This window comes from Haliotis rubra, unplaced genomic scaffold (assembly GCF_003918875.1).
Source record: "Haliotis rubra isolate DU_JTF1 unplaced genomic scaffold, ASM391887v1 Scf99, whole genome shotgun sequence".
Lineage (NCBI taxonomy): Eukaryota > Metazoa > Mollusca > Gastropoda > Lepetellida > Haliotidae > Haliotis > Haliotis rubra.
Genome location: NW_025767734.1, coordinates 1,147,192 through 1,291,370, shown reverse-complemented (window position 1 = coordinate 1,291,370; position 144,179 = coordinate 1,147,192). Strand labels below are relative to the sequence as shown.

Here is a 144,179-nt window from a genome sequence, read left to right as displayed (position 1 = left end):
AGATTATACCCTATTTGTATTAGACAAACTGCATCAAATAGCGAGGCGTTAATGTCTCTTACATTAATGATATTAATAATAATTTAGGAACGATTACAGTCAGTTTACTGTCAGTGGTGTTGTGTACTGACCAGTGAAGATGCTTGAAGTGGCTTGTTTGCCACTCATTTACATACATCTTTCACGCTCACATTACATCCAAATACAAAATTATATAGATAATATAGTTATATAGATATATATAGGTGTATAGATAGTTCATCTATAGATAGGCTTATATATTTAGTGTGATAATTTAGTATCACTTTCATCCTCAGTGTTCAATCTGATCCATGTAGAACTAGTTTAGCCCAGCTTCAATAAGTAGCCAACTGCCTCGAGGTACTGGCTTGCAGTCTTCTGTCTCCTCTGCAGCTGATCTTTCAGTCTCTAGAGTCTGTTCTCTCGGTAGACACGCTTCTGTGTAGGGGATGCAGCTCCTAGGCCGATCTGGGCAATCTTGGTCCACCATACACTATAGAAAGTGAGCGAGCGCAATGGCTTTGATAGATGTGTCCATCTTACGTCACTATAGCCTGTCATGTAGGTATCAGTGTTCAATCTGACACATAAACATGTACATGTCTCTTATATTTGCATGTAGATATACTGTAATGAAAGCGTTATGAATATTTCGGTTCCACACGGGATCCTGCTACTGAATATAAGGGGCCTGGGGCTGGGGCAAGACAATAGAGACTGAGAGAAACAACAGAATAAGCAAGCGCAATTCTCCAATCTTCCCTCTCCAGCAAAATTACGCCTTCGTCATTCTGTGTTTGACGAGTGAGAATGTTGATAAATGCTTTTGTCATGTGTTCAGATGTTCCAGCGCTGGTTAGATGTTCCTGGTCGCTACCATTGCCATCCAGTATACCGAGGTAGTTGGCAAAGTGCTTATTGTCCTGAACGCACCCAGCTTGGGGCTGTCGATTACGTGTTGACCTTCGTGGAACAGCAACAGCAGCACCAGCATCTGTAACGGAATCACCTGCGGCACCGATCTCTTCAACTGCTTTAGCTGAAGGAACTAAAATCAATGCTATCATGTTTTGTCTCTTCTCCGTTTTCAGGAGACCCGTGAAGATCCGGGTTAGAATTGGTCTTTCGCAACCCATGCTTGTCGTCAGAGGCGACTAACGGGATCGGGTGGTCAGGCTGTATGATTTCGCTGACAAATGTCATCGCATCCCAGTTTCGTAGATCTATGCTCATGCTATTAATCACTGTCTGGTCCAGACTCGATTATTTACAGACCGCCGCCATATAGCTGGAATATTGCTGAGTGCTGCGTTAAACAACAAATCAGCAAACCAACAAACTTCGTTTTCAGATATGACATAATCTGTGAAGATCTGAAGTAGTAGTAACATCCTCCTCCTCATCCACTTCATCATCAAAAGCAGGGGTAGAAATAACTTTAAAATTGCTAGTGTACTCCGGTACAGTGGCACATGTAAAATCACTTGACCTGATAATTTTCCCACTATACCGGCCGTTTTCTTGTTGATTTTTTAAATAAACAACATAATTAACATTGGAAAATCAACTGGACCCCGGTACAGTGTGATATACAAATTTGCTTCATCGGGCAATGGGTTATTTCCACCCTGAAAAGGATTCACCCATGTTTCTCACTCTCCTGACCGTCATCGCCAGAGATGTGTTCCACTTCTATCTCAGCCTGTTGGTCGTCATCACTAAGTCTTGCCTGAATGGCAGTATCCGGATCTCCAGAAACATCATGACTGGTATGTGTGGGGATACCAGAAGCTGCAACATTAAGAGCATTGATCGCTACGATGATGTCTTCCTAACTGATATTGTCAACTAGTAATGCCTTAGCTGCCTTTGGTTGCAGTCTAGATCATCTTGGCCTTGTTACAGACTCATGCCTTTACGGTGGAGTCTCTGCTTCAGCTGATGACTCTAGTTCACGAAGAGCATCAATGGGCGAGCGGAGATTCCTGTGTAAAGTTGTCTGTCGACCTTCACTATTTGCTCTTCAAGACAGGAACATCTTGATCACGCATGTGCAGAATGATGTAAGAAACCTCTTTCACTTGTCTGAAACCTTCGTTTACCATCAAGTCTAACATTTGATCACTTACTGAACGTCATTGTTACGAATGCTTCATTAAATGTCATCCTAACAAGCATGTTCTATTAAGAACATTATCGTCTTATCGATTTGTGAGAACAGTGAGTGTGATTGGACTCGGCTTTTTAGCAATACCACAGCAATGTCGCGGCAGGGGATACCAGAAATGGGCTTCACATATTGTACCCATGTGGGGAATCAAACCTGGGTATTCAGCGTGACAAGAGGGCGCTTTAACCACCAGGCTACCCCATCGCCCCTTATAAGAACAACAGTACGTGATGATCGCAGATGGTCTCGAATAGGTAAACGTGTATACATCATTTGTGTGGCTCGATGTGAGTGAGTGAGTGTGTCGTTATTAAACCCTATTGAGTAATACCCCAATTAATTATTTCATGGAGGAAACCCCGAACTGACAGACAGTTACCGCTTTGATGAAACCCAAGGCTGTACTGACAAACCTAAAATACGGGACAATCGACTCTCGACAGAGAATTGGAGACGAGTGGGCCACCCACGACTTGCTGTGTAAATCACACACTGCTTTTTAAGTTTGTAACACCTTGAACACAAAATTACTTTGAAGCCAATTCGTGTAATTAAATACGTCAACAATGATATCTTGACGGATTGCTAATATAATTAACGTAAAAATGACACAAGTTAAAGAAATCAATGACGCCAATCAGGAAACCTTATTCTGTTATGGGCGTGGCTTCAACCTTCAAGATATTTACAACTGAGCCACGGAACTGTAGAGGGGTATGCTTTTCAAATAATCGTAAACAGTTGATGTAGCCTGGCGGTTTATATACACTGTGTGAAGAGAGAACTCTGAGGTACGTTTACAGCTAAATCATTTGTACAGAGCTGAAGATTATTGATATGTACAATGAGGGGGGTAAGACCAGACAATTCAGAGATCAATATCATGAGCATCGATCTACGCATTTGTCATTTTGACATGATTGTGTCAACAAAGTCAGCGAGCCTGAACACCCGATCCCGTTAGTCACCTCTTACGACAAGCTTAAGAGAGTATCAAAATCCCATAAACGCTTAAATGTAACAGCGTCACAATATCATAGACACTTTCATGTAACACCTTTGAAGAAAATGTCAAATATGTTTTTCAATGTGTCGCAATCTCATAAACACTTTTGATGTTACACTTTGAAGACCCTGCCAGTATTTATATTTTTCAATGTGAAAACTAAGAGACGCGAAGGTATATATTGATCTATAGTGTTTCTGACACAAGTGGATGCCATATAGGTATGTATGTATGTATGTATGTATGTATGTATGTATGTATGTATGTATGTATGTATGTATGTATGTATGTATGTATGTATGTATGTATGTATGTATGTATGTATGTATGTATGTATGTATGTATGTATGTATGTATGTGTGTGTATGTATGTATGTATGTGTGTATGAATGTATGTATGTGTGTGTGCGCGTGCGTGCGTGTGTACGTACGTATGTGTGTGTACGTATGTGTGTATGTATGTGTGCGTGCGTACGTACTTACATATGTACGTATGTATGTGTATGTATGCATGTATGAATGTGTGTGTGTGTGTGTGTGTGTGCGTGCGTGCGTGCGTGCGTGTACACATGCAACATATGTATATAATTGTCTCTTACTCACGTTCGTATTTGAATCGTGTTTATTAATATGACTAGTCACTTCTGTGAAGATCCGAGAGATAATCGGTGTTTAGCAACCCGAGCTTGTAATAAGGGACTCATGGGATTGCTCGCTGACGTTTCTGTTATGGCACATCATCGTTTCAAAATAGCGCAGATCTATGTTCTAGATACCAACCAAATGGTTTTACTTGTTTCTAATATATCATAGTAGATTTGTGAATGTTTTGTTTACAACAAATCTGTTATAGAGCTGCATCGCTGGTGAAAGTCTTGTGTATTACGTTCATCAGAATTAATTTATTTCTTTGATGGCTATATTAGTTCAGACACGTACAGAATCACACGTCTTTCCTTTCTCTGACTGTAACTCTGAAATAAACAATTGTAATGAGTGAGTGAGTTTAGTTTTACGCCGAACTCAGCAATATTCCAGCGCTCACATGTTATTATCATTCATAAAGTCCGCGTGTACTTAATTATCCCGTTTCCGAATGAACACTGCAAAACACTGGAGGAATTTGACGAAATACTTTAAAATGGTTTTGTTTTGATATTCAGGTGTTTTATAGTTTGTGTTAGAATTTAACATTTTAGTATCGTGATGCGTATGTATCGTCACCCTTATATCGGGATTCGTATCGTATCGCAGCTTCAGTGCACGATACTTTGGCAATATATCGTCGTGACTTAAATTTTAGCATCGATATGTATCGTATCGCAGGTTGTATGCTAATACCAGCAATATAATCTGCTAGGTGGTATGATAAAGAATGTGAAACAATGAAGAAAAATATACACCCGATCCCGATGTTGGATAAATGTAGAAATACATTGACCCTGTTTACCTCCGTCAGTTTCCTTTCAGTCAAGTATTGAAAACTTTGTGAACAAAAGAAGGTAATAACATATGGTATATTTGGGATTACACTTTCTTAGTAAAGTACAGATTCTAGAACTTTTTGAGTTGAGTCAAATACGGTATTCGAACCCACAGACTCAGAGTCAGGCACCTAATCGTCAGCACACAAAGTCAGCCGCCTAACCCGCTCAGCCACCGCGGCTACTTTTCACTATTCGAAGTCCACCTTCATCGTGCACATCAATCACTAGCTCTTAGTCGACTGAGTACTTTAAAAAGGTCTTAAATATTCCTGGAACATCCGATGAATCAGTTTGTTTTGCCACAAGCTATGCTTCACGTGGTTGTGTGACTGATAAGGATATTATTCTAAACTGCATCTTACAAAAGAAGAAACGGATTTAAAATGTGGCAAAGTTTTAGGACCTGATGAAATATCCTAGAGATGTGGAGACACGGAGGTTTTTACTATATTTACATGTACATTTTAACGGTATTTATAATTTACTGTACATTGGTCCAGAAATAGGCAACCTGAATGATGTTAACAAATACGGAGGTATTTTCCTTGATGAACAGACTTGAGGATTTTGTAAATACCAGGCGGGTGTTCGTGAAGGAACAGTTGGTAATGTTTTCACACTTCAGTAACTGATTCAAACATATTTGTCAAAATCTAAGGGTAGATTCCGTTGTCTATTTGTATTTCTATTTGATTCCCCAAACAGAGGCCTTATTTGGTGCCATATCAAAGCAAAGTCTTGATGGTGAAATGTTAAACATTATTTGTGATATTTACTCCAAAACTACACCAGTTATGAAATTATCTATCTCTAGCATTTCAAATTATTTTGATTGCTTAAGTGGCGTCAGACAAGGTTGTATATTAAGTTCTCCTTTATTGTCCATGTTCATGAATCAGGTATAAAATAAGTTACGTTTCTTGGTGATTGGGGTATTTTATAGCCGAAATCCTTCTAGAATTATATTTATTGTTATATGCCGATGATGTTTGCTTGTTTTCTGATTCTATATACAGTTTGGAAAAAATGCAGATGTACTTCTATTTGTAGCAAGTGTGGCTTGAGAGTTGATCTTACAAAACTGAAAATCTTGTAAACCGTAATGTAAAGAAAACACTGAAATGTGGCAGTATAATGACATTACTCTGATTATTGAAGTGCCCAATTTATGTATAATACTTTCATATAAAATATCATTTTCGAGATCACTACAAAATTTGATTCATGAATCAGGCAAAGCACTTACTTCTATTGAATAGCGGCATAAAAGCAACAGTTGGTTCAAAAATGTTCTCAAATAAAACCTAAATATAATTTTTATTGCTCAGAGATTTTGGAGTTGGCGTAAGTGGGAAGCAATTGACACCAAAAATGTTGTAAATTTCTATTGGTAGTTCGAAAGTCATTCACACACGCAGCTGTTTTAGGCGAGTGTGGGTGCGTTATTATTCATTGTGTCAGATATCCTCAAAGCGGCATAAAATTCACTCACCCACTCATACCAAAAGAACGTTATCTTCAGTTTGTACCTCACGTGATTTACACGGATCAACTCCTGGACAGAAGAAAGGGTGAATACAGGTGTTACAATGGGTACATTGTTCCACAAAGTGTTCCTGTCCATGTATCTGCTGGCTGGACTCTCTGGGTGGGTGTCATCGCAGACACTGCAGGAGATAAGAGACAGCCATTTCCTTCAGCTTCAAATAGACAGAAGGTTCGCAGGTAAGAGATGACCCTGTGTAACATATGTGAGTATTTCTGTTTCACTGTAATGATCAGACATGTTTTCTACCCGAGGTTTGAGTTAAGAAATACAACAGACTCTGTATATTCTGACCTTTTCGTGGAGTAAAAGCTAAGAAGGGATCTAAGCACGTCTTTCCAAAACAAACACAAGAAGAATCTAATACGTATTAGTCAAACGTAGACTTGCATGTTTACATTATAAACGAGCAATATGTTGCCACTAGTGGTACGAATGGTTCAGTTTAATTGCAAACACAAAGCACAGGGCCTAGATTTTCGAAGCTCTCATAGCGCTAAGATAGTCGTAAGTGCCATACATTAACATTAACTTACGACTATCTTAGCGCTAAGAGAGTTTCGAAAATCTAGGCCCTGGTTTTGAACAAAATCTTTTGTGGTTATGATGATGCGCAAATACTGTTCATCGTGGAGATCAAGATATACTTAATCTTTCAAATGCGGATAGTTGAAGTTAGCTGTTTGTTAATCGAAGCTCGTCGGTTCTTTGTGTGGACGTATCGTTATATTCGGGATTCGGTCTAATTTGCGACATACTTATGTTGAAATTTTAGACAAGACTCTGCATGATTCATATATTACTTCCGGTCTTCATATGGAAGTATCATAGAAGTTATATGCGGTTTTCAGCCTATATTTGCAACATTCTAGTATTGATATATTTTTCTACGCTGAGCACGATTCTTATGTTTCTTTCGGTCCTTTATGTGGACGTATAATAGAAGCTATATACGACTTTCTGCAATTTGCAATATAAATATACTCTCCAAAAAAGAAACGCATCATGAAAATAGCAATTTCATGTAGCAATGAATTAAAACGTGATTCATTTTACAAAGGTTTTGCTCTGTTTATGAGTCCTATGGTGTTTATGTTTTGAAACATCACAACAAAACGCACTATCCGTAAAATACCCGTATTTAACAGCATGATTTTCAATTTCGGCGTGTAGTGTCACAGAATACACAATTCACTGTCACAGAATGGGGACAATAGTCTCAATGCAATGCACGTGGAAGTTGGGGATCAGATAGTCTCAATGATGGGTATAAAAGGTTGACCGCCGTCATATCGCCATTGGTTTGAATGCCAGTCTCCAAAGCAGTTGTCCGACGCATGAATGTTCACCAAAGCACCATTTCACGGCTCTGGGAGAGATATCGCCGGCAGAATGCGGTAGCAGATGCCCCTCGTAGTGGGCGACCTCGAGCGACCACTGCGGCGCAGGATCGCTACATCCGGGTACATCACCTGCGTCATCGAACAGCTACGGCGACCAGTACCGCTCGACAAATACCCGGATTGAGGAGGCTTTCTGCACAGACCGTCAGGAACAGGTTGAGAGAGGCTGGTTTACGTGCCTTATTTTGTCCCTGTGCTTCGACAACAATATCGAGTTCAATGGTGCACCAACGTTCAAGCCTGGAACCTACCGAATTGGCGCAGAATCTGGTTCAGTGATGAATCACGATTTCTATTGGAACGACGCGATGGAAGAATGCGGGTGTACAGACGTCGACGTGAACGTTTCGACGACGTTTGCGTTCCCCAGGTGGACAGATTCGGCCGGGGCAGTGTTATGATGTGGGGGGTGATCACCTGCCTTAGGAGAAGTGATTTGGTGATAATCCAGGGCAACCTGACAGCTCAACGGTACTGTGACGAAATCCTACGCCCACACCTTCTTCCAATCATTGATCGCCAGAGGGAGTTGTTTCAACAGGACAATGCCATGCCCCACACAGCACGTCACACTAGAGACTTCCTCCAGAACCACAACATCAATGTGCTCCCCTGGCCCTCAAGATCACCGGACTTAAACCCGATCGAACATCTGTTGGATGCCCTGGACAGACGGGTGCGACGCCGTAACACTCATCCCCAGACACTTCAGCAACTCGCACAGGCACTAACTGTTTTCTAGCTGTCAGTACCCCAACTCACTATGGTATTTTCTCTCATATAAAGCTGACACCATGATATAACTAAAATACTGTTGAAATCAACGTTAAACCCAACTCACTCACTCACTCTTCTGTTACCCGCGCCAGATGTGGACCACGGCAGGGGAATATCGACTAGAGCCCAACACACGGCATTTGTGGGCAGTAGCCCAAAGGCTCGAGCAATTGGTGACGCCTTCCAGGAGAGATGGACCAATGCCTTACGGCGTTCTGGAAGGTAGGTTTACCACTTATATGCTTCACGGCATGGGTTAACTGTATTAATGCAATGGTCACTGACAACTGGATGGCCAAGATCAAGCACTGCTGATCGTCTGTGTTGACATTATACAAATTCTTAAGACAGTGAGTTAGGGAGTTCAGTTATAAGCCGCTTTTAGCAATATTCTAACAATATCGCGGCAGGGGAGACCAGAAATGGGCTTCACACATTGTACCCATATAGGGACTCGAACCCGGATTTTCGGTATGACGAGCGAACGCTTTAGCCACTAGGCTACTCCACCGCCCCTCTTACGATAGATCAGTACTGATGGTTCTTCTTCAATTCGCGTTGAAACTTGAAAGAGCTCCACCGCAAACGTTCACATTTGTATGGGAATAGCCAGATCATCATTCGTGGCGTGGCCGAAAAGTCCTGAGCATAAGTACAAAAGGTGTGTACACAACAGGTATGGCGGGGTAGCCTAATGGTTAAAGCGTCCGCTCGTCACGATGAACCCTTCAGGGCATGTTTGGAATGGTTTTGAACGACACGACCAGAACCGCCAGTACTTTTGGCCCAGCCTTTTCTTGACACTTGAAACATACCCAAGCTGTTTTCAGGCATGCTGTATCTTCAACCTCGACTGTAAGCGCAAATGGTGGTCATTCCCGACATTGACGTTGACCATTGAGTTCTAACATCACTCTCCTGGTACCAAATTACAAAACGACCATTATTATGTTTGTTTGTTTTTAAAGCCGCTCACAAAAAACGTTCCAGCAACACGGCGGCGGTCTGTAAATAATCGAAGTCAGGACCAGACAATCCAGTGATCAACACCATGAGCACCGATCAATTGGGATACGATGTATCCGATGTCAAACAAGTCAGTGAGTCTGACCACCCGACCCGTTAGTCCCTTCTTACGACAATCATGAGTTCTAACCAGGATCTTTACGGGTCCCCCTTATTATGAATGTATGACAATGTTTCAGCTCCCGTGGTTTCGCTGACTCTACGGTCCGTGTCGCCACGATGAGTTCCCTGATGGCTGGAAACAATGGGATGTGTGATAACAGAACCTTCGTCTGTGACCAACGATGGCCATTTCGGACTAGTGACGGCAGCTGTAACAACATCCGCAACCCCACTTGGGGGAAGTCGTACATTCCCTTCAGAAGGTTTCTGAAACCACAGTGTGATGACGGTAAGAAATTGGATGTTTGATATACCCAAAACATCATTGACAATAATAGACATTTCATTTCCATGTCAGTAGTCCTATAGGGAAGGGCGGTGGGGTAGCCTAGTGGTTAAAGCGTTTGCTTGTCACACCAAAGACCCAGGTACGATTCCCCACATATATACATTGTGTGAAGCCCATTTCTGGTTTCCCCCGCCGTGATATTACTGGAATATTGCTAAAAGCGGCGTAAAATTGACCTCACTCACTCAATCACTCACTCCTGAGGGAAAAAGTTGGCTCGATGCTTAAAAATACTGGTCCTTTTCTTTTACAAGGTACCGATGTGCAGACTATTGTTGTGGTATTGATAATGGTGTTGTTGCCATTATGCTAAATAGGCTTCATCACTGACTGCCAGACAACAATGGTAAATTGACCTCGACGGCAATCAGATGTTACAGTATGTTCTGGTTTCTGATAGTGCATTCCAGCATTATATTCTGTCGACTGTATCTCAAGTAACATTTTACAGCAAGTTGGATCACTAGTACAGTTGCCCAAAAGAAGGAATACATTTGAAATCTGGACGTTATCAAAGTTCATCAATTTATCAAAACGTAAGAATGCTGAGTATTTGTGAGAGGCTTGTAATTATGATACATACAATATTGCTCAGGACACCCGTGCCAAATACACAGCTGTACGAAAGAAACTTGACACCTACAAAAATCATAATATTTAATAGCAATAAAAGTTTTATCAATAAAGAATGATCCCGAGCAACCATTACACATTCGTATCACTCAAATTGAGCAAAACTCGGATTACTTTTTCAAAACTATTTTTTCGCGTCGTTTACGTTATTTGCACGTGCGACATGTGCATGATTACTATAGATGCCATACTGAAACAGACCCGGGTTAGAATTGGTCTTCAGCAACCCATACCTGTCGTAAAAGGCTCGTTGACTTGGCTGATGCATGTCATCGTATCCCAATTGTGTAAATCGATGCTTATGCTGTTGATCACTGGATTGTCTGGTCGAGGCTCGATCATTTACAGACCGCCGCCATATAGCTGGAATATTGCTGAGTGTTGCGTTAAAAACAAACAAACAAAACATACTGAAACAATGCTAAATTAACCGCAGTTCAACGAGAGACTGCCCGTGGTAAGACATAGATTTGCACGTCAGCTTGCATCACCACTGAATAACCCTTGTTTGTTTGTTTCATATTTGCCACCATCAAGTGTGTGAGTGAGCTAGTGACTATGGTTTTATGCCGCGTTTAGCAATATTTCAGCAACATCATGGCGGGGACCACCTTCATGCACGCGCGTACAGTTTCTTTTGCCCGACTCCTATGGTGCCATGCCATATAATCAGTTTCTTTACCATTTGCAATAACAGACCAACCGTTTCCATCTTAGGGTCAGTGTTATAGTCTAGTAGTCATGTAGTTTGGACAAGTAGAGATGAACGCGTTACTTACGAAGATACAAACCAATAATAGCGTTCTTTGATGTGATGTAACTTGAACTGAGCCAACTGGGAGTAAAACCACACTCACTTACTCAATAGGCGCTAGGCCTATCCTAAGCCCATGTTTTATTATGGAAATCACCTCAGCTCTAAGATAGTTTTGTTGAACGGGCTTAGCATTTTTTAGCTATTTTTCTCTCCGGTGAATGGCATGAAACCAAAGAAGTGAGTGAGTGAGTGAGTTGGGTTTTACCGCTTTGAGCAATAGTCCAGCAACATCACGGCGGGGGACACCAGAAATGGGATTCACACATTGTACCCATGTGGGGAATCGACCCAGGGTCATCGGCGTGACGAGCCAACGCTTTAACCACTAGGCTACCCCACCGCCCCGAAACCAAAGGAAATATATAACAGATGCTTGTTTTCAATACAGGTGTGCGCAACCCACGTACACTAGGTGTTGGTGGAATCCCTCTACCCAGCGCTCGCCTGGTCAGCACAACAATCCACACACCTGATGACAGGGTTCCTGTTGAACGCGCCATCTCCAACATGGTGATGCAGTGGGGACAGTTCCTGGATCATGACTTGACCCTGGCGCCCATCAGAACAGGTGCGTTGATACCTAATCACTCAACCATGTAATATTGACCTGTCTCTTGGAATACTGGAGTTGCACTCCATCGTCTCTGTTGTATCAACTCTTCATCATTTGATATACCCACGATAGCAATATATCTATACCTTCGGTGCCTCTCTCTACATTTCTTTTAGGTCTTCAGTGCCTCTGTAGTCCATCCTCTCCACAACACTCAGCTCACCCACAACTCTTCCATCCCACCTTCCCACATTTCTCTGGCCTGCCCCCACAACTCCTTACTACGCCTGATCTGCCCGGTCAAAAACATTGCTCCGCCATCTCTACAACGCTCTGTCCCAACCTCTCCTCAACCCTATCAACAACGCTTTGCCCCAGCCTCTCCTCAACCCTATCCACAACGCTTTGCCCCAACCTTTCCTCAACCCTATCCACAACGCTTTGTCCCAACCTTTCCTCAACCCTATCCACAATGCTTTGCCCCAACCTCTCCTCAACCCTATCCATAACGCTTTGCCCCAACCTTTCCTCAACCCTATCCACAACGCTTTGCCCCAACCTTTCCTCAACCCTATCCACAACGCTTTGCCCCAACCTCTCCTCAACCCTATCCACAACGCTTTGTCCCAACCTTTCCTCAACCCTATCCACAACGCTTTGCCCCAACCTCTCCTCAACCCTATCCATAACGCTTTGCCCCAACCTTTCCTCAACCCTATCCACAACGCTTTGCCCCAACCTCTCCTCATCCCTATCCACAACGCTCTGTTCAAGCCTCTCAACATCCTGCTCCGCCCTTTTTGTCCTGATGCATTTCCCTTTTTTGTACCCTATGTTTCCCTGTTTGTTCAGGAGAATGCTTGACTTGTTTTGACGCCCTCTCCGCAACACTCTGTTCTGCCCCATCAACAACATTCAGTTCCATCCTCTCCACAACCCTCTGTTCTAATCTCTCCAAAAATCTCCATAAACTCTGCTCTGCCATCTCCACAACACTCTGTTCCCCACCACTGTTCCACAACACTCTATTCCACCCTCTCAACAACATTCCTTTGCCAATTTGGACTTGTACCATATGTGTCATTGTTTGATAAGGAGAATATTTTACAGACATTAATGGGTATTTATAACATGGACTCTTCTGCGCCAGGATCGTACTAACTAATAGTGATTCATTACATATGCTTGTGATGTAGTCGGAAAAGTAAAACGGGCTCCTTATCACTATAGTTTGTCGCTTTTATGCCACAGGAAAAAACGGAAACCCTCTGACGTGTTGTCCCGAAGATGTCCCGCCACAAATGAGGACCATGCTAGACGTCAGTGTACGGTGGGTACATCGATGTTTTTTCACTCATTCAGTAGGTGGGATGTGTTGAATGTCCAACATTTAACTCAGAGATAACAACGTAAGATTACAACTGTTAGAAGACCTGTTAGGAGTCTTAGACCTGCAATATTGCGGCGGAAAACAACATTTACTCGCCTTTGTCGCATCTTAACAACTACATTTCAGTATAAACGGGACAAGGACACTCCTGCTAATTGTGAATGCAGTTTTCTGCAGTTTATTTCTGAGTGTGACTGAAGGATTATGCTGAATTTTTAAGACCTAGCTGTGCAGTGACATCGGCCATCACTGACGTCATACAGTCTTACCTAACAACATTTCTGATGACGCACTTGATAATCCTTTCCATTATTTTCGTCAGAGACGGTTGTTTTCCAATCCCGATTCCACCCGGAGACCGTCATTTTCAGCAAAGGTGTATGCACTTCGCCAGATCCATCCAGGCTGATAACGCCAAATGTTCTGGGTGTAAGTATCTGACATATTCTGCTGATCATTGGATACTATTACTTATTCTTTGGGATATATATTGTGCATCGTTAGTTTGTACACTGAAGGAAATCCAAGTTCTATGGATAGTCAACTTCTTTATTGCAGTGAGTGCGACGTTTCGGTGTAGGTACTAAGCTTGCTTGATAACGGTGTTAGTACCTACACCGGAACGTCGCACTCATTGCAATAAAGAAGTTGACTATCAATAGAGCTTGGTTTTCCTTCATCTATGCAACTTCTAAAATGCCTCTCAAAGAAATTTGTACACTGTCACAAAAATCCTCTATGACAGCTTTTTCCAAGATTGTTTTTCGTAGGTTGGCTGGGGCGTTGGTATAGTGGTTCATTTGATGTTCAATTAATGTATTTCCTAGAGGCATAATTACAGGCATAACGCCACTCAGATGACGCAGGTTCCCATTTGGAATTTCTTGCGGGGTAATTACTCAACCATATAAATTAAAGTCTGATATGGCAGATGTTTGTCATGTTTAAGCAATATGTATGTGGACTCGCAGCAAGAGATGAACTTTTACCTGAATTAAAAACAAAACAAAAACAATGTGAAAGGATTAACCGACCATACATTGACTGATTAATCACTGTTATCTTGCAAACCCGTGAAGGTCCAGGTTAGAATATTGGCCTTCAGTAACCCATGCTTGTCGTAAGAGGCGACTAACGGGATCGGGTGGTCAGGCTCGCTGTCTTGATTGACACATGTCATCGGTTCCCAATTGCACAGATCGATGCTCATGTTGTTGATCACTGGATTGTCTGGTCCAGACTCGATTATTTAGAGACCGCCGCCATATAGCTTGAATATAGCAACTCAATCACTGTTATATTGCACAGACTGATTGCACCAATTCAGTGTCTATTACTCAAAGGATTAACTAATAATACGTTGACTGATCACTGTTGTCTAACTAACTAAATTTTGTTGAAAGAACCATGGTCATCATGTGAATAGTTGTCACGTGTGCAAGATCGGCCGACCGATGAGTCACTACACCATTGTAAAAAACCTGAAGTAACTTGACCAGTTGATGAAATATAATATCCCGAACCATTATTATAGTTTATTTTATTATATTGTTATGAGTCACGTGAAATGCTTGTGAGCTACCGATGTATAGGATATTGTTTGTTTATGTGGATATTGATGTATACAGCTCTTTGATGCGAGACAGACAATACTCATTCATTGTTCCATTGGCCTTTCCGTTGTAGGCGTGTATGTGTAAAATATCATTCACTAACTCAATTTATGAAATGCTAAAATATTACAGTCATTTCACTAATTTATGTGAAAACAGATCGACTAAAATTTCTTATGAAGTTCCACAGTGCATAAAAACAAAATATTAGATGTATGTGTTTAAAAGTGCCAAATATAAACACGAACATTGATTTCCGTTTTTAGTCAGTGGGAGATGAAAATTATCTACAAAATATTTGAAATTGTTATCATAATAAAGAACATGAACATATTTTGCAGAAACTTTATAAAATAACTCAAATATTGTGGGTCACAAAGAAAATAATATTTCATAATTAATTCCAAGACAAAATTGTATTTCATCTTTGTCGGTGTGAGGCGATGCCCTTATGCTATCAATTGTACTTTAAGGGTAGTCATCCGAATACCCACACGCCCAAACACACAAACAAAAGCAAGAAAGTGCTTCTTTAACAGGATCCGGAGGTCAGACTCAGTGGTCTCTCGTGAAGAGCAAACTCCTAGTGGTGAGTCCTGGGTAACGCTAATAGCTCTTCCCCCATGTGGACCCGGGGCAGAATGTGTCCACAGCACCCCATTGCTGGTTCTAAGAGGCGACCAAATTGGGCAACCTGTTTGCCGTGGGTTTGCACCCTGTGTCGGTGGAGGAAGGGATTCTTGTGGTTGAGGACAAAGGACCGTGTTCCTTTTGTTCAACACACGACTTCGACCCTAACTTCACCTAGACGAGTGGTAGAATGGGCCCGGTTCTTTCAATCGGCTGGTTATGCCATGCCCTCTTCATGGAAACATTCATCTTGAAATACTGAAATTAATATGCATAAATTTATATCACAGTTTTTATCAGACAGGCAATTTCAAGTCCGTGTGTGGTCAACCCTGTCTGATCATTACAATCAGGGAGTTCCACAAGGCAGTATTTTGTCTGTCACTTTATTTAGTAGTAAGATAAATAGTCTTTTAAAGGGTTTAAATGATGCAATAGATGGATCCCTTTTTGTGGATTATATTAATGTTTCTTCTCGTGGTTAAAAATATGCATGCAATAGAAAGACAATTTCACAAATGGTCAATTGAAGTTTAAAATTTTCTAAATCAAAATCTAATTGTATACATAATGATTTCTGCCGTAAATGTAACCCGTATAAAGACCAAGAACTCTTTTTAAATGGCATTCCCATCAAAGTTGTCAAGGAGGCCAAGTTCTTGGGCCTAATTTTCGACTCCTATTTAAATTTTCTTTCGCATATCAAATGCCTCAAAAATATATGCTGAAGGCACTTGATTTGTTGAAAGTTGTTTCTATTCAAAGTGGGGATGTGATCAAGCTACCCTCCTGCACCTATATCGATCATTGGTCCGCTCGAAACTAGACTATGGTTCTATCGTATATGGCAGAGCCTGCAAAAGCATCCTAAGACTATTAGATTCTGTCCACCACCAAGTTCTAAGACTTTGTCTTGCATCCTTTAGAACTTCTCCAGATATTGCCGGCATATTATCAAACGCAGCGTAACCCACTCACTCTCAGAATAAACCAACTTCCAATCATTTCATCCGCAGTGCCAGCGGAACAGATGAACCTACTAACGGCGTTTATAGATGCCTCCCAGGTGTACGGCTCTACACCCGAGCAGGTGTCATCTCTCAGGTCGATGGTCGGTGGTAAATATCTTCTTTTCAAAGTAGAACACTAATGTACGCTACTACAGACAAATACATTTTACGAAACGGATATTTCGAAGTGTCCGGTTGTATCGATCTCTCAGTTTGACACCCTCAAACTATGTTCATACTTAACGTACCCGTGAAGATCCGGGTTAGAATTGGTCTTCAAGGAACCAATGAATGTCGTAAAAGGCGACTACCGGGATCGGGTGGTCAGGCTCGCTGACTTGGTTGAAACAGGTCATCGTATCCCAATGTTGTTGATCACTGGATTGTCTGGTCCAGACTCAGTTATTTACAGAACACCCCCAAATAGCTGTAATATTTCTAAGTGTGGCGATACACAGCGCAGCCCAAGAGTTAAAAAATACACTGATAATTCAAACCAAAAATATGTTTGATTTTGGATGGCTACATCTATTCAAGCCTAATATTCCATACTCAGTGCTTTCTATACATCGTACAACTGTACAACTGCTGAAACATATATATACTCTGGATATAATAACAATTGTACAATCGACTCTGCTTTTAGAGATGTCTTATGAATGTGGAAACGGTTTTGTCGCTTCTATATTCATTATTAGCATGTTTTGTTGAGCCATAACCTCTGATTGAATAAAACTAATATTCTGGTGTGATTTGTTCAGGTTTATTAAAGATTTCACAGTTTACACTTCTCCCAAGGGACAGAACCACGTTAGAGGTCTGTTCGGACGCTTGCTTCAAAGCAGGTAAGTGCATACCAAAGAGTTACACACCTGTACAGGAAACTTAACCAGGTCAAATATGTTGTTAAAATACCCGTGAAGTTACTTACTCTATGTCATGGCCATATGGATCTTACCCAAGAGCAACAGTATGTGGCAGGTTTAACGATTTTGACGATTTTGGAACCTGTGCCCTCGAAAATGAAGGACGTTTTGTTAACAGTATGAGTTTTTTCTGCTGAAACTAAATCTTGCTTGACAGGTGACGAGCGCGTTAATGAGCAGATAGCCTTGACTAGCATACACACCGTCTTTATGAGAGAGCACAACAGAATAGCCTTGACACTCAAGAAAATCAACCCATACTGGAATGACGAAAGGCTGTTTCAGGAAAGTAGGAAAATTATCGGTGCGATCTGCCAGAAGATCACTTACAACGACTTCCTTCCTCTGGTGTTGACAAGGGCTACCATGTCACAATTCCGGCTTAATTCTCCATCTAAGGGGTATTACAATGTATATAATGAGTTCACTGACCCAAGCATAAGAAACGCTTTCGCTGCAGCAGCCTACAGGTTTGGACACTCCTTGATCAGATCAACCTTCAGCAGCAGGAGACCGAATTTCTCGGTGAATAGAATGAATAGAGTGCGAGACATGTTTGGCAACACTGCTCTTATAACCGCTTCCAGAGGTGAGTTAGTTCATGAATTGCTGAGGGGGACTCTGGTTGACCGGCCAAACAAACCGGACCGATTCATGACCAGGGAAGTGACGGATTTCCTTTTCAGGGATGCCAACTCCAGTCTCGATCTGGCTGCTTTGAATATACAAAGAGGACGTGATCATGGTCTTCCGGGATACAGTGCTTTCAGGATATGGTGTGGATTGTCAAGAGTTAAAAGCTTCTTGTCGGCCCCAGGTGGACTTGTTGACCATGATATAGAAACAGCAAGACGACTTGCAGCCATTTACAGGTAGGTGTACGCCAACATTTACAAGTAGGTTATGGATGACGTACGCCACTGTCTTTGAGCCCCGCTCCGGATCTAATTGATAGAGCTTCTGTCCGGATTATAATTTAAATGTTCAAACCGTAAGGAACGAACTATTGATCTTATCCCGAAGTAATATATATAGAGGATATTATATGAGTGCCCAAGTCATACTATGTTTACGACACGAGTGCCTAAATGTTGTTATTTCCCGAGCGAGAGCGAGGGATATACCCATATTGAAGCACGAGTGTCGTAAAAATAGTATGATATGGGCACGAATATAATATTCTGTTTATTACCGAAGTCGTCAAATTGAGAAAAATAAATCCAAATCTACTTCCAAACATAGGCTGGCTACCCGCCGTCGCCGCATGTAGAACGCAACGTCATAGAAGATATTTTGCTCTAGGGCATCGTATGAAAAATATGAACCCCGATATTTTCGCCCTCGTAGGTAATGATTTGAGTGAATGAACAACACTCTCACGACCAGGAAGTGGGACATCTTGATGATATGGCGGTTGATTAGGAATTTGAATTGAGCTGGGCAAAGTGTCCATGAAGTGGAACAGCTTGATGACTTGGTGGTAGTTGAGGGAAGTTTCCAGGAAATGGAACATCTTTGTGACTTGGTGGTAGATTAGGAATTGAAGTATTCAGGAAGTGGAACATCTTGATGACTTGGTGGTGGATTAGGGAAGTGTCCAGGAAGTGGAACACCTTGATGACTTGGTGGTTAATTAGGGATTGAAGTATTCAGGAAGTGGAACATCTTGATGACTTGGTGGTAGATTAGGGAAGTGTCCAGGAAGTGGAACATCGTGGTGACTTGGTGGTTGATTGGGGAAGTGTCCAGGAAATGGAACATCTTGATGACTTGGTGGTAGATTAGGAAAGTGTCCAGGGAGTAGAACATCGTGGTGACTTGGTGGTTGATTGGGGAAGTGTCCAGGAAATGGAATATCTTGATGACTTTGTGGTTGATTAGGGAAGTGTCCAGGAAATGGAACATCTTGGTGACTTGGTGGTGGATTAGGGAAGTTTCCAGGAAATGGAACATCTTGATGACTTGGTGGTAGATTAGGGAAGTGTCCAGGAAATGGACCATCTTGATGACTTGGTGGTAGATTAGGGAAGTGTCCAGGAAATGGAACATCTTGATGACTTGCCGGCAGATTAGGGAAGTGTCCAGGAAATGGAACATCTTGATGACTTGGTGGTGGATTAGGGAAGTGTCCAGGAAATGGAACATCTTGGTGACTTGGTGGTAGATTAGGGAAGTGTCCAGGAAATGGAACATCTTGGTGACTTGGTGGTAGATTAGGGAAATGTCCAGGAAATGGAACATCTTGGTGACTTGGTGGCAGATTAGGGAAATGTCCAGGAAATGGAACATCTTGATGACTGGGTGGTAGATAAGGGAAGTGTCCAGGAAATGGAACATCTTGATGACTTGGTGGTTGATTAGGGAAGTGTCCAGGAAATGGAACATCTTGATGACTTGGTGGTGGATTAGTGAAGTGTCCAGGAAATGGACCATCCTGATGACATGGTGGTAGATTAGGGAAGTGTCCAGGAAATTGAACATCTTGATGACTTGGTGGTAGATTAGAGATGTGTCCAGGAAATGGAACATCTTGATGACTTGGTGGTCGATTAGGGAAGTTTCCAGGAAATGGAACATCTTGGTGACTTGGTGGTAGATTAGGGAAGTGTCCAGGAAATGGACCATCTTGATGACTTGGTGGTAGATTAGGGAAGTGTCCAGGACATTGAACATCTTGATGACTTGGTGGCAGATTAGGGAAGTGTCCAGGAAATGGAACATTTTGGTGACTTGGTTGCAGATTAGGGAAGTGTCCAGGAAATGGAACATCTTGGTGACTTGGTGGCAGATTAGGGAAATGTCCAGGAAATGGAACATCTTGGTGACTTGGTGGCAGATTAGGGAAGTGTCCAGGAAATGGAACATCTTGATGACTTGGTGGTAGATTAGGGAAGTGTCCAGGAAATGGAACATCTTGGTGACTTGGTTGCAGATTAGGGAAGTGTCCAGGAAATGGAACATCTTGGTGACTTGGTGGCAGATTAGGGAAATGTCCAGGAAATGGAACATCTTGATGACTTGGTGGTAGATTAGGGAAGTGTCCAGGAAATGGAACATCTTGGTGACTTGGTGGTAGATTAGGGAAGTGTCCAGGATATTGAACATCTTGGTGACTTGGTGGTAGATTAGGGAAGTGTCCAGGAAATGGAATATCTTGATGACTTGGTGGTAGATTAGGGAAGTGTCCAGGAAATGGAACATCTTGGTGACTTGGTGGTTGATTAGGGAAGTGTCCAGGAAATGGAACATCTTGATGACTTGGTGGTAGATTAGGGAAGTGTCCAGGAAATGGAATATCTTGATGACTTGGTGGTTGATTAGGGAAGTGTCCAGGAAGTGGAACATCTTGGTGACTTGGTGGTAGATTAGGGAAGTGTCCAGGACATTGATAATCTTGATGACTTGGTGGTAGATTAGGGAAGTGTCCAGGAAATGGAACATCTTGATGACTTGGTGGTGGATTAGGGAAGTTTCCAGGAAATGGAACATCTTGGTGACTTGGTGGTAGATTAGGGAAGTGTCCAGGAAATGGAACATCTTGATGACTTGGTGGTTGATTAGGGAAGTGTCCAGGAAATGGACGATCTTGATGACTTGGTTGCAGATTAGGGAAGTGTCCAGGAAATGGAACATCTTGGTGACTTGGTGGCAGATTAGGGAAGTATCCAGGAAATGGAACATCTTGATGACTTGGTGGCAGATTAGGGAAGTGTCCAGGAAATGGAACATCTTAATGACTTGGTGGTGGATTAGGGAAGTGTCCAGGGGGTGGAACATGTCGATGAAGTGAAGATGGACGACATTGAATCAAATTTCATTTGGGATTGTCAACAATATTCATTATCTTTGTGTTGTACACTTATTGACTTCGTTGTGGTTTTCGTTTATCTACTGAATGTCAAAATAATGTCACGGAACATGTCAGGTTGAACGGAAGATTGATCGTTGCTGACAAACACAGTGTGAACTCGACACATTCTCATTGATTGATGTTACGAATAAGAAAAACATTTAGTTCAACGTGGTGATATCTGAGATCACTGACAGGTAATCTGAACAGCACAATAGGATAAAAAGGTATAACTGTGTAATTATCGCTCATTAATCACTCTTCGTTATGTCAGTGTCCAAGGAAGAGGAACGATCGAAGTAAAAGTACAATATTACAGAAGTACAGAATAGTAGGGGATTTTTCAATAAATTCAGCTTCTTTTCTGTAATATTTTAAAGCTATACTCTTTTGTTTTACAACTGAATAATAGAACAGTACAGAACAGAGTTTAATTCAGAGACTTGGGTTCCTTGAAGCCCTCATCTACAGTTTTTAACTCCTCTCATGCAGGATTCTAGTATGATATCATAACAAATTTGTTCAAGACTTGATTATTTGAACGTTGTAACTTGAACCAGTACTTTGTACCTCTGACACATCTGTTGATGTATAATGGATATCTTCCCAGTTCCCCGGAGACAGCAGCATTTGTTGATTTTGAGTGGACTTTCAGAATTCGTTTTAAAACTTAAGATGGATACGTGAGGGGTTCAATTTCATTAGCGAATGTTGTTCCCTATACTTCACAGCCATAGTTCATGGTGTTTGAGTGAAAAGCGTCCAACAACTGACAGCAACTACTCATTAACGATATACAAAATGTACATAAAGAGAGTCCCAACACCCCATGCGTCCTTTTTGGATATGTTTCAATGTCTAATAAATTAATTTATAGCTAAGATCACAATGCTCATTCGTCGACTGCATTTTACTACTCTGATATTAGAAATTCAACTAATTGATATCCGGTCGAAAATAGGAACGAGTTCAATACCTTGTCTGACACCTACTTGTATCTCAAAGGTTTCTGATAATACATTTATATTTCTGACACAAGGTTTAACATTCTCATATATATACTCTTAAAAAATGTAGGGGAAGCTGAACTTTCAATTTCGATAGGAAATATAAGCGTTAACACACAAACATTTCTCTTTATCACCACCCTTAGACAAAACGCATGGGATGCACGTTCATAACGCAGTAGCCCCATACACGTGGGTAGGGTATCATTCTTGATTTTGACGGTTTTCAAGAAATAAATCCCTGTAGACCATTAATTTTGACAATCATCTTGCATCACACAGTTGTTAGTGTTTGTTTCCAGCTGTTTCTTTGTTTGAACATGAAAATCGTACACATGCACATTTCTCGTCATACACCAATAATCTTTCAAGAGCGATTACTGTACAAACAACCTTGATCATAAGGAAGTGGAGATGCACTCTCAAAACATTCATTATTATCATATCAACAATGATTGACTCCGACATATCTCCCAGGTTTTTTTTAATCGTAAATTAAAAAGAGATATCAAGAGAGAGATATCATTATTCATTTTAGGGTCATTTTAAGACCACTTGTGTTTAGAAAATTCCATAATTTCTTTCTTTCCACAGAGCCAAACGCTTTAGCAAAGTCAACAAATAAAGCATAACAGTTCCCCCCTTTAATATTAAGGTATCTCTGGGCGATACTTTGTGGAACAAGCATATTATCAATGGTTTTGTAACCTAGTATAAAACCTACCTGGCATTCAGTTAACTTATCCATTGTTTCTCCCGGAATACTAACTTCTTATTGATAATTGAAGTAATATTTTAACTGAAAATGCAGAGAAGTGTTATCCTTAGTTAATATTGATGTTGCTTAAATCACAAGTTCTGTGAAAAGGAAAGTTACCTTTTTCAAGTATCAGGTTTAAGTGTACATGATGCCATGGGTTGGTAGTAGTTGGGCACAGTCGTGTGAGGCGCCGCCATTCGCTTTACAGAAGTACGTGAGGCGTCCCTTGGGCAACGCCAGAAACCTATGATTGTGGGTTCCTCGCCACTACTACTACTGCCGCTACTACTACTATTACTACTACTGCCGCTACTACTACTACTACTACTAATGCTGCCGCTACTACTACTACTAATACTACTACTGCTGCTACTGCTGCTACTACTACTACTACTACTACTACTACTACTGCTACTACTACTACTACTACTACTACTACAAATTTATATTGCGCTATATTTTGACATGACGCAGGGCGTTCTCCATATTATACGTTGTTATTACTCTAGTCAACAGATCAGCTCCCCTGGGAGTATACAAATCACGGTTTCTGAGAAATGCCACAACATTCAAAGTCACATTTCCATCTCATACTACCGGGCACCCAGCCACTGATGGGTGTACACGGGCATTTCCCGAACAGTCACTCGAGCAAGGAGACAAGTGTGCCTCGGTGTGGGATTGGATCATACATCAAGAAACTCCCAGGGGTCTCTAGGTTTCTTTTTGAGAGAAATGAGTAAGTTATGCGTATTTTAAATGATTACATGTTATTGTTGCTGCTATACACTGACTTCATAGGAATTTGGCTAAATTACAGACATCCTGCTGACATCGATCTGTTCACCGGTGGCATGTCAGAGCGACCCCTCCCAGGAGGTTTGGTGGGACCCACGTTTAGCTGTCTTCTCGCCCATCAGTTCTCCGCCATCAAGAAAGGGGACAGGTTCTGGTTTGAACTCGATCGTCCTCATACTCGCTTTTCTCCTGGTGAGAGAAAACATGGCTTCAATATTTTGTCTGAGAGTCCCTCGTGCTATCCTACCTCATATACCCCTTACGACGTAAACTGTAATAAAAACGCAAATTGTAATACTTGCAGCAAATTGTAATAAACCTGACGTAAATTGTAATAAAAACGTAAATTGTAATAAAAATTGACGTAAATTGTAATACGCAAATTGTAATAAAAATTGACGTAAATTGTGATAATTTTCGTTGCGGTAAAATGTAATAAATATTTACGTAAATTGTAATAACAGATTTAATCACTCGTAAATACGCAGGTGTTTGTTTTTCGTTGCATTTCATACATCAAATAAGCTTGTTAGGGCGATAACTCAAGAAAGAAAAGATGGATATGGTTCAAATTTGGTACCAAGGTATATTGGCGAGATTCACCGACACAAGTGAAATGGAGTGACCTTGAGATAATTTTCAAGGTCACAGCCAAAATCTGAGGGTTTTGACAATATAAAGATTGTTAGCGCGATAACCCAAGAATGAATTGACAAATATTAGCTAAATGACGAAAATGATATTCGTCCTGATATATAATCGATATAAACTGTCCTCTGTATCATGTTTTTTCGCAAATATGTTTTGAGGTTTTGATATGTATAAATATAAAGTGGGGGTGGGATAGGGTGGGTTTTAACGGGTATATCTAACACACTTGCATACATGTAGAGTCGGAGAGGTGGGTGGGTGTTCTAACGGGTATAACTACGAGGGACGTTCAAATAGTAGTCAGCCTCACCTAGAATATGATACAAATGCAGCTGTTTTTATGTTTTATTTTTCTACATATTATCTGTCAGCCTTAAGCAAATTGGTTTTGCTATGTTGCAGCCTCACGATCCCCATTTTGTGAGACTTTGTATATTGGCTTGGTACTCCCCAAAAAACGTAAGATCTGCAATAAAATGCATCACAAACTTCAGGAAACAAAATATGCTATGTTTGAGATTGGTAGAAGTCGGCTTGAATCAAACTTAGATATTAAACTGCACAAAAAAGCAGTTTCAAAACTACAATCGCTTGTTCAAATGACTTCCCATTCTGTTTACTGAAAGAACTCGAGAAAGAAATGAAGGATTTTGTTCAAATTTGGTACCAAGGTTTATTGACTGTAGATTGGAGATTTACCGACACCACTTGAATTTAGTGACCTTGAGGTCATTTTAGAGGTAACAGCGAAGGTGTAACAGTTTTGCACATGCCAAACTTGGTAGCCGCGAACTCAGGAAAGTATTAATAGATTTTGATCCAATTTTGTATCAAGGTGTATTGGCGGGAATCCCCCTACACCAATTGATTGGGAAACTTGTGCTCATTTTAAGTTCATAGTGAAAAGAGTTTTGTACATGTCTAACTTTTTAGTGCGAAAATACAAGACAGAATTAATATGTTTTGCTTAAAGGTAGTACCAAGATGCGTTGGGAGTATCATCTAACGCCAGTCGAATTCAGTGACCTTCGGATTATTTTCAAGGTCACAGCGAGTATTCTTGCGATATCTCCAAACCTAATGGATGGAATTTGTTCGCATTTTGTATCAAGGCATCAGATGATAGTTTCGGTAACGTTTACATAATTTTCAGGGTCAGACAGAGGATAATTGCGACATTCAGATATCGACATGTGGCGGGGGTAATAGCTATGTTTGTGACAAACGCTTTGTCATTACTAATTTTCAAATTTTTGTTAGCATATGGTTTCTATAATTTCATGTTAATTCTACCAGCTGTGAAATTATTCGTGACACGTTTTAAAAAAGCCAGAGATTATTTGTGTATGTTTCGAAAATTAAAGTTAATTGTTTTTCATTATGAAGTTATTTTCGATGTTGACGCAAGGACATATTTTACGAGCAATAACTTTCAATAATTTAATGTTATTTCTATTACATTTTGAAGTTCTTCATAGCATATCCCAAAATAACAGGATATTGTTTGTTTACGCTTTGAAATGTACGTTTCTTCTTCTTCATTTTCGAACTATTTTCAGTGTTGACGCAAGGATATATTTGAAGTCAATTTAATGTTTTGATCATATGTGATTTATTATGATTTATGTTTAGATCATACATGCATATATTGCGTTGTCATAGTTTAACCTGGTTCATAATATTTTTTCATCATATTACTACATATTATTGTATTTTTATGAGAGGGAATTTTAAGTTACATTTGCTAAGGATATCATAACTCGCTGGCGCCTGGTTATTCCTTGCCAAATAGCAGTCAATCTGTCTACTCATTTGTTGTATTTGATTGATGCATTTAAAATAAAATGTAGAAATGATATTGAATTGCATCATTTGCTTCAAGGAATCGATCAGATGTGCTCGTTATCAAAGTAAAGTCAAAACTTCTTTCTGTAAGGTATACAGTGGAAGTTGACACCTCAATTGTTATGGGTAGACCAAAGAAATCATTTATTTAGTTTCACCGCTCAAAATACAACAAAGAATTCAACGGGTGGCATTAACCTCAAAGAATGATAATAACAATGCTTATAACATACGAGGGCAAACATATCGGGGATAATTTGTTTTCATGCGATATGCACCGGGTAAAATATCACTTTATCATGGTGACATGGCATCATGAACAATGTTATGACGTCACGTTGCTTCTAAGAAGCTGCCTTCTAAATACAACGATGACGGGGAGCCTGCCTTTGTTGGAAAGTAGATTATCGCGTAATTTCCGCAATTAAAGACTTCGGTAATAAATAGAAAATTATATTCGTGAGCATAATATGCTAGGTTAACGCCCTAAATATCGGCATATCCCTTCTCTGGTTCCGAAAATACCAAGATTTAAGCAGTTGTGTTGTAAACTGATATTTATCTTCTATAAAGTCGGCTATATTCAAACCATGAGAAATGTCGTCAAATAATGTCTGATGACAGTTACCAACGTCCCAATAGTGTCCATATATTTTAGAAATCTATAACAATATTTAAACCACAACCTCACTACTTTTTTTGATAAATGACAAAGGATTAATCAACCATATTAAAAGGTTTTCAGGCTTGAAGGACGAAGCTCATTAAAATCTATTGCCAGCTCCCTTTTAGAGACTGATAAAAGGTTCGAAAATGTGGGTCATAAATGCATGAAAGGTTTTATTGTTGTTCATACCCGTTAGGCCTCCCGCCTCTACATGTATTTGAGATATAACCGTTAGAACCACCACCACCCCCTCTATGTCTTAAAGTATGCTAGATATAACCGTTAGAACACACCACACCACTTTTCTGCCCATTTATTCAATTGGCTAAATCATAGTTGAGAGTTGCTTCTATGGATTGTACATATTTTCCCGCAACACCGATTGATGTGTCATCGGCTAACATTATTGTGATATTTTGTAAATTTCCAGGTAAATCATTGATATATACAGGGAACACAAATTAACCAAGGGCAAATCCTTGAGGAACCCCTGCAGTAACATTTAGTTTTTCATAATGTTCCATTAACAGAGACACACTGTCGTCTATCAGGGCCCGGTTGTTCAAAACTCGGTTATCTTTTAACCAGCCGTTAAGTACATTTAACCGACTGTTACCTAATAACAGAGGGTTATCTTGTTGTTCAAAACTCTGTTAACTTTTAACAGGCTGTTAACGTGACGTTAAGTTAACACACCTAAGGACCGCCGCTAACTGGTTAACTCGCAAATGGCGTTCATGGCTAACACTGCTTTCATGATGCCAGTTCAGCAAAGAAAGAATAGGGTGTATCGTGGACTGGACTTCGATATTGGAAATTATCTGACGAAGAGTTACATACGAAACTGTATCTATGCACATCATAGGAACTAAAATACATGTTGTACAAGTACATGATGCCTACGTTTCATCTTTTAACACTTGTGTAAAGGTTTATATATGCTTTACTACACTAAATATGTGAATTTCTTCTGTAAATATTATTCAAACAAACACTTTCAAAGAATATAACACGTACACCCTATACCCACGTATGGTATGATATTGAACAAGGCTACATGTAGATAATTAAATTAGTTTCATGAAAAAATATCCGAACGATTACATTATGATACTGAAAGTGTAATTGGCGATTACTACCGTTGTCGTTCTGCGTGATTTTGCGTCAGTCATGGCGTCAGGCACGACAGAAACTTGACAGTTTCGTGTAAACACATCACATTCCTGTATTGTATCTATTTTAAATTTCCTATTTCTTGCTACTATGCTCTTTCCATGCAAATGGGTGTCTGAAAATTTGAGAAAATGCTACACAGTGTAAAGTCTGAAATTTTCTTTGTTTACATTTCAGACTGGTGTTGTCTTTCGAACACAGCAGTTGTTTACACCCCGAATATCTTTCGTTTCACTTTATCTAGACACTTGGTATTGGTGCCAAAAAGACCAGTTGTAATTAGATTCTAAAATGTATGAGGAATTCAGTAGGGCTGGGACAAGTAGGAAACAATGGAATCGAGTACCCGCATGTACGTACCCGAATCGGAATCGAGTACCCGGAAATGTAAGAAATACATTCTGGTCAACTTTCTGAATATTCAATCACGATTTGACAGAGATTATTGTAGAAAACTTGAACAGTTGGTAATAAGACATTAAAACTGACCTCAAGCTATTTAATTTACGTCTGTTTAACCAATATAGAGAGTAACACCATTACTTACATTCCTCGTTATAACAACGAACGTTTTGTTCCTGCTGCTACTGTAACTTAACTACTCAATGCTCATGCACAGATAAATTACAGTCATTAAAACTATGCTCCATTAATCGGACAATACCAAAGATGTAAAAACCCGTGAATTTCCGGGTTAGAATATGGATCTTCAGTAACCCATGCTTGTCGTAAGAAGCGACTAACGGGATCGGGTGGTCAGACTCCCTGACTTGGTTGACATATGTCATCGGTTCCCAATTGCGCACATCGAGTGCGGCGTAAAACTAAACTCACTCACTCACTCACTTAATGATGTAAATGTGTGTTACGTCAAAAATGAAAAAGACAAGCTATTGTCTGCCCTTGTTATTACAGAGCTCTCTCCCTTTCCGGATACTCGATTCCTACAAATAGGACTCGATTCCAGCTGTACCCGACCAGGATTCGAGTACCCGAGTACCGGTCCCAGCCTTAGAATGCAGTGATTCATTTGTCGCTGCTGAATATGAAATACAAGTGATGTAATTGGCGTTTCAATACCGGCCTTCGCGAAACGTGATTTTGTATACACTATCCAATAGGGCGCAAAGTGCACTTGGGCGTTCGTGTGAGTGTATTTATGAAAACATCTGAACACGATTCCAGGCTTATCGGCAACGTTTCTGACACAGCAAAAATTATTAGTGATCTTATTAAAAACTGATATCATTGTTAATTAATATGCTATTTTTGAAAATCTATACTCCAAGTAATTACCCGATTTCGTTTTGATATGTCCGTCTGGCATCCTTTCCCATAGATGGATTTTAATTATAGTTTTACTAATCATTTCAGCAATAGGCCTAATTTCTTTTTCATTCTTCGAATGTTTTAATTGAAGCAAATCATCTTTTAAAAATGCTGTATTAATTGATGAAAGCTTAGTTAGCATAATCATTGCTCTCGCAACTGATGTGTAGGAAAATAAACATAACATTATTATGTATCTATTTCTGTTGTGAGTCACGCAGGCCTACTTCGTAGTCACTTTGATTAAATATTATATTTGAATATCGAAACCTTTTTGTCACAGTGAACACAACACTATCTCTTGTCATATTACACGATAATATTTGGAATTTTTAACTTATTTTACAACAATATCTGAATGCTAATGTTATACACTGATAGGTTCATATAAGGAATACTATGGCACAATAGTATTTCTCTGCCGAATCGTTGCAGCGTTCTATAATACACTTATGAAATATAATACATGTTTTCCGTCCTTGAATGTTTTCCGTCCTTTGACATTGAAAAGAACTATCTATGCATTAAATGGAGGTTCACCTGATTAATGAGTATCGAGGAAATTATGTTTATCTACTACAGCGTTCTATAATACACTTATGAAATATAATATATGTTTTCCGACCATGAAGTCATTAACAAGAATAATGCATTTTCTTCAGTCACTTGTGAATTGAACTAAATGAAGGTTCATCTGATTAATGAGTATCGAGGAAATTATGTTCATCTATAAATTAGACGCAGCTTCATGTTTTTCAAGACATCTTTCCGGAATATGCGTCTGTGAAGGCGTTCAGATAATGACGATATTGCACAGAATTATTCATGAGATTCTTGTCAAAAGTAAGGTCGAATAATAGATCGATTTTATTCAGCAGTGTTGGCCCCGGGGCCCATAGTACGATTAAAGTTTGATCTGCTTGCACTTAGTACTAGTAACATATTAAGTTTCTATTGGTATTGAATGCATATTTCAGATAAAAGCTATGGTATTAATTACACAACATCTATATTGTTTGATGTTAAAAGATTTGGCAATGTGTGTTCATACATTACACTTTTTGACAGACTTGGCAAATAATTAATAAATGATATTGATAGCATCTTCACGACTTGGCCATACAGTCATGACAATTTAAGGAGTGAAAAGTGAGCGATAGGTCTTGTGGGAATTCAAAGATTCATTAAGACTGTAGCCGTCTAAGCGTAACTCTTTGTGTAATATTTATACATTTTCTATCCACGGACAACATGCTTCTAATATTAATATTATTTTCATGGATTCATCATATTTTATCTATAGCTGTGCTGTAGTTTTTCATTAAAATGTGGGGCGGTTGGGTACCCTAATGGTTAAAGCGTTGGCTCGTCACGCCGAAGACCCGGGTTCGAATCCCCACATGGGCACAATGTGTGAAGCCCATTTCTGGTGTCCCCCGCCGTGATGTTGCTGGAATATTGCTAAAAGCGGCGTAAAACCAAACTCAGTCAGTCAGTCATTAAAATGTCTTTTCTGTTGCTGGAATTGAAGTAAGTCCCACACAGAGAGCTGGGATCATATGTCTTTGAAATATAAATTATGCAAACGGCTGGAACCTTGTGTTCCAATACAAAACGTTCGTAACGCTACGACATGCGCATGCCTATGATAAACTATAGAGTTGGCCTCAACCATTGACTGGATTACATTCTCTTAGTCAGCAGAGAAATTTCGACTTCTCTTTTTCCTTGGGGTGTAGGCGACATTTTGCGTTTCCATTTTTGGTAAACCGGAAGTAAACAGAAAACGGAACTATGGGATATATGGAAGCTAACCAGTGACGTTAACCACACTGTTAAACTTTGACGGCAACGTTAGCTAACGGAATGACTAACCATGTTTTGAACAACGCATATTTAACGTTCGGTTACCTAACGGCCGGTTAAGGATTTAACCGGCCGTTAGGAGTTAACCGGCGGTTAAGATAACCGAGTATTGAACAACCGGGCCCAGATAGATAGTTAGTTAACCAACTAAGTACGTTTCCACGAACGCCATCATTTTCTAATTTGTGCAATAAACCTTTATGCCATGCCCTGTAAAAAGCTTTTGAAATATCACAAAACAGCATACAGTAAAGGTGGTGATTATCTAGGACTGAGCATATATTATGATAAATGTCTATGTTGAGATGTAGTAGAATGACTAGCAGTAGAACCTGACTGGAATTTACTTAAAATGTTATGTTCATGGAAATGGTCGTGCACATGCTTTACCATTATTCTTTCAAGGATTTTCCAAAGGATAGGTATTAAACTTATAGGTCTGTAATTAGTTGGGAGGGATGCCTTTCCTTCTTTCAAAATAGGAGTAACATTACCCGTTTTCCACAATGTAGGAAATACAGTCACTCAGTGATATATTATACAGCAAACAAAGAGGTTCGGCTATAGATGTACAAATTCGTTTTAACACTCTCATGTTAATGCCATCAGGTCCACTAGATTTGTTTGCTGGTAAGGTCTTATCAGATACCTCCTTTTCGGTTACAATGATATTTGTTATACTGTTAACACAGCGATGGCTAACAGGTGGCAAAGTCTTGCCGCCATCAGTAACATTTGAAACAGATACAAAATATTCATTTAATGTTTGAGCTTTATCCAAATCTGTAAAAACTGAAGGTATCCCAGAATCATCAGTGACAAGAAGGGGAATGGGTCCCGATGAAGTAGTAACCACCTGATTGAGTAGACTGAGTGATAAATAGTTATCAAAAATAGATTAAAAGTTTCCTTTGGCTATTCTTTTTAGATTATTTACTTTATTCCTTTGCTTTTTGTATTTAAATAGCTCAGAAGTATTAAGTGATCGAAATGCTTTTTTCCTTAGACGTTCTCATTTCTTTTAAGTATGTTACAAGGGGCGTTGAAAAAGTAGTCAAACTAACTAGATGTCACTAGGTCACTAAATTCAAGTGGTGTCGGTAAATCTCGTCAATAAACCTTGGTACCAAATTTGAACAAAATCCATCATTTCTTACTCGAGTTCTTTCAGTAAACCGAAGGGTGAGTCATTTGAACAAGCGATTGTAGTTTCAAATTGCCTTTTGTGCAGTTTAATATCTAAGTTTAATTCTAGCCGACCTCTACCAATCTCAAACATACAAAAATGTTTCTTGCTTATTTTGTTTCCTGAAGTTTAATTTGAGATGCATTTCATTGCTAGTCAGCTAGGCTATTCCATTTGTCCGAACCACAACATACGGAGACAGATCATTTAGCAGACCGGGTGCTGTACTCTGGAATTGATTACCTGAAAATGTCAGAAAATCGGAAAATATCAACAGTTTCCGATCTTCTCGCAAAACCATCCTCTTCAAACGAGCATTCGACTAAGCGCACATGAGCAGGACTCTGGATATGTAGCGCTATACAAATGTCTAATTTGATTTGATTTGATTTGATATACCCGTTAGAAACCCACCCCACCCACCCCACTTTATATTTATACATATCAAAACCTCAAAAGATATTTGCGAAAAGACATGATACAGAGGACAGTAAGAGATCTTATATCGATTATATATCAGGACGAATATCATTTTCGTCATTTATCTCAGATTTGTCAATTCTTTCTTAGGTTATCGCGCTAACAATCTTTATATTGTCAAAACCCTCAGATTTTGGCTGTGACCTTGAAAATTATCTCAAGGTCACTCCATTTCACTTGTGTCGGTGAATCTCGCCAATATACCTTGGTACCAAATTTGAACAAAATCCATCATTTCTTTCTTGAGTTATCGCCCTAACAAGCTTATTTGATGTATGAAATGCAACGAAAAACAAACACCTGCGTATTTACGAGTGATTAAAACTGTTATTACAATTTACGTAAATATTTATTACATTTTACCGCAACGAAAATTATAACAATTTACGTCAATTTTTATTACAATTTGCGTATTACAATTGACGTCAATTTTTATTACAATTTACGTTTTTATTACAATTTACGTCAAGTTTATTACAATTTGCTGCAAGTATTACAATTTGCGTTTTTATTACAATTTACGTCGTAACACCCTTCGCCCCCTCACCCCAACACCCCTCAGGTTTTACGTTTTCAAGTGAAAACAAGTAAAACCCAGAAGAGATTCCTCTGACAGATATACCGTGGAAACAAAATGTATTAACATTTGTTTAATATATGTGTACAAGTGCGTTGGGGAATTCTAAAGAAACTCTAGTAAAATATACCTGGCCAGGTAATATCCGCAAAACATGGCCCCTTCTGATGAACCACCTATTTTCAACCTAATATCTGTTTTGTGGTCAAGATTTCTCAACTACTGATAAAGAGGGTCTGGGTTCGATTCCCATCATGGATGATGGAAGACTTTCAATTACACGTTTGAAACACTACGTTTGATTATTGTTAAAGTCAGCACTCAGCAATATTCCTGCTATATGGTTGCGGTTTGTCTGACTGAGTTTAGTTGTACGCCGCTTTTAGCAATATTCCAGCAATATCACGGCGGGGGACACCAGATTTCGGCTTAACACATTGTGCCCATGTGGGGAATCGAACCCGGGTCTTCGGCGTGACGTGCCAACGCTTTAACCACTAGGCTACCCCAACGCCCCGCGGCGGTTTGTAAATAACCGAGTCTGGATCAGACAATCCAGTGATCAACATCATGAACATTGGTCTACGCATTTGGTAATAAATAATGAGTCGACACTTCAATTTAAAAGGAATCTTGATAGCAAGATCAAGAGGGAAGTGAAACATCTAATACCAGATCTTGCTCGGAAAAATATATCTTCATCCTAATTCTTCCTTTATGCAGATAAAATAGTTTGGTTCAGTTGAAAGTTTCAGCATTATGGTTTATTTTTATGGCAGACTGAAGGTTTAATGTGTTATGATGTTGCCATGTCTTGGTCATCTTCTTCGTGGTTGGGCATCCTAAGCTGGTTTGGAAGTATGGCCACTTACAATTGATAAGCGTGTGCTATGTTGCTGACAGTTTATAGTTTCAATCAAAGTTTCGTGACCAAAGAGCATGTAAAGTCATTACAGATATTTGCTAAATTCTTTTCACCATGATGTGCCATGCTACACAACCTTTACATGGAGTTTTCAAATCTCCCTACTCACTGGCATGTACATGTACATTTGTCTACTCGTCAAAATTGAGATAATAGTTATATGAATGGATTACTGAAAATCTGTGATGACTCGGGTGTTCTATACAAAGGAAAGCCGCAATTCCTTAACGACAGGAATATTGATCTTCAGTAACCCATGCTTGTCGTAAGAGGCGACTAACGGGATCGGGTGGTCAGGCTCGCTGACTTTGTTGACACATGTCATCGATTCCCAACTGCGCAGATCGATGCTCATGCAGGTGATCACTGGCTTGTCTGGTCCAGACTCGATTATTTACAGACTGCCGCCATATAGCTTGAATATTGCGACGTAAAACTGAACTCACTCACTCCCTAACGACAGTGATGCTCCCATCAAACCACGGTGGCCACTGACCAGTACTATTTTGAGATCCATCCAACCATCCAAGATTTGTGTACCTTAGTACATTGTCACCCGTCTGAATCATTAATGAATCATGCGCCTTTATGGATGACACCTTCTAGTTTATTGCATAGAGCGAGGTTCCAGTGTTGATTCTTACATCGTTATCAAGCTAAGTGAATCATGTTCTGTTCGCAGCCCAACTCCAGGAGATCCGGAGAAGCAGTCTGTCTCGTATCATCTGCGACAACACTAACACCTTTCACGTGCAGAGAGACGCCTTTAAACCCGTATCTCGAAGGTAAGAGATGGGGTGAAATTGGGTTTAACGTCGTGCTTGAGAATATTTCGCTCAGATGACGACGTGCATGCGTGTGTATGTGTGGCTGCTTGTACTAGCCCAGACTGAAGCTGGTTTTATAGTGCTAGCCCACTGAGATAATACTGGTATCTCGGTGGGCTAGCACTATAAAACCAGCTTATGTCTGGGCTAGTACAAGCAGCCACACATACACATACACACGCATGTACTTAGTCATATGAGCGAAATATTCTCAAGCACGACGTTAAACCCAACTTCACCTCACCTCACCTCACCTCACCGTCATAACTGTACTGATTATAATATCAAGAATCATTTGGAATGATTACTGTACGAGTTTTGGTATTGCGTAAAATGCAGATAACAAACCCGAACAACAACAACAACAACAACAACAATAAAAATATATAAATTAAAAAATATTCAACATTTCTCTGGGCGCCTGCTATCAGTTCAACTTGGTTGAATTTGTTTCTCAGATTGAATAGATAACCCAATATTTAATGGAATCATCACCACTGACTCCCTTCCCCCTAAACAGACACACACCCTTGAAGATCCAGGTTAGAATTGGTCTTCACTAACCCATGCTTGTTAAGAGGCGACTAACGGGATAGGGTGGTCAGCCTCGCTGACTGTTGACACATGTCTGGTTCAGACTCGGTCATTTACAGACCACTGACATATAGCTGGAATATTGCTGAGTGCGGCGCTAAACAACAAACCAAACAAACATGCGCAACGGTATCAAGCTCGCAGACTTGATTGATACTTGTTATTCTAACCCAGTTGTGTAGATCGATGCTCATGTTGTCAATCACTGGATTGTCCGGCCCAGATTCGATTATTTATACGCAGCCTTCAAATAGTTGGAATATTGCCGAGTGCGGCGTAAAACGTCAAACAAACAAAAAACCATCAAACAAAAAAAGTGACATGCCATGATGTAACTGAAACACTGTTCCAAACGGCGTTAAAACCAGTTCCCGCCCCTCTGGTAGCAATGTGTTGTAAAGGTATCATATCAAGACTCATGTTCTATTACCACCTGGATACAATCTGTGATGTGTGCGCCAATGCAACAGTTCCTTTGAATTCCTGAGTAGCCCCGGTGGAATCCTGTCAAGTAATTGTCAAATCTATCAGCGTCAATCCTTCAATCTAATTTTGTACAAATTGTTTGAGTGACGGGTGTCGCAGTATGAGCAGGACATCCTTCACGAACACCAAAGTCTTCACTGGTTTCCAATGATCCATCCACATAAGGGATAGCGTTCGCTCATCACGCCGAAGACCCGGGATCGATTACCCAATATGTGTGAAACCCGTATCTGGTGCGATATTGCTGGAATATTGCTAAAAGCAGCGTAAACCCATACTAACTCACTCCATCCATATAATATTCACACCTAACTATTCCTGTCATTTCGGAACTGCAGGGGCTTCAGCCGATAATCCACACTTGTCATCTCTACCGTTGACATTTATGTTTCCAGAAATCCCCGTGTGCCTTGCTTCCATATCCCCAAGCTTGACCTCACAAAATGGCAGGACCCAAATGGCGGCTTGCCAGGACATGGCATGTTGCCCAGATGCCTTGTTGGGGGCCATCCCTTCCCACTACAGAAGATGTGTGTACCCTGGGGTCGCGGCTGCTGGGGGTCGGGCAAGCTCTGGAAACCGTGTCCCCGTCCATCCATTTTAGGATGAATGTTCTTGAGTGCGTATGCGATTAACAACATGCCGCATTAAGCATAATGAATAAACAAAACAAGGTTGGTGCAATGGATTCGTCTTTTTATTTACGGGATGATTCACATGCGGTTAAATATAACCTACACGATAATGCGGAAATCATGTATCTTGTCTTGGCCGTAAACTCCCTTATCGTGCAAAGAAATGACGTAAAATGTAAATTTCTTTCCAGAATACTTATATATATCAACTGTCATGTGTATCGCCAAATTAAACTCTTCTTGGCAGCAAGCGTTACACATCTACTTTTGCAATTTATTTAGTTTAAATGTATTCAAATAATGAGTCTGATTTTATTTAACCATAGCTGTCATACTGGTAATGTCCAATACACATAAACTGGTAGATGTTATCAGTCCGAGTGTTGGCTACACCAGGCACTGATGGGGTCGCTAGTTATGGTGTTTTCGAACTGATGAACCCGTGAAGATCAGGGTTAGAGTTGGTCTTCAGCGACCCATGCTCGTAACAGGCAACCTACTCTTTCATGACAACAGTATGATTTTGTTTGTTTGCTGTTTAACGCCGCACTCAGCGATAGTCCAGCTATATGGCGGCTGTCTGTAAATAATCGGGTCTGGATCAGACAATTCAGTGATCAACAGCGTATATTTGATACGATGACATGTCATCGAGCCTGACCACCCGATCCATTAATCGCCTCTTACTACACGCATGGGTTGCTGAAGACCAATTGGTCAGAATCGTCACGTGATTATCAGACGAAACAGAAGAAGGGAAACGATGTTTCAACAGCTGTGAAGGTGGAAAGTACTTTTCTTTTCTGGGATTCAAAATGTAACTAACAATATATCCATCTACCCGTTCATTACGTCTGTCTTTCATTCAACCATGACGGCACTGGTCCAGCGTTCGAAAACCACTCGGACCCACAGCTTTTGTTTTCCTTAAGGCCGACAGTTTTTTCACCCCCAATAACTAAGAGTATTAGTTCCATATTAAAATATAGGGCCTACATATTCTGATCAGGAAGGGGCGGTTGGGTAGCCTGATGGTTAAAGCGTTGGCTCGTCACGCTGAAGACCCGGGTTCGATTCCTCACATGGGTACACTGTGTGAAGCCGCTTTCTGGTGTACCCCGCCATGATATTGCTGGAATATTGCTAAAAGCGGCGTAAAACCATACTCACTCACCATGATCAGGACTGACAACTTTTTATGGCTCTGGGTCCCTGGGGCTGCAGCTTTTCAGGGTTAAGGGCAAACACTGTACTGGTCACTCTCTGGACCTACACTCAAGGATTTCCAGTCCGACGCCACATAGCTAGAGTATTCCTGACTGTGGCGTAAAAAAGCATTCGCTCAGAACTCAGTATAAGGGATATGACACGTTGTCCTCGATGAGTAACATTACTGACTTGTGAAATTCATCCGCCCAGAAGACATCTATATGAAATCTGCACTTAAACGTCAGTAGAAGGCTTATTACGGATTTTATGACTGCAGCCTGCATAATGGAATTTGTAATCAAGTTGTCACAGCCTGTCACCTTGCGTGAAGATTTATTGAGGATTTAAGGCAGACCTGTGTTCGGTTTAAGTCAGTCTGTAGATAGCTGTGCAAGGTAAGACATGTTCCAGCTTTAAGAGCTTTAAGACTACCAGGGTAACAAATTAATCAAACTCTGCAGAAAGCCTTAAATATTCAAAGTGTTCATATTTTTCTCAAATTGTATACCATCAAATTATGCATAAATGTATTTGTCTGGCATATGCAGATATATCTTATTTCTTGGACATTTTGACAATTAAAAATATAAGACAGCTTTCATAAAAATCCTCTTAAAAACAAATCGTACACCTTTCAATGTTTTTGTATTGATCTTTTCATGTTTTAGGGTTTATGAACGTTCCTGTTTAAAACAATCAATTAATTCTCAAGATATCAGATATGTTTCAAACAGCAGCAGTTATCGTGTGACGTTATAATTTTATTGTTTTCGCCCTCTTTAACAGAAATTCATATTCAATATTTTAACATTTAATATTTGATCTGCTAGCATTCATTGAAGATGATGCCTTCCACATGGAGACCGGTCCTCTGGGTCCTAACTTCTAGTTTTTTACTCGTGACGTCACAGCCATCTGGCGGTAAGTTAATGATGACACATATCACATGTACATCCTGGTTAAAAAACTACTTAAGACACAATTACGGGCCAAAGGCGACAGGCATATCCTCAGTTTGCTTTAGTTAAAAAATATCCATTCGTGTTATAAGTGAAACATGACATGTATAATCCTCCGCTTTTAGATATAGGGCGTTAGCTAATTAAATAACAAACAAAGAGATTCGTAGCTGAATTAAAAATGGGTTCATATGAGACCATATGAGAAAACATATCTCCACAACCTTAATAGCCACAAGCGATGTCCTCAACATCATCATAGTTTTAGTGAGAGAGCGAGTGAGTTTAGCTTTAGCTATATTCCAGGAATGTTATGGCGGGGGGACATCAGAAATGGGTTCCACACAGTGTACCCATTTGGGGAATCGAACCCAGGTCTTCGGCGTGACGAAGGCTACCCACCGTCGTCATAGTTTCAGAATATAGTACAAATAGTACAAATGAAGTATAGTAAGTTTTTACTTGTATGTCTTTGTATAAAGATTTGCGTACGAAATATATAGCTGAATATTATCTATGTAAGCCACCTTCATTAGCATTTAAACTACTTCTTTCATCAACTGACCAGCATGTAACAATAAAGCTGTCGTACTATTAATTATGCTCTTATTAAACGTAACAATCTGATAAAAAGTTTGTAGGTCCATCGTATTTCACTACGTGTACATAATTTACTGCCTGTATTATGATTGGCTGTTTGGATCACTAATTACTACTTATTGCACCATATGTATAATGTATTTGTATACCTCCAATGTATATTGGCCGGAGGCCTTTTGTACAATACACATCTTTGACGTTGACTTGAGTCCAGTGTACCTTCTTTGAGTTTGTTATGGAGTATCCAAGAAGAATATAAAGATAGCGATTGTGCCTCGTTAGCCAGTTCCAGTATGTCAGTAACATTGTTAGGAGTGAACTTATTTCATTTTGTTTGCCCCAGGGGGAGCCGATCTCACAAATCGTCAGCACGCTGCCTTTGTCGGGGGTCGAAACTCAGTGATACAGGCCGGACAGGCCTTCCAGGCTGCCAGGGCCGGCAGGTGAATCTACACTCTGATATTCCGTGCTTTGGGTCTTTGTACATCAGATGAAGAATAAGAATAGTCATGCTGACTACCACAGTTACACCTCGACGTGTTACAGATACTGACTACCACAGTTAACACCTCGACGTGTTACAGATAATGACTACTACTACATCTCGACGTGTTACAGATTCTGACTATTACATCTCGACGTGTTACAGATACTGACTATTACATCTCGACGTGTTACAGAACTGACTACTACATCTCGACGTGTTACAGATACTGACTACTACATCTCGACGTGTTACAGATATACTGACTATTACATCTCGACGTGTTACAGATACTGACTACTACATCTCGACGTGTTACAGATACTGACTATTACATCTCGACGTGTTACAGATACTGACTATTACATCTCGACGTGTTATAGATACTGACTATTACATCTGTTATATCGACGTGATACTGACTATTACATCTCGACGTGTTACAGATACTGACTATTACATCTCGACGTGTTACAGATACTGACTATTACATCTCGACGTGTTACAGATACTGACTATTACATCTCGACGTGTTACAGATACTGACTATTACATCTCGACGTGTTACAGATACTGACTATTACATCTCGACGTGTTACAGATACTGACTATTACATCTCGACGTGACTATTACATCTCGACGTGTTACAGATATTGACTATTACATCTCGATACATCTCGACGTGTTACAGACTGACTATTACATCTCGACGTGTTACAGATACTGACTATTACATCTCGACGTGTTATAGATACTGACTATTACATCTCGACGTGTTACAGATACTGACTATTACATCTCGATCTCGACGTGTTACAGATATTGACTATTACATCTCGACGTGTTACAGATACTGACTATTACATCTCGACGTGTTACAGATACTGACTATTACATCTCGACGTGTTACAGATACTGACTATTACATCTCGACGTGTTACAGATACTGACTATTACATCTCGACGTGTTATAGATACGATACTGACTACTACATCTCGACGTGTTACAGATATTGACTATTACATCTCGACGTGTTACAGATACTGACTATTACATCTCGACGTGTTACAGATAGATACGTGTTACAGACTATTACATCTCGACGTGTTACAGATGATACTGACTACATACATCTCGACGTGTTACAGATACTGACTATTACATCTCGACGTGTTACAGATACTGACTATTACATCTCGACGTGTTACAGATACTGACTATTACATCTCGACGTGTTACAGATACGATACTGACTACTACATCTCGACGTGTTACAGATACTGACTATTACATCTCGACGTGTTACAGATACTGACTATTACATCTCGACGTGTTACAGATACTGACTATTACATCTCGACGTGTTATAGATACTGACTACTGACTATTACATCTCGACGTGTTATAGATACTGACTACTTACATCTCGACGTGTTATAGATACTGACTATTATCTCGATGACTTTACATCTCGACGTGTTACTGACTACTACATCTCGACGTGTTACAGATACTGACTACTACATCCCGACGTGTTACAGATACTGACTGTTACATCTCGACGTGTTACCGATATTGACTACTACAGTTACATCTCGACATGTAACAGATACTGACTACTACATCTCGACATATTACAGATACTGACTATTACATCTCGACGTGTTACCGATATTGACTACTACATCTACTACACGTCCACAATATCAACCCTGCCAGCTGTGATCAGTGGAGCAACTGTTCAAAGTGACTTAGAGCCCACACAACAGTCTTTTGACTGACCAATTGCTATGAATCAAGAAATATAATAAAGAACAGAAATGGATAAGCATGATATTGACATTATAAGTTGTTCACTGGTCACGAGGGGGACATGGGTTGTTATCTTACCTCACACATAAATGTCGCTTTCTGATTGGCTGAGCGCTCTTCTATTATTTTCAATGTACCCTGCTTACAAGCGAGTAACATTTCAATGTACCCCGCTGTCAATGGCAACTCATTTGTTACTTCGTGATAGTAATTCATTATCTCGAATAACATTGAATCACGTATGATGTACGGAAATTACCGATGTTTTGCGAATGCAAATCGATGGAAGGGAGATAACTCTAAATCTGTTTTTCTTGTCTGCAAAATCTAGCGATGACTACAAAACGATTTGTACCCGTGCTTCAAACAATTCAAATTTAACATTAAGGTGTTCGGTAAGATAAATACGTTGTTCACTGGTCCCTCGGGGCCCATGGGTTGATGTACCCTCGATGTTTGTTGATGTACCCTCGATGTTTGTACATCAACCCATGCCCCCCTCGTGACCAGTGAACAACTTATAATGTACCCTGTATGTATGTCTATGTTCCCCGAGCCCGAACATAAACAACCATAGAGGGTAGGCTACATCGACCCATGGGCAGCTGGGTACCAGGGAACAACGTATTTATCTTACCAAACACCTCAGTGTTAATTTTGAAATACGGGTATCGAATCATAATAAGGAGTAACAAAGTTAGGTAATTAATTCTGCGTCTATATTCCACGGAAACCAGAACTCGCATATAAACATGATTATATTGCACACAAATATTATTGATTTTATGGGAGCTTTCGCTGTAAAGAAAGTGACTTACTTTATAACCGCCAAGTTTCATGTACAATCTGAGTATTTTGTTCTTACAGGGTTCTAGCCAGAAGTGAAATGATAAATTTTACTGAGTACTTTTGTAACTCGGTGCAAGAACAGTGCAACGTCTGGTACCCTTACAGAACTCCCAACAGCGTCTGTAACAACTTGGCCAACCCAAGATGGGGATCGGCACCTACTCAGATGAGACGTTTCTTAGCACCTGCTTACGGAGATGGTAGGTTAGAAAATTACCGTTCCGTTCCATGTTGAGGATGTCCTAAAATTGCAGAGAGTAGTTTTTTTAAGGCAACGGTTCAGAGTTGAAACCTTCATGGAAAATAATTGTTTTAATTAAACATATATATATTCAGTTCTAACCGTTAGTCTACTACAGGGGACATTAATTATGATTGGAATCAGCTATGAGATTCGGGCGTTGGCTTGACGGGCCATTTATCCACTTGTCTATCACATAGCGGCTTAAGATGCTACTAATTCTCCAATTTGATATACCAAATATCTTCAAAGTGTGATAAATATTTATATAATGTAAGAGATATCGCCCTTTTGAAAGGTACTTCCAATCCGTGTTTGACAAAGCAAATGTATTGTTCTCTATCTGTTCCTAGAGCTCTGGTGATATTACGACCAACTGGCATGTTCCAAGAGGTTCAGTGAATGAGTGCGTGAGATGTGTTTAACGTCGGTTTGAAAAGTATTGTAGTTATTGTAGTATTGCGTTAAGTATTTAAAAATATATTCCAGCAATATTCCAGCAATATGGCGGCGGTCTGTAAATAATCGAGTCTGGACCAGACAATCCAGTGATCAACAGTATGACAATCGATCCACACAATTGGGAAACGATGACATGTGTAAACCAAGTCAGCGAGCCTGACCACCTGATCCCGATTGTTGAGCACGGTGTTAACAAACAAAATCGTACTGATGGCATGAAAGCGTAAGTCGCCTCTAACGACAAGCATGGGTTGCTGAAGATCAATTCTAACCCGGATGATAAAGATGAGCGCGAGTATGGAGCTGGCAAACCAAGAAAGATTATCACGGTTAACCAGGATTCAAACTTACAGTCCTGGCGTGGACAAGGGAGGTAATATCCTGAGATGTGTAGTTAAGTGATCAAAGTCGTTTCGTCATACAGGCATAAGTCTTCCGCGTACAAAGAGCGTGACTGGTGCTGATCTTCCCAGCGCGCGGTTCATCAGTTTCATTGTCCACGTCACCGAGGACCCTGACGACATCCCCAAGTACCGAGACTTCACCCACATGGTCATGCAGTGGGGACACTTCACCGACCACGACATCACACACTCACAACTACAAACACGTGAGTATACATATGATACACCTATGCCTAAACTAACCCGCTTATATTCGCTGATTGGAATGCACATTAATGTGCCAGCATTAGTAATTTTAAAATTAACAAACCACTCCTACCAAACCTTTATGAGAGAGTGTAATACAAATAATTTCCTAGAATTTCACTTAGGTATAAGTAAGGACCCGAGTTTTCAGTATGTCAGAGGAGTGTGTGAGATTGTTTAACGCCGCTCGAAGAGTATATCAGTTGTATGACGGCATGCGAGCTTAATATTGGAGGACAGCCTGACGTGATGCCATTCAAATACATTTACCATGTTAGTTAGCCAATGGAAACCCATAAGTGCCATCAAACCAGAAATCGGGGAATATTTATGAGTTTGCCAACGTGGATAACAAGCTTCAACTTCGACACAACAGTGTTTGGCAGTATTTAAAAATAGAAATACCTGATAATACTGATAATAGGTTGAAGTCTTGATATTTTGGGTGATACCGTTTTTGAAGTTGTGTTCTCAGTCTTCAGGGCAAAACTATCCCTTCAAGATATCCTGATATTTTGTGTCAGTAACTGTGCTTGTCTTTATCGATTAGGGTGGGTATTGCAGGGAATTTTCATATTGCGATATATTGCGATGCGAAAGCTTGTATTGCGATATGAATTGCAATATATTGCAAGAAATTGTTTTTGACAAATAATTACTTACACTCGAGTTAATGCTTGATTTATAAAGCAAAAACACAACAAAATCACAATGCTTGATTAGGCTTTAATAAGAACTTTTAATCATGGCAAAATAAAAATGTAAATAATGTTTGGCACAAATGAAACAAGGAAAGGAACAATCTAAAAAACGAAAATATCCGAAGATGTCCGAGTGTTACGAAGTTTTCCGAATGCATGTCAAAATACCGGTTTTCGATCAGCTTATCGCAATACGTATCGTTTTCATGTTTGAACCGGTAAATACCTGTAAACCGGTTATATTGCGCAGCCCTATAATCGATAAGACAAATCAGTGTATACTGCATACAATAAACAACTTTCCTAACAAACACGCTTTTAACGAACTCATGGTTTTATCGAACTTTCTGTTTGTCCCAGCCAATTGCTGTACATCCTATCGAAACGCATATAACGAACTGCGGTTATAACGTACTAAAATTAGTTGAACCTTTGAGTTCGCTACAACCGTAGTTTATTGTATACACGTTATCTTCATTCAGGCCCTGACAGAAGGCCATTGCTTGATGACTGTTGTCTCGAAGGAGCCGCCGCATTCGCTGCGCGCGCACTACCTGGAGGGTAAGTATCGGCATGAGTAGACATTAAAAAAAAAAAGATCAGATATAACATATCCTATAGTTGGATTACAATTTCTCAATAAAATACAATTCCTAGTCCTATTTGGTACTAGTACATCCGGGATTCGTGAAAGCCGCGATGGCTGAGTGGGTTAGATCGTTGACTCTGAGTGCTGACGACTAGGTGCAACAATCTGAGAGTTTCCCACCTTTCAATTGTCTGTCACATGTACATTAAAGACTTAGTTATGTCTCAGATAATTGTTATTGGGTATTGTGTTTAAGAAAAAATGCAGTTAACAATCTATTTTCAGAAAAAATATTTCTAAAACAGTTTCAAAATAATCCTAACTCCTTTATTATGTTCTGTTTCAGAAATCCCTGTTTTCCAATCTCAGTTCCACCGAATGACCCGTTCTTTGTTGGTCGCACCTGTTTGAGCTTCACGAGATCGATACAAGCGCCAAATCTACAGTGCCAACTTAACGGTAAATGCATAAAATGGCAAACAGACACTCATTAAAAACAACTTTTACATATAATGCTTTGACGGAAAAATTCAGCAACGTGATATCATTGTTCAGAATGAGAATTTGCAGCTTTAACACATAATTATTTTCTTAATGCTACAAAATTAATGTGGATAGAGAATCAAGATGAAGGTACTTCTACAGGCGTTTGAGAGATATTCTCAAACAATATGTATCAGTTGAGGCAGAATTATGTCAAACTTAATACTTATTAATTTGACAAAACGAAAGTACAGTAACGTGATCTATCACTGCTGACGTCATTAATGAACAAAAGACATCATCGCCATGCTGGTTCGTAAGTTGTTGTTTTTTAAATTTACATTTAAATTTTATTTCCTGACTCTTGTTGGACTATTAATGGTACACTGTCTCCTTGGTTTGCTGTTAAACGGGGTTGTAGACAATGCGATCCTCTTCTGCCTTATACCTTCATCTTCTGTGTAGAGATCCTGGCTGGTCTTATAAGAAAGAACAGTGTTTAATTAAGGGAATAACAGTTGATAATTATTAGTATTTTTTAACGCAATATGCAGAAGATGCAGGGTTTAGTTTAGATGGTTCACAGAAATCTTTTGAAGCTACAGTTGACACTTTGAATGTTTTTGCTGTTATATATGGACTTAAAATCAACTAGGATAAGTCTCAGGTGATACAGATAGGTGCAAGAAGGAATAGTTCAGCCAGATACTTACCTTGTTTAACCATAAAATGGTTCGTAAGTTACACCAATGGTACATTACATCTTCATCTTCATATGATAGGTGTGATTATGGCTGTGCCTTCGTCGGAGGTTGAAGAGCCACCGTCTTAATAGTAGGATATTTGTTCTTTTAATGTTCGGCTAAATTTCTCCATAATCGCCAACACCTGTTTAAATCCAGCTGGGGTCCATGCAGGCAGCAAAAGTATTGTAAGTCCCCATGGTTCCTAGTAAGGTGATCTGTCTTCAGTTGCTGGAGATCTGTAGCCCTTTTTATATTGTATTGTTTTCTGTAGTGATACATTTTATTATAACATGCTGGTCTTAAACCAAATCTGTGATACTCACAGAAACTTGCCGATGTGGCTTTAAATATTAACTCACTCACTGTTAGATCTGAAACAAAAACAACAAATGTCATGATACTCAGATACTCTATGCATTTACGTGCATGTGGTTTTGGGGTTATGTCTTCTATTACTACTGCTGCTATATATAAAACTAAGTGAGTGAGTATGGTTTTACGCCGCTTTTAGCAATATTCCAGCAATATCACGGCGGGAGACACCAGAAATGGGCTTCACACATTGTAACCATGTGGGGAATCGAACCCGGGTCTTTGGCTGACTAGCGAACGCTTCAACCACGAGGCTACCCAACCGCCCCTATAAAACTAAGCATTAAGCAATGACGTAATTGTCAATTTTGGCGAACTTTTGGGGTAACTACTTATTGTCAATGACCCAGTCAAAATAACACGTAAGTAACGTAACAACGTATTTTAAAAATAACGTTGATGTTTTCAGGGCCAGTAGAACAAGTGAACGCCATAACGTCCTTCTTAGATTCGTCGAACGTGTACGGATCGAGCAAGGAGGAGATCGACATCCATAGACTGTGGGTGGACGGTAATGTACATATGCCAACAATGCTTGATATTGTGAAATATATTGCTATGACTCGGAAACACGAACCACGTATCTGACTTAGCACGGCAGGTCTGCGGTGCTGCAAAATGTTCAGTTGATTCTGAAACAAAATCGAAAGTTCTTTTCAGTAGTATATATACTACTACTATATATATATTATACACACACACACACCATGTATCCAGTTGAGTTAGGGACAGACACGCCACTGACTGAAGGAAAGAGCAACTGCCCTTGCAATAACAGTTACATGTAATCAAGAGGCGACTCTGGTTGACACATGTCATGTTATCCTAATTGCGCAGATTGATGCTCATGATGTTGATCACTGGATTCTCTGGTCCAGCCTCGATTACTTACTGGCCACCGTCATGTGGCTCGAATATTGCTGAGTACGGCGTTAGACAAACAAAACAAAAAACAACGTAATCAGTCAAGGTGACATTCTACAACTCATCTATTTTACAGTTTTTTAAATTTTTATTGACGATGGCACGAAACAGATCTGTCATGTCAAATGTTATCAGAATGTATAAGTGAGAATAAAGGACAATCATAACTGTTGCGTTTCATAATTAGCCTCCAAGACGCCTTCAATAAGTGCCTAATGTGAAGATATCTGATGGGACGATATTAAACCTACACCCACCACTATCCATAACCGCCCACCCACCCTTGCCAAAAAAGCGAACGTTTCCAAAACGTGTCCATTCCTGTAACCATTTTAGGGAGGGCCTCATGAAATATGAATGATAATACTAGGCATTGGTACAAAGATAAGAGTTGACGAGAAAACTCAATGCAAGACACTTTCGAAAAGGTCGATATTCTCTGTGGGCCATCATTTCGGTCAGTTTTCATTGATTCTGATCGTCATAGTTTTGAGATTTGATTTCATTTATAGTTTGTGAATGAAGTACCGAGGAGCGTCTGTGGACTTACAGTGAGTAAGTGAGTTTAGTTTTACGCCGCACTCAGCAACATTCCAGCTATATCGAGGCGGTCTGTAAGTAATCGAGTCTGGACCAGACAATCCAGTGATCAACAGCATGATAATCGATCTACGTAATTGGGAACCGATTCTACGGACTACAGAAGTCAGTGGCAGTGACCAGTTCGTTGAATGTTTATAAAATGTACACGATTAGCAGTCTATAGAATAGATACTAATTTGCCCAAAATCTGGACGATCGAAGACGTTCAGGGCATCCCAGATAAACGGTGAGCGTCAACGAAAAGGTCGTCGACGAGGTTGACTGAAGCGATGGCGCTTCAAGGTGGCACAGCCTCTTCCTCACTGCCACAAATGGAGTATGCCTCGTCAGGTTATAAATGTTTGACAAATCATGGCGATATTAATACAACTAAACCGCCATTTATAATGTGTCTATTTTAACCCCTAATGTCCTTCAAGATCGTTTTCGCTGACAACATCTACTGTCAAACTTCACAACCTGTTGTAATGTGTACCCAGTTGGTTTGTTGTGATCATACAACTACAACCGAATTATATCACTGACAACAGTGCAATTTGAAGTTATTTCCTATAGTCCGTTTGGCTCAAAAGGGGTCCGATGAATTGTAATCTAACTCGAAACTGTGCCGTCTCCATCCTTTCTCGCACACCTGGCTGTTCTTGTCTTTGCACTCCTCCCTCGTAACAAATAGTGAACTGTGTCAATATTTTAATGATAGTTTGTTAAACAACTTTTCTAGTATAAGGGGATAAATTCTGCAAAAAAACTCACGGAGTTGGTCTGATGTTTTGATTATGATCAGCGTTTCATTGATTATTATATGTTTATTAGCTTTCGAGTTAGCTTGCAATTCATCGGTCCGCTTTTGAGCCAAACGGACCATAGTATCCGCTATGTATATGAGAAACATAATCTCTATGCAAACTGAGTGATTGACGTGTGATACCGATATAGTAAGACATGCAAACCCATTTCACAAACACCGGGTGTCATAACTGATGTTCAGTGACCTATTCAAAAACTAACATTCATCGCAACTTTGCCTTTTAAGTCAAGAGGTATCAGTTATCGAGGATAATGGAAACTATTTTTTGGTATTGATTATTTTATCTAATACCTTCAGGTCTCCTCAACTTCACCGACTATAACCTTCTTCCAACTGACGAGAAAGAAACAGCTATGGGAGTTTGCAATGCGCCTTGCTTCGATGCAGGTTAGTGTTCAAATACTCAACACGTATATATGTTGTTAAGCGTTCTGTACGGTTTGGTAATCTGTTAGCCGAGATCCGTGATGGGGTCAAGACTGCTTAAGCTAGTACGGACTAATGCCGGTTGATATATTCAATGCTAGCCATAGCAGATGCCATGTCGAATTAGCGCCAGGCAGAGTAACAAGAACCATCTTTTAGCATGTTTTGGTATGTCGCAATCGGGATCGAACCAATAACCTTTAGCTCTCGGGCAAAAACTCGATCCATTGGACCAAGAGAGCGGTTCACTGTCGTTTTACGTAGTTATTATACACCAATATTAACGACCTCCTCAGGTTCAAACTGACTTATTTCAAAGCATCTGGTTTTCGGCGACAATACCCTGTGATCGATTCTCTTCTACATTTCCAGGTGATACCCGCAGGAACGAACAGATGGGTCTTACCAGTATGCATACCTTAATGATGAGGGAACACAACCGAATTGCGAGGACTCTTAAAAAATACAACCCACACTGGAACGATGAGAAACTCTTTCAAGAAAGTAGAAAGATCGTTGGTGCAATGGCTCAGAAAATAACCTACAGCGATTGGCTACAACTCATACTGGATCCTCTGACACGAAGGAAAAACAACATTGACTCAACCGGGCCTGGCTTTGCCAATGTCTATGATCCAACTATCGACCCCAGTATTCGAAATGTATTTGGAGCTGCAGCGTTTCGGTTTGGTCATACTCTTGTCCGAACATTCTTCAGCCGACGCCGTCCAAACTACTCCGTCAACGTCATCCACAGAACCAGTGACTTGTTCGGCAAGACCAAGATCATAAGAGACTCCAGAGGAAACGCTGTACATGAATTCCTACGTGGTCAGCTTGTTGACTCAGCTGGTAAGTTTGACCGTCACATAACTCCTACCTTGACCAATGAGTTGTTCAAGAGCGGAACAAACAGTTTGGACCTGGCAGCGTTCAACATCCAGCGTGGTAGGGATCATGGCACCCAGTCGTACAACGCCTGGAGAGAGTTCTGTGGTCTCCCTAGGGCCTATTACTTCACAACAGGATATGGAGGCTTCACGGATCACACCGAGGATGCCGTGCATCAGCTGGCTAAAGCATATGCAGGCTTGTGGGTATATCCTTTCTATCTCAACTATCTATATCAAATGTCTTTCAAATGACGGTTGCCTTTTCTCTTGGTTCAACTGGCGTGATTTTGTTGTTGTGACAGTGATATAAATTCTTTAAGGTGGTTGTTTTTTAGGAAATATGACTGTTATAAAATGTTCATTGTCCTTTTGGTTAAAATGTTGGCTTGACACACCGAAGACCAAGTTTCCATTTCTCACATTGGAACAATATGTGAAGCCCATTTCTGGTTCCCCCGCTGTGATATTGGTGGAATATTGCGGAAGGCGGAACGGAGCGGAACTCCGTACCAGTGCAATATCCATGAAAGATTATTAATGACATATTGAGATCATTTGTGGTTCATTATCATATCTTATGGGTCCCCGTTACCTAGCCAAAGCCACAAGGTTAAAGTCAGGGCCGACTACAAGAGCACGCGTTTACACTCTACAGACAGAAACCTTATCTTGGATTGGTTTCCAAAGATTAGACGGAGGGGCTGGGCTGGGATTGGGGCTGGGGTGGGGGTTCGGTGGGATTGAGATAAAATATATTTTATTTTTCACGTCGAAAGTCACGGCGGGCGAGAGATGTGAAACCCTGAACAAAATATAGACAGCTTAAAACGTGTAACTTCTGTTGTAGAAGCCCGGATGACGTTGATGTGTTCCCCGGTGCCATATCGGAAAGACCTGTGCCAGGTGGCATTGTCGGACCAACCTTTGCCTGTTTAATCGGGAGACAGTTTGGATTCATCAAGAAAGGGGATCGCTTCTGGTATGAACTAAACAGACCGGTGACAGGTTTCTCAAGAGGTAAGTACTAAATAACGACATGGATTCGTTGTGGAAGCGGATCCGGTAATACTGGACTCCCGTCATAACCAAACTTGTTATAATTTAACAATTAAACGTCAAAGTCACACAAAGTAGACAACGTTGAGTTCGAGAGCAACAACTGTTATTTATAGCAACACTATCATAGCAACGTTTCCATACAGAACATTATACCGTTGTCAAGCAAGTCCACCAGGGCATACAATTATATGTTAGGCGAAGGATTAACATACTTGTGAGTGTTAAGTTAATTGCGCCTACGGGCTGTATGATCCCCAGGGAGTTGAAAAAAATCGGAAATTACGATAGTGTCCTATGACCGGGGATAGTAATGTACGTAGCGCCGTGAGCAGGCAATGTGCCTGGATATGAGCGATATATCAGCGGACTATTACTATTACTTGAAAGGGATTACTACAAGTGGGATAACAATACCACCAGATGAATAATCAGATGACGAAGGCTTGCTTTGACAAGGGAATATAGATCTATACCAAAAAATATTTAAAAGGAACTGTTATCCGCAAAATGTGTCTACTTTGTCTTCCATTATCATGAAGGAACGCCTATGAAACTGTTCTGTCTGTTCTAGATGTTGTGCGTTGATCCTAAATTTCAGACTGCAGATATTTTAGGCCGGCATTTGTTGCTTTATTTCACCTCGAAATTATTAAGTCGAGCATCTTGATAAATGCGAAACACTAGTACTCATCTTAGTTGTTTGGTGTCGGTGGGGTAGTGCTCTATTGATGACATACTGAGTCGCGTCTTATGTACCACCCACAGCCCAGTTGGCCGAGATCAGGAAGGCCAGTCTGTCCAAGATCATCTGTGACAATACAGACACCTTCTTCGTACAAGCGAATGCCTTCAGGAAAGCACGTAGATACAGGTACGTTGGGTCACACATTTTATAAATATTGTATTCCCTTTTACACACTTTACCGTGACATACATGACACAAGGTTTGTTTGTTGTTTAACGCCGCACCCAGCAATGTTCCATCTCTATGGCGACGGTCTGTATATAATCGTGCCTGGACCAGATAACCCAGCGATGTACATCATGAGCATCGATCTACTGATTGTTCACTGAGGCAAGATCCCCAGTAACTTACTGGAACCATGATCGAGTCGTCCATTAAGGGCGTCTGTTCTCATTCAGCAATATTCCAGCAGTATGACCATGGTAGGGAACTGATGGACAAGACAAACGTGTGTCTGATATCCTGAGCATCAATTCACGCCTTGGATTCGATAACATGGGATGCACAAAGTGAGCCATCTTGACCACAGAACCATTTGGTCGCCTCTTATGACCAGCATAGGTTCATGAGGACCTACATACTTACCCGGATTTGCAGCAAGAACAGACTCACGATGGGGGGTTACACTTGTAAATTAAACTACTGTGTGTCAGGTTACCTCGAACTGTAGTTTTATGTTGTTCTTGATGTCAACCACTGGTTGTCCTGGACCATGTGAGTTTGTGTGAGTGAATAGGTCTGAATGTGTGAATGTGTTTGTGAGCAAGTCAGCGGGTGACAGCGAAAACAGTACCACAGCTTTGCCGAGACGAGAAAAACAAAATTCCCAGAACTTATCATATCATAGTGTTAATATTTGCTATTTGACTACTGTGTTTTCAGGAACCCCTACCAGTCCTGTTATGCTCTTCCACAAGTGGACCTGAGTAAGTGGTGCGAAGCGACCTACAAGAAATGGTAGACACGCCATCGACATGGCATGGTTCTTCAAGAATATGCAGACACAACATAACCAAGTGCAAACACAGATAATTTTCAAGAGCAAAACATCATGTCATTAATATGTATGTAAATTGCAAAAACTGCAAAAAGGACTTTGAATAAAATTCAGATACACATTTTTGTGTCACTCATATTTTGAGAGAACGGTAACTAAAACAAATAGGAATAATCACACTTGCAGAAAAAGTATAAATCTTAACACGGCTTTTCATGTCGAATCCTCTTTAAATATATATTTTCCCTAAAAACCAAATATACACCGGCATTTGGAGTTTGACCTTCTAAACCGTGACAATAGAACTTATTAAAAACCTTAAATGCAACAAAACAATACATTCATTCTAACTGTACTGCATATTATGATTAATTACATTTTAAAGTGCACATTTTTTTATGGCCATTATAAAACACAAACATGCTTTTTCGTCAAACCTTCGTCAGTCATAGAGGATTACTGAAACAAAACTGACAATCGGAAGGTTGCGAATTAAAACTATGCATCTATAACAACAATTACAATACCACTTACTTCAAGTGATATGACTCTTTGCAAAATTCCATCAATATCAACAGACTTGAGAACATGCCGATATGAGCGAACGCTTCAACAAGAAGGTACCTCATCACTCAAACTTAAGAAAAACATCATAATCATCATACATCATGATCATGACCATATGCTAGTCGCCACTTTAGCCGACATGCTGAAGACCAATGGTAACCCGAATCTTCACGGGTCTCTCTTCGACACTCAGTGCCGCCAGGTTTGGAATGGAGCTTTATTAACGCGAGTGGAGGTCACACCCGACATTAATACTGATCACTGAGTTGGTACACGCTTTTAGGGCTCATCTTTCAGTCCCCCGTCACCAGGTATGATGAGAAACATTGATCAGACGAATTAAAAAAATATTTCAATATTTTCAATATTACAGTTACACCTCTAATTGTTTGATCGGCATTTTAGAAGTTGGTGAGTCAAAAATGAAACATGTAACTATTATGGATGACAACTTCTTATTTATCGATTGATAACAGTGTAAGAGTCTACATCGAACGTCGCTCTATGCAATAAATAAGAAGTTGTCATCCATAAAAGTTGTATGTTTCATGTATGTTTCAATTTACACCTCTTTACAGGATAATGTTGAGTTTGGTTTAATGTAAGTGATTAATGATATACTGAGCCTTAGCCTATGACAAATTGGAGCATTGTGATCGAAATGTGTCAATGGGCAGTTAACCTGTAAGAAAGCCGTATCCATTAAAAAATGATATACTTTCCATTATTTCCAGTCGAGATTCATCGTCGGTGGTTAACAAAAAACAAATCTGCTTTGTCGGTTCATACATAGTTTAATGTACCTGCCTGTTTAGTTACAATGTTGAACGCTCGATAAATCTGTTGACACTGTCAGACAATCCACTTAACACAGATGTGAAGTTTGTTTAAAGTTGATTAAAAACAACACCTTTTACATAAATAAGTCAACAATAATATAATGTTTTAAAGTGAACCATCTAATATAGCTCAGCAAAAAATCACTTCCCCTTGTCTTTTGTGAATGCAACTTGGATGACCACAGGAGCACTGAAATTGAGTTTTGGGTTAGGAACTGACGTACCTTTGCAGGCGCCATGAATATAACTGTGTTGAAAGCAATGGAAGTGCCAACTCCTCATCTTAAGATGTACAGCATTCCACTTCAAGTCTCTAGGCACCCATTTTATCAACTATTCAGTTGGTACCAATAATAAGACTGAGATTGCCATGTATCTCACTGCACACAGGGGTCAGCATTCGGCGTACCCAAAGGAGTTGGCATCCTCAGCTTCAGACCCCCAAAACACCAGTTGCTATTCGTACGTTTCAGAGACTGATTCCGATCATCAGGACTACTGCACACAGAGTGTACCGCCATTACACTTCGGTGATTGAAATTGAAAAGTTGTCGTTCTGTGAACGACATCAACAACATAACTGCTGATGACAACGTTCATGACTGAGTGGGTGTCATATCATAGTATCTTTACAATATCAATTTTTGAATTCTTTGCCATGGTACGGTCAAAATTATTTGGATACTCGATTTCAATTACATAACATACTGCAGAAACTATTGCTTTTGATTATATCGTGATTTATCAACTAACAGTCACTCCGTATCTGCATGAACCAAATAAAAAACAACTAGCCAACGACAATAATAAATAAAGGGTTCGTTATGTTCTACCTAACCTTATATTGATCCTTTGAGCCTCGGACACAGAACAAGTCCCGAGAGTACCTGCTGCTGTAGGTGGGAGTTGGCTAATGAGGACTGGATAGCCGCAATGTGCGACCTGACGCATGTGTTGTCATGATCACCTCGTGGGGGTGGAATCTTCAACTGGTTTGTCCGGCTAAGATAACATTATTCGCGATGTAACTTTAGCACTGGTGTCTGTGTTGAACACAATCAATCGCTCACTTCCCCAGTCGTGTAGCGTTTCCAATACTGATCCTAAGTACAGTAAATTTGCCAACTGTCGATTTGCATTGGCTTTAAACCGCCATAGAAAACGTTCAGTAGCATATAGCATCTAAATTGGAAACTAAATATACTGAGTATATTGCGGTCCAGAAATGTCATACTGACAGACTTAGTCAAAGCGCTGATGAGTGGAGCATACATATGTACAATGTTTGTTTCACAAAACATAATTTTATATTACTTCGTTTTACATTCCAGAAAAAGAGCATTGTGCCAACCTATTGTTCAGATTCAAAACTGAGGCATTTGTAGACAAAACACAATATTTTAAAGTCAATTCTTGATTTAACAGGCAGCCAGTGGAGGTTTTTCATGACAGGTGTTATGTGTGAGCGCTTTGAAGTTCTGCTTATGATTCGGGAGGCTGTATTTTGACATTTTGCAATTTTGATAGCAGCTTCTGAGAAATACCAAAAGGAGGCTATTGCAGTAATCAATTCTTGATATAACAAGTCCCTTGGACCAGACCGTGTGCTGCATCACGACTGATGAGATGGCGTATTCTGCCAATGGCTCGTAGATGAAAGAAGCATATTCTGCAGAGTTGATTTACATGAGTGTCCATCGCCAGGTGTGAGTCAAGTGTAACTCCAAGGTCTTTAACAGAGTCGACAGCTTGTATCTCTGCATCTGCTACCAGAACAGTTTTGGTGGTAATTTGTTTTTGCATTTGCCTGGATCCAATAACCACCACCCCCTAAGTTTTGTCATCATTTAACTTTAGCAAGTTGTTTGTCATCCATGACATAACATCTTTAGTACAGTCTGTTATTTTATGAAGACCAGTGTGAAAGTCCTTGGGAGTTGAGTTTTTCTGAAGTTGAGTGTCATCTGCAAACGAATGATGGGAAATGCCATGTTTGTCAATTACGTCTGCAACATCGGTCGTGTATGCTATGAAAAGAAGCGGACCGAGTACCGATCCCTGGGGTACACCACAGTGGACCAAGGAGGTTTGTGATTTGATGTTGTCTAACAGGACAGTCTGACTTCTGCTTTCGAGATAAGATTGTAACCAGATGAGGGGTACCCCATGGATTCCAAATTGGCCCTTGAGTCTTTCCAGAAGGAGTTGGTGGTCGATTGTATCGAAGGCAGCAGAGAGGTCAACAAGATAAGAGTAGCTAGTTTGCCTTCATCAACAGCAGTAAGTAAGTCGTTGGAGACTCTGAGGAGGGCTGACTCGGTGCTATGATTTGATCTGTAAGCGGACTGGAATTTATCCAAAGTGAAAAGGCAGAGAAATGATCCATGAGTCGAATATTGACTGCTCTCTCTCAAGTATCTTTGATATAAACTTCAGGTTAGAGACTGGTCGAAAGTTTTAAGCAAGTTTGGATCTAGGTTATCCTTCTTTAACAGGGGATGACAGTGGCATGTTTGAAAGAATCTGGGAAAACACCACTTATCAAACTACTGTTCACCATCTTTGTGATAACTGGGAGCAGCAAATCCAGGAATTCTTTACCAGCGATGTGGGAATCGGGTCCAAGTGACAAGTGGTCGGCTTGGATCCAGAAATGATCTTCTTGATGTCGTTTTCAGAAAATGGATGAAACTCCAATAGTGGTATACCAGAAAACTGTGTATCAGTAGGAGTATCAAACTGGAGCCTAATACCTTTCAGTGTTGAATGAATTTTGTCAATCTTGGCTCGAAAAAAAGTCATTAAAGGAGTCAGGAAGTTCATCAAAAGGTGGAGTTGAGGGTAGGATTGGATCATGCTTTTTCCCAAGAAGGCCATTTATAAATTTATGCATTTTCCTAGGATTATTTTTAATCTCCTCGATAGTGGACAGACAATAGTTCTTCTTAGCATGGGCTATGTGTTTAATCATGCTATTCCTCGCTTGACAATACATCTGACGATGAACTTCTAGTCGTGTCTTACGCCAAAGTCTTTCAGATTTACGTTTCTGAATTTTCGCCCAATGGACTTCATCATCATACCAGGGGAGAATTTGACCGCACAACAACAGTCTTGCTAACAGCAGGAGCGTGCTTGTCTAGGATTGCAGAGAGCGTATCCTGATAGAGATCTGCTAGAGCCTCAATGTCGTCTGGGGGTTCACACACCAGGCTTGACTTGGCAAGATCGGCCCTGAACAGGTCCTTATTGATTCGTTTATAATTTCGACAAGTTATTGTTTTGATGACATTTCCTGGTTTGGAAAGTTTTAACTGGACGTGAACCAAGAAGTGATCGGACATCTGACAATCACGTACCATCACATCATTGACAATGTCACTGTTTTCGTGAGATACGATCCAATCAAGTATGTTGCCAGATTTGTGAGTAGGCTCGTTAACATGTTGCATCAGACTATGGAGATGTAATAGTGACCTGAACTTCTTAACATCAGCTTTATCAGCATTGTTGAATTGTATGTTAAAGTCACCGACAAAAAGTCTACTCACTTTTTGAAGAAGAGGGAAGTAAACAATTCTCCGAGTTCCTTGTGAAAATCCGAAACAGAAAATCCATTCTTCATTGAAGGGGGTGGACGATAGATGCAGACAAGAGTCATTGATGTCTGTCCTGACACGACAGAGAGTGAAAGTTTTTCAAAAGATGAAGGAGCAGCACCATCGTTTCTAAGAATGCTCACTTTGAGTGATTGCTTGTAAAGAACCAATATGCCGCCCCATTTGAATACATACGAGGTAGATGCAACAACTTGAAACCTTGTGGGGTGAGTTCAGACATAATGACTTCATCGTGGTTATCCTTTAACCACGACTCTGTGACCACAAGTATGTCAAGATCCTCGTCCCCTAGCATTTCAGCTATTTCCAGGGTTTTATTGCAACAAGACTGAGCGTTCCAGAGACCAAGGTTTAGAAATGGTGAGGGAGATTTAGGATGAACATGGACGAGATTGTTCATATTGATTCCTCTTATTGATGATTGTGGAAAGTCATTTGAGTTAAATTACATTTGTTAAGACAGGTATATTCCGTGGTATATTTCTGCCACCTCTATTGCCTCTCTTTGTTTTCTTGCTGGTTAAAATTCTATGATGAGGTAAGAGTTTGAGAAGATCAGGGTCAGTGTAGCCAACATCAGCTTTGGCCTATTGTCAGATTGAGCTTGGGTCCTTCGAGGACAAAGGTCCAAGAGAGCTGCACGGGTGTAAGTGTAGCCAAATCCTTGATTGACCATTGTTGGTCGGGTGTTGAAAGCTTGGGGCTTGAGTGGTCCAGTGTTTGAAACAAAAATACTGTGACAAAATCCAAACAAAAAATGTCAGCATTAACATCATTTTGGAGCCTCAAAACAATTCAAAATTTTCAGACTTTCATCTATCGTATGATTTAAGAAACCCAACCACTATTGTGATTCCATCTACCTGCTTACATACTCGAAATTTTCTTACAATCAATATACACTGACATGGAATACTATCGGTGTAGCAGGTATCTAGAGTACATTTACAAATAAAGTCATACACACAAAGTGAGTTGCATTATTTTAGCCGGATCTAGGACAACTGCCATCTGGACAATAGCCATCGGACAATTACCACCCCGGACAATTGCCACCCCGGACTTTACGTGAGTCCACCAAGTCAACCTGTTCACCCAGCCCGACTAATCAGCCCATTCACATTTCAGACATATCAGACACTCAATAAGTTGTCCAGATTTGATGAGGTTATGATGCGGTTACAAAAACTAAACGTTATTGAACATTCCATGGTCAGCTGAAACATAATGTGAAAACAATTGGGGATAGAATGGATGAGGTGGAGGCTAGTCAGCAATTTCTCAGCAATATGTGGGAAGAGGACAGAACTAAGACAGAACAACATTTCTCAAAGGTTGATAAAGACGTGGGGGAAATGATGAAAGCAATAGAAGATTCAAAAACTGTATCTAACAAATTGACAGAAAATATTCTTGATGTCTAGAGTAGATCAATGAGGGTAAACTTACTGTTCTTCAATATTCGGGAGGGTCGGGACACTGAAAACTGTGTCACTGTTGTCCAGAACTTTTGTACTACGAATTTGGACTTGGCAGATCCCCTAGAAATAGACAGGGCTCACGGACTAGGAAAACCTAACCCAGGAAAGAAAAGATCAATTGTTGCATGCAAAATTTTGAAACTTTTCTCAACGTAAACTTGTGAGAAAAAATAGTAAAAACTCAAATCCACAAACTTCTCCATATCCGAACAATATCCTAAAGAGATTCAAGAAAGAAGAAAGTTCATACTCCCAGTATTAAAAAAAGCTAGAAGTGAGAACAGAAAGGTGTCATTTGTGAGGGATAAAGTATAAACTGAAGGGAAACTTTACACTGGACCAGAGTCAACCAACCCTACAAGGTCGGGCAGTAATGAGGATGTACTACTTAGAGGTATAAATATTATATACTCATGCCAATAATGGTTGTCACTTGTGTGAGTGTTGGATTGAAAACTCATATGAACTGGAAGTTCCAGGATTCCAAACACATATTATACCCAGAAGAAAATCTTAATCTACCGAAGATGGAGGTGCTATAGTGCTGATAAGAGTCAACCTTACCTCTCTTGTATCAATAAATGATGTATATTTTGACTCCTGGATGAAATTTGACAATCATGATTCCATCTATGATCAGGCCCAGTGTGTACTGTGCTTTGGTCTACATGCCACCAAACAATTCCTCATTTTATAACCTATATGACTGTGACCTGTTCCAAGAGCTTGAAAATCAAGTTGGAATGTATATGTCTCTTGGAAAAGTGTGTTTACTTGGATATTTTAATAGTAGAACAAGACACATGAATGATTATAATGAAAATGATAAGTTGCCCAGACTCTTAGTTTAACACCTAGACACGGTGATAACATATGAAGAAGACTCACTACTTCCTGTCCGCATGAACTGTGTAAATCTACAGGACTTGGAATATTGAGGTGAGGTGAGGTGAAATTGGGTTTATCGTCGTGCTTGAGAATATTTCGCTCATATGACGACGTAGAATATTGAATGGTAGAGACTGATTATACTTTCAACGGATCAAAGGGCATTAGTGTAATAGACGACTTAATCTGTATGTATGATATGTTTGAACAATTCCCAACATTTATTGTAAGTGACTTTCGTGAGGTTTCTGATCACGCTCCACTTCTTGTTGAAATGTCGGTCAGAAGTCGCCCCATATCTGAAATCGACAACTGCACGTGTCAATGTGAAGGTCGATCCGCCGACCATGGTGGTCTGACCGTACACATGTCACCTGAAATTGACAATAGCTGCAAGTGCACGTGCGACGTGCAAGGTGAAGTCTGTTCTGTGATTCTGTTCTGTGGAACGCTGACTGTGTGTTTGAAAGTAAACAGGCTTTGATTGTTAATGCTGATACATTAAATGCTTCTTTTGATAAACAGACTATTACTTCACAAGAATCCATGGACAACTGTATTGACAATTTTACAGCTAACCTGAATGATATAATGATAACATTTTTAAAGTTAGGTGTAAGGCAGGTGACAGTCGCACTCCCCTTCATAGGCCAGAGCAGACGACAAACCATGGTTCAGTGATGAGTAAGTTACTGTATATAGACTATATTAATGCCTTAAGGACCTTTAATAGAAATAAGACTCTAGATAATCATGAACATTTCCACACTAAAAAAAGTATTTACAAAAGGATGGAGAAAAGACTTAAGAGACTTTATTCAAAGTCGGAAGGGAATAGACTGTCTCGGCTGAATAATAATGATCCGAAACAGTTTCACTTGAAGTTTAACAAACGGTCAAAGGTCAAGCATGATGTCCCAATTAATGACTTCTATGAACATTTTAGAAATGTCGCAGGTTCAGCTGACATCAGCTCTGCAGATAAGCTCCGATTTTCGAATGCGGATGCTGTATATGAAGTACTTGACTTTGTGATTAGTGATATTGAGATCAAAGAGGCTATTCATTCTCTAAAGCGGCAGAAATCTCATGGACCCGATAATATGTTAAATGAATACTTTCTTGAATATGAAGAATATTTATTGCCTTTACTGACCATAATATTTAATTGTGTTTTATCAACTGGATATTTTTCTTGATCAAGGTCTTCAGCTGTCATTGTTCCGGTTTTCACAAAAGGGATACCTCTGACCCGAATAATTATCGTGGATATCAGACTCGTTAGTTGTTTTGGGAAGTTATTTACATCCATAATCAACCAGAGGCTTCAATCATGGTCTTCAGATCGCACATCCTCGATAAGCTCCTAGGTATACGTTACGATCACTCTCCACTATACCCTGGATGCATCCACGGCTTGGCCCGATAATTATATTACCTCCCTTTGCTGGCTCCACATTCTCACAGTAGCCAATCAGCTAAGCCGCCGTTATTTCCGAGCTTGCCAGTACCAACAAAGATAGCGGTCGCAGTCGCGAAGGTTTGTTCGCTGTGCCACTCAAATTTTTGGGGAAATCATACAGACAAATTGACAGATCTGAAACTTTAAAAAAATATAATCAAAGAACTCCTTCTACATCTTTCAGAGTACCTCTGCATCAATAGTGTTGCCAAGTTTAAACGGTTAGATAATTTAAGAAGCGAAAGTGAGATTTGTACGTTCAATCTTCCCAGCGTAGACACCTCATTTTTCATAAAAAGCCAGCAAAGGGGGGTAATAAAATCATCGGGCCAAGCCGTGGATGCATCCAGGGTATAGTGGAGAGTGATCTTAACGTATACCCTGGAGATTATCGAGGATGCAGATCGCAATGTTCCAACCGAATTTGGGAACAGTGGACGCCATATTTGCACTACACTAACTTATCAGTAAATCTTTAGGTGCTAAGAAACGTCTATATTGCGCTGTCATTTACTTTAGGAGGCCTTTCGACTCTGTAGATAGATATAAGTTGTGGTATAAATTGTCTACACTTGGAATCAGAGGTAAGCTGCTATCAGTTATCCACTCAATGTACCTTACTGTAAGGTCGTGTGTCAATGTCAATGGTTTCTGTAGTCGATATTTTGAAAATAATTTAGGCTTAATGCCAGGGGAAGTGTTGTCACCCATTTTATTCTCTCTGTTCATTTATGACTTTGAAGAGGCTTTTCTGCAAAATAATTGCGTTCCCTATTAGTGCAAAACTCTTAGCCTTTTCTTGTTGATGTACGCTGACGATCTTGTTTTATTTTCTGAGTCAGTCGATGGTCTCCAACAGATGCTTAATACCCTATCAACTTACTCCGAGAAAGGTGGAATGCAGGTTAACACTCTGAAAACCAAGATTGTTGTTTTCCGGTGGCAAAGTTCGGCCTGGTGAGGAATGATAATCATGACGTCATTGACGTCAAAGATAGTTTACATATTTAGACATCGTATTTAATTATAACAATAAGTTTACAAATGCTCAAAAACAGTTATCTTGTCAAGGTAGAAAGGCCATATTTGCTCTTAATGATAACACACGGTCCTTGTATCTGAATCCTCAAACGATGTTGTCTGTTTTCGATTGCTCTGTTGGAAGTGTTTTGTTCTATGCGTCTGAAGTATGAGGCTCTTATAAGGCTGAAAGGGCGGTGGGGTAGCCTAGTGGTCAAAGCGTTAGCTCGTCACGCCGAAGACTCGGGTTCGAGTCCCTACATGGGTACAATGAGTATTTCTGGTGTCCCCCGCCGTGATGATGCTGGAATATTGCTAAAAGCGGCGTAAAACCAAACTCAGTCAGTCAGTCAGTCATAGTCATATCGAAAGATTACATTATGATTATTGAAAACGGTTATTGGGTGCCAGAAATCAACTTGCAACTGTATGGTTTTTGCCGAACATGGTCGTTATCCTTTGCGCTACAAATGGATGTTCAATATTGTCAAGTACTGCAGTAAGCTGCTAGGAACTGATAACTATATATATTCTACGTGGGTGTTATGAATATCTATATGATGAGGTAGAAACAAGTAGTGTTCAGAACTGGGCCTTTCAGGTTAAGAATATTTTGACAACCCTTGGTTTTAGTGATATATGGTATAAACATGAATTGAATGTCTCCTATCTGCCTGTCATTAAACAGAGACTCATTGATCATGCTTTCCAGACTATTGGGAGTCAGTTGTCCAGTTTTACTAAGTGTAGATTGAATAAACATATATATTGATACTTTCACTTTGCAATATTATCTTCAAAAATCAATCCTGCAATTTATACAAAATATTTGACTAAATTTCGACTCTCTTCGCATAACTTATATATTGAAACAGAAAGGTATAATAATATTCACATGAACAATAGATATAGAGGATGAATTCCATTTTGTATTAAAATGTCCTGTTTATCAAGATTTAAGGAAATTGTACATTAAGCCTTACTATTGGAAAAATCCATCAGATTTAAGCTGCTATCAGTTATCCACTCAATGAACCTTACTGTAAGGTCTGTAGTCGATATTTTGAAAATAATTTAGGCTTAATGCCAGGGGAAGTGTTGTCACCCATTTTATTCTCTCTGTTCATTTATGACTTTGAAGAGGCTTTTCTGCAAAATAATTGCGTTCCCTATGAGTGCAAAACTCTTAGCCTTTTCTTGTTGATGTACGCTGACGATCTTGTTTTATTTTCTGAGTCAGTCGATGGTCTCCAACAGATGCTTAATACCCTATCAACTTACTCCGAGAAAGGGGGAATGCAGGTTAACACTCTGAAGACCAAGATTGTTGTTTTCCAAAACGGTGGCAAAGTTCGGCCTGGTGAGATATTGAAGGATAATCATGACGTCATTGACGTCCAAGATAGTTTTACATATTTAGGCATCGTATTTAATTATAACAATAAGTTTACAAATGCACAAAAACAGTTATCTTGTCAAGGTAGAAAGGCCATATTTGCTCTTAATGATAACACACGGTCCTTGTATCTGAATCCTAAAACGATGTTGTCTGTTTTCGATTGCTCTGTTGGAAGTGTTTTGTTCTATGCGTCTGAAGTATGAGGCTCTTATAAGGCTGAAAGGGCGGTGGGGTAGCCTAGTGGTCAAAGCGTTGGCTCGTCACGCCGAAGACTCGGGTTCGAATCCCAACATGGGTACAATGAGTATTTCTGGTGTCCCCCGCCGTGATGATGCTGGAATATTGCTAAAAGCGGCGTAAAACCAAACTCAGTCAGTCAGTCAGTCATAAGGCTGAAATATCGAAAGATTACATTTGGATTATTGAAAACGGTTATTGGGTGCCAGAAATCAACTTGTAATTGTATGGTTTATGCCGAACATGGTCGTCATCCTTTGCGCTACAAATGGATGTTCAATATTGTCAAGTACTGCAGTAAGCTGCTAGGAACTGATAACTATATATATTCTACGTGGGTGTTATGAATATCTATATGATGAGGTAGAAACAGGTAGTGTTCAGAACTGGGCCTTTCAGGTTAAGAATATTTTGACAACCCTTGGTTTTAGTGATATATGGTATAAACATGAATTGAATGTCTCCTATCTGCCTGTCATTAAACAAAGACTTATTGGTCATGCTTTCCAGTTGATTGGAAGTCAGTTGTCCAGTTTTACTAGTTGTAGATTGTATCAACATATTATTGATACTTTCACTTTGCAATATTATCTTCCAAAATCAATTCCTGCAATTTATGCAAAATATTTGACTAAATTTCGACTCTCTTCGCATAACTTATATATTGAAACAGGAAGGTATAATAATATTCACATGAACAATAGAACATGTCTGTCCTGTCCCAATGATATAGAGGATGAATTCCATTTTGTATTAAAGTGTCCTGTTTATCAAGATTTAAGAAAATTGTACATTAAGCCTTACTATTGGAAAAATCCATCAGTTTTCAAATTTGTCCAGCTCTTGAGTATCCAAAATCTTAAGCAACTCTTTAATCTGGTAAAATCCTATTCAAGGCTTCACAGTTAAGACTAATATTTTACTGCAAAATGTGTTTGTATGTTCTCCTTTTGTTTATATATTGTACCAAACCAACCACCCTGTCTGTACTAAGAATGTATACTTTCATGTTCACAACGGATTAGCTGCACAGCTAAAGGCAAATAAAGAATTGAATTAAAATCAATTATAGTTCAGCATTCAGTACATAAAAAAGCTCACTACAGACATAATTGCCCTTTGTCAGGACTGCCTTTATAGGCAGATGGCCATATACATATGTATTGCAAATACAGACTCCTATCATTCAAGTGTTTTTCGTCAATTACTGTAGAACACGATGAAACATGGACATAAAAGCCACCTTGTTTAATGATGTAGATCAACGTAAGTGCATGCAATTAAGAGAGCTGCGGGACGTATGAATAGACTAAATCTCAGGGGTTCTATAAAGATCTGATTGTCCCTGTGGATACGGCGCTGTTGCGAAAGGCTGAACAATGCAACTACGTTTTTAAAGAATTATCATTCATCCTGGTTTTGCCCTGAATACAAATTGTGTAGTCTGTGGTCTTTCCTGCAGTTACGGCCTCAAGTACCATTACCATAACATTAAACTACGGTTATTATAGTACAATATGTAAAGCCATTTTCTTTAGTACCCGCTTTTAGTTTTCAGAAATATTGCTAAATGCAGTATATAATCATGCTCACCCACTCACTCAGGTATATCGATCATCTGATATTTTTCAGTCAGCAAGACTGTATGACAGAAGAGATGACTTCACCGTTCCATATATTCACATCAATATTCCAGAAGCTTCCCATTTGAAGGTTTGGGGTGCAATCGAGCATGCACAAACAGTTCAAAGAAAATTATACAAGGCCTAGTCAAGTCATGTTAGGCTAGACTCACGCGTAATGCACCAGGACCACACTTTCCTATTGTCCCTCTGCCATGTGCTCTCGAGTGCTTTTCAGTAAAACATTTGAATTGCCTTTGCACATTTGTGATGGTGCTACCCACGTGGCAGGACGCATGCACCTTCTCTTGATGCACAAGAACAAAGAGTCAACACAGAAGTTCCAAACGATAATGGAACATTGTTGTTAATTCGTATACTGTTTATACTGTTTTGCGTTTACCCATCGCATGCATAATTTATAAGTAATCGCTTGGGTGATGCACGGTTGATAGATCATCACACACAAATGCATTGTCTGAGACACACCCAACGGCCATAGAGAATAGGATGGTCTCTTGAAGGACGTATACATGGTATATACAATCTGACTGTCGTGTCACGTGATCAGCGTGTTGATGTTGCATGACGGGAACATTTGTTGGATGCCTGTAAACAAATCTTGACTTTTGTAACACCGAAGACGTTTAAGGACATTACAGACTGTGCGGACTGCAGAAGGAGGTGCTGACAGTCAGGATGATCAGGGAGTGGCCGCTTCTCATCCTCATCCTCGCTGTGTACGGGGACGTTGCTGAAGGTGGCGGCGTCGAGGAAGGTCTGGACATTAATGTATAAATATATATATGTATATAACTTGTTATAAAATTTCACAATAACTCAGCTCAACTTTCTGCTTAAGTGAAATATGAAAAACATACGCTTGGAGAGATGATATGTATGAATGAAAATATTTCTGTATGTTTTTGTACTTGCACTTTCATATTTTTTTATTGCAAGGCGTAGAAAAATTGTAGTATTTGTGATGTATCTCGGGTATGTGAATATCATTGATTAAGCACAGAGGGTTGATCAAATATAGTTTGATTTAACGGCGTTTTTAACATTATTCAAGTTAAATTTACTATTAAAACCCCGCAAAGGTAAATCAGTTGTTCACCTTGAAAAACACGTTAACAATTGGCACAAATGGAAATATGGAATTGCACAGGAATTCAGACTTGTCATTGATGAGTCAAAATTTGAAATGCTCTTCACAGCCATAAAACGTTGTGAAAGTTTTACCGAGGCCTGCAAAGTTGTAATCTTGTTCAAACAAGTTCTGACAAAACCAAACATTGGCATAAGTCCAGCCTTAAACACACGCCTGGAACGGCAAGTCAAGTGTTCAACGCAACAAAAATATCAGTAGAAGCGACAAAACCCTTTCCACATTTATAAGAAATATCTGCCCAAAACAGAGTCTATTGTACAATCATGAGCAGATATTTGTTTCAGCAGCATTAATAAACCAGACAATCCAGTGATTGTCACCATGCGATACGATGACAGAGCATTGTGTTTTTGAATCACTATGAAATAGTGATGATACCAGGTGTTCGCGAAAAGGTGAGCGTATCCTGCCCCACCGGTGGCACCCGTTATAAACATATACTGAGTCTAGTCTTTTGTTCACCTGAAATAATGCGGGAGTGAGTGAGTGAGTTTAGTTTTACGCCGCTTTTAGCAATATTCCAGCTATATCACGGTGGGGGACACCAGAAACGGGCTTCACATATTATACCCATGTTACGACGTAAATTATAATAAAAACGCAAATTGTAATACTTGTAGCAAATTGTAATAAACTTGACGTAAATTGTAATAAAAACGTAAATTGTAATAAACTTGACGTAAATTGTAATAAAAACGCAAATTGTAATAAAAATTGACGTTAATTGTAATAATTTTCGTTGCGGTAAAATGTAATAAATATTTACGTAAATTGTAATAACAGTTTTAATCACTCGTAAATACGCGGGTGTTTGTTTTTCGTTGCATTTCATACATCAAATAAGCTTGTTAGGGCGATAACTCAAGAAAGAAATGATGGATTTTGTTCAAATTTGGTACCAAGGTATATTGGCGAGATTCACCGACACAAGTGAAACGGAGTGACCTTGAGATAATTTTCAAGGTCACAGCAAAAATCTGAGGGTTTTGCCAATATAAAGATTGTTAGCGCGATACCCAAGAAAGAATTGACAAATCTTAGCTAAATGACGAAAATGATATTCGTCCTGATATATAATCGATATAAAATCTCTTACTGTCCTCTGTATCATGTCTTTTCGCAAATATCTTTTGAGGTTTTGATATGTATAAATATAAAGTTGGGTGGGGGTGGGTTTCTAACGGGTATATCAAATCAAATCAAATCAAATCAAATTAGACATTTGTATAGCGCTACATATCCAGAGTCCTGCTCATGTGCACTTAGTCGAATGCTCCTTTGAAGAGGGTGGTTTTGAGACAAGATCGGAAACTGTTGATATTTTCCGATTTTCTGACATTTTCAAGTAATCAATTCCAGAGTACAGCACCCGGTCTGCTAAATGATCTGTCTCCGTATGTTGTGGTTCGGACAAATGGAATAGCCTAGCTGACTAGCAATGACATGCATCACAAATTAAACTTCAGGAAACAAAATATGCAAGAAACATTTTTGTATGAAATACAGTCCCCGTCTAAATGTAAATCAAGCAATCCAAATCTTTGAATGTTGATGATCACGGGAATTCATCCAATACTATGCTGAACATATTTTATATGATACTATCTGAGGGTATACCATTATCCAAGAGATAGCGCAATAGTGCAGTTGTAAGGCGTCTGCCTATCACGCTGAAAGCCCTGTTTCGAGGAGGCGCCGAGGTTCGGTTCCCGAGATGGGCACATTTGCGTAGTATTCTTGGACAAGATACTTAGATCTACACTGTCTCAGTTCACCCAGCTGTAAAATGGGTACCCGTGAGTATGTGCTGGCAATGTGAGTGTTAAGTTCATTGCGCCTAACAGGCAGCATGGCTGTACAGTCCCCAGGGAGTTTAAAAAGTATCGGAAACTACGATAGTGTCCTATGATCGGGGATAGTAATGTACGTAGCGCCGTGAGCAGGCAATGTGCCTGGATGTGAGCGCCATATAAGCGGACTATTACTATTACTAGATACCAAATGGGAGATCGTTTTCCATTTTCTGCAAATTTGCAAGAAACATAATACCCCAATGTTGTGAAGACTAATATCTCGCTAACCACATTACCCACATGCAATCATGGATATGACTTTGCTAATGATTCCTTCAAAATAAAATGGATGCTTTTTTTCAAACATTGGACATCGAGAATATAGTTAGTTTGACTACTTTTTCAACGCCCCTCGTAACATACTAAAAAGAAATGAGAACGTCTAAGGAAGAAAGCATTTCGATCTCTGAATACTTCTGAGCTATTTAAATACAAAAAGCAAAGGAATAAAGTAAATAATCTGAAAAGAATAGCCAAGGGAAACTTTTAATCTATTTTTGATAACTATTTATCACCTCAGTCTACTCAATCAGGTTGTTACTACTTCATCGGGACCCATTCCCCTTCTTGTCACTGATGATTCTGGGATACCTTCAGTTTTTACAGATTTGGATAAAGCTCAAACATTAAATGAATATTTTGTATCTGTTTCAAATGTTACTGATGGCGGCAAGACTTTGCCACCTGTTAGCCATCGCTGTGTTAACAGTATAACAAATGTCATTGTAACCGAAAAGGAGGTATCTGATAAGACCTTCCCAGCAAACAAATCTAGTGGACCTGATGGCATTAACATGAGAGTGTTAAAACGAATTTGTACATCTATAGCTGAACCTCTTTGTTTGTTGTATAACATATCACTGAGTGACTGTATTTCCTACAATGTCTAAAACGGGTAATGTTACTCCTATTTTGAAAGAAGGAAATGCATCCCTCCCAACTAATTACAGACCTATTAGTTTAATACCTATCCTTTGGAAAATCCTTGAAAGAATAATGGTAAAGCATTTCCATGAACATAACATTTTAAGTAAATTCCAGTCAGGTTTTACTGCTAGTCATTCTACTACATCTCAACATAGACATATATCATAATATATGCTCAGTCCTAGATAATCACCACCTTTACTGTATGCTGTTTTGTGATATTTCAAAAGCTTTTTACAGGGCATGGCATAAAGGTTTATTGCACAAATAAGAAAATGATGGTGTTCGTGGAAACGTACTTAGTTGGTTAACTAACTATCAATCTGGGCCCGGTTGTTCAATACTCGGTTATCTTAACCGCCGGTTAACTCCTAACGGCCGGTTAAATCCTAACGTTAAATATGCGTTGTTCAAAACATGGTTAGTCATGCCGTTAGCTAACGTCGCCGTCAAAGTTTAACAGTGTGGTTAACGTCACTGGTTAGTTTCCATATATCCCATAGTTCCGTTTTCTGTTTACTTCCGGTTTACGAAAAATGAAAACGCAAAATGTCGCCTGCACCTCAAGGAGAAAGAGAAGTCGAAATTTCTCTGCTGACGAAGAGAATGTAATCCAGTCAATGGTTGAGGACAACTCTATAGTTTATCATAGGCATGCGAAAGTCGTAGCGCTACGAACGTTTTGGATTTGAACACAAGGTTCCAGCCGTTTGCATAATTTATATTTCAAAGACAAATGATCCCAGCTCTGAGTGGGACCTACTTCAATTCCAACAACAGAAAAGACATTTTAATGAAAAACTATAGCACAGCTATAGATAAAAAATGATGAATCCATGGAAATAATATTAATATTAGAAGCATGTTGTCCGTGGATAGAAAATGTATAAATATTACACACAGAGTTAAGCTTAGACGGCTACAGTCTTAATGAATCTTTGAATTTCCACAAGACCTATCGCTCACTTTTCACTCCTTAAATTGTCATGACTGTATGGCCAAGTCGTGAAGATGCTATCAATATCATTTATTAATTATTTGCCAAGTCTGTCAAAAAGTGTAATGCATGAACACACATTGCCAAATCTTTTAACATCAAACAATATAGATGTTGTGTAGCTTATACCATAGCTTTTATCTGAAATGTGCATTCAATACCAATAGAAACTTAATATGTTACCAGCACCACGTGCAAGCAGATCAAACTGTAATTGTACCATAGGCCTCAGGGCCAACACTGCTGAATAAAAATTGATCTATTATCCGACCTTACTGTTGACAGGAATCTCGTGAATAATACTGTGCAATATCGTCATTCGAAAAGATGTCTTGAAAAACATGAAACGCGTCTAATTTCACATAAGATCAGATGGACGTTCATTTATCGATTCTGCAGAAAATGATTCTTTTAAATGATCACGATCATAGTATTATATACTCTCCCAAAAAAAAACGCATATGAAACTGTATTTTTTATGTTTATTTTGAAACATCTTGTAGGCTTTATGAGTCAATGAAATATAGCGAAATTGCAGAATCACAGACTTATCCGTCTTTGGCACCAACTCGAGGGAAGTCAGTTTGAGTGTCACATGGAGACGTGTGTTGGCGCTGAAGTCAATACCTCGATGTGACCACCGTGGGCATCCAGAACTGCACGGCATCGCCTCGGCATCGAACAAATCAGAATCTCGTGTTGCCCAATCGCAGCCCACTCTGCCTGTAGTGCCTGTGCGAGTTGCTGCTGAAGTGTCTGGGGCTGGCGAGGGGTTAGGGCGTCGCACCCGTCTGCAGGGCATCCCACAGATGTTCGATCATCCGCGGTGATCTTGAGGGGCCAGGGGAGCACATTGATGTTGTGTGGTTCTGGAGGACGTCTCTAGTGTGACGTGCTGTGTGGGGCCTGGCATTGTCCTGTTGAAACAACTCCCTCTGGCGATCAATGATTGGAAGGAGGTGTGGGCGTAGGAAATTACCGTTGAGCTGTCAGATTGCCCTGGATCATCACCAAATCACTCTCCTACGGCAGGTGATCACCCCCCACATCATAACACTTCCCCGGCCGAATCTGTCCACCTGGGGAACGCATGCCTCGGCGAAACGTCCACGTCGACGTCTGTACATCCGCATTCTTCCATCGCATCGTTCCAATAGAAATCGTCATTCATCACTGAACCAGATTCTACGCCAATTCGGTAGGTTCCAGGCCTGAACGTTGGTGCACCATTGAACTCGATGTCGACGATGTTGTTGTCGAAGCACTGGGCCCAAATACGGTCTTCTGGCACGTAAACCTGTTCCTGGCGGTCTGTGCAGAAAGCCTCCTCAATCCGGGTATTTGTCGAGCGGTACTGGTCGCCGTAGCTGTTCGATGACGCAGGTGATGTACCCAGATGTGGCGATCCTGCGCCGCAGTGGTCGCTCGAGGTCGCCCACTACGAGGGGCATCTGCTACCGCATTCTGCCGGCGATATCTCTCCCAGAGCCGTGAAATACTTACTTTGGTGAACATTCATGCGTCGGGCAACTGCACGTTGAGACTGGCCAGCTTCAAACAAACCAATGGCGATATGACGGTTGGCTTCACTTAGACGTGGCATTTGCGTTCGTCAACAATATTCCAAATACAGTGAATAATCGACAGACAGCGATCAACCTTTTATACCCATCATTGAGACTATCCTGATCCCCAACTTTCGATGCATTGCATGTGGTGTGTATTCTGTGACACTACACGCCGAAATTGAGAAAATCATGCTGTTAAATGAAAGATTATTTACGGATAGTGCCTTTGTTGTGATGTTTCAAACCATAAACACCATGGGACTCATAAACAGAGCAAAACCTTTTGTAAAATGAATCACGTTTTAATTCATTGCTACATGAAATTGCTATTTTCTTGATGCGTTTCTTTTTTGGGAGAGTATATTTCATAAGTGTCTTATAGAACGCTGTAGTAGATGAACATAATTTCCTCGATACCCATTAATCAGGTGAACCTCCATTTAATGCATAGATAGTTCTTTTCAATGGCTTCAAGGACGGAAAACATGTATTATATTTCATAAGTGTATTATAGAAAGCTGCAACGATTCGGCAGAGAAATACTATTGTGCCAGTGTATTCCTTATATGAACCTATCAGTGTATAACATTAGCATTCAGATATTGTTATAAAATAAGTTAAAAATTCGAAATATTATCGTGTAATATGACAAGAGATAGTGTTGTGTTCGCTGTGACAAAAAGGTTTCGATATTCAAATATAATATTTAATCAAAGTGACTACGAAGTAGGCCTGCATATCACTCACAACAGAAATAGATACATAATCATGTTTTGTTTCTTTTCCTACACATCAGTTGCGAGAGCAATGTGTATGCTAACTAAGTTTTCGTCAATTTATATAGCATTTTTGAAAGATGATTTGCTTCAATTAAAACATTCGAAGAATGAAAAAAGAAATTAGGCCTATTGCTGAAATGATTAGGAAAAATATAATTAAAATCCATCTATAGGAAGGGATGCCAGACGGACATATCAAAACAAAATCGGATAATTACTTGGAGTATAGACTTTCAAAAATAGCATATTAATTAACAATGATATTAGTTTTTCATAAAATCACTAATAATTCTGAAACGTTGCCGATAAACCTGGAATCGTGTTCAGATGTTTTCATAAATACACTCACACGAACGCCCAAGTGCACTTTGCGCCCTATTGGATAGAGTTTACAAAATCACGTTTCGCGAAGGCCGGTATTGAAACGCCAATTACATCACTTATATTTCTTATTCAGCAGCGACAAATGAATCACTGCATTCTAAGGCTGGGGCGGGTACTCGGGTACTCGAATCCGGGTCGGGTACAGCTGGAATCGAGTCCTATTTCTAGGAATCGAGTATCCGAAAAGGGAGAGAGCTCTGTAATGACAAGGGCAGACAAGAGCTTGTCTTTTTCATTTTTGACTTAACACACATTTACATCATTGAGTGAGTGAGTGAGTTTTGTTTTACTCCGCACTCAGCAATATTCCAGCTATATGGCGGCGGTCTGTAAGTAAACGAGTCTGGACCAGACAATCCAGTGATCAACAACATGAGCATCGATGTGCGCAATTGGAAACCGATGACATATGTGAACCAAGTCAGCGAGTCTGACCACCGATCCCGTTAGTCTCCTCTTACGACAAGCATGGGTTACTGAAGATCCATATTCTAACCCGGAAATTCACGGGTTTTTACATCATTGGTATTGTCCGATTAATGAAGCATAGTTTTAATGACTGTAATTTATCTGTGCATGTGCAGTGAGTAGTTAAGTTACAGTAGCAGCAGGAACAAAACGTTCGTTGTTATAACGAGGAATGTAAGTAATGGTGTTACTCTCTATATTGGTTAAACAGACGTAAATTAAATAGCTTGAGGGTCAGTTTTAATGTCTTATTACCAACTGTTCAAGTTTTCCACAATAATCTCTGTCAAATCGTGATTGAATATTCAGAAAGTTGACCCGAATGTATTTCTTACATTTCCGGGTACTCGACTCCGAGTACGGGTACGTACATGCGGGTACTCGATTCCATTGTTTCCTACTCGTCCCAGCCCTACTGAATTCCTCATACATTTTAGAATCTAATTACAACTGGTCTTTTTTGCACCAATACCAAGTGTCTAGATAAAGTGAAACGAAAGATATTGGGGGTACTCGAAAGACAACACCTGTTTGAAATGTAAACAAAGAAAATTTCAGACTTTACACTGTGTAGCATTTTCTCAAATTGTCAGACACCTATTTGCATGGAAAGAGCATAGTAGCAAGAAATGGGAAATTAAAAATAGATACAATACAGGAATGTGATGTGTTTACACGAAACTGTCAAGTTTCTGTGCTGCGTGACACCATGACTGAAGCAAGTGTTAAAAGATGAAACGTAGGCATCATGCATGTACTTGTACAACATGTATTTAAGTTCCTATGATGTGCATAGATACAGTTTCGTATGTAACTCTTCGTCAGAATAATTTCCAATATCGAAGTCCAGTCCACGATACACCCTATCCTTTCTTTGCTGAACTGGCATCATGAAAGCAGTGTTAGCCATGAACGCCATTTGCGAGTTAACCACACTGTTAAAAAGTTAGCGGCGGTCCTTAGGTGTTTTAACTTAACGTCACGTTAACAGCCTGTTAAAAGTTAACAGAGTTTTGAACAAGAAGATAACCCTCTGTTATTAGGTAACAGTCGGTTAAATGTACTTAACGGCTGGTTAAAAGATAACCGAGTTTTGAACAACCGGGCCCTGATAGACGACAGTGTGTCTCTGTTAATGGAACATTATGAAAAACTAAATGTTACTGCAGGGGTTCCTCAAGGATCTGCCCTTGGTTAATTTGTGTTCCTTGTATATATCAATGATTTACCTGGAAATTTACAAAATATCACAATAATGTTGGCCGATGACACATCAATCGGTGTTGCGGGAAAATATGTAAAATCCATAGAAGCAACTCTCAACTATGATTTAGCCCAATTGAATAAATGGGCAGAAAAGTGGTGTGGTGTGTTCTAACGGTTATATCTAGCATTCTTTAAGACATAGAGGGGGTGGTGGTGGTTCTAACGGTTATATCTCTAATACATGTAGAGGCGGGAGGCCTAACGGGTATGAACAACAATAAAAACTTTCATGCATTTATAACCCACATTTTCGAACCCTTTTATCGGTCTCTAAAGGGAACTGGCAATAGATTTTTAATGAGCTTCGTCCTTCAAGCCTGAAACCTTTTAATATGGTTGATTAATCTTTGTCATTTATCAAAAAAGTAGTGAGGTTGTGCTCTATTATTATAGATTTCTAAAATATATGGACACTATTGGGACGTTGGTAACTGTCATCAGACATTATTTGACGACATTTCTCATGGTTTGAATATAGCCGACTTTATAGAAGATAAATATCAGTTTACAACACAACTGCCTAAATCTTGGTATTTTCGGAACCAGAGAAGGGATATGCCGATATTTAGGTCGTTAACCTAGCATATTATGGTCACGAATATAATTTTCTATTTATTACCGAAGTCTTTAATTAGGGAATTACGCGATAATCTACTTTCCATCAAAGGCAGGCTCCCCGCCATCGTTGTATTTAGAAGGCGGCTTCTTAGAAGCAACGTGACGTCATAACATTGTTCATGATGTCATGTCACCATGATAAAGTGATATTTAACCCGGTGGATATCGCATGAAAACAAATTATCCCCGATATGATTGCCCTCGTAGGTTATAAGCATTGTTATGATCATTCGTTGAGGTTAATGCCACCCGTTGAATTCTTTGTTGTATTTTGAGCGGTGAAACTAAATAAATGATTTCTTTGGTCTACCCATAACAATTAAGGTGTCAACTTCCACTGTATACCTTACAGAAAGAAGTTTTGACTTTACTTTGATAACGAGCACATCTGATCGATTCCTTGAAGCAAATGATGCAATTCAATATCATTTCTACATTTTATTTTAAATGCATCAATCAAATACAACAAATGAGTAGACAGATTGACTGCTATGTGGCAAGGAATAACCAGGCGCCAGCAATTTATGATATTCTAGGCAAATGTAACTTAAAATTCCCACTCATATAAATACAATAATATATAGTAATATGATGAAGAAAATAATACGAACCAGGTTAAACTATGACAACGCAATATAAGAATGTATGATCGAAACATAAATCATAATAAATCACATATGATTAAAACATTAAATTAACTTCAAATATGCATGTCATTGCGTCAACATTGAAAATAATTCGAAAATGAATAAAAAGAAACGTACATTTCAAAGCGTAAAGAAACAATATCCTGTTATTTTGGGATATGCTATGAAGAACTTCAAAATGTAATAGAAATAACATTAAATTATTGAAAGCTATTGCTCGTAAAATATGTCCTTGCGACAACATCGAAAATAACTCCATAATGAAAAACAATTAACTTTAATTTTCGAAACATACACAAATATTCTCTGTCTTTTTTAAGACGTGTCACGAATAATTTCACAGCTGGTAGAATTAGCATGAAATTATAGAAACCATTTGCTAACAAAAACTTGAAAATTAGTAATCACAAAGCGTCACAAACATAGCTATTGCCCCCGCCACATGTCGATATCTGAATGTCGCAATCATCCTCTGTCTGACCCTGAAAATTATGTAAACGTTACCGAAACTGTCATCTGATGCCTTGATTCAAAATGCGAACAAATTCCATCCATTAGGTTTGGAGATATCGCAAGAATACTCGCTGTGACCTTGAAAATAATGCGAAGGTCACTGAATTCGACTGGCGTCAGACGATACTCCCAACGCATCTTGGTACTACCTTTAAGCAAAACATATTAATTCTGTCTTGTATTTTCGCACTAAAAGTTAGACATGTGCAAAACACTTTTCACTGTGAACTTAAAATGAGCACAAGTTTCCCAATCAATTGGTGTTGGGGGAATCCCGCCAATACACCTTGATATAAAATTGGATCAAAATCTATTAATACTTTCCTGAGTTCGCGGCTACCAAGCTTGGCATGTGCAAAACTGTTACACCTTCGCTGTGACCTTTAGAATGACCTCAATGTCATCTAAATTCAAGTGGTGTCGGTAAATCTCCGATCTCCAGTCAATAAACCTTGGTACCAAATTTGAACAAAATCCATCATTTCTTTCTCGAGTTCTTTCAGTAAACAGAATGGGGAGTCATTTGAACAAGCGATTGTAGTTTTGAAATTGCCTTTTTGTGCAGTTTAATATCTATGTTTGATTCTAGCCGACTTCTACCAATCTCAAACATAACATATTTTGTTTCCTGAAGTTTGTGATGCATATTATTGCAGATTTTACGTTTTTTGGGAGTACCAAGCCAAGATACAGAGTCTCACAAAATGGGGATCGTGAGGCTGCAACATAGCAAAACCAATTTGCTTGAGGCTGACAGATAATATGTAGAAAAATAAAACATAAAAACAGCTGCATTTGTATCATATTCTAGGTGAGGCTGACTACTATTTGAACGTCCCTCGTAGTTATACCCGTTAGAACACCCACCCACCTCTCCGACTCTACATGCATGCAAGTGTGTTAGATATACCCGTTAGAAACCCACCCCTACCCCACCCCCACTTTATATGTATACATATCAAAACCTCAAAAGAAATTTGCGAAAAGACATGATACAGAGGACAGATTATATCGATTATATATCAGGACGAATATCATTTTCGTCATTTTAGTTAAGATTTGTCAATTCTTTCTTGGGTTATCGCGCTTACAATCTTTATGTTGGCAAAACCCTCAGATTTTTGCTGTGACCTTGAAAATTATCTCAAGGTCACTCCGTTTTACTTGTGTCGGTGAATCTCGCCAATATACCTTGGTACCAAATTTGAACAAAATCCATCATTTCTTTCTTGAGTTATCGCCCTAACAAGCTTATTTGATGTATGAAATGCAACGAAAAACAAACACCCGCGTATTTACGAGTGATTAAAACTGTTATTACAATTTACGTAAATATTTATTACATTTTACCGCAACGAAAATTATTACAATTAACGTCAATTTTTATTACAATTTGCGTATTACAATTTACGTCAATTTTTATTACAATTTACGTTTTTATTACAATTTACGTCAAGTTTATTACAATTTGCTGCAAGTATTACAATTTGTGTTTTTATTACAATTTACGTCGTAACAACCCATGTGGGGAATCGAACCCGGGTCTTCGGCGTGACGAACGAACGCTTTAACCACTACGCTACCCCACCGCCCCGAAATAATGCGGGAACGTATGGTATAAGTCAAATAGGGAATTACATCGGACATAATTTTTGTCACTGATGCATCAAATTTTGAAATTTCCTCCACATGCCTACCGTAATACTTCTTGCAAGCTCTACTGAGACCTTGTAACCTTGATCAAACAACTGAGCAAGAGTGGCATGACTCTCTTTGAAATCCTAATTAAAACAGCACGCTCGACTGCACGTCAAAAGTTGTGAAATATAAACACCAAAGGCATGAGCTGTTGGAATATTAATATTGCTCGAAATGAAAGGGAAGTTGACTATTGGAAAGGGAAGTTGACTATTGGAAAGGGAAGTTGACTATTGGAAACCCATAAGCATCAAGTCAATAAAGGGAACTGTATCCACAACAATTTTGTCCAATTAAGACATTTCGTCCACACGTCTAACCCAATTAATTTTGCAAATATGTATATAGATTTCGAAATCAAAGAATTCTTATGTTCGTACCGCGATGAAAAATCTTTGAGCACGAGTTTTTGAGCAGATCAATGATCAACCTAAGGCTAAAGTTGATTATCTTGGCTGTTTTAAGTTTGCTAGTGAACGGAATAATATTGAGATTCATTAATGAACTGATTAGCCGGTGTGTGCGCGCACGTGCGTGCGTGCGTGCGTGTGTGTGTGTGTGTGTTTTTGTGCAATTTGTCATTCTACTTCTACCCGAAAAGACAGCTTTCATTTGTGAGGAAGCACGCCTACCTCATTTGAAGTGGTGACTTGCCCCATGACCTTCCTTGAATAATGCTGTGAGAGGATATTTTCCCTCTTCTTGCGAATACTTGATGTCAACATCAATTAGATGTATGTATGTGTGTGTGTGCGTGCTTGCGTGTGTGCGTGTGTGTGCGTGCGTGCGTGCGTCTGTCTCTCTCTCTCTCTCTCTGTGTGTGTGTGTGCGTGCGCGCGCCTGCTATATGGCGGCGGTCTGTAAATAATCGAGCCCGGACCAGACAAAACCGTAAAAAATGGACCGCCTCCGTGGTGTAGTGGTTAGAGCGTCCGCCCGGAGAGCGGAAGGTCGCGGGTTCGATCCCCGACCGCGTCATACCAAAAGACGTTAAAATATGGTACTTGTTGGTCCCTGCCTGGCGCTCGGCATTACAGGGTACAACAAGGACTTGTCGGCTCGGAGTCAGTATAATGTGTCTGAGTAGGGTATTCATGCTTCACTGCGGCATGGTATCTCAGTGGGCTAGCACTATAAAACCAGCTTCAGTCTGGGCTAGTACAAGCAGCCGCACATACACATACACACGCATGCACGTCGTCATATGAGCGAAATATTCTCAAGTACGACGTTAAACTCAATTTCACCTCACCTCACCTCACCTCACCTCACAATACCGTAATCAACATCATGAGCATCGATCTACGCAAATGGGATACATGAGTCAACCAAGCCAGCGAGCCTGACCACACGATCCCGTTAGTCGCTTCTTACGACAAGCATGGGTTACTGAAGACTAATTCTTACCTGGATCTTCACGGGTGTATGTTTATGTGTATGTTTGTACACTGACATTTCAATGATATTTCTTACCTTGACTCCACAGCCGCTCCTGCTTGCTCTGCCGATGACCTTGACATCGCCTTCATCATTGATGCTTCAGGAAGTATTGGAGACGAGAATTTCGAACTGGTCAAGAATTTTGTCAGTGAATTCATAGGCATTGCCAGCATGGATGACGGAACGGTCAGAATAGGAGTACTGACGTTTTCCTATTCAGTCAGGCTTTATGCTTATCTAAATTCTTACTCAACAGCCAGATCCCTCCAGGAGGTTGTGAAGAACATCAGCTACGACAGTAGCTCCACCTACACAGCTGCGGGTCTGTGGGCAGCGAACAACCATATATTTGTCTCACGGCGTGGTGACCGAAGTGATGTTCCAAACGTTGCCATACTCATTGCCGATGGGATATCCAATATCGATCGAGCGAATACCATACCACAAGCAAACCTTCTGAAAGATACTGGAGCCAAGATTATTGCAGTTGGAATAACCACTAGCAACAGAACGAAGGACGAGCTCGACAAACTTGCTTCTTTGCCTTTAAGTGACCATCGAATTGACGTTGACGACTTTACGAAACTCAAGGGCTTGTCGAATTCTATTCTGTCAGTTACCTGTGCGGGTAAGAACACGTATATTTTTTGCCGGTTCTTACTTTATTTGTGCTGTTAACTGCTGTACAATGTGGTGCTGACCACTTTACCAATACTTCGACATATCGTAGCATTGTGTGAACTCCTTATGTATGTAAGACCACAAGAAAGATTCAGTGTTCGGAAATGAGGAACTTGAATCAATAATTCTCATTCAAGCGTGACCGTGATGTACATATGGTCATTCCAATACAACAACGATGGAAAAAAGGTTTCATGTAAAAATTGTTTGTTCGTTGTCTAACTCCGCTCTGAGCAATATTCCAGTTGTTCCAGACTAGAAATTACGCTGATTATCTCCCTTTGGCAATGTGTGGTATAGGCTTCTGGTTTTGTGAAAATAAAGAATGTAATGAAAATTCAAAATGTGCTGAAAATAAATCGAGTTCAATTATTTATCAAATTCTCTATATCGAAAGCATTATATATGTGTCGCTATAGCTACAGGGACGCCTGATCTATCTCTGCTTCTGCATTCACAGAAACGTTAACACCACCGCCGATCACTACACCAGCACCAACTACTACGACCACGACATTTACTACTACACCAACAACCATAACCACCACAGCAACCACTACCACTAGTCCCACAACAACATCTACTACTACATCGACATCTACTACAACAGCAGCTACGACCCAAATGACAAACCCAACAACAAAAGAAGAGGTCACAGAGGAACCGGAATATACTGGCACAGGATTCGGTATTATAGTCGTTACCCCTGGTGGAATGACCACTGAAGGTAAGGTTAAATATAATTTATACTCAAGGAAACTATCAGTTAATAGTGCTTAAAATGGAAGTCTTTGACGACTTTTACAAGTGATACACATAAAGGCAACTCTATATTTTGAGGAACACGACGTTTCGGAGAATATTCATACGCCTTCATCAGGCGAATGATTCATATTCCACAGCATTCACCTGACAAAAGAGTAAGAGCATACTCCAAAAGGTCGTGTCCCCCAAAATATAGAAGTTGACATCCATGAAATTCTTTTCTTTGAGTGCTTAAATGGCAAAATGGTTATCGAACCCTTAGGAATGGTTCAATGAACAATATAGTATGGGGCCTGTATGTCTCTCGAGGCGTTACTTCCGGTAATAAGCTGGATCCCAACTCCCTTTGCGTGATCCAACTTCCAAAAAGCGAGTCGGGCCCAGCTTACTTCCGGTACCCGATTTCCGGTGACAACCATCTATTCAAGAACCAGTTCTGGTTCCAGATTGCGCGACTGACAAATATGACTTTACTAGACCGGATCAAGAGTACAACCATGCGTTGCTGTCACAGCTGTTGGCAGTGGTAAAAGTTTGCTAATTTGGGGATGGTTAGATCGGAAATTTGTTATTCCTGCAAGGATGATCGGTTCCTTACTGTCAACTGACAACCATGAAACCATTCGAAAAGGTATGAAACGTTGTTTGTCACCGGACGAACTTAAGGTCTCGCGAAGTGCCGTGACCTACTTACGGGCCCTATGGGTAATCATGTCCCGTGCTAAGTGCTCCATACACAGTTGTTAAACAAAGCTGAGTGTATGAAGTCTGACGCGGCATCCAACGGTACTTCTGCAATACGACATAGAAACACATGAATATACACATTTAACGGGTACATAAACTGATGTCTTTTAAAAGTGAAACAGATAGTGTAGAAGTGTACACAGTTGCCTGTATTACTGACCTAGGTTGTGAGAAGTAGCATATCATAGCATAACCTTTTGAAGGTAATGGCTAGATTTACCTACACAAAAAAAGCATCATTGATGTTCCATTTAGCATGGGTAGTTGACAGTTCTTGTCAATACCCTAAAGAAATGGATTAACAAGACATCGTCTATTTACAACACAGATACAACAGCTACAACAGCTGCCACCACGACGACAACTTCTACAACTACATCATCAACAACTACCACCACGACCACCACACCAGACACTACGTCAACAACGAGCAGTACAACAACGTCGGCAACTTCTACGACTCCATCCACAACTACATCAACTACTACGGCAGCTACCACGATGAACACACCTAACACTACGCCAACAACAACCAGTTCAACAACCTCGACAACGTCGACAACCCTTACCACTTCCGAGCCTCTCACTACAACACCTGCAGTTGGTCCATTGACCAAACCAGATTCCACAGGTAGTCAGAAAATAGTTGGTAAAGATATGTCTGAAATATTGCTGACGTGGCGTTAGATTTTAACTCACACACCCACAAAATAATTGTTCCTATATGAGAAAAGCTCCAGAAACGTCTCATGCCCTTTAAACATTAACATTAAAACTAGATATCTAGGAAACCAGAAGAAAGGAGACGCCCAGAAGTCATGAGTTCCAAAAATATATAAACATCTACAGTAATACACGATTAAATGAACACATGAAAGTGCAAGTGGTAGTTTATTTATTTCCAGATCTGGACCCACAGTGCAATACAAAGCACGTGAAGAAAAGTAGAAAAAATAGTAATGATTGTACTTTAATCTTTTCCCATATTCTGCCCATGTTCGTATCTTAGTCATACTTCAAAATAATTGAAAAAAGAATGAATCAACTCGTATCATACTATCAGTTTGTCCGGACCAGGTGTCAACAACATGAGTATGCCATGCTGTACTGCCATACTGTTATGAGTAAAGGGTAACGTCACGTTGACGTCATGTCAACGTCATAGAGATGGTTTTAGAAATTGTGCGATTATACGAATATACTAGGCGTTGGCAAAATGGGCATCTGAGACTGAGGAACACCATTATCATCTATAATAGAAGCTGTCTACATTTTGCTAGTTTTGACCTTTTATGCTTCTATTTATTCCACAGTCTGCCTCGACAACCCTTTGGACATTGCTTTCATCGTAGACGCCTCTAGCAGTGTTGGAAATGATCACTTCCGCCTCGTTGTCGACTATATCAAATCTGTCCTCTCCACCACCGACATTGACGGCGGGAAGGTCCGCGCAGCCGTCCTCACCTACAGCACTGACACCACTGTCCACATCAACCTGAACGACTTCAAAACAAAGAAGGAGATATACGGTGCCCTTGACGGTATCCCCTATGTTCCAGGGTGGACGAACGCAGCTGAGGCGTTCCAAACACTCAGAACCAAGGTGCTCACGGCCAGGACCGGCGACCGGGACAACGTGAAGAATGTTGCTTTGCTGATCACTGATGGGAGGTCCAACATCAACAAGGACAGAGTTGTCCTGGAAGCTAATGAAGTGAAGAAGGCAGGGACGCATGTCCTTGCCGTTGGCGTTGGTCTGGCCTCGCTGGAGGAAGTGGACAATGTCGTAACATCACCGGCCAATGAGAACCGATTTACTGTAGCAAGTTACGAAGACTTAAGGGGATTAGGAGAAGTTTTGTTTCCTTTTCTGTGTCAGGGTGAGTGTAAGTTTTAGTTACGATATATACGCACTTATACACATGTTAAACGTCCGGGATAGATGCCAGTCATGAAATGTTTTCTAATAACGAGTCGCCCGAGAAGATCCGAGTTAGAATCAGTAACCAATGCAAGAGGCGACTAACAGGATCAGGTGGTCAGGCTCGCTGACTTGGTTGACACGTGGCATCGATTCCCAGTTGTGTAGATCAATGCTCATGCTGTTGATCTCTGGATTGTCTGGTCCTGGCTCGATTATTCACAGACCACCGCCATACAGCTGGAATATTGCTGAGTGCAAAACCAACAACCAAACTAACTCTTTGTCAGGGGCAAACGTCTGAGATCTGAATCGCTTCGGGCTTTCCTTACAACTAACGGGCCTGTTGATTAGCCTGTTATATATTTGCATTGGTACATTAAATTCCAGGTAGGGGTTGCCTCGTCTGTTTACATGTTTAATGGAACCTACATACTTTGCTGAATTACCTGAACAATTTTCTGAAAATCCAATTCACGTTCAATTTCGAAAATGTTCAAACTAATTCAAGTACCGAAGTAGGCTCAAATTAAGTACTTATCATTTTAAGAATGGGGCGTTAATGTCATGCGATTTTGAAGGATTTCAGTTAGTCACTGGAAGGGAATGTTTAAGGTAGCTTTGTTTCTTTGCACACCGAGACCATGCGTTGACATGACATGTTGGAATTTGAGGGCTGGCTATTCTGTTTCTTTCAATCACTACTATATTTTGTTGCAGATCGACGCGTGACAGGAAATTGGGGAGGTAAGATTTCACTGTGAACTTATTGTAGCCATTCTTCCTGAGTAATCTAATGTTTTCTTCTTGTATATCAACACATATCTATCTCGACCTGTACATAAGTCCTATCAAAATAGTTTCAAATCTCGAAGATGACAAGGGCAATTCTATCCTTCGTCCTTTACATTTGTAATGACGTGCAAAGAAACAAAAACTTTTTATCATCTATTCTATTATCTAATCTTTCTACGTTGGATACATATCTAAACGTCAACATACAATATAAGGGCGCGTGGTGTTGTGCACAGTTCACAAATCAGGTTAAACAAAGCCGGTGGCGTAGAGTAGGTAAATGTGTGACCGCGTTTGGAAGCTTAACTAGTGAGTTTCCTGCCTCATACTGAGGCAGCACCTGTGTTGTCGCCTTGTTCGAGTGAGTGAGTTGGGTTCTACGCCGCTATTCCAGCAATATCGCGGCGGTAGACACCAGGCATGGGCTTAACACTTTGTACCCATATGTGGAATTGAACCCGAGTATTCAGCGTGACGAGCGAACGCTTTAACCATGAAGCTACCCCACAGCCCCTGAAATGGAGTGAACACTGATTGATAAATATCGACCGAATAAAATCGACCGTGTTGCAATTTTGAACATGCCTCTGTGTGGTGTGGAAATATAGCGCCAAATAAATGGCATTGCTTTAAATCTCGACTACAAATAGGATAAACAAAAATAAGGATGATATAGGGTACACAAAATGCCTCCGTAATGAAATTAATAATTGTTATGACACGAAATCCTTAGGGCTAGAATACAAATTAATGTATCACAATTGATAATGTAATTTGATTTTTTTCCGATGAGATTTTCATAGAATGTGTTTTATGAGTGATTACAAATGTGATGAAACTGTTTTACTTTTACTGAAGATGGTGCAACTGGCGTCCCAGGAAGCCGAGGCACAACACCAGAAGGTATTTAAAATATACTAAATTTATATACATAGCTAACGAACCTAAGTATGCCTCTAAGTGAGTGAGTAAGGGTTGAAGAGGCTATAGCAATATTCCAGCAAAACCACGGCGTGGGACACCAGAAATGGACATTCACATTGCACCCATGTTGGTACCCACCGCCCGGTAGGCCTGCAACATGAGACCAGGGTTCGTCATTACCAGGTAGGATCCACTTTAGAGTTCGCCATCCTTAATCCTTGCATGTCGCAACTTACGGGATCTGGTGCTCAGTCTCATTGACTTGCCGATGCATGTGATCGTATCCCAGTTACGTAGATCGAGCCTCTGGAAATGGTTAGACGTTTCCATTTACAGACACCTTGATATAGCTTGAATATTGCTGAGGGTCGTGTTAAACATATAATGGAACCAGCGGATAGAGTATGGATTTGTTTTCGAGAATCAGCTACATATATACTCAGGAGAATCAGCTACATATATACTCAAAAGGCAAAGTTATTGTGACATACAAATAAAGTCAGTACGAAAATGTTACTGTGGCGAAAAGAAAGTTTTAATCAAAAACAGTTTAAAGGTATCATGGCAACAGTCTATAGGTGAGGTGAGGTGAAATTGGGTTTAAAGTCGTGCTTGAGAATATTTCGCTCATATGACGACGTGCATGCGTGTGTATGTGTATGTGCGGCTGCTTGTACTAGCCCAGACTGAAGCTGGTTTTATAGTGCTAGCCCACTGAGATACCACGCTGCAGTGAAGCATGAATACCCCACTCAGACACATTATACTGACTCCGAGCCGACCAGTCCTTGTTGTACCCATTAATGCCGAGCGCCAGGCAGGGACCAACAAGTACCATAATTTAACGTCTTTTGGTATGACGCGGTCGGGGATCGAAACGCGACCTTCCGCTCTCCGGGCGGACGCTCTAACCACTACACCACGGAGGCGGTTGCAACAGTCTATAAGAACAGCACACCTGGTACATGCAAATGAGCCACAAAACAAAAAGGGGTTCACAAGCATGTTCACAAGCAAGTAGCGAGTGTGTCCACCTAGTGCAGTGCCCAGGGTAGCGTCAATGAGGTCACTAAACGTCGGTGAGGAGATCTTCCTGGAGATATTTGGTGGAGTTCCTGGAGCGTTGATGAAGATTCGCATGACGTCGTAAACGCCATTAAACGTTTACCTGTGAACACGTGTCCTGCCGTCAGCTCGGCGAAGAAGGAACCGTGACTCGCCGGAGAAGAGAACTCTTCCATTAACGAGCACCCATCGTTGTTGTATGCTCAACGTTCTGTCGTCATAAATGGCAAGAGGTCTTCACACGGAGACGTCGTCGAACCCTTCTCGCAGATATGGTACGGACTGTATGGAGTTTCTCTCTGGAACCTGTTTCGGAGCTGCGTAGTTCTTCTGTCCGGAAGAAGAGTAGGGTCGCTCATGGTGAGCGGTCACTACGGGGGCGGTCTACAACGTGATTGTTTTGCGCCAAACGTCGCCTTAAGTGCTAAATTGTGTTTCTATGGACATTAACTCGACGAGTAACGTCACGCTGTCTGACGCAAATCTATAGCCTTCGTCATTTCCCCGAGGCATATCAACCTTTTCCAGAACAACGAATACAGATGTTTTTGTGCATTGTTTTCTCGACAATGTCATGCTTCTTGTACATTCAGAGCAATTCGAACAACAACTGCTTGGTTGCGTTTTTTCGACGATGTTAACACTCCTTGTCTGAAAAACGAAGATAATTTTTATGGATATACAACTTCTTTATTCTGTACAGACGACGTTCCGACACGGATGTCGTTGCACTCTACAGATACAATGTCGTTGTCAAGCTAATGTATAGGTGACGTTTCGACATGGATTCTAATGTCGTTGTTAAGCCACTTGCCAGACAACGGTATTAGAATGTAAACTACAAACAAAAAGTATGGGAACACCCTAAAGTTTGATAGACATATATAAACTTAACGTGGTTAGGTCATTTATACTCTGAGGTAAGTGCAACATTTTGTGTGCTTAATGGGCACTTTCAACGACATGTTTCAACATGCAGTGAAGCAACGGATTCAATATTCGTTGAGTTTGAGTGAAATGAAACATTGTCAAAAATAGCGAGAAACAAGAGTGCTGAAACACACCAGTACCATGTTTGATTCAAACGTCCCAACGCAACAGCCTAGTGCATGTGGAAGACAGACTTCCCATGCAGCTTGTGGTAACGTTTCCTTTAAGAAAAGCTACAGACAGTATCGAAGCCTCACAGCTTCTTCACTATGCCACAGTGCAGACCGTTTTGCGCCCACGACAGAAGCAGGGCCATTGCATGGTTACAGGGTGGTGTTCCATAGGAAGTGTTGCTCGCTGTCTTCAGGTGTCTCCCTCCGTCACAGACTGAGGGACAGGTTCCAGGCCACTGGTAGAGCACAGGACAGACCTCGCTCTGGAAGAGGAGATGACCGATATGTTGTGCTCCAAGCCCGTCGGAACTGATTCACAACTGCCAGTGCCCAGTTGCCACAAGCTGCATGGGAAGACTGTCTTCCACATGCACTATGTTACAATTGAATCAGTTGCATGTTCCAACATGTCGTTTAAAGTGTCCATTAAGCACACTAAATTTGCATTTACCTTAGAGTAGAAATGACCTCACCACGTTTAAGTTTATAAATGACCATAAGATTTTAGGGTATTCCCATACTTTCTGTTTGCAGTACATGTCGAAACGTCGCCGATACAGAATAAAGAAGTTGTATATCCATAAAAATTATCTTCATTCTTCATCTCCTCAACTTCTAGAATGCCAATCAAAGAATTCATACGTCGTCTACATGGAGACGTGGCAGTCATAACCATTAACAATCTAAGTAGCTTAGAGAAGAAGTTCCTTCACTCCAGCACCCACTTAACATTCCTCATGAGATGCCGGGACCAACACATCATGTCTAAAGTCCTGAGATTGAGAAGCCCGGTTTCATCATTTCAAAACACTCTACAGAAAGCCACTTGCTTGGCATCGACATTAGAATCTATGTCGAAACGTCTCCTGTACAGAATAAAGAACTTGTTTATCCATAAAATGTATTATAAATCTCCTCAACTCCTAGAATACCAATCAAAGAACTCTTTGTCTGGCTCAAATCCAAACATTATTAAGATTACCAATGAAATTTCTTTTTGTCACAATCACGTTTGCCTCTGAGTAAAGATTGAAATGCCCCATTGAGTAATGCCCAAACGTATATAGCTCTTGAACAACTTTATATAGACTTGAGGGCACTTGCAATAAGCATGTGACTTGTCCTCATTTCAGTAAGAAGAATAAGTCCATGACTAAGTTGTAGGAAGCCACGTTTTCCAGATTTATGTCAGCAATGTGAATTTTAGAGTGGTGGGATTTCGTTTTGACTTATTATTTTCAGCTCCGAAATCATCTGGATCTACAACACAAGAAATGTCCACCACAGGCGGTACTCAGGGTAAGACATGTTTAATGTCGATATGGTTAAAGTAGTTTTGAATGTGTTCCTGCATCATCATGTCTCTAGGTCTAAATGTTTCATGCCCCTTCTAAACGATTTTACAATGATATGGGAAAATGCGGATTTTATTTATTGGAATACGGACGGGTATTGCTTTGCGCAATGTTTAAAAGTATTTAAAAAAAATCATGGTGGAAATACACAAAAATGGTCTTCTCACAAAGTAAAGAAAAGGCGATTCGAATCTTCTTTGACGTGATGTAAAAACTGTTTACCACTATGCTATCTCAAGTAATTACAGACTGGTAAAGTGCGCAGTGTGTTGAGATCACTCACTGGAAATGCGTGGTATTTAGGTTCTGTGGGTCATGTCACGATTACAATTCAGACCTTCCCGAGAGATTTGACTCTCATCCACAAGGGACATGCACCAGAAAATATACATGCAATGGTCTTTGTCACTTCAGTAAATATATGGTGAGAATAGAAAACAACAGACTGCATTATACAAAAGGAGAATATCGATGCGTATCAACTATTCAGATATGACCGTCTTTCTATAGGTGGGCGATACAGCGGTACAACAGATCAAAACATGACCTTGTCTACGACAATTCCATTGGTGGTGAACACACGTCAGTTGCAGTGCCACGCCTGGTGCCAAGACAATCAAGAAGAAACGCCGGCTGTGAATATTAGCGATTTGGTACGGGAGCTCACCTTGCCTAAAGCGATGTTGTCAAAACAACAGAGAGCCAAGGGGAGTGCGTTTGACGACAGCCCAGTCGCGAAATCCGTTGGGACAATTGTTTTTCTGTTGTGTTCAACTCCTTTCTTTATCTTTGTTGGGTGGGATATACTGGATTTGGCGCGCTATCTATCCAGTACTAGAAAAGAGTTTCTTTCCGATGCTTAGATAAATAATTTAGCTGAAACATCACATCAATATGTGCGATATGGATACTTGGTAGTCAAGACAATGTCAAGATTCGTTGTTTGAATTTTTTCGATTTCATTTTCACCTCGAAATGGATCCTTTTCTTGTCCGCGCCATATCGTACGTCTCAATAAATCCGTAAAAAATATTCCGGTTAAATAAGTAACTGATATTGTCAGATAACGCCCGCAGAGATGTGGTTGTAAATGTAATAAAAGACCATTGCTTCAGAAGGTAATAATAATCAAATATATTTAATACTAAATATAGTACCAAATTGTAAACTGAAAAATGAAAGTATACACTTGTAAATTTAAATACAAACGTTATCAAACTGTTACAAGACTGGAAACTGTTGTCGAATTGCTGCGAACTCAGATTCAAATATGCTGGTAGCCATTTTAATAAATGACGAAAAATAATTTCTAAATCGGTGAAGGGACATGCTCAAACTAATAAGAGAACTAAATACTATTCCCATATTAGAAATACAGGGGCCCGTTTCACAAAGCTATCGTAGCGCTACGACTGTCGTACCTCCTATACTGTAACATAGACTTACGACAGTCGTAGCGCTACGATAGCTTCGCGAAACGGGGCCCAGAATATTTTATATGAAGCGTTTTTCCCGACACTAATAATGACGTGAGGTGAGGTGAAATTGGGTTTAACGTCGTGCTTGAGAATATTTCCCTCATATGACGACGTGCATGCGTGTGTATGTGTATGTGCGGCTGCTTGTACTAGCCCAGACTGAAGCTGGTTTTATAGTGCTAGCCCACTGAGATACCATGCCGCAGTGAAGCATGAATACCCCACTCAGACACATTATACTGACTCCGAGCCGACCAGTCCTTGTTGTACCCATTAATGCCGAGCGCCAGGCAGGGACCAACAAGTACCATATTTTAACGTCTTTTGGTATGACGCGGTCGGGGATCGAACCCGCGACCTTTGGCTCTCCGGGAGGACGCTCTAACCACTACACCACGGAGGCGTCACACTAATAATGAATCCTCTATTTAACAATATACATAAACACGACAAAAAGATGCAAACATGCTTTAGAAAACACAGCAAACTGGGAACGCCACATTCACAGGAAAAAGTAGATACAATTTATAATGTCGGCAAAATACTACACACATTGTCACGCCCCAAGAGATATGGTTATACTGTACTTGCTGGAAGTGAGGCATGGTTATCTGCATATACATGCATGGCGTTCAATCCCCAGTAGATTTCGACTCTGCTGTCTTGTATATCCCAGTTGCAGTCATATTTAGATTCTAGCTGGGCCGTGTGAGTATATTCCCAGCAGGATACATTCATAGCATAACAGATCTGTTCATGACGTTTCCATTAGCACCCAAGCGTACTTATCCCACGTAAACAAAAGAGTCACGACTTTGAAAAAAAATATCACCTTGCAGTTGCAGTCTTCACCAATAATGCACTCTTCTGTCTTCAGAATATATTTATTTGTAGCACGACTCGTTGCACATAATACGCATAACAACAGATATGTCATCACCATAAACTAAATAGTTTAAATCGTAATGGATGGTTTGTACTATTCCGTACAAATGTCGCTGGTTTTATTGAGCCTTCTCACTGACCTACCATACCATAGTTGTACGCGGAGACTCATCTCCTAGCCAACAATACCTTGTTTTATCCACGTACATTTCTTGGTGCCAGGCAGGATAACAGCGAGTAGTATCTTTTAACGTCTTTTAGTTGGTGTTTCGACCACGGTTGGTGTTTTAACCATTGACTTTGCGCTCTCCGGACACTTTGGTCAGGGGCGTAGCTACCATTATAAAAAAAACCCGGGCTTATACATGATTTTAGCTATGAAAGTTTTGCAAGCCCTAAAACATATCTAAATGTAAAGCCTCGCAACCTGTCGGACTTACACGAAAAAATTACTTGCTACGCACCTGCTGGTGGTGATGGGAGCGTTTTGTAAAGAGTCACAGCCGGCTCTGCAAAGAACCTCAAAGTTATGTTGTTGAATTATTTTCATATTAAATGTGCTGCATCTCCCCTGCATGTGGGAATCGTCTGAAATTTACACCATTTCTTGTTGACACGCACCCTTTCCAGGAACACAGTCTGACTAGATGGGTGTACAGTTTGTTGAATAAATAAGTACGTTAATTTGTTCATTTTCGTGTTTGCATTTCATATAATCCAGTGCATTGGACCGTTGGCATAAAGCTCAGGCACCGTAACATCATGTCTTGTATATATTCCTATTTGAACGAAACGTAGTAAATATTCCTCGTCTTTAACACACGACACGGATGCTGCCAATACTAAATTAACGCTATACGCCCAAGCGTAGAGTTACTTCCCTTTACATGCACCAAATCAAATCATGGTCTCTGGTTTAACAAACAGATTTTGTAGGAGCTGTGATTTTATGTAAATTGTTTGTGTTTTTTAAATCACAACTTATCATATTATTCGATATTTACTGCTGCCTTTTTCTGAAGAAATTACTTTGTTCAATAATCCCTCTACGTCGACGCATACAGTCAAACCTGTATAAAGTAACATACTGTTGGATTATGCTAATGACTTGGACAAAATTGTATTATTTCTGTGGAAGAATAAGATACCATGGGCACATACGAAGGACAATATTGCTAATCTTCCCAACAGTCTTCACAAGTATGCGACTTACCTTGACACCAAAACACTTGGGACAGATTCCAGTCGTAACAGTTTGGAACATATCAGGACTGTTTCAAAGTGCAATTACTACAAAGATCTGGTTTGAAAGTCTGTGGTGAAGTCTCATTTTCAGCTGAAGTGCAGTGAAGCTCATAAGGCTTGTAATATTTTCAACCACTTAATCCTACATCATAGAAAAAGGTCCTTTTCATGCGCATCTAAATTGGATTTTGAATAGTTTATCATGTTTATTGAAAAGGATCTCAAACTTATTGGAAATAAGATCTTCCTGAAACATCAGATATTTGTATTTAATTTTACAAATTTTGCTTTTCACACAGATGTTATAGATCACAGATGTGACTGTATAATAAAAGCTTGTCTTAATGACTCTTGCCTTGAATATTTTGATGGGAGGGAGGACTGTCAGTAATGTCAGAGAGAGAGAGAGAGAGAGTTGCCACTTAATTTTTGAGTCGTTCGGGTAATCGGTATATTAAAATCTGACTATCCTGTCAAGGTGTTTGCGGCATTCGGACGTGCTTAAAAGTTTGTGCCTGCTATTTGACAATCTTGAAGGCTTCTTATTGACAGAGTGAGTGAGTTTAGTTTTACGCCGCATTCAGCAATATTCCAGCTACTAGTATATGGCGGCGGTCTGTAAATAATCGAGTCGGGACCAGACAATCCAGTGATTAACATGGTGAGCATCGATCTGCGCAATTGGGAATCAATGACATATGTCAACCAAGTGAGCGCGCCTGACCATCCGATCCCGTTAGTCGCCTTTTACGACAAGCATGGGTTATTGAAGGCACATTCTAACCCGTACCTTCACGGGTACTTGTTGACAGAGGAAATACATCATGCTTCTTTTTCCGTAATGGTAATAACGTACTTTCTGTCATGACATAAGATCGATTAATATGACAGAAATGAAAAAGGACTTTGCCCTCATGAATATAACGATTAAAGAAAAGAAACTATTCTGTATTGTGGAAACGAAAATTACTACAACGATAGTGTCCGAAGTACCACCTATGTTCACACACATCAGATGATAGCCTTATTATCTTTTGTCATTCTACCGTCTCTAGCCAAAATATCCTAAACATAGCATGTTTTCCAGGAATGAACATATATTAGGTCAGGAGGTTTGTCTTTCAGACAGTGAAAACAGTCAATACGTCAGTTCCATCAGGAATCTGTTTATTGACATAGTGACGTAATTACATTTAACAAATAAATAACGAAAGATTGCACATATGAATCGACCCCACTAGACTAACTGCCCTGAATCAAATCGACCGTACTCTAACCCGATTCTATTAGACCCTTTGTTCGTATCAGCAAGAGTCAGATGTACACACAGCGACAAAATGAAACAAGAAAATAACTCGGATATATTAGACCCCAATTCAACAGTTATAAATAGGGAAATAAACCCCCAAATGCAAAGGCCTTCAAACGCAGAATTGGCAACTGATTCAGCGTGGTTAGTGTGCTCACTATTAGGGCTGCGCAAAATAACCGGTTTACCGGTATTTACCGGTTCAGACATGAAATCGATACGTATTGCGATACGCTGATCGAAAACCGGTATTTCGACATGCATTCGGAAAACATCGTAACACTCAGACATCTGAAAGTTAAGTTCGGTTTGAAGTTATGTTCTTAATTTTTGTTAAAATGTTTCGCAATGTTTGGGATCTGAATGTTTTAAATCTCAGGGCTTTTTTGAGAGTGGAGAAATAAGTTCAAACTGGTAACCACTGTGTTGATGTTAAATCGTTCTTTTCCTTGTTTCCTCATGATTACAAGTTTTTATTAAAGCTTAATCAAGCATAGTGATTTTGTTGTGTTTTAACTCGATCATAAGTTAGTTTTTTGTTTAAAAGAAATTCTTGCAATATATTGCAATACATATCGCAATATATGCTTTCGCATCGCAATATATCGCAATATGAATATTCTCTGCAATACCCACCCCTACTCACTATATAGTTTCGGGATTAATATTGCTGAAGTTGCCTTAATACACCAGTTACACACGGACTTTAGTATCTCAGAAAAGTTTTGATACTGATAACAATTATCCCAATAGTTTACCGAGGTTGATGGTGATTAATTATGAGTAGAACTCACCTGACATTTGTATCTTTGTATATAAATGACCCCAATTACAGTTTTGATAATTTGGGCTTATGTTGCCGATACATCTGTCCCTTATGTGATACATTGTGTCATTGTTACAAAGCTGCAAGTGTTTATTTGTTATCATTGGTATTTCTAAGAATTGACTGCTAGTACACGTTTATTGTTCCCAGTGCCACCCATCAAATTGCTATCGAAAGGAACTACATTAACCACCCAATTATCAAAGCCATAGGAAGCAGAAATCTTAGGTATAGCATACCTAATTTCATGACATGTAGACACACCACACTTCCCTAAAATATATAAATAAATGCATTTCGTTCAATAATATGAACTATCAGCCCTTATCGAAGCTACCATATAATGTATTCCAAAAAATACGTGTTTAGATTACAATCTTAAATTAAAAAGTTCGAATGAATTAATGCAACGTTGCATTAAATTGACTCTCGCGCCCTCTACCGCCCGAACGTTATTTCAAGCGAACGCCATAGAGTTATGTCCCTTGGAGCGCTCTTTACGAATATCCTATCCACAACTTGTGATTGAAACCAATTCGGCACACACCGACAACACCGCGACCGTTTTCGATGTACGGAGCAATTGTTTACATCACATTATATGGCATGCGTTCTCTGTTTGGAAGATGTTCGCCTCGCAGTTTCAGTTGTCAATTTCAGGCAAGTCGTAAGAAGGCTTAAATGAGTGCATATGACCCAGTATATAATATAGGCCAAAACATTGTCCAAAATGTGTGACATTGTCTACATGTAGACAAATGGACAGTTCGAATGCCCTTTTATCACAAGCGATTGATCATCGAAGTTATATTGCTAATTCATACCTAATATTCAATACAAGTAAACGTCGGTGTAAATATACAGTTCGAAGACAAGCAATTGATCATGGACATTATTCCCTTCAGTACTTAGCACTTGAGAAACCATGTGTTCTTTTCTTCAACTTGCCCCACTTGTTGTGAATACCCTGGGCCATAGACGTGTACAATGCTCAGCTACATATGTGCCACACTATAGACAGGGAAATCATGTCATATTGGTATGGCCAAATACTGATAGTCATCAATACATTTCCTGTTATTTGCATCATCAGACATAGTTTGTAATTGATTACAGATATGGTAATTGTCTGGAACCGTCTTTCTTCAGATTAGTTCGGGGATATTTACTATGTATACACTGATGTAGGAACACTATGAGGAATTACATGAACGGTATAACCTCCTCCCATTGATTCATCACGTACTGGTTCATCTATTGGTTTATATATTCTGAAGCTTGTTTATCTATATTGAAGGAATTGATCATCAACATTATTCGTTTCCTCTTTGGTACTTGATACACTATGCGTTTTTTTGTTGTCTTTGAGTGTATAGCCCCGAGTAAGAATCAGCACACAAAATAATGACGAATTTATAGTGAAGTTGTAATGACGATGTATGTACAAGTTGAAGAGGAACACTATTTATGGATAGAGAACTTCTTTATTTCAATAGATGCGACGTGTTTGTGTTCCTCTTCAATTTTTACATACATCGTCATTACAACTTGACTATAAGTTCTAAATGCCACTCACAGTAGTCATGTAAAAAGCGTAAAGATCAAAATCTGGTGTGTCCACCATATTAGAAGACACATGCCTAACACTTTAATGATGTCCCCATGGTCCCTAGTGAGGTGATGTACCTTCAGTTGTTGGCAACATTAAGCCTGTTTTTATATTGTATTGTCATTATAGTTAAACTATTTTAGATTTAATTACTAGTTTTAAATTTATTTCTGTGATAATCTAGTTGTTTTATTGTACTTTGCAGACAGGTAAGTAGAATATCTAACTTCATATTTATTCAATTATAAATTTACATGTATTTAAGGATTCACTTGCGTATGGTTACCATCGATGCTCATGATGTTGATCACCGGGTTGTCTTGTCCAGACGCGATTATTTACAGACCGCCGCCATATCTATGTGTGGCGTTAAACACCAAACAACCACAACTACTGATGGGTCTGTTGCTTGCTGCAGTACACGACGACTTAGGTCTCCACACCACCAAGGAATTCATTGTCTTGTTTTTCACCAACCCGGAAGTACAGCCCGTGTTTGCGCTCTCTTCCTACTACTGTGACACACACACACCCACACACACACACACACACACTCTCGGTTAAAGATGTCCGTTACACTTGTACGCATAAGAACATGACAGTTTCCCATTGACAAGTTTTAAAAATAACAAGCAACGGATAATGTGGTGTATTAAATAGACCGATCCCGATTTTGAGTTATTTTGCAAATTTTTTTTGCGACAAGCATCTGGGCTTCTGTGTGCACGTGCACCACGCGATGTTCATGCGTAATGCAAATCTTCAGCGTGAGTAATGCCAAGGTGTTGTAACTACACTCATCAATAGTAACTACATTCTAATCATTTACAGAAAAGACTTTTTGTGGGCAGTATATATCGAATGGTATTATCTACAACCGACTCGAAACTTCTTTCAACGTCTTTGCAAGGTGGCCACAGGGATCTGAATGCTTGGCTATTGATTACGTGGATAAATACATACGAGTCTTGATATAGTTACCTATGCGGATGACAACACATTTATCAAGAGTTGATACAGCAGGAATGGGGTGCCAAGCTGTATTCATGGCCGTATGTCTCGTTATGTCGACCATGTCGGAAGGTAGGTAACAGAGGGAAGTTAGTGTTTCTCCTAGGCATTGTTAGCCCGTTTTATTTGTCTCTTTATATTAGCCAATAATGGTTGTTTTATTTGGCGCCCTGTCCTTCTTATAATAGAACAATTGATATTACCATTCGATGGTTTTTAGTTTCTATTTCATGTTGAAGTTAAGTGTTCTTTGAGCCTTTAAGAATCATATGCATGAATAACTTAATAACATTAATACTTGGACATCTGTCCTTTGTGGATCCTGGAGGAAACACTAAAAGTATATGCCATAATATTGGTGATATGTTTTGTTCTTTTAATGACCATCTGGAATTCGTTGAATGGACGAATTGATGTGTTGGGTTTAATGTCACTAAGAAATGGTATTTCATGCAACTTTTAGTCTTCAGTTTCTTTTCAGATTACCATAAGAAAATTAACATAATATACATTTGAATTATCTTGTCAAAAGCCATGTTATTCTTATCTCTGCCACATTCACGAAGGTTACAATTTTGCAAGGTGATAGGTGAGTGAGTATGGTTTTACGCCACTTTAAGCAATATTCCAGCAATATCACGGCGTGGGACACTGGAAATAGGCTTCATACATTGTACCCATGTGGGGAATCGAACCCGAGCCTTCAGCGTGACAAGCGGACGCTTAAACCATTAGGCTACCCCACCGCCCCGCAAGCTGAAAATATCACACAAACATGTTACTGGACACTAAGGCAGAGCAGCGGGGAATATCGCAAAGAACAATGAAGACCAAGGTTTGGGTGATTACACGAGAACACATTGTGAACATGGCGTCAGTTTTCGATTTTCCAACCTGATGACGTCATGAGTGAGTAAGTATAATTTTATGCCGATTTTAACAATATTCCAGCAATATCAGGGCATGAGAGACCAGAAATTGTCTTCACACATTGTAACTCGAAACCGGCTCTTTGGCTCGCTGACTTGGTTGACACATGTCATCGTATCCCAATTGCGTAGATCGGTGCTCATGCTGTTGATCACTGGATTGTCTGGTCCAGACTAGATCATTTACAGACCGCCGCCATATAGTTGCTATATTGGTGAGTGCGGCGTTAAACAACCAACCAACCAACACATTCCATGTACAAAGTTGTGTCCATTTGGCGTATTCGTAGCAAACAATCGGACGGCAGGTGTAATTTGTTTCTAGGCTTGTCAGCCCCATGCCCACGTACGGGGGTCCCATCACAGTTGGGGGCGGCCGTTTAAAGCATCTGGTATCGCTTGAACAGAGGAACGTTGGTCGGAAATGCTCTAAAATCAATTCAACAAATTTCCAAATGAACTCAATTAGCTACAGTTTGTTATTGGCAGTTATGATTTAATCGTTTTCCCCTTCAGTGAACAATGTTATTGTAAGAAGCGTACACCATTAAATTTCAGTGTCATCAGGGTCTATCAACATTGCTCGTGGGAAAGATGCATCCCAGAGTACTACAAGCACTGGCGGCACTGCGGACCGAGCCACGGACGGTATCACCAGCGGTCGTTTTTCAGATGGTTCCTGTACATCAACAAAGTTTACAAACAATCCGTGGTTTGTTCTTGACCTCGGCGAGACATACCAAATACAGAACGTTGTTATCTACAGTCGGACAGACGAATGCTGTGGTGAGTGGTCCAAGATGGGTCCCCGTTAGTTTTCTGTCAATATTGAAAACATAAAAATATTTTAGGCAGCCTGAAGTTAGCGGTGGGTTCGTTGTTCGTTTTTCGATAAAGCAGCCAACAGCGGGTTCGTTATTCACTCTATGTCCATCAATTCTGTCAAATATGAAATATAAGATATAAGCTAACAAGGACCGAGTTGTTTTATTCAGTAATGAAATAACAAGTATTAGATGCCTAAATCCCAGCGGATTCGTGTTTCACTATTTGTATGTCGAATAACGAATAACTTGCTAGCAGCGAATTCTTTATTCAAAGGCTGTACATGAAACATCTACAGTGGTGTGGTCATATACACTAAAACCCATGCAATGAAAGAGAGCAGGTTCCTTTTACGGGTGTGCCACTGAAAGGTCTGCGTTGTCGTGATAGTAAACTGTATTCTTTCAAACACCACATTAAATTTTAATCGCAAAGCCCAGGATAACCTTTTCAAATCACTACATTTAGACATTTACGAAATGATTTCATCATAGCTACCAGTTTCAAGGTTTTATTAAAACACACACACCTTGTGACAAAAATAATGCGACGGAAAATTGCATTGCCTTCGCATGTGTTTGTAACGAATGCTGCTTGTGAGACAGGGTATACACACACAAACCGAAACATGAGTCTCATTAACCTATTCAGATAATGACCTACTTTCAGCCGATCCGAATTTTCTCGTGTGAAAGTGAAAAGAGACACCACAAACAACTATGGTTACACTGAATTTCAATTCATTGTTTCATAAAAAATGGTATTTACAAGTTAATTTTAATTTTAAACTTTAATAACATCGTATTTCTATATTTTATGGCGAGGTGTAGGCAGCATGACCTTAACTAAGACGTCACAGACTGCCCCAGTTTGATGAGGTCGTAAAATGATTCACAATGCATCTGGCTCACTGGTTACACCTGTTATATGTTTTTGTACACGCTTATTCAGTGTAGTTTTGTAACGCACAATGTGATTGATATATTATCAAGTCCGTACCAGACCGCCAAACCTTTCTAGCGGCAGAGCCTCGTTTTGAGATTTCCACGATTTCCAGATTTTCGTTTGTCAGAGCACGCTGTACGACTGAGCACGCTGCACGACGTGTTTGCAAGGATTAGAAGGAACGTAGTGTTGCAATATACAAGTGCTTAGATGTATCAAATAATACTGATTAATATTTATGTATCCAGTTGAATGAATTGGTGTCAAAACTGTGGACTGGATATTGTACTAAGTTGCGCAATAGGACGGAACTCAGTCAACAGGAAACGAGACTGTTGTGTAATCAATGTTTTGACTTGTTTCAAGAAGGCGAAAGTAATTCATAAACGCATGCGCATGATATGGTTGGATCGTACAAAGCATTTCTCTGTTTTCCCAGAACACAGCACGACAACATAAGGGTGAACTTGTATTTGTCTTTGTCTCACAAGAATGAGATCGGTTTGGTGGATGGTGCACAAATTACGTTTCAGTAACAACCACCAAATCGAGCTCCCAACCCAATAGTCGACATGGATTGTTCAATTCATGCATCAGTGTCAGTTTCAAAATGTGGTTATTTTTAAATTTCAGATGTTTTGTATTATATCCAAATGTGTTTATGTCACACTGTCAAAAGTGTTTTACGTTAAACCGTTTTGTGTAATATAAATAAGTAACTGACGTTAACAAAGAAAGTACACACCTGGTATTTTGGAATTATTTGAAAAATGTTGTGGTTTTGACTAGCAACTTCACAGTTGGGGAACGAATCTATGGTGTTTCGGGAAACATATTAAGAAAGTCTGTGACTTATACATCACTGTAAAAACTCTTTTTCAAACATTTACGTCACTCTTTGGAAGGTAATCCAAAAGCACCAGTGTATTTTGTATTTTGACCGTCAGTTTTTATATAAGATTTTTACATTGCCATACAAATCAACGCCGATTAACTACTGGCTTCCCTTGTTACGTGTCAACTATTTTTATCCTACCACTGCTGTTATCTTACTTGTACGCATCCAGTTATCTGCTTCCACGTTTTCATTGGTCAGATAAAGGAAATACAAATGTTAGGTCTGGTTATCGATATAGATCAAAGAGATCGATAATGGTTAACTAAACATTGATCGATGATCGGTATCTCTCTCTGTCGCTCTCTCCTCTCTCTCTCTCTCTCTGTCTCTCTCTCTCTCCTCCTTCCTCCTCTCTCTCTCTCTCACCTCTCTCTCTCACCCTCTCTCTCTCTCTCTCTCTCTCTCTCCTCCTCTCCTCTCTCTCTCTCTCTCTCTCTCTCCTCCTTCCTCCCTCTCTCTCTCTCTCTCCCCTCTCTCTCTCTCTCTCTCTCTCTCTCTCTCTCTCTCTCTCTCTCTCTGTACCCCTCTCTCTCATGTAACAATATATCAAGAATGAGATCCATAATCTCTCTATCAATATTAACTATTGTAGTTATGTGAGACATTCGCGGGTTTCTTAACTTCTGTGAGTAGTATGCTTGTAGATAATGTTCTACTCCTCAGTCTCCAGATTGTCTAACTTCTCTGTGGAGGTCTTCGGGGGTGCTAACTGTAAAGGTGGGCCGGGGCATGGTTTGAGTCAGTGCGCCTACCACGAGAACGTTGCTGATAGTGTCACCAGCATCTCCTGCAACGGCATCGGTCGCTTCATCAGGATAAAGATCCACCAAACCAGCACGTTACATCTATGCGAGGTTGAAGTATACACGGGTAAGTATATAGAGGATATTATATTCGTGCCCATGTCATACTATGTTTACGACACGAGTGCCTAAATGTTGGTATTTAAACCGATATTTAGGCACGAGTGTCGTAAACATAGTATGATATGGGCACGAATATAATATTCTGTTTATTTTACCGAAGTCGTCAAATTTAGGAAAATATACCCAAATCTACTTTCAAACATAGGCTGGCTATCCGCCGTCGCCGCATGTAGGACGCAACGTCACAGAAGTAACGTGACGTCATAACTTTGTTCATGACATCACGTCACCATAACAAAGTGATATTTTGCCCTAGGGCATCGTATGAAAAATATGAACCCCGATATTTTCGCCCACGTAGGTAATAAACTGCCAATAATGATCTGCTGGTGAAACTTTTTATTGCCAGTTTGGTTTCTTATGCATGACCTGTGTCGTGTTGCGTTTTGTGTCACGCATTTGGTATGGCGCCTGTCTACAGAATCTCCGAAACCGGTACCTAGTTGAAGAACATATGGTCTTACCCATCCTTGAAACACCAAAACTTTCAGCCGTGTTGAAAAATATCCAGGCTTCGACTTTGGTGGATCAGATAACTGTATGGATAAAGAGAAAACTGTTAATTTGGTTGGTTGTTTAACGCGGCACTCAGCAATATTCCAGCTATATGGCGGCAGTCTGTAAATAATCGAGTCTGGACCACACAATCCAGTGATCAATGGCATGAGCATCGATCTACGCAATTGGGATACGATATCATGTGTCAACTAAGTCAGCGAGCCTGACCACCCGACCCCGTTAGTCGCCTGTTACGACAAACATGGTTTGCTGAAGATCAATTCTAACCCGGATCTTTACGGGTATGCACCAATGGAAACATAATTAATGACCTGGATTTCCTTTGCAGTTTTACATATGTCTTTAAACAGTGGAAGTACTATGCTATGGTTCTTGATATGGACCTTTTGAATTGGGAATGCTTACAGTTGCATTGGTCTTACATACTCTAACGGATAAATAATGTCTGCTTTCTGCTTTTTCAAAAGTTTATTTTTTGGTAAGAACCACTTGAAAATGCAGCGTGAGGTATGAGGAAGCGTGAAATACAGCTATGCCACGATTATTAGTTTCAGTCCAAATTTCATTTCATCACGTGTTGTAAAAATATGGGCGGTTTATGTTCATATGTAACAAATTGGGTGTCTATAAAATGCTTAAAATGCTTACCTGAGCCTGTTGAAATGTGCGACCATATCTTTGCAAGATACCCCCAAATGTGTGTTCACTGAATCCTTGTTCAACCTGTTCGTTAAGAAACTTCGTCTTTAGCACCAGTTAAGGCACCAAAGCAGAGATATTTATATCCCTGTCACATGAAACGATATAAATTGGTCGAAAGAGTGATCGAAAAGTTCATGTAGCGGAAAGTAGAGTTGCGACCCTTAACCATTTCAGGATTCGTTGACTACGCTTCTTGGCTATGTACACAATACCCGTGTTCATGGCTTTATCCCAGTGTCCGATGAATGAAGGAAATAATATTTAAAGCGGCGTATAATCGAACCAACACTCAGTCAGTCCCCAGCCAGTTAACAATGAAGCCTATGTAATATTAAGTGAGTGAGTTGGGTGTTTCGTCGCTCTCAGCAATGTTCAAGCAATACCACGGCGGGGAACACATTGTACCCATATGGGGAATCGAACCGGGCCTTCGGCGTGACGAGCGAACGCTTCAACCACTAGGATACGCCACCGCCACTTTGTGATTTTAAGAGATGTGACAGTATGGTACCTCCATACTACCTCCGCCACTACTACTACCATAAGACTTACAGGAAGTAAGCACAACGAAACTTCACTTATCCCCTAAAATCCCGACATTAAACCAAAGCATTATGAAAATGATAAAGCAAAAGTATTTGTAAATAATATCAGCACAGAGGCTGTCTAAATATAAGGTCATGTGTGTCTATAAATGGCGCCGTATCACAGTATTTTCCATGTTATTCAGGCGTCTTCATCAATGATCTTGAAACATTCCTACTGAAAGACGGATGCACGGTTGTTAGAATTGGCGATTCGAACAATTTAAATGTGCAATTATGTATCTGTTTCTTAATCCTTCTCTACACGGATGACACGGTCCTACTTGCTGATTCTGCAACTGAACTCCAGAAAACATTAGATTCCTTTAAAGACTATTGCAATATCTGGAAATTGGATGTTAACCTAAAAAACCCTTAAGTTCTTATCTTTGGAAGCCGGCCGTCCAAAAAATGTAGGTTATCTTTTTATTTGGAAAAAAACGATATTGAGATCGTAGATAATTACACATACTTAGGTGTTATATTCAGTAAAAACAGGAACTTCAGGTCAGCAATCAAATGTTTATCAGAGAGTGCATCTACAGCCATGTTCTGTCTTTTAAAGAAATCTAGAAATTATAATGTTCCTCTGGACTGTTTACTGAAGGCTTTTGACGTGATGATATCACCGATATTATTATATGGTTGCGAAATCTGGGCCTACCAAAATATGAATATAATTGAAAACATTCATTTAAAATTCCTGAAACTAGCCTGTGGGCTTAGACATTCAACCCCAAAGTTTATGGTCTATGGGGAATTAGGTAGGGTACCCTTATCGATTTATGCAGCCAAACGGGTGTTAGTTTCTGGCATAAACTCTGTAAACATGGACCTTCCTCGAAATTATCACAAATTATCTATCAATTTGCCTATTTGCGATCTGTAGCTATTAATGAACAAAATGTCTGGACGAGTAATGTAAGGCAAATACTTAACCTCTGTGGCCTATCCTATGTATTTCATGACCCACTAAGTGTTTCAAGCCAATGGCTAACTGCTCGAGTAGAACAGACTCTAAAAGATCAGTTCTATCAAAACTGGAGATCTGACGTAGAGAAGCCCGAAAGGGCTTTGTTATAAATACTTAAAAGATATTCCTTCATTTGATAACTATCTCCTTCTGCCTAAACAAATATACTACCCTCTCTTGAAATACAGAACTTGTAACCATAATCTGCTTGTCGAGGTTGGCCGTTGGCTTGGCATAGAGAGAGAATTTAGGACATGTAAACTGTGTATGTCGCCAGCTATAGCTGATGAATTCCACTACCTGTTTAAATGTGAAGCTTTTTATGAATGCAGATTCAAATTTATCCCAAATAAATACATACAGTTCCCTAATATAATAAAGTACAAAAAATGGTTGAGTAGTAGAAATGTAAAAGAAATCAAGAACCTTGCACAATTCATCTGTATAATAGATAAGTGCCTTCGAGTGTGATTGTATACATGAGTACAGAATTTCTGATGCGGATTTTATATTTATCTGTCTAGATTTATATATTCATAATTGTTTTCAGTCACAATATCTTAATGTCGTCAATTATCTGTACAATATAACCGCCATCATGTAAAGTAGAAATTATTGTTATTTTGGGAAAACTTTTCTCCTGTACCACCGTGGGTGGTTCTTTTGGAGAATAAAATGAATTGAATTAAAGTAATACCTATTTAAGTATTCTCATAACATAATAATCAGTGGCTTAAGCATTCTCTCCTAAAGCAGAACACCCAGGTTCGATTCCCCACGTGGGTACGGTGTGTGAAGCCCATTTCTAGTGATAGTGCTGGATTATTTCTAAAAGCGGTTTAAACCCGTACTAGCTCAATAACAAGTGATTAATTTTGATATAATGTGATAATGTACAAATATTTGATGTAATATTGTATGCCTGACAGCGTTTATTTACCAACATGTGCCTCTCCCATCATGTCCGTTGTGTATATGTGTACGGCTTACAGTTTCAGTTCTATCGTGGGCTCACCTCGTTGTCTATGTTGACGAAGACGTTTGCTCTGATTATGATGGTGTGCTCAGGCCCAGTTTGACACTGACCTGTGGTAGCGTCCTGACTGGCAGCGATATAACAATACAATCAAAAGGAACGACTCTTCTAGTGTTGTGCGAGGTAGAAGTTTATGGAGGTAGGTAAAAACAACGACAACGCCCCGATTCATGTATCCGTGCGGAGGTGTGGTAGCCTAGTGGTTAAAGCGTTTGCTCGTCACGTAGAAAACCCAGGTTCGATTCCCCACATGGGTATAATGTGTAGAGCTAATTTCTGGTGTCCCCCCGCCGTGAAGTTCTTGAAATTGCTAAAAGCGGCGTAAAACCACACTCACTCACTCATGTATCCGTTATAGATCATTGATGTGCATTGGATACACAAATAGTTCTTCTGCAGTAAACTAGGGATATAACGATCTGTCTTTTTTTGTCAAGGCGGCCAGACCACTGGCAGTATATGGATAAAAATACAGTTTACTACGGTTGTAACGAATTCAAAAGGACCACTTATGGTAGTTCGTAATAACCGTGGTTCGTTATACGCATATACCGTATAACGAACCACGCTTATTATTAACTAATATGCGTATAGAAACACTACTACAATTTGGGATGAAACACGTTCTCTCTGTTACAAAATATACACAATCATACAGTACATGTTTTTCATTCAGCATTACATTACAGTGTTTACAAGTGTAGGAATTATTACTGAAGACATTTTTCTTACTCAGGTATCCACTTCTAAATAAAGTTAATACACGTCTATGCTCATGGGAACTAATGTTTAACAAACATTTTCACAGTTAAGCAAAGATGTAAAATGTGAGAGTATCACTCTGAAGAGAATAGTGCCAGTTCTGATAAGCACATTCTTTAACACGTTGACTAAAGATATAAACAAGATGATCTGGATCCCAAACTCTTGGCTTATCCAAACAAAACCATAGCCATAACGAAAAAGTAAATATTTTACTTGATTGGCCTAACCCAAGGCCTTTTTCTCTCAAAATGGACAACAACATATTATAACATTGGAAAGCATATCTTTAGCGTTGCATTCTCAACAATCGTAGCCAATACTTAATACATTTAATATGATAGGAAACATAAAGTAGATATCTTCCACACACCCCTTATGATACAGCATTCGACGATTTATAACTAATATGGAGAACAATTTTTCAAAACTTCCTATGAATGATTTCAATATTACTCCTTTCTTCCCAACCCCAAATTTCAGCCCCATATCTAAGAATTGGAGTAATCTTTTTATCAAATAAAAAGAAAGCATCTTTTACTGTAAATTCAAAACGTCTGATCAATGATTTTATAGGCCATAATGCTTTACTTGCTTACTCCGCTAATGTTTTACAGGCTTTAGTCCATATCAATTTAGGCGTTATCGTTAACCCCAAATATTTATATGCGTTTACTGTTTCCATAGGATTCCCATTAAAGAAGAATGTTTTATATTTTGACAGAGGCCCACCCATTTTAAAGACAATTATTTTACTTTTAGCTAAATTGATGTCCATACCCCATCTATAAGAATAATTATGTAGAGCATCCAATCGTCTTTGCAACTTAACAACACTATCTGCAATAAGTATCAAATCATCAGAAAACAACAAAGCAATAATGTTCAACATTTCATGGGATATAAAGATACCATCATCAAATTGGCTCTGCAAATCACACACAAGTTCATTTATGAATAGCGAAAACAACTAGGCTGGTGTACATTAGTGTACATCACAGGAATTGTAAAATAGTTTGTTAGTTCTTTACCATAATTAAAAGAACTGTAGAATTAAAAATAGATTGTTAGACATTGGAAAATTTATCATAATAAAAAAGTAACTCAGTAGATTTTTAACATTAGCCTTTCTATACATGACTGAAATTTATGACATTGAGAAAATTTACCATGTATGATACCATTTTGTTCTGGCCCAGACTGAAATAGTATAACTGAGATACCATGCCTCAGTTTATTTCTATTCACCATGTCGAACGCCTTGTTTCTAAAGACCTATAAAGGCACAATATAGACGCGAACGCCCTCTTTCGAGACAATATATTTAGTCACAACCGCTTGGAGGATAAAGATATTGTCAATCGTTGAATGGTCTATGCGAAATCCTCCTTGGTAACCCCAATAGGTTTGTTTAACTCGAGATATAGTTCTAGTCTTCCATTCATAACATAAGCAAATATTTTATTCATGATATTTAGCAACGATATGCCCCGGTAGTTATCAGGGGTTGCTCATACTTCCTTTCTCCTGATGTCCACGCATCAGGGTATATACACCAGAATTTAATATACTATTGGGTGAGAGTAGAACAAGATAGAACAAGATAGGGTACTAATACGTCCCCAGCTGTTTTATAGAATTCAGAAGGGATGCCATCTTCGCCCGGAGATTTCCCAGTTTTCAGGTGTCTAATGGCTTTGAACACATCTTGGTTGTTGAATTCCATTGATGAAATGTCATTTTGATTTTAGCAAGCTGCGCATATATCAGATGTATGATTGCTGATGAACCTTATTGTGTCTTCGGTGAATTGGGCATCTTCTATAGTAGTTGGGTTTAAGAGTTCTCTGAAATACTCTACCCATGATGATGGAGTGACCCCATTCTTTGTACTGCGTGATGATATGTACTTCTTCACTAACTTCCAGAACGTCGTACAGTCCTTGTCGTTTGCAGCTGTCCGAATACTAGTGTTAATAAAAAGTTTGTAATCATTCTGTTTTTCTTACATAGAGGTTTAAAGTAGTTCCTGCTTCTTTTGTACAATATAGGACAAAGAAGTTGCTTCTTTGTAGTTTGGTATTTTTCTATCGTTGAGAGTTTCCTAAAGTTATTAAGATTCTGGTATTTTATTCTTTTCGCGGATTCACAATTGCCATCGAACCAGTCTGGTTGACTCTCCATGTTTGTTGTTTCGTCGGTGCATTTTCAAGCTCTTTCCACATTCGCCGTAGTATTTGTTGTAACTTGTCAGTTGCTTAAAGCTTTATTAACATCCACGCTTGAGACACAGTCCATGAAATCTGTTCTGGTAGAGGAGGGTAGAGATAATTTACTTACAAACTCCTCTCTTTTAGCTTCATTCCATTTATATCTTGTTCTGTCGTGACAGAGGACACTATCACTGTTAGGGACAAGGTTCAAGGATCGATAAAGTAAGACTCACTTAGTGGGAAGTGGTCAGATTCAGTGCGGGAAACAATGTTTAAATTTTGAACATGTTGATATAGCGATGCAGAAACACATATATAGTCAGGGGTATTACAGCCTGCGGGTCCTATGTATGTGTAGCGTCATCTGAGAATCGTCCATTCAAAGTAAACAAAGTAAAAGTCACATGTCCAGGAAATCACGTCTATAGATGCATCAGGTGTACACAAAAACGGGAAGCATCATCTGTTGGAAGATAATCTGTATTGTCAAAACAATTGTTGGATATCTAGTTGTATAAAGCGATCTTAGCGCTAAGGAGATCGTAAACCCCATACCTTATAATTGACTTATTGTCTTTGAGTTATGACTGGTACAACGTACACCACCTGAAAGTAGTGAAAAATCATATTTCATTTCTGCAATGAAAAGATGAATTTCATTTCTGAATAAATATTCCTATGCCCCTTATGCAAATGTGTCAATATGCCAATGTGATACCATGTATTAAAAATACGACATAGCAATGGGAAAACACTACACAGCCAGGCAGTGATGTGTCGAAGTTGATGTGAGAGCATCTACTGCACCAACTGGAAGGAATGCAGGTATTTTAGATCCGTTTATTTTTGTTGTAGAATCGATAGTTAACCTTCTATCAGTTGAACAACTGTAAAGTCTTACCCTTTATCTTTGTAGTTACGACTGACCCATGTGAGGTGGAGACGCCCGCAGCTGTTTGGCCAGTTCAGCCAAAAGGACTCGTAATTATAGATGCACCCACATCCACAGTCTGGGAGGATTTCTCAACACAGATCGCCCTCGTCATTCCATCCATGACGAGCAGATCAGAGGAGGCTGACAGTACGGACAGTTCGCAAGTGATGACCAGCACGGACGAAACAGTGTACGCTACTGATAACCACTTGAGCAGCGTCCTCCTCACTTCCGCTTCCGGTTTTCCAATACAAAGCAGCCATGTGTCAGTCTACGAAGGTACCGTTACCACTTCACTGGCCACAACAAGCAGCACGAACCCGCCAAGCAGCTCCGTCAAGCCTTACACCGGTGTTACCACCATCAGCAGTATATCTGGAGCGCGTACGGTATCCGAACAATGTCTCTGTCGGTGTAAAACGCCACATCCCTGAAACCCTGGAAGAACTTCAGGACTCGATGGACGAATTACAGGCGAATCTGACAATTGATGTTGCAAACACATCAAGTTATAGAAGAAAGCGTACCTCAGCCAAAGACCCAAGATCGTCAGCTTTGTACCTCGGAACACTTGGTATTGTCATGTATATCATTGTGTTTGCGTTCCTGTTTCTTTCCGATATTATCAGTTTTTGGAAAAGGGGCTCCCCACAAAACCACGCTAAATCAACGACGGTGGACCCACGTATATAGGGTTCACAGCTGTCAAGGTGAGGTGAGGTCAAATGGGGTTTAACGTCGTGCTTGAGAATATTTCGCTCATATGACGACGTGCATGCGTGTGTATGTGTATGTGCGGCTACTTGTACTAGCCCAGACTTAGATGGTTTTATAGTGCTAGCCCACTGAGATACCATGCCGCAGTGAAGCATGAATACCCCACTCAGACACATTATACTGACTCCGAGCCGACCAGTCCTTGTTGTACCCATTAATGCCCAGCGCCAGGCAGGGACCAACAAGTACCATATTTTAACGTCTTTTGGTATGACGCGGTCGGGGATCGAACCCGCGACCTTCCGCTCTCCGGGCGGATGCTCACACCTTTCAAGGCTTTATGGACTTTTTAATGGCATGAAATTGTCGCTCTATGAAAATGTGCCGCGATGATAAGAAGACACGGAAACATTCACTGTCTGCGCCTCGCCTGTGATACCTTACCTCAGCCAGCAAAACGTTTTATATTCTGAACTTATCAGTGTTGATGCAACGTTCTGCAAAAAATCGTTTTGTAATTGTCATTTAAAAAAATTATATTTGAATTAAACATGCAATAATCTGGTCTGGTATTAGTAAAAGTGTATTCGCATTGAACGTGCTCTTGGTCAACAACATGCTATAGGTGTAGAACAGGAATTTTTTGTTCTTTTCGCTTTAAACATGCTTGTGTTGTTTAAAAAATGTCTTAGTGCAAATTTTTGTTTTGGCACTTTCATGAATACATAATACAGTCGTGTTAATGTGTCGCATCCAAGTTTCTTGGTGAATTAATGTAATAACTTGCAATAAACCTTCATTACGAGTTGTTGGTTCTATTGCAATTTTCGTCCAAAGTGCTCGAAGCGTACGTCAAATGTTGGCATAAGTCGAGTCGCAAGGCCGCGCACCTACACATTTTGGAATGTTTCCAAAAGTTGAGTGCAGGCAAATACAAATACTATTTTTAAACGAGAGATTCTGGTGTTGGTCTAAACGAAGAATGTGGATGTACAGTAAGATGTATTTCATATTATGACCGTTTCACAATATTTCATATCCTGTTAATACACATAGGTATCCGAATTCCTGTGTTAGGATTGTGCAGACCTATTTCCTGTCATACCAGTAAACACACATATTTCATGTCCTGTTATTACACACATCTATGTCATGTACAATGTTTGCACAAAGCTATTTTCTGTCTAGGAATACACGCATTTATGTTCATCAGTAAAGTTTAACACACTTATTTCTTATTGTGTAATTATGCTCACCGCTTTCCTATCCTGTAATTACACACACCTATTCCTGTCCTATGAATACATACATATTTTTTCTGTCATTTCAAAACACTCACAAACACACACCACGCACACACACATTTTCATTCTGCGATTGCACACACACTATTTCCTGTCTTTCAACACACGATTACACAAACACACATACACGCACACAATTTTTCTTATTTGAAAACACACTTATTTCTCTCTTTTCAACATGCACACCCACACACACACTATTTCTTATTCTGTGATTGCACACACCTATTTCCTGTCTTTTTCAAAACACACACACACACACACACACACACACTATTTTTTACTGTGATTGACTAGACACACATACACACAATTTCTTATTCTGATTGCACATACCTATTTCCTGTCAAACCTATTCTCCTCTCTCTTTCAAAACATTCTGTGATTGCACACACCTATTGCCTGTTTTTTCAAAGAAAACACACACACACACACACTACTTTTTATTCTGTGATTGCACAAAGCTATTTCCTCTCTTTTCACACACACACACACACACAATTTCTTATTCTGTGATTGCACACACCTATTTCCTGTCTTTTCACACACACACATACATCTCACACACTCTCACACACAATTTTTCTTATTCTGTAATTGCACACACCTATTTCTGTCTTTCCAACACATACATACACACGCACACAATTGTTCTTATTCTGTAACACACAGACACACTATTTCTTATTCTGTAATTACACACACTTACTTCCTGTCTCCCCGCTCCCACCCACCCTAATCCTTTGATTACACGTATTCATTTCTGATATGCTGACACAAGCCTATTGCTTGTCCGAATAATAAACGCCATACATATTGCTTCCTACAGTCAAACACCTTCAGCATTGCTTCATACAGTCAAACACCACCAACATTGCTTCATACAGTCAAACACTACCGGTATTGCTTCATACAGTCGAACAACACCAGCATTGCTTCCTACAGTCAAATACCACCAGTATTGCTTCATACAGTCGAACAACACCAGCATTGCTTCATACAGTCAAACACCACCGGTATTGCTTCATACAGTCAAACAACACCAGCATTGCTTCATACAGTCGAACAACACCAGCATTGCTTCATACAGTCAAACAACACCAGCATTGCTTCATACAGTCGAACAACACCAGCATTGCTTCATACAGTCGAACAACACCAGCATTGCTTCATACAGTCAAACACCACCAGCATTGCTTCATACAGTCAAACAACACCGGTATTGCTTCATACAGTCGAACAACACCAGCATTGCTTCATACAGTCAAACACTACCGGTATTGCTTCATACAGTCGAACAACACCAGCATTGCTTCATACAGTCCAATACTACCGGTATTGCTTCATACAGTCAAACACTACTGGTATTGCTTCATACAGTCAAACACCACCAGTATTGCTTCATACAGTCAAACACTACCAGTATTGCTTCATACAGTCAAATACTACCAGTATTGCTTCATACAGTCAAATACTACCGGTATTGCTTCATACAGTCAAATACTACCGGTATTGATACAGTCCAACACTACCAGTATTGCTTCATACAGTGAAACAACACCAGCATTGCTTCATACAGTCAAATACTACCAGCATTGCTTCATACAGTCAAATACTACCGGTATTGCTTCATATTGCTTCATACAGTCAGACATTACCAGTATTGCTTCATACAGTCAGAAATTACCGGTATTGCTTCATACAGTCAAACACTACCAGTATTGCTTCATACAGTCAAACACTACCGGTAGTATAGTTGTCTTCATATTGTCATAAGTCGAACACCACCAGCATTGCTTCTAACAGTCAAACACTACCGGTATTGCTTCATACAGTCAAACACCACCAGCATTGCTTCATGCAGTCAAACACAACCAGCATTGCTTCATACAGTCAAACACTACCAGTATTGCTTCATACAGTCAAACAACACCAACATTGCTTCATACAGTCAAACACTACCGGTATTGGTTCATACAGTCAAACACTACCGGTATTGCTTCATACAGTCAGACATTACCAGTATTGCTTCATACAGTCGAACAACACCAGCATTGCTTCTAACAGTCCAATACTACCGGTATTGCTTCATACAGTCAAATACTACCAGTATTGCTTCATACAGTCAAACAACACCAGCATTGCTTCATACAGTCCAATACTACCGGTATTGCTTCATACAGTCAAACACTACTGGTATTGCTTCATACAGTCAAACACCACCAGCATTGCTTCATACAGTCAAACACTACCGGTATTGCTTCATACAGTCAAACAACACCAGCATTGCTTCATACAGTCAAACACTACCAGTATTGCTTCATACAGTCAAACACTACCGGTATTGCTTCATACAGTCAAACACCACCAGCATTGCTTCTAACAGTCAAACACTACCAGTATTGCTTCATACAGTCAAACACTACCAGTATTGCTTCACACAGCCAAACACCACCAGTATTGGTTCATACAGTCATGTGTATGTGTGTGAAAGGAACAGATGTTGGACACTACGTTTATATTACCATTAAACTAGACAGGGGAGTGTTGATGGTATAGAGTGCATCCTTTTCATTCAATGCATACAAGTATTCGATCACTCTTTCTATTGATGATTATAGGACATGAATTGGCAATGATGTTTACAATGTGCCATCCTTGTCATGGAGAACCTGTTTCACAGCTTAGACTACTCAGTAAAACACGCTTGTGAATGATTTATCAATACACCTTATAAACATTTCCTTGTGTTGTTGAAACAATAGTTTATTTTGCTCAAGATAAATGGGTCATCAGGTGCAATGCCTATTTGAAGAGTGAGTGAGTTACAACTTAACGGCATATTTGAAGATTTCTTTGGTACAAAAATATATATATAATGTCATAACACATAACACATATAGGTACCTGAATTATGTTGGGCGATCTAGTTACGTGCGTGTTTATGGCAGAAATGTCAAAATGAATTACACTCGATAAATATTAGGGCGTTTTTATAGAATAGCTTGGTTTAGGAAATACATCCAATTTGTTGTCTTCCCGGCGATAACCTAAAGGTAGTTCCTCTTTACAGATCCGTATACAATTGTTAAAGCATCCAATCACAAACTAGTTGAAAACAAGTCTGGTAGAATTGACAAGATGCAATCCAATGAATCAAATATTAATAATTCATTATTCAATACACAATTGTCACTGACCATCATTTTACAAAGGTTTCCAAGGTTGATATGATATACTAGGCACATAAAGAAAGCTGTGCATACAAAAATTTAAAATCTAAATTTATCAAACCTGTGTAGACACATAAGGATTTAAACTCAGAGATTAGTGACATGTATCCAACATGCATGCGTGCCACGTTCCGTGACGTCAGTGGGTTCGTCCTTGAGACGTGCAATACGTTGTTGCACGTGCATTCCGGGAAAGAGAAACAGAGCAAATGAATGCCACAATACTGTCACTTTGGAAAGCTCAACCCCTGCCCTTGCGATCGTTCAAAACATTAAACGGCTATTGAAACGCATAGCATGCCAAGGCTCACGTCTGCACAACGTCATGAGGCCATTGGGATGGTCCGTGGGGAATGTCTCAACGACAAGTGGCTGCACATTTCCACTGCCACCGGAACACCATTTCTGCACTGGTGAGACGCTACCAGAACACAAATGACGTCATCGATCGGCCACGTTCTGGACGTCCACGTGTAACAACGCCAAGACAGGACATATGGATAAGGGTGACCCATCTTCGCCACAGGTTTCAGACTGCAGTGATGACTGCCCGAACCATCCCAGGACTTCGCCGTATCCACCCCAACACAGTTCGACAACGTTTACGTCATCACGGGATCAGACCGACGTCCCGCCATACGGCCTATCCTGACACAACGTCATCGACAAGCTCGCCGAATGTGGTGCCGAAATCATGTCCGCAGACCCTTGTTTTGGTGGAGAAATGTTGTTTTTACAGATGAGTCCAGGTTTAACATTTCCCATAGTGATGGACGTCAACGTGCCTATAGACGCGTGGGAGAACGTTATGCACAGGCCTGTGTCTTGGAGAGGAATCGCTTTGGTGGTGGTTCCGTGATGATTTGGGGTGGAATAACAGCACGCCAAAGAACTCCTTTGGTGATTGTTCAGGGCAACTTAACTGGTGTGGGCTACAGGGATCAGATTCTTCGACCTGTGGCAATTCCTTTTCTGCAACGTCATGGCCCTGGGTTAACATTCCAACAGGACAATGCCCGCCCTCATACGGCAAGGGTTGCTATGGATTTCTTGCAACACCACAACGTTGACTTACTGCCTTGGCCTGCAAATTCACCGGATCTCTCCCCGATAGAGCATGTTTGGGACGAGATGGATCGACGTCTACGCCGTCTTCCTCATCCGCCAGATAACGTCCTTGACCTTGCAACAGAACTTGAGAGAATCTGGCGTGACATCCCACAAGCCTTCCTTGCACGTTTGATAGGCTCTATGCGTCGTCGATGCACTGCTGTTCTCAATGCCGATGGTGGACATACCCGTTATTGAGCTTGTGACATGGTCGTTTGACCCCTGTCCCGCTTGTGGACTCGTGACGTCATTGTGATTGACTTTTCAATTGAAATTCTCCCGACTTGTTATGGTCTCATGATCCCTCCATTAAAGTTTATATGTACCTTTGACATTGTTATCGTACTTATCAACTGGGATAATATTTTGACAATGCACAGTTTCTTTATGTGGCTAGTATACATTAAATAAGCAATTGGTTAAGAAAAATAAAGTTTTGACAGACAAACCTGTGATAGCGGCCGTAAGCATAAACTTACGCAACTATAGTCCGTTTGCTGCAACGTCGTACCGATGAAATGGCAAATAAATATACATTCGAAAGCAACAAATTGTCTTAAATGGGATGAAAATTAGTCATTTGTCCATACCAAATCATCACAATATATATTTCAGACATTGTATGAAGAAGGGGAAAAGTTGTTTAACAAACGATCGTGCAACTGTTGGTGTTTTAATGACTGTTGTAACAAGGGGGTATGCGGAATAAACAGAACAGCTAAAGGGTATTGCAGGGATATGCTCAAAACTTCTGGGCTGAAATAGTTTCATTGTCATTGTCACTGTCAACATGTAAACCATCTTCTCCCCAAGTTTCGGTCTCAACTTTGTCAATGCACTTGGCCCAAGCGTTTGTACCAATCTTGTCTGGCCAGTTTCTCCACATCCCTCAAGTTGTATGTTGTATTGCTTCTGCCAACATCGCCCTTCACAATGAAACAGACAAGTTCTATAGGGTTAGGTCACAATGATTGGATGGTAGTCTTGGAACTTCGTGTCCACGTGATTGTAGGGCAATATCCACTTTGTACACAGGCTTTGTTTTGTTGGCCTTCACAATGTCATACAACACAGGTTTGGTACTCTTTGTGGGAAATGGACATAACGATCAACGATTTCGGAAGTATAACCGGAAGTGGCAGTTAATTTCATTATGCCAATCTCGGTTGTCTTTAGATTTGGCACGAAATACCAATGCACACCCTGGAAGAAATCTTATAATGCTTTCTCTCACTTTTATCTAAAGGTAGGTTACGAGAGGTTTTCACATTGGATGAATGCACAGTATGATATGCATTGACCTGTTTCATGTAGGTAAATCACCTCCTTGAGATTGTCCCTTGCGAACTGACTTTCATCAAATGCTGGACAGTAGGACTCTTTCGTGTGATAAGTACATCACTTTACGTTCAGAAAAAAACCAACAACAAAAAATGCAAAAAGGGTCTCCCCTTTTGACTTGCAATAATCATAAACGTGAAATATAAGGGTTTATAAACTTCTGTGAATTCCATCATCTACCGTACTACAATGATGGACTGAGCTCATCCTGTATATCTTATTGTCTGCATTTATGATTATCTGAATAGCAATACCAAGAACATTCCTAACATTGCTTTGGGAATATTTTACAGACTCCCTTTGTATATTCTGTTAAATAGCTTAGTCTAAGCTACTATAGTAAGATATGCTCCTGATATGGACATTTCTTTGACAGGCTTGACAGAAAACACGTGCGATTGTCATGTGCAGATGGTGGGCCGTTCTACGTACACTGCCTACCCCCTTGTTACAACAGTCATTAAAAGACTATCATTTACGTGATCGTTTGTTAAACAACGTTTGCCTTCCTTCATGCCAATGTCTGGAATTGGTATGGACAAATGACTAACGTTCATCGATTGTTGCTTTCGAATGTAAATTTATTTGCCCTTTCACTGGTACGATTTTGCAGGAAACGGACTATATGAGACGATGACATGTATCAACCAACTCAGCGAGCGTAACCCCCTTAAAAATTGTTAGACAAGCTTGTGTTGCTGAGGATCTGCATGTGTGCCATAAACATTGTGTTGGTGATACCGTATCGGGAAAAGGTTCATAGGCTCGCATGTACTAAGACCCACTAAGAATGCAAATACAACGATCTTGAGCTAATGCTTTATTGGAAATCGACACCGTTCCTTTTGTCACAGCCTGTCACAGAGGTTGGAATCGTTTTGAATTTCTATGAGTAGATCTCGATAGGATACTGAAAATGGTTTCCCACTTGCTTCTTTGATTTACAATCCTGGCGGAAAGAAACTGTAAGGAAACCTATTCAATATTGCTCAAGGCCCTGTTCATATGCACACATTTACTCACTCGTGTATGTTTACTCAGGTGTGCAAATAAACACACGTGAGCAAAATGTCCATATGAACGCAAATGCTTACGTGAGCAAATTTGCACTGTATGCAAATTTAATTGCACCTAGTCAGTGGGTGGTGCAAAAAGTATATTTGCACATATGTATATTAACATATGTGAGTAACTATGTCATATGAACGCATATCAAAAATACATACCTGAGCAAATTGTATTGCTTATCATCTTTGATGTTATTTATTGTAACTGGATATTTCATAATTGGTATTTCAAGACAACTGTCTAGAAACAATGTCTGTTTTCTGTCAGTTCGTCAAATTTGGCAATCATTCACTACTTACTTGACAGTCAACATGCCGAAAGTCGTGGTCAGATGATCAGACTAAAGCTTTGCTTAAGTTATGGGTTGAGAGAAACATAGAAGAACAACACGATAATCCAAAAATCAGCAAACATGCTATCTATGAAGAGTTAATTAGAGCTCTCAGAGACCTAGGTTTTGAGCGATATATAAATATATAATATAAATACACACTCTTAAGAGATCTTCCAGAAATACAAGACAGCTATGATAACTAGTGGAAAGGGAAGACATTTGTGTCGATATTATGATGAACTGGACAGAATACATGGCTCTCGTCCCATAACATCACCACTGAGAGTTGTTGAGAGTGTTCAGAGACAACAAGTTGATGACGACAGCTCCTCCGAAGATGAAGTAAACATCAGTGGTATTGCTAATTTATCTGATCATGATATGACAGAAACAGAAGATATTTTGGAAACTGAGCCAGATCAATGTCGGGATGAACCAGAAAAAGGTACTATCAGATGTGAGGAGAATGTTGTCAGTCAAACACTACAGTCCAAACAAAGTCAACTGGCTAAGAGGGGTTGCTATGTGAAACATGATGGGTACAAGAAGAGACCCCGAAAGTCACGTCTAGAGATAGCTCTGTCGTCTGTGATTGATAGTTTCACATCAAGTAATGAGAAAAATGAAGAGAAGCTGTTGTGTTTAGAACACCGCAAGCTTGATGTTGAAATGAAAAAGATGGAAATGGAGAAAATGAGGTTAGAGTCAGAAGAGCGTCTTATGAGAGAGGAGCGTGATCATCGGTACAGAATAATGAGCATGATTATGTCTCGTGTTGGAACAACACCCAATGTGGATGTGGCAATGCTCCTACAGTCCGTCAGTCAGTGACGGCAGCAACGTTTCCTATGAGAAACCTGGTGAAACGTTTTTACAAATCTTTGACATTCCGAAATGGATGTACGTGTGTACAAGTTCACACGTACATTTCATTTGCTGGCGGTTCCAACAGTTTGAACGTTTAATTTTTCTTGCTTTCTTTTCACGTAAGGAGTGACATTTAGTTAATTATTATGTTCACGAGAAATCACTTATCGTGAATCTATTTATGTACTTTAAAATGTTCTTTGTAGATTGTCATAGATTATTCTACAACTAGAGTTAAACTGTCACATTTCATTTGGGAGTTTTTCTGTATATTCCACGATTTAAGTGTATGTGAATTGATTTAATTTTCCAATTACAAGATTGTCTAACTGCAAAGCTTTATTCATTTCTGCAGTCAAAAATATACTACAGAGTGAAAACTGGTGACAGCTAATGATGACATAATAAAAAATAAACATTAAATGAATATAAGCATAAGAAAGAGACTTCTATGATATACAGCAGAAGTGCGCATTAAGTCAACAAGGAGGTCAATGAGAAACGCAATGACCTGTAGTTGCAAGGTAATTACAAATGGTATCCCTTATCGCCTTGGCTTTGTTGTCCGATATGTCACTATTGTCACAATCTTCAAAAGCCATATCATCAACAGGGTAACGCCATTCCTCTGGAAACTGTTCTTGTCTTAACTCACAAATAGTGTGCAAGACAATGCAAGCTGCAATAACTGTTGGGGCAAATTCTACATTAACATCCAATTGTTTTAGCAAACGACGTCACCTTCCTTTCAGACGTCCAAATACACACTCAGTCGTCATCCTGGCTCTGCTCAGTCGATAATTAAAGTTCTTTTAGGAATGCGACCGGTTCCCTCTGTCTGGGTAAGCCTTCATGACCTTCAGACCTTCAAAGGATATGCTGCGTCCCCTATCAGCACAATAGGTACCTCAGCAAACCCATTGTTGGTGTGGAGAGTCTTGCTCTATTGAGGGAACAGTCGATCTGAGACTCCCCTGTGAAATAAATCAGAATTTGCAAAAAAATGTCATCGTGCACCCATCCTGGCCATCCAACGCAAATGTCTGTAAAAATGTAAAGATAGTCACATACCGCTTGCAGTATAGGGGAATACCATCCTTTCCGGTTGATGTAGTCTCCATGATCATGATGTGGTGCTATTATCGGAATGTGTGAACCATCTATGGCTCCTCCACAATTTGGGAATCCGCACCTTTCTTTGTAACCCTGAATTACATTTTTTAGATTATCTCCAGTACACAGGTGATCCGTTATTGCATTACAAACATTGTGAACACACTCAAAATGGGTTGATTTTTCAAGACCAAAAAGGTTTTCTGTACTCGGTCGAAGTAGCAAGTCGATATATAACTGCTCCAACCTGATGATTCATCTCAGTAGGTTCACACACTACGTGCTGTATGCCAAGATAAGGAGCCAGCTGCCCACAGATGAAGCTAAAAGTCTCCTCTTACATTCTGTGTATCATTAACGGAATTCGAAACAATGTTCTGCCACCAGTATCTGCTTCTTTCTCGTCTATATAGAATTTTCTCACGGCTTAGTCCAACTGTTAATGCAGTGGATAAGATGTAGGGAAAATGTCTTCTACGTTGAGAAATTACTGTTTCCATCCTGCTGTATATAGTAGTTAAATGAAAGAATTTGCTGAGGAAATATATTTGTACTCTGTAAGTCGTATGAACGCAAAGCAAATATACTATTTGCTTATGTGAGCTAATATACTCATATGTATTTTTGCTTGTGTATGCAAATCTTAACAGGGCCTAAAAGTATTGTTGAAGTCATGTATAAGCTGACAACCGTTTCAAACATTTTGTGAACCAGCCTTTTCTCTGCTTAAATAAAGTAGAGTATTATGGAATCGTTTCTTCTGAGACACATATCAGCTAAGGGATGGGCACAATTAGTACATGTGGTGATAACTACTATTTGATTGATTATTCTTACTCAAAGATATTGTCAAACAGGAAATCCTGCAACGCTAGTATTTGGGTATTCGTATATTTCTTCATACAGCTGCTTTTGGTTTAACAAACAGACCACATCCATAAAAATTGTGTTTTGGAGTTTTACAGCTAAGGATATTGGGTGGTAAGCTATAAATGCAAGCTGAAATGCTTAATTCGTGATTGAACATGTCGATCATTAATGCATTCACGCAAGGTCCTTGCTGGAAATGTTATTTTCTAGAGCAATGGATTTTTCGGGGTAGAATAAGTCCATTATAGGTATACACTATACATCAAAATCGATGTATTTGAAAACAGATACTAGCACTGTTAAAAGTATATTTAAACACGCTACTTGTATCAAGCACAGAAAGCGCACAGTCATCAAAATATGTAACCAACAATATAATAATACTTTTTCAGAAGATACAAACATCAAAATCAATGTTTGTACTGCAACTCTTTTTCCTTTTAATTTGTAAAAAAACCAGGCTATAGTTTTCGTACCATAGTTCACACAAATGTTGAAGTCAAACGTTCATACCGCCCTTTATAGTTGCGGGTCTAAAAACAGCACGTCTAGTAGGGTTGAAGGAAACCAAAGGAGAGACTTGTATTCGATTATTTGATCATTTGATCATTTATGTTCGATCATAAAAAAAGTACGTCCTATTCAATCTTGTGAAACTCATTTAATCATTTGAGGAGACTGTCTAATCATAAATTACTTTTAGCAATAAGTACATCTTATACAATCTGGTGAAACCTGTTTAATCATTTGATTAGATTATCTCATCATAATTTGTTCAGTAATATGTAGATCGTATACAATCTAGTGAATCCTGTTTGATCATTTGAGGAGAGTGTCTAATGATAAATTACTTTTTGTAATAAGTACGTATTATACAATCTGGAGAAACCGGTTTAATCATTTGAGGAGACTGTCTAATCATAAATTACTTTTAGCAATAAGTACTGCTTATACAATTTGGTGAAACATGTTTAATCATTGATTAGATTATCTTATCATAATTTTAGTAATACGTACCTCTTATACAACCTGGTGAAACCTGTTTATTCATTTGATTAGATTATCTAATCATAATTCGTTCAGTAATACATTTATGTACATCTTATACAATCTAGTGAAACCTGTTGAATCATTAGAGGAGACTGTCTAATCTTAAATAATTTATTACTTCTAGTAATAAGTACACCTTATACAATATGGTGAAACCGGTTAATCATTTGAAGAGACTGTCTAATCATAAATTACTTTGAGCAATAAGTACGTCTTATACTATCAGGTGAAACCAACAGGTACGGTGTGTGTTCGGACAACAAAAAACATAACAAGAGAACACTTGGGATTTCAACCTGTGATAATAGATTTCAGGCAGGGACGCTAATCACTTTGGCGATTTGATGTCCATTCACAAAATAAAGGGATTGGAGTAAAGATAATGTCTATGGATTGAATAAGGAAACGTCACAGCAGAAACGCCTGGATAAACACCAACAAATAATCATGTACATTATTTTCAGTCGACAAGATGACAATATTGTGTGTCCTGTTACAGCACATGTACGTCCACGAGGGGGCGTTCCGAGCAGATCCTGGCGTGACCACCCTGGGCTGTTATCACAGCTCCTTGGCTCTGACTGAATAAGTCAACGTATTCTTTCCAATGAAATTCTTCTCCATTCTTCCTGCAACGCGGTCGACGGTTGTCCCAGTGTCTGGCGTATCCTGAAGTTGACGTACACGTCTATCGAGTCCAAACTACAGATTGTGTATCGACTTGAGATCCGGAGATATGGCAAGGCTTTAATTTAAACGCCAAAGTGGCCAAACGTGTTTAGTGTGTGGTATGGCGTTGGAATAACTTACTCTGTCGCTTGATAATCGGATGATGGTCACTTTGAAGAATTCCATCTACTGAATTGCTGTCACATCTCCAGAACCACCATCAAGTCAGATCTCCGTGTGTCGTAATTGTCTCTCTACGTTATAACCTTTTCGCCACAACATCTGTCGACTAGTTGAACTCAGTTCTATTCAAAACTTTCGTTTCGACGTCGTTGGTAAGCTCTCTTCCATCTCGGTGTTGGTGAAGATATCGTTTCTCTTGAGTCGCACTCAATAGTAGTTCTGCCTTATGACGTCAGTCTGGACCACACAATCCAGTGATTGACATTATGAGCATCTGTCAACGCAGTTGGTATACGAAGACATGTAGCAACGTGTCTGACTACCCGTTACTCGCCTCTTGGGACATCTTGGTTTACTGGAGACCATTTCGAGCCAAGATCTTCACGGGTAGTATCGAAAATAAACAGTATTGTCATCGTTTTTGTGGGCCTGCCCAAAAGGTCACTGTAAATGTTCTGTCCTAAAGTAGCAAATATTTGTCATCAACAGTAGCTACCTTGATGTTCGCAACGTCAGCTAAAACAAACAATGTACCCAGCTTGCCGTGGGTAAGTTTACTTCAATATTTCTTATTGACATACAAGATTTGTTTTATTGTAAATTTAGAAGCGTTCTGCATTTTCAATCACAGAACCTTTTTTACAAATGTTCATGTAATGGCGGCATATCCTATAATCGAGCTAGCACGATCTTAATAGATTCAATGTTACTCTTTGCAGAAGAAAACAAGTATCCGTCAGAATCTGATCACATCCAATTATATCGACAGATCACGAACGTGTGTTCGATAGATCACATAATGAATTATTGATACGGCACCTCTCATAAAATCGTCATGTTATCTAATGTTAATGTTTTCTTGACAACGACTGATGCGAGCGTTGTTGCACAATGAACTGTATCAATAATGGATTACCTTATCCAAATAAGGTGGTAATTTGATGAAAAAAACTCAGTGCAGAGCGGGCGAAGCAGCCAAAGTATACACAGATAAAACATACTCCTCCTGGAAACAATAAAGACAATGAGCGTTTACTGAAATAGTTACTTACCTATAACTGCCCTTGTAATCTTTCCTGTTTGAGATGTAAAACCTTTTTGAGATGCAACAGATAAAAAGTAAATTCACAAGATTCGTTTAACCGTGTCAGCTGGCATGTATAGGGGCGATGGGGTAGCCTAGTGGTTAAAGGGTTCGCTCGTCACGCCATAGACCCAGGTTCGATTCCCCACATGGGTACAATGTGTGAAGCCTACTTCTGGTGTCCCCCGAGGGGATGTTGCTGGATTACTGCTAAAAGTGGCGTAAAACTCGCTCACTCTGTAAATAAATACGTGCATAACTAATTGCTTGGTATTATGTTTCTAAATTGTAAATGATTTTGTTGCAGCTCATGTTTTAAATTGTAAATAATATTGTTATAGATTGTAGAATGAGACGTAAAAATTGTAATTGAAATAATACTGTAATGTTTAAAATGTGTATTGTAAAACCTTTTTTTTTTAATTCATTCAAATTCAGTAGATACAAATATACAAAGTACATGATGCAACAAAACTTGAACACAAAAAAACCCAGAAGTTCATATGGGTTGGCATTACACATACTCGAATCTTCATTAGTATTAAGCTGGGAATGTGTGCAATAGGTATGACCATTTCCTGTCAAATTGTAATATGTTTTTGATTTTTAGTGGCAATAAACTTTTCTATCTTGAAAATATACTCAATACTGTTACAAATGAATCCAGTGATAACTTATCTTTTTTAAAACTTGATACATGGATGTATTTTTTACTGGCAAGAAGTATAGGGTTCATAACGTCGGTATTATTTCCGCCAATTAAGACTGTATATTTTGTCATTGATTTATCTTCAATATATTCTTTGAGTTTCAACCAAACGTATTCACACATTCACCTTCCCAATAAACATGTATCAAATTTTCTTACATTAAATTGCAAAATGAGCAAAGCTCATCATCTACTAATTTCATTCTCAATAATTCTTTTTTTGTATAGACAATATTGTGGATAAATTTAAACTGGAAGTCAATCAATTTAGTATCTTTTGTACATCTTCTATATTTTTTGAAAATATACTGAGTCAAAAAAGAAACTTCACATTCTTTCTTCAGGGCACTATAAAAGAACAAGAGATGGTAAGACGGTTAAATTATTATTATTTTTTATTACTGAGATCTGTGTGATGTACTCGTGGCACTGACAGTGCCATAATCAGTTCCATTAGGGTACACCGCCGTTCCAAAACATGGGTATACAGAATGTCAAATCACAAGAATAAAAATGCGAAATTTCTCAGTTCAATATCGTGTATGGCCGCCCCGCGCATACACCACTGCCAAACACCGTCTCCTCATCGACTGCCTGATGCCTGTGAACACGTAGTTGGGGATTCTGCGCCATTGCTCTTGCAAAGCAGCGCCAAGTTCCTGCAAATTCTGAGGTTGGTTCCTAAGACCACGAAGCCTTCTCCCAAGTGCATCCCAAACGTGCTTTATTGGATTAAGGTCAGGGGACCTCGATGGCCTGTCCATGACGTTGATTCCAGCGTTTTGAAGGAAATTTCGTGTCAACATCGCGGTATGCGGCCGAGCATACCTGGGCCATGAGCCGCCATGAAAGGAACGAGTTCAGGGGTGAGCACCTAGTCGCGGTAAGCAGCAGCTGTGAGGTTTCCATGGATGACCAGAAGTCGGGAACGGTTGTTCCCACAGAAAGCACCCCACACCATGCAACTTCCGCCCCCGAATCCGTCAACTTCCTGTTCACAGCATTGGGCATACCGTTCACGACGTCGTCTCCAGACTCTATGCCTGCCGTCCGCGAATCTGAGGGTAAACCTGGATTCATCGCTAAAGACGACTCGATTCCAGTCTCTCTGGGTCCATCGGAGGTGACGTTGGGCACACAGCAGACGTTGACGTTGATGGAACGGCGTCAATATTGGCCCACGATATGGACGTCGAGAATGGAGACTGGCAGCCCGCAACCGATTTCGAATGGTCTGTGAGGACAGTCGACCTCTAAACATCTCAGCCCTGGTTCGTGTAGCCGGCAGAAATCTGTCACGTAGATGACGTAGGACGATTTGACGGTCTTCTACTCGTGACGTCACACGTGGACGACCCGACCTTGGGCGATCAGAAGTGGTGCCAGTTTGTTGTAGACGACCTCGCAAGTCATACACAGTACGACGTCTGCATCCCATTGCTCTTGCGACGTCAATAACTGATCTTCCCGCTTGCAACACGCCAACGGCGCGTTCACGTTGCACATTTGACAATCGTGGCATTTCAAGTACCGTTAGAACTGTGGTTTAAAAGTGTTTTTTTCAATTCTTGAGGCCACTGCAACCACGTGCATATGAAGAAAACTTCGATGCGAATATCACGTGATCGACTGCACGTGCAAAACCTGATTTGGCACTAACGTCATTTGCGCGAGGAATGGATGGTTTGAGTGGGTTTTGCTAACGTTTTTCTAGAGTCGAAAGATAGGGATCCCATTTAGGATACATAGATGTATCATCAGAGAAATATTATTTTCAAAGTACATTTTGTGAAGTTTCTTTTTTGACTCAGTATATGTTGCCATGGAATTGCAATATCAAAGATATTTTGCCATTTTTCACATGTATTGTAAAACCTACTTTCGAGTGAGACCTTATGTAATTATGGATTTGTGCGTATGTGTAACCACAGGGGCTTGTAATGCTAAAGTAACTGGGAGTGAGTGAGTGAGTGAGTTTGTTTTTACGCCGCTTTTAGCAATATTCCAGCAATATAACGGCGGGGGACACCAGAAATGGGCTTCACACATTGCACCCATGTTGGCAATCGAACCCGGGTCTTCGGCGTGACGAGCGAACGCATTAACCACTAGGCTACCCCACCGCCCCAAAATAACTGGGATCAAGGCTCATACAGTCAATGATTGGTTGGTTGGTTGTCTGTTTAACGCCGCACTGAGCAATATGCCAGCTATAGGGCGGCGGTCTGTAAATAATCGTGTCTGGACCACCAGACAATCCAGTGATCCATGAGCATCGAATCTACGAAATTGGGACACGATGACATGTGTCAACCAAGTCAGCCAGTCTGACCACCCGATCCCGTAAGTCTGCCAATTCTACCCCGGATCCTCACGGGTATATATTCAATGACGGGGTATTAGCACTATCATTTTATACAGTGGTATTTCTTAGTCGTTGACAGTGCCTTGATGCCAAATGGTGCGGCTAATATTTTCTTGATGTGATATGTTATCCCAAAAGACAGAACAAAACAAACGATTTAAAGTTTTTAATAACAAACAGTAGGCAACAGTGTAATACGAACAAATACAAATCCATAAGGCTAAAGCATGCTGAAACAATATACAGCAATAGCGGACTGAGGAATTTTCAAAGGTGGGCGGTGGGTGGTGGGTGGTGTGTTCCGAAACCCCTGACAACCCCGCCCCGGCTCCGCCAATGCAAAACATTTAAATTTACCTTCAAAGGAAATTCCCCACCCCCACCAATCCGCCAATGTACAGCTTTCAGAAATGGTTACTGTAGTACGATTTTTGTTAATATCACAAGGAAACTAATGGCACCGGACTCGATAAGGTAGACTTTTAATCGGGTCCAACCCTTGTACTAGTTATAACGTTCATCTCTTCGCAAACTGGATACGTGTTGGTGAGATGCCGGAATGTACAATATCAATGTACAAACAGTTAAGCGCACGAGCTGCCTAAAGTATTAGAGAAATAATTAAAAATGTTCTCATTAGAGTGATATTCAATAAATGAAGAAACTTTTATCTACACAAAAGCGTACCACTCCTCAGCCAGAAAATCAATGGTTGGTTGTCGATTGTGCATGTTGAAACAGATTATACACATGGAGCAAAGTATCGCAACACATACGATTTTTAATTATCATATAGCCACTTATATTCATAGCCTAATTATGTTTGTTTGTATGATTAATTTGACCCTTCGGGTGCACCGTACATTGATTTTAGATATACTCGTGATGTGATCAAAGGCGAGCATCAAGTACAATACATGTACCCATCGTTAAGCAAATGTTAAGTGTAAGAAAACTCTGCTTACAGTTCGATAACTCAGAAAATCAATAGTTTTCGTTGTTGATAAGCAAATATGGGGCCTCCTTAACTGACAACTACTGAAATATGGCAAATTATTGGTATGCCAAATGCTATTGTCATTCATCGACTATCAGCCGACTGGCCAGAAAAGAACAGGGAAGTAATGACGCTAAGGGCCGTCAGCGTTCAGGTCGACCGCATAGTGACAACTCATCGGGAGGATACAGCCCTTCTCAGAATCACAAGACTTCACCCCTTCATATAAAGTGGCGTGTTAAAAACAAGTGGCTTCCACGTCATCGCCAACAGAACAGTCCAAAGTCGCCTAAACACCGCCGGGTATAGAACAAGACGACCCATCACACGTCCGTTGTTATCCCCAGAGTACAAAACAGCACGACTACAGACGAGGGTGTTGTACCACATTTAACTGAACATCCTCCGAACACTACTGGCAAACAAGGATAGGTTGAGCACGGACCTGACAATTGACCCGTATTAGCATGTATGAGTGCCGCCCACTGGCGCTTGCCATTGTGAGCGAAGGGGCCCCAGGTTGTCCGCGACTTGCTACACCGACCACGTGAGAGTGTCATGAGCAAGGTTTGTGCAGCTACGCGCGGAAGCAATTTCATCGTCATGTACTGCACGTGCACTAGCCTACATCTGCTCTACCTTTCACAAGCCAAATAGGTTTGCTCATTGCCATGCACCGCCTACTTCTCGTAAACGCGTTCTCTGCGCCGGTCCAAATTATCCTTGTTTGCCAGTAGGATGTCAATGCTAGGTCACATCGTGCATATGTCGTTTGTGGATGTTTTAGGTCAAGAAGCGGTAGCAACTCTACCTTGGTCCACGAGGAAGCCAGACCTCACTCCCATACAGCATGTCTGGGACATTATGGGTCGCTGAAACATTCAGTGGGTAGGAAATGGAATGTTATGAAAGATATATAATTGTAGATGGCGGAGGTTACACCAGATATTGACAGTTTGCTCAGTTATTGATACTTTTGTGATTTATTGAGGATAGTATGCCAGTATCTAGAAGATGACCCACGTATTAACGTCGTACCATCATAGTTATCAGAACTACAAAATGAGTCAATATTGGTCATATTTGCATCTCTGAATAAACTACAATTTTTTGTAAATTGTGAGTTTAGATTTGCTATTTATTTATTCCGTGGGGTCAATTTATTTAGATAGTAAGTTAAATAAAATTCGGATAAGTTCCTTTGCTATGGTTAATGGTAACATATTGATACCATAAAAACGCGGGTTGTTGCTATACCTTTTTCCATGTGTGTATATATTCGCAGTATGATCATGTTCCTAAGCCATGAGGTGAATCCAGGTAGAATGAGCCATGCATGACATAGAGGCTTTCATGGGGGATCAGTCTCATGTGATGTCAGGCCCCGAATGCTCATTCAGTCATGCAGGTGTTTGGGGAGCTCAAGGTCAATTATTTACAGTAGTCATTATGTGCCTGAACGGTTGCTGAATGTGTCGTAAACCAATATTAACTTACGAAACAACTAGGTCTTGAGTCGAGATGAAGTGCTCACAATAGATTTGATTGTAATGATATAACAAAATATTTTATAAAACAAGCCTGAATTATCCCTGGTTCGTTCCCAGAGTCTATACATGTTGATGCTCAACGACGTCAGAATGTCACAATGTCAGTGTTAAGTCTTGAATATACAGCATGTGTATTAGTGATCAACAGCAATCATGGAAAGGCATCGAACACTGAGAATGCAAGAGGACATCGTCGGGAGATGGAGTATATGTGACCCAATCAGAAGCAACATTCACTCCGGTGACTTTGGTCACTTGACAGTCGCCGATGCTGCCTTTGAAAGAGAATGCTCTGCATCCAGGTGTGTTAAAGCATACCACGGAACATTCCGAAGCAGTTGACGTCGTTGTTGTTACATATGGAGTCGACACTACTTGCCCCTGTGTTTGGACGTAGTTAGTTGCTGAAATGAGAAATTGTTTTGGTGTAGGTAAAGATATAAAAATACCAAAAATACACTGCTGTTCATTGGCATAATCAATGTTCCCATTCAGATTTGACATCTCTCTCTCTCGTCTCTCTCTCTCTCTCTCTGTCTCTCTGTCTCTCTCTTTGGCGCATATAACAACTAGATTTCAGACTCAAACACTGGAAACGGAATACATTTCCAGACGATGATACATTTATGGACAAACGTCTTTCCCTCTGACCATCTGGATCATCATTGTAACAATTAAACAGAGGTCAAATGGTCATCTTACCTATGTGTGATGCGTTTACAGATATTTCAGCAAACGACAAACTGGCTGACTTTGAAACAATCAGATGTCGGGCTGAACACCCGGAAGTGCATGTTATAACGAAGGAACTTCCCATCGGCACGCTGCTGGGAGAGGTACCACAGCTGCACGTGTAGGGTGAGCTCGGATCAGAGGAGAAGAGCAGTTTCACCGCAGCATTGTCTGAACGTCGCGCTGCAAAAACAAGTACATGATATCAGGTACCCGAAACGATGATCCGGGTTGGAATTAGTTTTCAGCAACCCATGCTTGACGTAAGAGGCGACTAATGGGATCAAGTGGTCAGAGTCGCTGACGTGGTTCACACATGTCATCGTACCCCATTTGCATTGATCGATGTTCATGATGTTGATCACTGCATTGTCTGGTCCAGACTCGATTATTTACAGACCGCCGGCATATAGCTGGAATATTTCTGAGTGCAGCGTTAAACAACAAACAAACAACAAAAATAGCAAGTACTTGATATTAAGATGAGTGAATTCGAATCAGTTAATGACTGGGTCGGTTTAGGTAGGATGTCAATGACGACATGGTGCGTTCCTGAAATAGTAAATGAAGAAAATAGGCAAACCCGAAACAGGTCGTCAGCATTCTTGTGAATATACATGAAAACACATACCGTGGGTCGTTATCGTTATGTTTCTACATAAACAGGGCTTTTTTAAACTTTTAGAGGAAGGTCAAAGTGAAACATACAAAATGTTTGTTTGTTTAACGCCGCACTCAGACATTAACATGTACGCTCTGTTGAACACGAGAATAGGGTTTGTCACTAAATCGGCTGAATGCGGGATTCGAACACACAGACAGTTGATTCTGGTGCACTCTAAGCCAACTGGTCTATGTAGCAAATGGCTGCGTTTTGAAGACACAAGACACAAAGACCGGACCGAATCTTCCCATAAGTCCATTAAAGGATCCCGTTTATTGTATTGAAACTTACTTGTTTTAGGTTTCTTAAATGCTAAATTAAACACAATGCTAAATTATTTAAAGATAATACTAAGGCCTCAAAATCCTCCAACAATCACGCAAAATTTCGTTGTAGGATTCCGACCATGTCACAAGCACTATGATGCAGGGCGTCCGCGAAGAGGTGAGGATATACCTTGACAGCCGTGACACATGCAACGTCAAGTAAAGTGTTCATCTCCTCAACGGGAACTTTAGCAACCTATTCACTATCTCGAATATGATGACAATGCGGCTAATGTATGAAAGACAAGACCAGCAAAAATCCAGATTACAACTGGTCACCAGCAACCCAAATGGGATCGGGTGATCAGCCTCACTGACGTGGTTGGTGCTTGTCATCGTATCCCGATTGCGAATATCAATGCTCACTGGATTGCCTGGTCCACACTAGTGTGTTCCAATTAATTTAAATAATCGAAGATTGGTCGCAGTGATCAAACGACCAAGCAATCGATCACATTTTCTCATAATCGAACATAAACGATTTTGGAACTACTGGTTTAGTCTTTGAAATACTTGACAATGGAACATATCGTTGAAGTTGTCAGGGCCTGAAAACGTGTTTAATTCTTAGAAAACTCACTTCACTAACTGAAAAACCATGACTGAATATTTATTGAAGACTCCGGGAAGTTTATGTTCATGATATATTAGTCATCACTTTTAAGTAGCAAGTTGCATCATGTTATACATATTATCTGCAATAACAACCTGGATAGGAAAATCTGAAAAATGACGCTAACCAATTTTTGTCGATGATTGTTCGTTGGTAATGAAGCAATCATCAATAGTGAGATTTCAACCAATTCCCAACACTAGTCCACACTCGATTATTTATCGACCTTCCATATATATACTTGGACAATTGCAGAGTGCGAAGTTAAACAAACAAACAAACAAACAAACAAACAAAACACAGGTACATAAGGTAACAGTAAAGGGAGTACAAACATTCGTCAAACGTTGGTCCAGCAAAGATGGTGATGGTGTTGACCACATAGTAACCATGGAGATCGACCAGAATGTAAGAATAAGACGCTGTTTTTGAAGACATCCATCCTGTGGTGACATTTCCATCCACAGCATTCTCAGCCAGAAACGTCGCCGAATATTCCGTTGACGCTGACGCCGTGAGGCCATTCAACTCGAAACCTGTAAGGAATGCACATTCAAAACATCATACCCTCGTCAGATCACAGATTCATAATATATTTTACGAATGACGTTTTCACGTCATATATATCATGCAAATCGGTAATAATTAACATTCACTGAAAGGTATTTTATGGTTTCAATGTAAAAACAATGGTTTGAAAAACCAATGATATGAACTGAACCATTTGATCAAAATTTGTATTGATGTTTATGCATTAAATATACTAAATATGATAATTTGTTCATACCGCATATTGATAGTAAATTGTAAATGCATTAAGTGTATAAATTCGGAAGTTTAATCAATATATTTCTTGTTAATTGTCTGTAATTAATAGGCTGAATGATAATAGAATGTCAAACTACGATTACACTAAATTGTGTTATTTGAGACCTTTGTGGTTACATGACAAATCGCAATAATAGATTTGGGGCAAGATTTCCATTGTTTTGCATTATAAAAATACTTCCCATAAAAGGTTTAGACTCACTAGTGTAAATGTAGCCACTTACTTCAGGCAACTGTTCTAAACTTTGCAAAATATTTCATACGGTTTAAGGGTACTGTTTACACATGAACTGATGTATTGTTAAGCAAATTCGTAACGTTGAAAAGATTATTGTCATGAGTTCAGTAAATTATAAAAATCAGTGAAAATTGGCGAATACTTAAAACTTTACATCGAAACGCAGCGGTTTACATGCACGATATATGCAAATGCTTTTCATCAATTTGATGCATGATCCTCGTGCAGTTCATCTGCATACAGTTTGCAGTTGGTTCCCCTATGTTAGTGGAGAAATCAATCTTCGATGTAACCATATGTATATACATAACATATAGTGGGTGTTTTAAGTGAGTTTAAACTTTTGATGGGAAGTATATGAAACGTTAGCCCAGGGGAATGCCCCAGTCCTGGATATTCCCCGAATCCAATGGACGTACAATATATTTCAAATTAAATGGAACAGCAGTGATGACACCAGGTGTTTTCGGAAAGGGTAAGCATGTCCTGCCCTTCCAATAACATTTGCCCTTGCAACATTTGCATAAAAGACAGTGTTTGTTTCTCAAATTCATAGAGTTGAATTCTTGCAGTAAACTCTTTAAAACATGAAAATCATGGTCGACACTGGATAGTCAGAAAGTGTATGCTCTTATTATCCCAAGCAACGCGTTTTTACGGAGCAGATCATAAAAGCCGTTTAATATGTCTTCAACACTCTTTGCGCATAGATAGGTCTGGTAGTGAACTAATGCCCTTCGGTTGTTTGGGATTTCTGAATAAAATATTTTTTTGCGTTTCCATGGCGACAAGTTTGACTTCGACTGAAATTAGTCCTGTTTTCCGGTGAAGAACTTTAAAACCGTTTAATGTTTCTTCACCAAATTTGGCACATAGATAGATCTGGCTGTGAACTGATGTCGTTTGATAGTTTGGGGTTTCTGAGTTAAATATTTTTTGCATTTTCATGGCAACAAGTTTTACTTTGATTGACATTGGTGGTAGTGCTCCTTACCGGAGACTCAGACAGTTTATTGTTGATACAAGCATGCTAGTTTATGAAAAGTTTACATATGTATATTCTGGTTAGATCAATGTGAAGAACAATGTAACACTTGACACAGTCATAACTGGCCGACGTATTCATGAAGAGTATTTTACCACTGCGGGGGATATTGATAACTTTGTCTTCTTGTTAACATTTGTAATGTGTTTCACATGTTTCGTTACCTTCAGAAAAGTCCTGATGAATTACTGGCTTTGGATATATATAATATATACATAACGTAAGTGCAAAATACATCCATTTTTGATAATCATCAGAAACAAGTTCCGTTTGGTGTGAAGAGAAAAAAACATGCACACAGCGAAGAAGTGAATTGATTCCTCAACGTTGCAAATTTAAACACGCACTGAATGTTCGGCTTAAACAAACCTGTAGACTGAGCTCGTCGCATTATTTGCTTGTCGAGTCGAATGTTGTGTGTTCGTGCCAACCTCCGGGTGAGTGGATAAGTGAAAATCTCACAGCCTTTCGTTTTTTACATTATATTTAGAAATGTAAAAATGTGGAATTGGTAGGACACGTCCTACCAGATGTATGCATCGTATGCTTATAGTTAACATTTTTGGCGTCAGTTTAATTGCTTGTTTGTTTATTGTTTAACGCCGAACGCAGAGCAATATTCACGCTGAAAATATTCTAGTCGAGAACAGACAATCCAGTGAAAGTTTGATTCGATGACAGGCATAAATCAAGTTAGCGAGCAAGACCACCCGATCCTGTTAGCCGCCTCATGGGTTGCTTAAGACAAATTCCTAACCGGGATCTTCACGGGTATCGCCCAAATCAAATTGCGATATTCCTCTGCATATGTTGCAGTTTCTTCAGTTCCCAGTACAACCCACTGCCAATTTTCTGAAGTGCCGAAGTTTACCGTTGCATATGGTTTCTGTTCACATCAACACTCCGTTGTGGGTAATATGCTTTTCTTTGATGTCCGTAAATTACTTTCGGCACCTTTCCTTGTAAACATTGGATGTGTTTAAAGCAAGATTTCGTATCGTGTAGTGGTGTTCTGATTAATTGAAATAATCGAGGATCGGTCGCAGTGACCAAATGACCAAGCAATCGATCACATTTTCTCATAATTGAAGACAAAAAGTTTGGAACTACTGTTTTAGTGTTTGAAACACTTGACGATGGAACATATATCTTCGAAGTTGTCAGGGTCTGAAAACGTGTTGAATTCTTACAAAACTCACTTCACTTACTGAAAAGTCATGACTCAGTATTTCTGGAAGACTCTGGGAAGTTTATGTTCATGATACATTAGTCATCACTTTAAAGGAGCAAGTTGCATCATTTTACATTGGAATTGAAAGTTGCGCGGTTTTTAAATGAAACAGAAAACAGAAAACCACATGTTTTTTTCTCTATCGTTATCTGCACTAAAAGCCTGAACAGGAAAATCAGTAAAATGACGCTAACAATATTGTTTTCGATGACTGCTCGTTGGTAACGAACCAATCATTAGTTGTGAGATTTCAACCTGTTCTCATCACTAGCATATTGGCTATGTTTACATGTATCTAAAAAAGTAACACTCTTTTACGTCCATAATTTGCAAATAGCACATGTACATGTCGAAAACACATATGTGACGAACCAGAAGTGTATCGTTCAGATTTCATTCATGTAATATCATCGTCGCCATCGTCTCCAAATTGTATAGCTCGATGCTCATTGTGTTAATCACTGGATTGTTCAGATTCAACTATTTATAAACTGTCGTTTTCGGGCTTGAATATTGCTGATTGCTTTGTTAAATAACAAACAAACACATTCGCATATTTTTATACTTGAACACATCATGCTCCTGATTGGCCATCGTCACGATATGGCTGAAATATTGCCGATGTGACGTTAAATTTTAACTCACTCACTTGTGATTCGCTAAGACATCGTTATAGACCAGCAAATAAATAAGTATGCCGATGAAGGTATTATATGATCTGTGCAGTATCATTACTTGTATGTGGGATTTACCCTATCGGGACAGTGAGTGAGTGAGTGAGTGAGTGAGTTTAGTTTTACGCCGCATTCCAGCTATATAGCGGCAGTCTGTAAATAATCGAGTCTGGACCAGACAGTCCAGTGATCAACAGCATGAACATCGATCTACGCAGTCGGGATACGATGACATGTGTCAACTCAGTCAGCGAGCCTGACCACCCAATCCCGTTAGTCGCCTCTTAGGACAAGTATGGGTTACTGAAGATCAATATTCTAACTCGGATCGTCACTGGTCTATCGGGACAGACTTATCACTGTGTACTGTTAAAGTGGTTTTCGATCATTCATTCATTCACTCAACATCCTGGATGAAAGTATTTAGCAGGATCGTTCTATCTTACGTTTCAACGAAGTAATTCTATTGAACCTCAGTGTCATGCATTTGCCGTCATTAATGTCTGGTAAACATTGAATAAAAAAAGTAATACTATCAATTATTTCAGTGCGCCTGATTGATCAGTCGGGTCGAGGCGTGTTAACTGAATCAGTTGGTCTTTTTGTATGGCGGGATGTTAGTAAACATCGGCATCTTTTCTCCGTTGGAAATTTATTAGCAACCGTTAAAATTTATCGATTTCTGCTGAGAGGTAATGAAAAAACACAGATGCATATTGAATTTTAATCAAACATATGTTGGCGATCAATGCTTGGTGCATTGAAAAGTGTCGCAATTTAATATCATCCTGGAAGAACATGTAAATACATTGGTTACGTTAGTGTACAAAATGTCCACCTCCAGGTTTCAGTTAACGATCCATCATACGATAAATTTGCATTTGGTAATCTCGGGCAGCTAATCAGCTTTTCTTTAATGCTGTGGCAATGTTTGAGATACTGGATGAAATCGTTGCTAAGCGTCATGGCGTTCTAACATTGCTTTTTAGGATATAAAGCATGATCTTATCTTGAGATCATCTCTTAAAATTCAAATTGCATTGGTTACGATCAAACACAGCCGAAGAAAATATTATGGCATATCTGAAGATACGTAATTGCTTTCGATGATTAAATTAAGTATTTAAACAAAACTAACTCTGTTCTTTGCTTTCTATTTGCAGAGTGACTAAGGTGAACGATTAACTCGTTTCCGAATCCTGAGAGATGAGTGAGTGAGTGAGTTTAGTTTTACGCCGCTTTTAGCAATATTCCAGCAATATCACTGCGGGGGGCACCAGAAATGGGCTTCAAACATTGTACCCATGTGAGGAATCGAACCAGGGTCTTCGGCGTGACGAGCGAACGCTTTAACCACTAGACTACCTCACAGCGCCCCGGAAGATGAAGACGTGGTTTAAAGAAACAAACAACTCAGCTAAAAGCTCGTGATAGCTTCACATTTATAACATTGTGTTTTATTAAGCAGCCTCGTCTCGATATGACTGAACTATTGCCGATGTGACGTCCACACGGAGCTCACTCGCCATTAAGCAGCCTCGTCTCGATATCACTGAACTATTGCCGATGTGACGTCACACGGAGCTCACTCGCCATTAAGCAGCCCGATTTGTGCGATAATGAATGTGTAACAATTCATTTGAAATGAAATTCATAAGAAACATATTGAAACTACACTGTTTAAGCAATAGGTTACGTTTCCGAGGTATGCCGATGAAGTATTCGTATAGTTCACGGAAATGCACAGAGTGCTAAAAACGAAATGCATTATATCATAATCGTTTGCATAAAAATGATAACGCAATGAAAACAAACACCTACCTAGATATGCGCCTGTTAGGCGTTCGTGGAAAATATATCCACAAGGCACAGTACTTAATGCTAATTAAAACGATAGTTATGAGTGAGTGAGTTTGGTTTTACGCCGCTTTTAGTAATATTCCTGCAATATCAGGGCGGGGGAAACCAGAAATGTGTTTCACGAAATGTACCCAACGATAGTTATGCGGGCTGAGAAATAATATTCTGTTAATGGAGATTTTCCAAGAGGCAGTGCTTTATTGCTCCAAAGGCATTTGATGCTTCATGATAAACTGTCTAACAATGATATTTCTGAGGATGCCATTGATGGTTTTATGTCTGAACGGTAAATCAGTGTCAGTGTGTGACGTGTGTTAAGGGTTAACCCTACTAATTTCGTCTTATTGCAAAGCGGGTATATGCACGTCATGAACGTTTTCTGCTGTCCAAAGGCATATATAAATTCTGTAATTTAGAATATGTTAGAATTTGTTCTCTTTGCGAATGAAATCATAAATGTGGCGGACATAATAATCTGTATAGACAGATTACAAAACAAAAACAATTGTTGTGATCTCGCAGTATCGACTATGTGGAGTTGTCTGGTGACAGCCAGCGGTGGCTATACAATGCAACGACTGGATTCAAATTTGACGCGTGTTCCCTTCAGCCCAGCAGATTCCACTGCTCCCTGACAAGGGACAGGTAACCCCACACCATCACCAACGCCATCACCCCCCGAGGGGACTGTCGGACGAGTGTTAGACGTGCATGTCGTGAATCCTTGCCATCAGACCCGAATACGCCCGCCTGTGTCACGAAGAAGGATCTCTTCTCGGATCTTTATTCATGTTCTCAGGATCCAGCCATGTCTTACCAAACGGTCCATGCAATGGCGATCCTTCTCCCTCCGAGTTCAACCTGCTGATTTGCGTAGGTGTTTGTGGTAAAATATCGGAGACTCGATCATCGCGTGATTATGTCACATTAGAGCCTCCAATAACTGACGATCGTCTATCCTTATGACCCTGTCGTCGTCGTCGTCGTCTGTGCATGTGCGTGTGCGTGCGCGTGTGCGTGCGCGTGCATCTGTTTACTACCTATGGTGGTGTAGTAGGATAGCTTGTCTCATTATATTTGGGACCGCCTCCGTGGTGTAGTGGTTAGAGCGTCCGCCCGGAGAGCGGAAGGTCGCGGGTTCGATGTGTCTGAGTGGGGTATTTCTGCTTCACTGCGGCATGGTATCTCAGTGGGCTAGCACTATAAAACCAGCTTCAGTCTGGGCTAGTACAAGCAGCCGCACATACACTTACACACACGCATGCACGTCGTCATATGAGCGAAATATTCTCAAGCACGACGTTTAACCCAATTTCACCTCACCTCACCTCATTATATTTGGAGACATATGAGGTTTTACTGTTATCAGGTGACGGTGTTTAATGTATTCATATGACTATGTAACTAAAAATACAGCTTCCATTGGTACGGGGTTATTGTTTAACAGTGAGGATGTCTGTAGTCAGCTTAACAAAGCTGGGCATACGTTTTGTTGTCGATTTGGTGGTGAAATCATAAATGGTTAAGTACATGTCAATTATGTCACTTTTGGGAATATTTACATCACTAAGGAAGTGAAACTGTTCTCTCTGGCTCAAGTTTATCACGAAGTGATTAAACCTGTAAAAAACGGGTTTGATATTGATCTTCAGCAACCAGTGTGCAAAATAGCCACTGGCCCGATAGCCCGTGGCTAGTAAAAATCCAGTCGGGCCAGCATAACTCCACAGTCACTGGCCCGTCTGGCTTGTGAATTTTCATGGGGTCATTTCGTAAATGTATCACTCTCTCCGACTTGTTGTATAATGCACTTTCAAATCGTGCAAGATAATGGCCTGATAGAAATGTTCATCATTTTGCAGCTTAACGATGAAACCCGTGTCACGCCAACAATATCTATTCTCATCTATTTTGTAATCTTTTGCTTAGTTTCTACATTCAAATGTCGGGCTACTGTAGTGAATTATTTTGTGGCTATCAAAATTTAGGAACTATTTCGCACACTGTCAGAAACCCGTGCTTGTCGTGAGAGGCGGGTGGTCAGGCTCGCCGACGTGGTTGTCACCGTTTCAGAATTTACATCGTTGCTCATGATGTTGATCACTGGATTGCCTGGTCCAGACGCGATTATTTGCAGACAGCTTAGAGCCCCATCACCGTCAGTACAGGATTGTCAACGCAGGACTTACGTGCTCCGTCATAAAATAACGGTGATTTGTTTCCTGACCGACGCTGAATAATTAACACACACACAAGCGTTGTGTGTTCTTTTAAGAGATAGTCAAATTGGTCAACATGTTTTGTCGTAGAAGACTAAATATATGTTTAGGATAATTCGCGAGTCTATTTTAGGCCTAATGTGTACGCAGAATTCTGACAACATCTCTGGTCAATTGTTTTGCAGTGTTGAAATCACAACCTTCCCCTGGCTTGTGTATAAAGCTTGATAATTAAGCAAAATATTCCCCTAATCATTGTTCTCGATTTATAGATTGTTAACCAAAATAAACTTAACCTGGCAGTCTCTTATCAACTATCCACAGCAGTTTATAGGCCTAAAGACACGAAAAGCCTTAAAGAGACACTGGCAAAGCAAATATTTATCAGGGTGTTATATCATGGGATCCTTCCTCAAATCCAGTAAACTTAAAAGTTTTCAGTTTTCTTGCAATATTTAAATTCTTTATCCATGGGTTTCGAGCAGAAAGTGGGAACAACGGCATCTGCAAGATTCGAAATCGAAATGAAAAATCGAAATCTGACTTTTCACGCTGTGAAAGATTTTTTATAAAAATATGAATGCCAGTGAACAAACAGTCTCGATCAAGCGTAAAATCCAAATCAGCTATCGAAAAAATATTAATGCGACAACACCAAGCGTTCGTGGAAAGCGTAAAGATGTCCTGCCCGGTACATACCACTCTCACACGTTGGGTTTGTGAAAGTACGGAAAGTGACTAGAAAATGCCTTTACTTGTTTTGTTGAAGCTAAAAACTTTAGTTATCAATTACGCCTACTGTATGCAATTGTAGAAAGTTTCGCTTCATTGCTCAATGTAAAGAAAGGCGTTGAGAAATATTTTCATTTCACTCATATGCTTACATAAACCCCCGTCTTACCTTCAGAGAGGCGAGAGAAGAGTATGAACAGTCCAGCCATGTAAGGTGACATCCCGCTGCAGCTCTAGAAAACCTCCGAGTGCTTCAAACTTAGAGACTGCAACTTGTCAGACGTTAGACGTAAACAATCAAACATCCTTGAGAGTTTCGATTATTTCTGACCCACTTGATACGTGTAAGAGAAATCAATATTTTTCACGACCCGCCTTATCAAATAATGTAATCTTTTCGAGCATAAGTTTCGATTTTAACCTCATCGATTAAACACTCCATGTAAATGTTCATCCTTTTAGTGGAAATGCTGTATTGAAGTTCTGGAGAACCTGCATTATAGTAGAATAATAGAGGACTTTGCCAAAATACTTCAGAACCATAATGTACGTCAAACTTAAAACACATTAGAAGGCATTAAAGACTAGTTCGGCAAAGAGTGACTTGATTTTACATTTTAGGTTTCGAGTAGTTTGTGCCTCGTGTGTTAATAAAGTGTGTCGAGACATCAAATATTGATTACGAATTCTTATCGACAGTGCAGTAAGGGAAGAAGTTCTACATTTCAGTTTAAACTTGTCAGAATTTTATGATTGGTCACTAACCTGTCTCTGTTAGGTAAAGGTGAGGTGAGGTGAAATTGGGTTTAACGTCGTGCTTGAGAATATTTCGTTCATATGACGACGTGCATGAGTGTGTATGTGTATGTGCGGCTGCTTGTACTAGCCCAGACTGAAGATGGTTTTATAGTGCTAGCCCACTGAGAAACCATGCCGCAGTGAAGCATGAATACCCCACTCAGACACATTATACTGACTCCGAGCCGACCAGTCCTTGTTGTACCCATTAATGCCGAGCGCCAGGCAGGGACCAACAAGTACCATATTTTAACGTCTTTTGGTATGACGCGGTCGGGGATCGAACCCGCGACCTTCCGCTCTCCGGGCGGACGCTCAAACCACTACACCACCGAGGCGGTCATAGACATAGAGTGACTTGATTTTACATTTTAGGTTTCGAGTAGTTTGTACCTCGTGTGTTAGTAAAGTGTGTCGAAACATCAAATATTGATTACGAATTCTTATCGACAGTGCAGTAAGGGAAGAAGTTCTACATTTCAGTTTAAACTTGT

At 39.9% G+C, this 144,179-nt stretch overlaps 6 protein-coding genes and 1 long non-coding RNA gene across 7 annotated transcripts; 5 read left to right on the top strand and 2 right to left on the bottom strand.

Annotated features, from left to right (window-relative positions):
• The first annotated feature begins 23,930 nt into the window (after positions 1-23,930).
• On the top strand, positions 23,931-37,154 carry LOC124265682 (peroxidase-like). The gene is made up of 3 exons (XM_046700482.1): positions 23,931-24,066; positions 35,256-35,358; positions 36,876-37,154. The coding sequence occupies exons 1-3, from the start codon at positions 23,931-23,933 to the stop codon at positions 37,087-37,089; spliced, it is 453 nt and encodes a 150-aa protein (XP_046556438.1). The 3' UTR covers positions 37,090-37,154.
• Positions 37,155-38,574: 1,420 nt separating this feature from the next.
• LOC124265650 (peroxidase-like) lies at positions 38,575-53,850 on the top strand. The gene is made up of 13 exons (XM_046700443.1): positions 38,575-38,719; positions 39,155-39,245; positions 40,227-40,326; positions 43,049-43,230; positions 44,158-44,343; positions 45,567-45,645; positions 46,020-46,132; positions 47,684-47,785; positions 49,907-49,996; positions 50,408-51,128; positions 51,776-51,945; positions 52,753-52,858; positions 53,615-53,850. The coding sequence occupies exons 2-13, from the start codon at positions 39,167-39,169 to the stop codon at positions 53,691-53,693; spliced, it is 2,007 nt and encodes a 668-aa protein (XP_046556399.1). The 5' UTR covers positions 38,575-38,719; positions 39,155-39,166; the 3' UTR covers positions 53,694-53,850.
• Positions 47,122-60,211, bottom strand: LOC124265655. Its single transcript, XR_006895500.1, has 3 exons — positions 60,201-60,211; positions 53,427-53,437; positions 47,122-47,220 (listed from the first exon to the last, which is right to left on the bottom strand). It is a non-coding gene; the product is annotated as an uncharacterized LOC124265655 (long non-coding RNA).
• Positions 60,212-67,245: 7,034 nt separating this feature from the next.
• Positions 67,246-83,691, top strand: LOC124265680 (cartilage matrix protein-like). The gene is made up of 4 exons (XM_046700481.1): positions 67,246-67,642; positions 81,243-81,824; positions 82,338-82,604; positions 83,645-83,691. Exons 1-4 carry the CDS (start codon positions 67,564-67,566, stop codon positions 83,689-83,691), a joined length of 975 nt encoding a protein of 324 aa, XP_046556437.1. The 5' UTR covers positions 67,246-67,563.
• Positions 83,692-83,744: 53 nt separating this feature from the next.
• LOC124265651 (collagen alpha-1(XIV) chain-like) lies at positions 83,745-92,151 on the top strand. The gene is made up of 6 exons (XM_046700444.1): positions 83,745-84,020; positions 84,703-85,269; positions 86,031-86,057; positions 86,964-87,008; positions 90,440-90,496; positions 91,063-92,151. Exons 1-6 carry the CDS (start codon positions 83,891-83,893, stop codon positions 91,413-91,415), a joined length of 1,179 nt encoding a protein of 392 aa, XP_046556400.1. The 5' UTR covers positions 83,745-83,890; the 3' UTR covers positions 91,416-92,151.
• Positions 92,152-98,977: 6,826 nt separating this feature from the next.
• Positions 98,978-111,595, top strand: LOC124265679. The gene is made up of 4 exons (XM_046700480.1): positions 98,978-98,987; positions 100,403-100,630; positions 103,176-103,382; positions 111,144-111,595. Exons 1-4 carry the CDS (start codon positions 98,978-98,980, stop codon positions 111,593-111,595), a joined length of 897 nt encoding a protein of 298 aa, XP_046556436.1.
• Positions 111,596-130,859: 19,264 nt separating this feature from the next.
• Positions 130,860-143,250, bottom strand: LOC124265654. The gene is made up of 4 exons (XM_046700450.1): positions 143,057-143,250; positions 134,396-134,596; positions 132,428-132,640; positions 130,860-132,129 (listed from the first exon to the last, which is right to left on the bottom strand). The coding sequence occupies exons 1-4, from the start codon at positions 143,106-143,108 to the stop codon at positions 131,867-131,869; spliced, it is 729 nt and encodes a 242-aa protein (XP_046556406.1). The 5' UTR covers positions 143,109-143,250; the 3' UTR covers positions 130,860-131,866.
• Positions 143,251-144,179: the final 929 nt, after the last annotated feature.

Bases quoted from the DNA above. Each gene is read 5' to 3' on its own strand.
- LOC124265682 (XM_046700482.1), top strand. From the start codon at position 23,931: ATGTCAGAGCGACCCCTCCCAGGAGGTTTGGTGGGACCCACGTTTAGC. The intron at 24,067-35,255 runs GTGAGAGAAAAC...TTCTGTTCGCAG, and splicing joins TCATACTCGCTTTTCTCCTG to CCCAACTCCAGGAGATCCGG. The intron at 35,359-36,875 runs GTAAGAGATGGG...TTATGTTTCCAG, and splicing joins TTTAAACCCGTATCTCGAAG to AAATCCCCGTGTGCCTTGCT.
- LOC124265654 (XM_046700450.1), bottom strand. From the start codon at position 143,108: ATGTCACCTTACATGGCTGGACTGTTCATACTCTTCTCTCGCCTCTCT. The intron at 134,597-143,056 runs GTAAGACGGGGG...CATTCCTTACAG, and splicing joins CTTCTCTCGCCTCTCTGAAG to GTTTCGAGTTGAATGGCCTC. The intron at 132,130-132,427 runs GTAAGATGACCA...TTCTCATTTCAG, and splicing joins TGTAAACGCATCACACATAG to CAACTAACTACGTCCAAACA.
- LOC124265650 (XM_046700443.1), top strand. From the start codon at position 39,167: ATGATGCCTTCCACATGGAGACCGGTCCTCTGGGTCCTAACTTCTAGT. The intron at 39,246-40,226 runs GTAAGTTAATGA...TGTTTGCCCCAG, and splicing joins GACGTCACAGCCATCTGGCG to GGGGAGCCGATCTCACAAAT. The intron at 44,344-45,566 runs GTGAGTATACAT...ATCTTCATTCAG, and splicing joins ACACTCACAACTACAAACAC to GCCCTGACAGAAGGCCATTG.
- LOC124265680 (XM_046700481.1), top strand. From the start codon at position 67,564: ATGATCAGGGAGTGGCCGCTTCTCATCCTCATCCTCGCTGTGTACGGG. The intron at 67,643-81,242 runs GTCTGGACATTA...TTGACTCCACAG, and splicing joins AGGTGGCGGCGTCGAGGAAG to CCGCTCCTGCTTGCTCTGCC. The intron at 81,825-82,337 runs GTAAGAACACGT...CTGCATTCACAG, and splicing joins TCTGTCAGTTACCTGTGCGG to AAACGTTAACACCACCGCCG.
- LOC124265679 (XM_046700480.1), top strand. The intron at 100,631-103,175 runs GTGAGTGGTCCA...TCTACTCCTCAG, and splicing joins TCGGACAGACGAATGCTGTG to TCTCCAGATTGTCTAACTTC. The intron at 103,383-111,143 runs GTAAGTATATAG...TTATCTTTGTAG, and splicing joins CGAGGTTGAAGTATACACGG to TTACGACTGACCCATGTGAG.
- LOC124265651 (XM_046700444.1), top strand. From the start codon at position 83,891: ATGAACACACCTAACACTACGCCAACAACAACCAGTTCAACAACCTCG. The intron at 86,058-86,963 runs GTAAGATTTCAC...CTTTTACTGAAG, and splicing joins CGTGACAGGAAATTGGGGAG to ATGGTGCAACTGGCGTCCCA. The intron at 90,497-91,062 runs GTAAGACATGTT...GTCTTTCTATAG, and splicing joins CACCACAGGCGGTACTCAGG to GTGGGCGATACAGCGGTACA.